Source organism: Cupressus sempervirens, chromosome 1, assembly GCF_028749045.1.
Source record: "Cupressus sempervirens isolate cs-2001-9-10 chromosome 1, ASM2874904v1, whole genome shotgun sequence".
NCBI lineage: Eukaryota > Viridiplantae > Streptophyta > Pinopsida > Cupressales > Cupressaceae > Cupressus > Cupressus sempervirens.
In genome coordinates this window covers 226,811,107-226,955,285 of record NC_143118.1, presented here as the reverse complement: position 1 = coordinate 226,955,285, position 144,179 = coordinate 226,811,107, and the positions used below count along the sequence as shown (strand labels likewise).

Below are 144,179 nucleotides of genomic sequence, written 5' to 3'. Positions count from 1 at the left end.
ATTATGATATCCAACACTCTAAAACAACAAATTAATGAAGTTTGATCATAATATGTTTGTTGTCATGAACTCCAGCATGCCAAGACAACAATTTAATGAAGTATGTCATGACAATAGGTCTACTATTGATAAGGTCGTCACCTTCTAATAGTTACCTTCTATTTATACATCAATGGAATATCATCACCTTTCATGAAATATCACACGCAAGTATAAGATAGTAACTTTTTCACAAAGAAATTATAAGAATGTACATATATAAATCACAAAAGTGAGGTTTTAATTTCAGTAGTTACAATCAAATTTGAACCATACCAAGTTTACCCTTTGAAATGCTCTAATTTATACTTGGATAGAGGTTTGGTAAGTACATTTGTAATAACTCTTGTGGTTGCATTATGTACTTTGTTATGTTTTGATTCGAGAGATATTTTGATGCTTTTCATGGATGATATTTGAGATGACCTGATGGTCAAATACTATATTTTGATTGCCAGTATCATAGATGATAAATACTATATTGTTCAGTTTGATCATATCTACATGATGATGCTTATTGGTGTGACATGATGTGTTATGACATTGTTTGGTTATTTTGCATTCAGACATATACTCTATTTACAATTATATGGTGGACTTATTAGATTCTGGATACTATGATTCAATGCTATGTACAATTACTTCATTCTTTCTTTGAGATGTTTTATGATATAGTGAGTGATGTAAATAAATTATTTTGATGTAATTAAATAAATGGTTAATTATGTGATTTAATGCATTTATCGCTTCAACTATATTATTATATGCAATTGCACTTGATCGTGTTGTTTAGTGTGCAAGATTTATATCCCGGGCAATGGCACATGGAGTTAGTGATGCAACTATTTATACCTGGCAAATATTATCCCTGTATGGGTGATGTATCTTGTTTAATTGATAATAAAACCCTTCGAAAAATTAATAAATCAAAATTTATTTGCATTTGTGATGAGACATGTTTGTGCATTTAGATATCCGCATTTGGTCGCAAAAATTATTAAGGAATATTGTGATTAATGTTTAAGGGTATTTTGGGTTTTGATTTTGTTATTTTAATTATTGACAACTTTGCCATAGTTGAATTACATTTAATTGGAATTCCTGGATTTTGTCTAGGCTAAAGAGGGATTTATTTTAGTGAGCCAGTTATTTTCCTGTTTTAATATTTCATTTTTATAGTGAGTATATATCTCAAAAAGTGAGTTATTCCTCACTTCTCTCTTTTGAATTGGAAATTGGAGAGAAAAAATTCCAAATCCTCTTAAGGAGATATCATTGTTTTACTCGTTGTGGGAGTTGTGGGCGTGGGATCATCGCGAAATTGATCTTGTTGGATCCAATTCAGGGATACCTCTGTTTGCTGAGAATTTTGGTAGGTTTCACATAGTGATTATTTTATCATGAGCATTCTTGTTTTGCCCCTTTTGGCTTCGAGGTAGGGCTCTTCCATTTTTGTTTTTTAACTTCATTTCTAAGTATGTTTCTGTCACTGATATGTTAGGAGGCAAAGAACTAGTGTTTCCCTATGTTCCTGTATGTGGGCTCTACCCAATTGGGCAGATATAAGCATTTACCTTTTTGGTGTTGGGTTTGGGGGTTTTGAGTCATTATGCTGGCCATTTTTTCATATAGAATCCAAAACCCAATTTTTATTTGATATATAAGGTTTTTATACCTGATTATGAAAAGGGTTTTAATTTCGTTGATTTTTGTCAACGTTGGCTTTTGGGCATTTTTACTTAGCCTTGATTTGTGTGCCACCAAATTTTCTTGGGTGTTTCTTACCATTGATGTTGGTCATGGACTTGAATTATCCATGAGGAATCAAATCTGACCATAAATGTTTCTTCTTCCATTGGGATTCATCCTGAATCCGTACTCCTAGCTATGTTCTTGGTAGAGTGATTTGATAGTTGGTATTTTTATTGTTTCTCATCCAACCCTTGTGGTTTATGATCTTTGTATAGTTGGTGTTCCCACACACAAGCATATGATTGTGCACTTGTTGGGTTCTTGTGAATCTTGATCTCTCGGTTGCTTTTGGTTGAGTTATGTTCATTTGGGTTGGGTTGGGAAACTGCATTACCTATGGGCACTGATCATGTGATGAGCATAGGTATGTAGGGTAGACAAGTGGAAGGGCTTCTCTCATATACCCCAGTGTGTATTCTAACAAGGTAAATGTGAATAAGTTTCTAATAAGTGATAAATAAATGAATTAATGGGTAATAAACCTAAGATAATAAAACGTGTCTGTATGGTTCATCTAAGGACACAAAGCAATGGCCTCCTAAGGGAGTACTGAGGGAAAGTTTTTATATGATGTTTATCTTGGGAGTCCCAAGCAACCAACTCTACACAATAGTCCCTATATAGTAGATCCATAGAGCATCTGACCAAGACCTGTTGTGTTACATTGTTGCATGATCATGGTTTTAGTTCTTTGCATTCTCTGGCATGAGTGTTAGCCATGGATGCTTTTTTTGAGTGTGGTTGTGGTTGGATCACTATCTCCATCAGCATGACGGGAGTAGGCCTATGGGTTCCATGTGGTTGGGAGGCATAGCTACCTATACGATTGTTGGGGATTAGCATACAAAGTTGGCCTTCCTCCATGTTCAGTTTTGAAGCTAGATGCTCACATGGTTCTTTGTATTCTCTCGGAGTATGTTTTCCATGTGGTTTATGTTATTTCAATTTATTGAGATAGTTGATTTATGCACATGTATGTTCACTACGATGTTACTTTTCCACATGATTACACTAGATGCTATGGAGTAGATGGTTAGATTTTTAATTCTCCTTTATATATTTACACGCCATTTTTATTTCCATGTTTTTGAGTGTCTGAGCCTTGATTTATGTGTTTCTGGTACTCCTTGGTGTAGAGGAACTATTATTACCATACTTCCATTTAAGAATTTTATGTTTTTTGTCAGCCATTTTTGCGTCAGAGATGTGTTTCCTCTCACGAGAAAAGCATTCTCTCACACGAACTATGGTAGATGCTAGCGTGAGAGTGCGCACTCTCGCACGCAGCTTAGCAATTACTCATGCAAGAAAGTACTAGCTTGTGCTTAAGTTCTTTCCTCACATGGCCAGGTGTTCTCTTGCACAGTCAAATGTTCACTCACAGGAAAGAGATTTTTCTCTCATAATAGAGTGTTTCCTCATGTGAGACATAATGCTTCACACATGCGTGTCTGGCATTTTGTACTTCCTCACGTGGAAGATAAGGAGCCTTTTCTTGCACCTTTGTGAAGCAAGTTTGAGTGTCTTGGATACCCTATTCCTAGATCTTGATAGTTTGGAGATTAAGTATATCATTGTTTGTTTAACTTTATAGTTGGTTAATGACTGCATTGGTAAGTAGTGATGCTTGGAGATCATTGGTTGCTTGGATTGTTTGGTTAAGTCTTTCATTGCTATCTTTTAATCACCTACATGTTGATTTTGTTTGAATCCATACTTGATACCTTTAAAAAAAATTATTGGGTTTTATTTATCCTTGTTCCAAGGATCTCTAGGCGAGGCATTATATCTGGTATCAGAGCCCATGCTTCAACATTGGGATCTCTATGTTATGCTCCCACTATGATAGTGGATATTGAATTACTTAGATGTTGATATTATACTTAATGGTTTTTTATTTGATATTCTGGTATGCATTTTTAGTATTTTATTCTTGTCTTGTTATCCCTTAAAGGATGCCTCCTCCATGTAGGCTAGTTGGTTAGAGGAATACCCAACAAAATAATTGTGGTGAGGAATATAATGAACACCACAAAGAGGAATGTCAAGAAGAAAGGGAAAGACGGGGAAACAATATGGGTGGAATTGAGGCATTGGTGTCTTTGCTACAGGATCTTATGATCAGGATGATGGAGATTCTATCTGAATTGATATGATGAGAGACCTTCAGAGGTCTAAACCACCACTTTTTGATGGCCTAGGAGGAGGTTTGAAGGTTGACACATAGTTAATGGATATGAGGCATTGCTTCTCCTTGCATCTGTATGAAAGAAACATGAAGGCCTGTTGTGCTATTACACATATGAGGGACCATGGATTTGCATGGTGGGATATGGAGAGTGAGAAGCTCTAGATCAACATAACAGATCTCACTTGGGAGATCTTTGAGGAGAGGTTCAGGAAAAATTTCTATCTCGACAATATCGAGAGGCCCGTGCTGATGAGTTCAATGAGCTCAAATAGGGGAACATGTCAGTGGATCAATATGAGAGGAATTTCTTTGGTCTAAGACAATACTCCACCTACCATTATGATGAGGTACTCCTCACACAACATTTTTTTAGGGATCTAAAAGAATCTATCATTAGGGATGTTTCTCTTCACTAGCCTAGGATACTTGCATCTACCATAGAGAAGGAAAGAATTGTTAAGAGCAATTTGGCTAGGGGGTTCAGTGTTAGATCAGACTCTTAGAGCCACAATACATGACCCACAAGGCAGAGTGTACCAACCCATCAAACACAGGTCACATGGTAGGGCCAAGCCCAGACAACACCCTCAAAAGGTGGTCATAGTTGCAAGAACTAACAATGTCATTTGTATCAGCCTAAGGGTGGACAAAGTTCAAGTACCACAGGAGGAAAGAGGTGTACTAGAGTTGAGGTCAACAGTCCTAGCAGAGTCATCCATCTTAGGGTAATGAGTAGGACTCTAGTAGAGGGAGTGCAACTTATTCTAGTGCTCTCAAGGGTGGACATGGATCAGGTTCTAGTTTCAAAGGAGCATGTTTTTCATGTGGTCAACTCAGCCATTGATCAGTGGAGTGTCCTATAAAGAAATCTTCAAGATCTAAGGGAGGTGTAGCCATGTCTAAACCTACGATGGGTGATGTAGGCATATCCCACAAAGTCTTTGTGGTAGTTAAAAATCGTCAAGTTGAGCACTAGGGCACCATAGTCGAGGCTATCGGTACATTGCATGGTAATTCTTCTATAGAATTAATTGATTCAGGTGCTTCAAATTATTTTATTTCACCATCCCTTGTTTAGTGATGTGCGCTAGTGGTTGCACGATAGGTTGATAGGTGGCAGGTTGAGTTAACTACAGGTTCCAAGGTGATTGTGGATTTCATAGTCAGTGGTTGTATGTTGGACTTGGGCATCTTCACCACCATAGTTGATCTTTGAATCCTACCCTCAGGATCTTATGATATCATTTTGAGTATGGATTTGTTAGAAACCCATCAAGTGAATATAGATTGCTGGCATAAGTTGGTATAATGTGTTGATGACATAGGTGATCGGGTAGAGCTTGTAGGGGTCCAGAGGCCAATCTCACTTCAAATGATCTCAGCTAAGAAGCTAAAGCAAAGTGTGTAACATGGATGTCAAATGTCATGGTCTTTGTAAGTGACCTTAAGGAGGCTAAGAGTCGTGAGGTGATGTTGGATGATCACCCACTCCTTTGTGAGCATGCTGACGTATTCCTTGATGAGATACTACGTATGTGGTTCGGATATGACATTGATTTGTGTATTGATCTCATTCAAGGAGCAGAGCTTATTTCATGAACTCCTTATCGTATGACTACTCAAGAGTTGAGTGAGCTCAGATTGTAGTTGGAGGAATTATTGACTAAGAGCCATATTCATCCTAATGTATTTGCATGGAGTGAACCCATCATCTTCATGAAGAAGAAAGATGGGTCATTACATTTACACATTGATTACCAACAATTGAATAAGGTGACGATGAAGAACCAATACCCCTTGTCGAGGATTGATGACTTATTTGATCAGATGAAGGTAGCAAGAATATTCTCAAAGATTGATCTTAAGTCAAGATACCATCAACTTTGGATTCATGAAGCTGACATTGATGGGACAAATTTTTGTACACATTATGGGCATTATGATTTGACAGTTGTACCCTTAGGGTTAACCAATGTGCCATTGGTGTTTATGAGTTTTATGAATGGAGTATTTTGCATGTACCTTGATTAGTGTTTCCTTGTTCTCTTAAATGACATATTGATCTACTCTAAGACTATTGAAGAGCACAAGGTCCATTTATGCTAGGTGTTGTAGTGCCCACAAGACCATCATTTGTATGGCAACCTAGGTAAATGTGGATTCTTCCAATCTAAGGTGAAGTATTTGGGGCATATCATCATAGATGATGGCATTGTAGTAGATCCAAAGAAAATTTGAGCTATCATAGATTAGTCAGCACCCACTAGTGTTTCTGAGTTTCATAGTTTCATGGGATTGGCAGGATACTACCATCAATTCGTAAAGGACTTTTGACAAGTGGCTCACCCTATCACTTCTCTTCAACAAAAAGGGAAGAAATATATTTGGTCATATTAGTGTAAGTCAACGTTTGAGGCTCTAAAGGAGAGATTAACCAGTGTGCCAGTCCTTGTTGTGCCTAATCCTATAGGTGCCTTTATGGTTTGCACAGATGTGTCGTTGGAGGGTGCGGGTGCAGTGTTCATGCAAGATGGTTGTGTGATTGCATATGAGTCTAGAAAACTCAATGACCATGAGCTTAACTACCCTACTCATGATTTGGAACTTATGGTAGTTATGCATGCACTTATGCACTAGAGACATTTCCTTTTGGCACCCAAGTTTGAGCTACACAACGATCATCGTAGCTTGCAGTATATCTTTACTCAACCAAACCTGAATGCATGAAAATGACATTGGATGGATTTTTTGTGTGACTATGATTTTGATGTTCACTAAAGGGAAAGAGAATGTTGTCATAGACACCTTGAGTAGGAGATGGCATGAGATATCAGTTTTTTCATTGGGAGTGGATTTACAAGGCCCTATCTTGGAAGTCTTACCTAGTGACACATGGTATCAAGAGGTGAGGTTGAAGATTGTGTCTAGACGTACCCTTGAGGAGAGGTTTCCAGATTATACTGTGGAGTCCGATGGACTATTGCAATACTTGGGGCACAATTATGTGCTAACATCTGGTGGTTTGTGTACCTTGATTTTTTTGGAAGCACATCGTGATCATATTCCACACATCCTGACATCAAGAAGATGCATGTTGACCTTAGATAGTTGTACTTTTGGGAAAGAATGAGCCGTGATGTTGCTGATTTTATTGCTCGATGTCTTGAGTGCTAGAGAGTGAAGGCAGAGCATTAGCATTTGGCAACCTTTTGTAGCTACATACCATTCCAAAGTGGAAGTGGGATACTATATCTATTGATTTTATCACAAGATTTCTTATGTCATTACGAAAACATAATTGTATCATGGTGATAGTGGACAAGTAGTCCAAGGTAGCACATTTTTTGCCCATGAGAGCATCCTACATAGCTTCTTCTATAGCACATGTTTTCTTGGAGGACATCATTCAATTGCATGAAATCCCCTCATCAGATTATATTGCTTAGAAATCCAATGTTTGCTTTGTCACTGTGGATGTCTCTCTAGTATACTTTGGGCGTGCAACTCAATTTTAGTTCGACATACCACGTAGAGATCAATGGTGAGACAGAGAGAGTGAACCACATGCTTCGCATGTATGTGATGGACATGCATGCAAAGTGGGAGGACTACTTATACCTTGTTGAATTTTCTTATAACAATGGGTATCACAATTCTCTTAGCATGTCACCTTTTTAGGCATTGTATAGTAGAGCATGTCATACCCCTTTGAGTTGGGATCATTTAGAGGATCGACTAATTTTAGGTCCAGAGATGCTTTAGGATATGGATTAGAAAGTTGTTCATATTAGAGAGCATTTGGTTAGTGGTCAAAACATTTAGAAGAAGTATGCAAATGCTCATAGGTTGGATTGCCACTTTTCAGTTGGTGACAAGGTGTTTTTGAGAGTGCGTCCACAGAAGAACTCCACATGTTATGGGAAAGGCTCTAAGTTAGTGCTTCATTTTATCAAACCATTTGAGATCCTTGAGAGGACTGGTCTTGTTTCTTATCAAGTAGCGTTGCCACCTAGCCTATAGCGCATCCATGATGTTTTCCATGTTTATATTTTGAGGTAGTATATTCTCGATGTGACCCATGTACTTGACTGAGATGTTTTGCAAGTGGAGAACGGGAAAATTTCTTTGGAGCCCATTTGTTTCCTTTAGCATTGGAGGCTGACCCTCAGAGGTCAAGATCTAGAGCAGGAAAGGGTCCAATCGGACTCGAATAATGAGACTTCTGCTACTTGGGAGGATGCTACATGGTTGAGAGATTTGCACCCTTATCTTTTTGCAGACTTCCAGGAGTAAGCCTATGCCTAGTGGGGAAGGATGTAGTGTCTCTCGTGTTTGCATTCTGCACCTTGTTATATTTTGATTCGAGGGATATTTTGATACTTATGTTAGATGATGTTCGAGATGACCTAATGGTCAGATACTATATTTTGATTGCCAATATCATAGAGATAGATACTATGTTGTTCAGTTTGATCATATCTACATGATGATGCTTATTGATGTGGCATGATGCTTTATGATAATGTTTGGTTATTTTGTATAAGAACATATACTCTATTTATGATTATATGGTGGACTTATTGGATTCTGGATACTATGATTTGATGCTACGTACAATTACTTCATTCTTGCTTTGAGATGTTTTATGATGCAGTGAGTGATGTAAATAGATTATTTTGATTTAATTAAATAAATGGTTAATTACGTGATTTAATGCATTTATTGCTTCGGCTATATTATTATATGTAATTACACTTGATCGTGTTGTTTAGTGTGCAAGATTTATATCCCTAGTAGTGGCACATGGAGTTAGTGGTTTGGTTGTTTATACCTAGAAAATGTTGTCACCTTATGGTCGATGTAGCTTGTTTAATTGTTAATTAAACCCTCTGGTGATTTAATAAATCCATATTCATTTGCATTTGTGATGAGACCTGTATTATGTCTGCGCATTAGATATCCGCATTTTATCACAAAAATTATTAAGGAATATTGTGATTTAGTGTTGGTATTTTATGTTTTGATTTTTTTATTTTAATTACTAATAGCTTTGTTGTAGTTGAATTCTATTTAATTGGAATTACCTGATTTTGTCCGCGCTAAAGAGGGATTTATTTTAGTGAGCTAGTTATTTTCCTATTTTAATAGTTCATTTTTAAAGTAAATATACATCCCAAAAAGTGAGTTAATTCTCACTTCTCTCGTTTGAATTAGAAATTGAGGAGGAAAAATTCCAAATCCTCTTAAGGAGATATCACCATTTTACTCACTACGGGAGCTGCAGGAGTGGGATCATCGCAAGATTGATCTCGTAGGATTTGGCTCAAGGATACCTCAATTTGCCAAGACTTTTGGTAAGTTTCATGAAGAAATTATTTTAACATTCTTTTTTTCCCCTTGTGGTTGCAAGGTAGGGCTCTTCCGTTTTGGGTTTTGGCTCTATTTCTGAGTTTGTTTCTGGTACTGATATGTTAGGAGTTTTCTCTTCCATTCTTGTATGGTGGTTCTACCCAGTTGGGTGGGTATGAGCATTTGTTTCCTTTTTGGTGTGGTGTTTGGGGGTTTTGGGTCGTTATGCTGGCCATTTGTGCATACGAACTCTGAACTCAGATTTTATTTTAAAATTTGGGGTTTTTATACCCAATCATGAAAAGGGTTTTAATTTCGTTGATTTTCGTCAACATTGGTTTTTGGGCATTTTGGACTCTAGCTCGATTTGTGTGCCGCCCAATTTGATTGGGTTTTTCTTGGCACTAATGTTGGCTGTGGACTCGAATTATTAATGAGGAATTCAATCCTACCATAAATTTTGCTTCTTGCATTAGGATTTGTCCTGAATCTGTACTCCCAACTATGTCTCCATTCAATGATTCAATAATTCAATTTTTTATTGTTTCTCAGCCAACCCTTGTGGTTTATGATCTTCATGTAGTTGGTGTGCCCACACACGAGCATGTGAGTGTGCAATTGTCAGGTTCTTGCAAGACTTGATCTACCGGTTTCTTTTAGTTGAGTTATATTCATTGGGGTTGGGATGGGAAATTGCATTGCCTACGGGCACTTGTGTGATGAGCATGGGTATGTAGGGTAAACAAGTGGAGGGGCTTCTTTCGTATACCTTGGTGTGTATTCAAACAAGATAAATGTGAAGAAGTTTTTAAGAAGTGATAACTAAATGAATTAATGGGTAATAAAACTAAAATAATAAAATATGCCTATACGGTTCATCTAAGGGAAAGTGTCTGTACAGTTCATCTGAGGACACAGTGTGATAGCTTCTCGAGGGAGATTTTTCATACGATGCTTAGCTTGGGAGTCGCAAGCGATCAACTCTCCACTATAGTCCCTATATAGTAGACCCATAGATTGTTTGACCAGGACTTGTTCTATTACATTGTTTCATGATCTCGGCTTTAGTTCTCTGCATTGCTTGGCATGAGTGTTAGCTAGGGATGATTGTTTTGTGTGTGGTTGTGGTCAGATCACTATCTCCATTAGCACAATGGGAGTGGGCCTATGGGTTCTACATGGTTGGGAGGCGTAGCTACCTATACCACTACTAGGGATCAGGGTACAGAGTTGGCCTTCCTCCATGTTTAGTTCTGGAGTTGGATACTCACATGGTTCTCTATATTCTACTGGAGTATGTTTTCCATTTGGTTTGTTATTTCAATTTATTGAGATAGTTTATTTATGCACATGTATGTTTATTGTGATGTTACTTTTTCGCATGATTATACTAGATGCTATGGAATACAGGGTTAGATGTTTAATTCTCCTTGATTTACATGTCATTTTTATTTCCATGTTTTCAAGTGTTTGAGCCTCGATTTATGTGTTTCTTGTACTCCCCAGTCTGGACAAATTATTCTTACCATACTTCCATTTAAGCATTTTATGTTTGTTGTCAGCCAATTTTGTGTCAAAGATGTATTTCCTCACACGAGGAAAGCATTCTCTTGTGCAGGCTATGCCAAATGTGTGCACAAGATTGTGTGCTCTCGTACACAGCCTAGCATTTACTCGTGCAAGAAAGTACTGGCTCACGCTTAGGTTGTTTCCTCCTGTAGCCAAGTTTTTTCTCACGCAATTGAATGTTCACTCACGTGAAGGAGAGTTTCCTCGCGTGAAGGAGAATTTCCTCGCACAATGGAGTGTTTCCTCACGTAGGGCGTGATACTTGTTCACGTGAGCAAGTGTTCACTTTCACGAATCTAGCATTTTGTACTTCCACAGGCAGAAGACAGGGAGCCTTTTCATGCACCTTCATGAAGCATGTTTGGGTTTCTTGGATACCTTATTGGAATGCGCAACTTCTTAGATTTTGATAGTTCAGAGATTAAGTATATGATTGTTTGTTTAACTTTATAGTTGGTTAATGAATGCATTGGTAAGTAGTGACGCTTGGAGATCGTTGGTTGTTTGGATTGTTTGGTTAAGTCTTCCATTGTGATCTTTTGATCGACTACATGTTGATGTTTTTTGAATCCATGCTTTAAAAAAATGTATTGGTTTTTATTTATCCTTGTTCCAAGGATCTTTGGGCGGGGCATTACAACATCCGCTATTCATTGATTTGTGCTTGTGTAATCCAGCTTGAGAACACCTTGATCTACCATATCTCTAACATAATGATAAGGGATTTCAATATGCTTTGATCGATTGTGGAACATTGGATTCACCGACAACTTGATGTAGCTTTGATTGTCACAGCATATAATTGTGGGCTTCAAAGGTTTTTCGAACAATCCAACTAGCAAATTTTTTAACCTATGTATTCTACCATTAAGGTGATTGATGATTGTTTTCTACTAAACCAAGATATCATTGTTGAACCAAGACTAAAACAACAAATTGTAGTACTTTTACAATCAATAGAGCTTTTAGCCCAGTCAAAATCAAAATATCCATAAAGGTTAATCTCAACTTGATTATATTTGAAACCTAGTCCAATTGTACCACGCAAGTATCATAAGATGTGCTTGGCTGCCATGAGATGGATCTTCTATGATTCACACATGAATTGACTTAAGGCATTGGTTTCATAACATATATCAAGATGAGTGTTTACTAAGTACATCAGTGATCCTATAATTTGTTTGTAGTAAGTGGGATTAGTGGGTTCTTATTGAAATCCATCATTCTTCATTTTGCGTAGATTTGTTTCCAAAGGAGTAGATAAGGGTTTGCAGTCCATCACCCTAAAATTTTTCAGAATGTCAACAATGTATTTTCCTTGATTTAGAAAGATGTAGTTCTTTTTTTGTCATACTTCTAGGCCTAAGAAGTAGTGAAGGAGTCCTAGATCTTTCATGTCAAACTCAACTATCATATCCTGTTTGTATTTTTCTGTAAGATGTTCTTCACATAGGAATTTTTGTCATGGGTGACAAATCCTTTTGTTTGTTTGATGTATACTTCTTTGATTACACGATTTAAAAATGCAGTTTTAACATTCATTTGGTGAATCTTCCACCCTTTAGATGCTACAATGGCTATGATGGTTCTAACAAAAGTGTAACGCGCAACTGGGAAAAGCTTTCTTCATAATCTATTTTGTCCTTTTGCAAAAATCTACGAGCTACAAATCTAGCTTTGTATTGTTTAATACTACCATCTAGTGCATGCTTGATTTTGAATAACCATTTGGAGGAGACAATTGATTCATCTTTAGGTCTGGGTACAACATCTCATACATCATTTTTTAGAATTGATTGATATTCTTCAATCATCACATATTTCCAAATTTGACATGATAATGCTTCTTCAAGACTTGCAGGTTTTGTTTTGATGAGTTTGTATATTTGTGCAACATAGCATGAATGGCTCCTTGTTCTCTTATTTTCTTTGAATACTTCATCATGTTATACTTGATTTTCTTCTATCATTTTTCTTTCCCAAAGTGGCCTCATTTTATTGTTAGGGTTTCTAGTGTTTTTTGTATTTGTATTTGGAAGTGCATGACTTCCAAAGTCACTCTCAATCTGATTCTCTACTATGGGATTCTCATCTATTTTAGTAGTTGGTTCTATATATGATTGATCAATGTTCTTTGAGAGATTAAAAGCAGTGTCTTCTTCAAATTTTACATCTATGTTGATTTTAGTAGTTCTTTGACTAGGGACATAAGTCTTGTAACCTTTTGATGATTCATTGTATCCTACAAATATCCATTTCTTTCCTGATGGTTCTAGTTTAGTTCTCTTCTCCTTGGATATATGAATGTATTACATGATATCCAAAGATTCTTAGATTACTTAAGTCTAGCTTGTTTCTTGTGAATACTTCTTCAGGGTTGATGTTCTCTAATATTGAATGAGGGCATTTAATTTGGATGTAAACTACAGTTCTTAGAAGCTTTAGCCCGAGATGTGGAGATTTTTGTCATGCATCATAGCTTTGGTAGATTCTATAGTAGATATGTTTTTCCTTTTCTCAACTCCATTCTGTTCGTGATTATATGGTACAAAAAACTTCCTCTTAATCCAATAAAAGATGCATAATTCTTTAATATTTTCTTAAATGTATTCACCCCATTGTCGGATCTTAGAGTTTTGATTTTGTTCCCAGTTTGGTTTTCAACTAGAGCTTTAAACTCTTTGAATTTCGATAACACTTCATTTGATTCTTTAAGTCTGTAAAAGTAAATCTGAGTTTTCCTAGAGAAGTCATCTATAAAAATTACATAGTACAGACATCCACGTAGAGAAGGTATATACATAGGACCACACAGGTATGAGTTAATAAGTTCAAGTACAAATTTGGATTTATTTTCACTTTTAGGGAAGGACCCTTTTGTATTTTTACCTAGTGCAAATCCTTTGCAAGTTCCAAAATGATCAGGTTAGGACTAGATTTTGAAGATTACAGAGTTTGTACAAACTTCCCTCTCTAAAACCAATGGTTATTGTGTTCTTAATGTTGGCATTTTGGGCCAGGATAGTACTTTATCCTTTTGGAATATGATTCGATGCCCTTGATTTGCAAGGCCAAAGATTGAGACCAAGTTGTTTTTTATGTCCGGTACAAACAAGACATTCTTTAGTTGAAGAGTGATTCCTATTCTTAGTTGTATGGGACATGATCCAATCCCTTTTCCCTTATATGTAGAATTATTCCCAATAGTTACTTCTTCAGAGGAGTATCCTTCAAAAATTTTGAATGTCTTTAAAGCATGTTATATGATGAGATACTCCACTATCTATTATCCATGTATTTTGTTGGAGTTGAGTTCACTTGAGAGGGCTAAATATAATACTAAATTTTTATCCTTTTCATCCCTAACTTATGCTAGGGTTGCTTGAATTTTCTTCCATTCTTGACAAACTTTATGAGTGTGACCAAATTTGTCACATTTGGAGCATTATACTCTAGAACAATCTCTTTTCTTGTATATTTTGTTAAATTCCTTGTTGTTTTGTTGAATTCTCTTTCCTCTTTTTTGTTTGAATTGACCTTTCTTTCCTTTATTGTTTGCATTAGTATGTAGAATTTGAATTTCTCCCTCTTGATGTGGATTGATTCCTCTTGAGATAAGTCTCGACTCCTCTTGAGTGCATTCATTTTTTAGTTGCTCAAAAATTGGTAGTTCAAGTCGAGAGCTTAATCCACGGATAAAGGTTTCCAAAGATAAAGGAAAATCTTTTAGAACAATTAAACATAGCTATTTATTATCTACTTGGTTTCCAATAATAGCAAGTTGATCTTTTAATTCTATGACTATTTGAAAATATGATGTAATAGACTCTCCATTATTCATTTTAATGTATAGTAGTTGTTGCTTCAACGTTAGCAGTCTGCTAGTAATATTAATCTCAAATATATTCTTAATAGTGGTGAACATCTTGTGTATTTTTTTGAGACTTGATATTGATGGGAGTATATGATCTTTGACAGAATCTATAATAATCTTCATAGCTTTTTTATTATGCCTTTTCTAGGTTATTTTGTTTGGATCATTATCAGGTATAGACTTATTTTCCTCTATGTATCCTTCTAATTCCATTTCTCAAAGTATGATCATTACTTGTATCTTCCATGATGCAAAGTCGGAAGCCCCTTCAAGTCTATCTTCTAATTTTACATGGTTCACCATCCTTTAAGATTAAAGATAATTTAAAAGATTTAAGTTTGAATAAAGCTGACTATGATGCTCTATCGATTAGGCTCTGATACCATGAAAATGTATATGGATCTCTAATAGAGTAACTACAATGGAGTAATATTGAATCTAGAACTCTGATTTATGTATAATTATTAGATTTGCACTCACTTTGATCTCTTATCCTTAATTAATATTGATTGAGCCTATATTGTATTTATATAAACAAATTTTGAATGTTTATATATATATATATATATATATATATATATATATATATATATATATATATATATATATATATATATATATATATATAATTGCAATCAAGTCAGATTCTAAAGTGTTGAGGATACTATGCAAATTGTGTATGTTTTTGCATTGTTCTCATTAGTGATTGGAAATTAAGGGAGATACATATTGCACTTATTATTCGATGTGCCTTTCAATATATAAATCATATGAATATCACACACGCACGCACACACACATACGCGCACACACGCACACATGCGTGCACACACACACACACACCCACCCACCCACACACACGCACGCACACACACCCATGCACACACACACGCACACGCACATGCGTGCACACACACAGAGGCTTCAATTCAACTGAAGCTATATCTTAAGAGGAGATGATTCTTCTAGGGTATTAATCTTCTCATCCTCTATCTCTCATTTCAGTGTGCTAGCAATCTGGAATAGTCAGATTTATCTAAGGTGCTTGTGCAAGTGAATCTTTTAGAAGAGGCTTTTTCCCTTCTTTCATTGTCTTTTCTGCAAGAAATGAATCCACACTTATAATTGGATCTAATTCACTCCCTCCCCTCAACCCCACCTACTTGTCCCCTCTCAGTAGTTGTTGTGTGTTCTTTAATTGGTATTAGAGCCTAGTTGGCTTCTAAAATAGAGCTTAAGCACTTAGAAGTTGATCTTAATTTCACACATGAGTTCTCATAAAGGTCTAGCTACAAATAGATCACCCTTATTTAATGGCTCAAACTACACCTTTGGAGAGTTTGAATATGTATTTATAATGCCTCTTGGTTATCAAAATATATGAATGCAATCTTATGGTGTTTATCAGAGACAAAATATGTGAGATTTATGCATTGTGAATCAACTCACGAGATTTGAGACAGAAAAGGAGGTAGAACAAAAGGAGCAAACCTAGGAATTAAATGTAGAACAATCTACTATGGGTCAAGAAGGACCACAAGTCTCAGGACCTATGGATGAGGGAAACAAGGAGACATGAGAGGAGAAAGAAAAAGTGAATGAAGATTCACAAACTAAGCTGAGTGTACCAGCTAACACTCAAATCCTAGCACTAACAGATTCTACATCTACACAATAGATGCATGACCCTTCAGAAAAACCCATGTCGAGTGCTACTATTGTTGTCTTTAGCACTGAAATACAAGTTAGGCCAAGTGGTGAAACCCCCTCACTTGCTTTGACTCTAGTTGTGTCAAGCAGTAGCACTCCAAAGAAGGGCAAAGGAAAGAAGAAGAAGGACAGTTCTCCAGGTACTACTATTACTGTGGATGAAGTTATTGAAATGTTGAATTGGGATTTAAACAATCTCACATTTGAACAAATCGTCATCTTGCAAAACATTCTAGCAAGAAAGAAAAGACAAGAAGAGATGAAGAGAGAGTAGCAACAAAAACAAGTGTTGCATGATATCAAGGATATATTTGTTGACGATTTTGATATACAGAACATTGATGAAGTTGCATACATTTGTAGATATATTTGTGGACATTCACAAATAAAAAGCTTGCCAACTATTCTGAATAATCGTGAGGTAACTTAATCATAGTTTGGCATTAATAATGAGAGAAGCCCAATACATAGAGATCCATATTGCACTTATTATTCGATATATATATATATATATATATATATATATATAATGGCTTCGATTTGGCTGAAGCTATATCTTAATAGGAGGTGCTTCTTCTAGGGTATGAATCTTCTCATCCTCTATCTCTCTTTTTAGTGTGTCTAGCAATCTGGAATAGTTAGATTTATCTAAGGCACTTGTGCAAGGAACCTTTTACAAGAGCTTTTTTCCTCTTCTTTCACTTTGTCTTTTCTACAAGAAATGAATCCACACTTATAATTGGATCCGATTCACTCCCTCCCCTCAACCCCACCTATCTATCTCCTCTCAGTAGTTGGTGTGTGTTCTTTAATTGGTATTACAGCCTAGTTGGCTTCTAAAATAGAACTTAAGCACTTAGAAGTTGATCTTGATTACACACGAGTTCTCATAAAGGTATAGCTACAAATAGATCGCCCTTATTTAATGGCTCAAAATATATGAATGCAATCTTATGTTGTTTATCAAAGACAAAATTTGTGAAGTTTATGCATTGTGAATCAACTCATGAGATTTATATCCTATATCCCAATATTTCTTATATTTATATGCCAATATATGTTATGCATTATACATCATACCAAATACAAGCAAGGTAGTATGTTTATATAGGCAAAAGCTAATAGAAACAATGGACAAGATTAAGACAATTGTCTCAACTTGGAGAAAGTAAAGTCTTGATAGAACTCAGCAATATCCTCTAGAAGAGTTGGACTCAACATTAGACTCAACCATATCATAGGAAGAATTAGAGTTTGAATTGGATTGTCATATCATAGGAATTAGAGCCCAACTGGCATTCCACAATTTCCACCTAATAAATAAGTTCACCTAAGTGAAGTTAAGAGTAAAATGGAAAAATATCATTTACTACAACAACAACCCCCCCAATTGTAACTTAGGGAGTACAATGATCTAATACATATGCTTATGGATGCCAACAACAAAGTCATATTAGGTACCCATGTACAACTACAATGCAACCTCTCATAATAGGACAAAAGAAGAAAACCTAGGGTGAGAAAACCCTTTTTCCAAAATAAACAAAACGAGATATTAAAAGGCTTCAATAAAAGTAGACACCTATCACACCCCAAGAAAAGCGTGTGGGTGAATGAGCTTTCTCTCATTGAATGGTTTGGTAAAGATGTTTGCATTCAGATCTAATGTATGACAATGTTGAAGATCAAGAACCTTCTCATGAATCAACTCCCAAATTTTGTGCTTGGTACACTGATGATGGACCAGATTGCAAGAAATTTGAATGACATTTTGGTCATCACAAAAAGGATTGTTGGGTTTTAGAAAGGAATGTCAAACTCAATGAAGATGTTCTAGAATCTAAATGGCCTTGGTAGTTGTATAAACTAATCCTCGATACTCAACCTCGACGGATGGAAGAGAAATAGTAGATTACTTATTTCTCAACCAAGAAATTGGACTTGACCCAAGAGAGCAGCAATGCCCCATAGTAGACTTGTGATCCTGAGTTCGTTTGCACAATTTCAATCTTTGTATCCCACCAACTCAATATCCACGTTCGTTGCATAATGAATCTCATAACTATGAGTAACCTATATATAGTGAAGAATTTATTTAGCTTCTTTCCAATGCAACTCATGTGGCTCTTGGATGAATCTAGAGACTATGCCCATAACGTGTGTATTATTAGGGCTTGTGCAAGTAAAATATATGAAGCTACCAACCAGTTTGCGATAGAAGGTAACATTTGCTAAGGGTGAAGAAAAAGAACCTTAAGTTTCACTCCTAAGAGAAATGGAGTCAGTGCATACTTATGGTCAGCCGTGTAAAAATCAGAGAGCATATCAAGAGTGTACTTAGGTTGTTCAATGAAGATATCAGAAGGTGATTGAGAGATCTAAATCTCTAAGTAGTGGAGAAGGTCTTGGTCAAACATTAAGAACCAATTATGAAGGGGAGTTTTGCCTACCTTGATGTGAGATGAGTGACTCTCTCTTAGCAACAAGTCCAACAATGAGAAAAAGGAAAGTGAGAGTATCATCCTATTTGCAAAATGTCGAAATAATGATAATTGAATCCAACTAATAGAATGAAGTTGTCTATCTTGGCATATGAAGCTCAAGGGGCATGTTTAATGTCGTATAAACACTTCCGAAGGTGGCAAACAAGTGAAGCATCTTGAATGAACCCCTATGGTTTCTCCATAAATATCTCCACCTAAAAGTGGCCATGAAAAAAGCTTTCTTCACATCCATATGATGAACTTCTCATATGAGAGTTGTTGCAATGGCAAGAAGAAGTTGGATGGAAATCAACTTGGCAATTGGCACAAAGGTCTCAACAGAGTCAATCCTAAGACCCTGGGCAAATCCTTTAGTGACCAGTTGAGCTTTATCGCTTATCAAATGACCCACTTTTAAAAAAAAATGTTTGACGGATCCACTTGCATCGAGCAAGTTCTCTTCCCTTAAGAAGAGGGACTAAATCCCAAGTATGGTTCCTCTATAAGGAACTAAACTCATCTTGCATAGTAGCATCACGCTTAGGGACATCGTAAGCTTTCCAGAAGGATTATGGATTAGAAGTTGTAGCAATGAAAAGATGTGGAGATTTCTCGAATTGTGATCTTGCTCTTCTCTCATCTAAAGGACCACCAACCCAATCAATCGTTGAATCCAATGCTTAACAAGCCCAAAGAAGCCCAATATTTAAAGAATGTGGGGAGTTTGAAGGAGAAATGTCACCCTTTAAATGATGACTAAGAGTGGAGGAAGATGGATCCTTATTATCATTATCTAAAGTGGAAAAACAAGATTGCTTAGCAAGATCGGGAGTATAAAAATCCTTGAATAACTTTCATCATGTAATCATCATTTCTCCATAAGAATTAAACATGGAGAAGTGGTAGAAGAACTAGAAGTGTCCTCAAAATGAACACTCATCTCAATGAAAATATAATGTGTGGTAGGATGGAGAAGCTTATAGCCTTTGACACCATCTAAATACCCAACAAATATGGAAGGTTTTTATGTGGGTCCATAGCCTTGTATTTCTCTATTGGAATGTGAGCCCATGCAAAAGACACAAACACTCGAAAGTTTGTGATTGTCAGTTTCCAACTAGCCCAAGCTTGAAAAAGCAATGTCTCTTCACAACTCAATAGGGAACCCAATTCTAGATATAACATGCACAGTTGATGGCTTCTTCCCAATACTGAGGTGTTAATGATTTAAAGTGGATCATAGAGCTAGCCATTTCCTACAAGGACCAATTCTTTTGTTTTGCAACTCTATTTTGTTATTGAAAATTGTGTACATTGAGGACCAATGCCTTTTGAGATACAAAATACTTTTGTAATTGGATTGAAATTCGTTTGAAAGATGCATCTACTATTATAGATATTAATGGATAACTAACCAATCCCATACCCTTGCAAACATCTATAAGGCAGGGTTGCCCACTTGCACATTCACTATTTTTTATTGTTGTTGATGCTCTTTTTTACATTCTTAGTCGGGTCCTCCCTTAAAAGGCGTGACTCTCCCTAATGGAGAGGAACTTATTAACTCTCAGTTTGCCAATAACACTACTCTATTCCTTGAGCTCTCACAAAATAATTTTACAAATGCTTTGGATAGGCTCTAATTTTTCTGTCTTGCATAAGGGTCTAGAACTTCCCCCCTTAAGTCTTATGTTCTTGCATGTTCAATGATGACTCCAGATTAGATTGTGGCCAATGGTTGGCAGTGGTATGGTTCTAATTCTGTTGTTAGATACCTTGGTATCCCCTTCTCTATTGACCCATCAAATAAAGGCATGTGGTTGTGGCTCTAAAAAAAATTCTGAAGGAACATGTCAAGTGGCAGACCCATCATTTTTCTTTGGCAGGAAGAAATCAGGCAGTGCAAAAAATTATATCCTCTCATCACATTTACTTTTCTTCAGCTTGGTTATTTGCTAACTACCAATTTGATAAGATAAACAAAATCTTAAGGGGTTTCCTTTGGTCGTATGGTATGGGCAATTAAAAGAGACATTGTGTCAATTGGCAGCGGTGTTGTATGCCAAAATAACTTGGTGGTTTAGGACTTGAAGATATTAAGCTGCATAGAATTGCTTTTGCTTCTGAATGGATATTAAAAGCTATAGATGGGAATGAGCCATGGGAGGTACTAGTTAGAAACAATATTGTATGCTCTTCCATAGCTAAAGGGAAATAGTGGAAAAGTATTCCATTGTATGATTTGATGTTGGGAGATTTAAACTTAAAATCTTTGGATTTGAGGTGTTTGCCTCACTATGGAGGGCATGGTCTCATGCAAGAAAGTTCCTTTTAGTTAAAGGGGTTGTAGGACCCTACCCCTCTTATGTAGTGGCTGATAGGTCTATTTGGTGGGGACTTTACCTTAATGACGAACCTTTGGCCTTGACTCAGGGCTGCTCTACAAAATATTGGAACATGTGTGATATCTCAAAAACCAAAGATTTGTTGAATAACAATACATTGAAGTCTTAGGGGAGGAGATTATTAACATGTTTGGCATACCAGATTCCCAAAAGAAGACATGTGCTTTCCCAAAGAAGACGTGCTTTGATTACTAAAGCAGTTGGTTGTTCAAATATTAGAGTTATGTGACTCGACATCTTATATCACGCAAGTTAAGTGGGCTGATGGCACTTGTTTGCGAGATATCACAACAAAAAAATTATATAATATGTTTTTGCAAGTCCCTACATTACTTAACAAGTGGTCCACTTTAATTTTTTTTTGGAAGTCACATCCTAAACCTAAGAAATTATGCTTTAAATGGATGTTGCTTCAAAAGCTTGCCTTAAGATCAACCCTTGAATCACTAGGTGTTCACAATATTGTGTGGTTTTTGAGTTGAGATTGAGTCTTTTGAACATGTATTTTTTTATTGTGAATTTCCCCTTAAAACTTGGTCAATTTTCTTGGTTATCCCATTTAATGGAATATACTTCAGGTTTTTCTTGGATTGTGATTCTTGTTGAATATGTGGAGCCCTTTGGGTCTAAACTTAATGAATTTTGGTATGTTTTGACTACTAACTTTTATGGTTTCTATAGAAAGCTAGAAATGAGTAGTGTTTCAAAGAAGGATAGGAGACTTACTGAATTTGATTTAAAACTCACGTTTCCATGTTTCCATATCGTGTCTCAGGTTTCTGTCCTTGGAGGTCCCGATGAGCCACTTTGTGAATCTAGTCAAAGAAGGTTCAGTTCTTGTTCACAAAGACTATGCTCAAAGTCTGTTGAATGCTGAGGACCTTGAATAAGTAGAAAATGTGTTGCAACAATTATCTATTTCAGATTATGGTAATGAACGTCTTTTTGGATATAGAGAAGATCATTAATCTAAATCAGTCTGTGATTCTGTTGCCGATGCCAATGAATATGATGTAGTGGGATGGAATGGTGAAATATGTCGAGATGTTGAAGGAACTTGAGGCCAATGATGGCTGGGGCGTTTAACACTGCTTAACTATGTTTGATGTCCTTGTTATATTAGTATAACTACACTATCAAACAGTTATATTATCTTTCGGTATATCTTTTTTTTTATGCGTGGGCGGGGGTGCGATATCGGTTATGAAGTCTGGTCAGACTCTTTTAGTACTCAGTTTATGGACTATTCTAATAGTAACAGATTCATTTATTCTTTCTGCAATAATTTTGGACAACGGCTTTAAATAGTGGGTGCAGATTATGCTTGGCACCCACGGGTCCTAAATGAGTGTGGAAATTAGTATATAGAGAATAATTTGCTGCAAATCCGTCCTCTATTATTAAAAAAAAATATCACGACGTGTGTTTTTATGCGATTGTAACTTCTTTAGGCATGCTCCTGCAGTAATAAATAAGGTCAGGCTTAATATAGATAAAGGAATATTGATGTTAGTCATGAAAATGTGGAGTCGTTCTTTGAACTCCTATGGAGACATGTTAAAAATAGAATTGACGTGTAATAATTTAGGGGCTGCGTTTATTAATTTTTGTGAGCAGGCTGAGACATTGGTGAGGAGTAAAGAAATTTTTCTGAGTCGAGTCATTTTTTAGAAGTATACAGCTGCTAATAGTCTGGGAATGGTGCGTTGATTTTAGTGACTGCGGTGAAATAGATGACTGGGTTAAACTGTAAGGGTTGTGGCAGAGAAATATATCTCCCTTCTGCTGTGACTACAACCTATGATTTCTATTAAGTTGAGCAAGAAGGGTTTTTTCTTTCCTCTTCTTCGACAAAGCAAGAGGTTTATTGAGTGAGGATGTGTCAAGCTGCTTGGATTGTTTTCGTTTTCTGAAATAAACATTTACAGCTGCTGTTTCATATTTGTTTGGTTTTGAAAATGGTGACTCAATGTTGATTTCATGGTAAGTTGTGTTTGTTACTATTTCCATTCTGGGCAGTGAGTTCTCTGTTCATTCTTCCAGCGTTTCTGAGAAAAGGATGAGACTGAGACATGTTGTGACAAGAGGATGTTTTATTGAATCGAGCGGGATGATAGATGTCAAGCTTTTTCTGAAAATCATCTGTGAAAGCGTGTGTTGTTAAAAAGGAGGTTCTGATGTTCCGAGTTTCGCAATTGAGTTGGAGCTCAAACTGGCTGACTAGAGTTGCTGATCCGAAAAGGGTTGATGCTCTCTTTGAATCGGTGCTCAGTGCTCATCTTTGTAATCTGGATTGTGCCCATTGAGTTGGCACCCACTTCTATTAATAAAAGCTATTGTATGCCATAGATTTTAAAAGGATTATCCACAAGAATATGGTATATGTGTCTTTATGGTTTCTCTCATTATGTTTTATGTGGTTTTCATCCTGTCTTCTATTTGCAAGCTATATTTCTAACCAAAATTAATTACAGAAAATAAACTTTATTTCTTTTAGAAAGTATACACATCTAATCTACTAACACAAACTTCAACCCACCAAAATCTCAGTGTACAAAACATGAAAATGATATACCTGAGTTGAAGATAAACACGTGAGCAAGTTTGATGAGAAGGCTAGGCAAGCTGAAGATTTCAACATCAAGGAAATGTCAACTAAATTACATGGACACTTTTTGTTTATGTATAATCATCCCCTGTACTTCTACTCCTCTCTTGTCACTTCTTTCTGTTCGCACCCCTTGGAATGTGGCTCCACTAACAAATTAACGCATTGAAATGTGCCATTCCAGAATCTTTGTTCCTAATTTTTCACATGTCGAAGCTGTTGATTTTGAAAGATAAAGTACTTTTTCAAGCCTTGAAGTTGTTGACTGTCACTGCTAATTTCAAATACCCTATCTGGTATCCAAAATTTTGGTACCCATATAGGGCATTCATTTGGACTGGATAGTCTACAGCTTAGACCCATTATGAATAAATGAAATTATGAAAAGAATTAAAGAATAATTTACTAAATAGTGAAAAAATACAAATTTGAATACTTTGAGTCAGACTGGATAATAAATAGCCATCAAGAGCTTGATCAAATAGCTCAGGGAAGTACATCGGAAGGTTTTGAAACAGTGCTGCCATTACTTAATCCAGGGAAGTACATTTGCAACCCTTAATCCATTTTCTGCTGTTGGAGATTGAAAACAAGAAATTCGCCAAGCCACTCTCCAGCCTTGCAAAAGATTTATATTATATCTATGTAAAGAATAAAGAATAATTTTCTGAATAGTGAAAAAACACAAACTTGGATCCTCTGACTGGATAAGCTCTAGCAATCTAAAGCTTGATCAATTAGCTCAGGGAAGAACATCAGAGGATTTTGAATCATCAGCGCCAATCTTATAATGGGGATGGCTACATCTCTGCAATCATTAGTCCATTTTATGCTGTTGAAGATTGAAAATGACAAGTCCACTAAGCCACTATCCACCCTTGCTGACAATGTATACACAGAACAAAACCATCTTGGTTTACTTGCTCATTATTTCCTTATCCTTGCTTTTTTGCACGCTTCCACACTATTACAACACCATCAGAATCAGATGAAGCCAATAGATTTTCACCATGATTCCATGCCACTCCAATAACTGGAGAACTGTGCCCCTGTCCCCACAAATATGTAAACAAGGTGTACAGATAATGAAGCCTTCAGAAATCACAATAAAAAAACTAGAAATCAAAGTGAGTAGTTCACCTGTAACTTATTTACACACGGGTGCTTTGGTCTGGTTAAATCATAGAAATACACATTTGAATCCTCACTCCCAGAGACTGTCGAATTTTACAAAAAAAAAAATTCAGAACATAGCTGTTAGTTTAAAAGGTTATGTTTTCAACGGTTTTACTAAACCTTTTTACTCTCAGACACCAACCCTAAGCACAAGAAACCAAAAAAATATCAAACTTACCAAGATAACGTATTGGAAAACAGAATGGTGAGATTATATATTATTACAGCACTGGCAATTTCATCATCTTTTTGCACACCAATCAAAGCAACTAACCAAACCAGATTCTCAGATAAGAGAATGAGCCATAAATTTACACATGGATCCATTTCTACAATGTTTATGGTGGAGGTTGTTTGTAACATGAGGAACAATAATACCCATGAATATTTGTGACAACCTTTAAAATGTTACTTTGGCCAAAAGGCATGATGGAATCACAATCTGTAGCCATGTCTTTGACTCATAAAATACAACTGACAGCCAGGAGAGCTGTGACTATATCCTACATAACATGTCCATAAAGGATATATATTATAAAGAAAGTAAAAACATGGGAGTTGACCAGACATTGGGCTACTTAGTTATCTTGAAAATCAATGGCACAATAACTGAGGATGCATATATGGCAGGGTAACAAGATCCATAAGTTTTTGTTTTATATTTAAGAAAATAGTGTGGCCTTTTTCAATTTTTTCCTGACAGAGATTAAGCATATTATTAAGTGCCTTCGGCTTCTCTAAGAAATATGCTATTTCCATTTCATTGATAGAGCTCATTTTGAAGCATATAAAACACAGACAAATTGAAGAAATGATGCATCTAAAAGCCAGTACATGCAACACTGAGGAAGTTTTACAGATGTTTCTGAAATTTATGTAAATAATAAAAATATTGATAGGAAAGGATATTTAACTTCAACAAGACATGACATTCTTAATAAATTTAGACCCTGCGGGTAGTTTGAAACACATCATAGACTTTATATAGATTACAGAAATAAGAGAAGAACAAACCTATAAATTCGCCTTTCTCCAGCGAGAGCAATGGGCAAAAGGATGCATGTATATTTCTTGATCGAGGAGCCAGTTGGAGTGAGCACCGAAGAGACAGATAACCCCCAACTTCCAGAGCAACACTGCAGATAATAATAGGACAATTAAACACAAAAGCTTAAAGACTGGAACAACTTAGTGGATCAAAAATGCTGACACACCTGAAGAAAGATAGGTTGCCATCTTTCGTACAAGTGAGGAGGACTGGACCTCGCGCTAGAAGAGAAAATATTCTAAATTGCACGGTTGTAGTGGGAGATTTGTGCTTAGCACCAGTGCGGTTTCTGTGTGTTCGAGAAAGTGTCCCAGTGTGTGAATTTATTGTCAAGCTGTGGATGCAACCCTGCAAATTTCCAGTCATTGAACTTCATATCACACAAATGCCATTTTATCAAATGTTATAGAGGAAATCCTGAAAGGAATAAAATACCTGTGAGTCACCAGCAAAAATATACCGTCCAGTATGATCTGTGTCCATTGCCGTAATCTCATTCTCCAATGAAATTTTTTTAATTAATCTGCCAGTACTAAAGTTGATCATCTGATACAGACAATAGATCTCTTCATTAAAATTTATCTGTCGTCCATTTAAGAATTAAGAGAGATGATAGCTTGCATTTGTTTCATAATTGATTGGAAAAACATCTGGAACTTATGTCTCAAATAATGAATCTGATACAGAACAGTTTATATCATTGATTTGTAAGCTTTAACAATAACTCTTGAATTAGTGGCTGAATGGCACCATGAGTTTGTGAGGGTCAGGCTCTAAAGACTGGAATAAGCAGATCATAATGAAAAGCTGCAAAATTTAATAAAAATATTAAAGGATATTTGATTGTCCTTTCCCATCAAACACACCTAAGTGATTAATCTTCTATGCTGGTAGGTTCAACAAAACAATTTCCCTACGCAAAATCTGTTGGAGGCATGTTATATTCGTTTCTGTTTTACACCCCTTATAGATTGTGTACCCTGCTACAATTGAGGAAACATGTTGGGGGTCCATACAGCAGAATTTTCAGACCGTGGATTTTTACTTATCATATTGTGATACTTCTTTGTGGTTTCCTGTATTAATAAATATGTCATATAAGTACTTAAACATGGATTAGGGTTAAACAATAGTCTAAAACGGTGTTTCTCTGAATTTTTGGATGGCTTTCTGGAGACAGCAAAAGTTTCCAAAAATTTGGGTATGGTCAGGGATATATATATATATATATACACTAACATATATAATTTTAATTTTTCATACTTCTTTATGGATTCTTGTATTGATAGGCATGTGCTTATGAATACTTATGCATGGATCTCTGCAGTAGTGTGTGAGAGTGTTTCTTCAAGTCTTGGCGATATGTTTGCAGGTACACCAAAAACGATTCCAAATTTTTAGGAACAGTATACTAATTTATGGGTAATCTGGAAAGAAAGAAATCAGGAAAATTTCCAAGGGCACAATGAGATCACTTACTGAGTCTATAAAAGACTCATGTTTTACAATGTTGTTATGCAGATTACATTAACAATGGAGGTATCCAAAGACTTTGTGAAGATGCTAAAAGAGGGTACCATTGAAGTGAACAAATCTGAAATCAAATATAGACAACATTGGCTGTTCAATAAAGCAGAAAATATCCCTTCCTTAGTGAATATCTAGATTTCCAAATGAAATACAACAAAAAGTTACCCAGATGAGACCTTGCAAAAGGATCTAGCAGCTCAAAATGGAAGAAGTTTTAATGACAATGAAGAAGAAGAATTCACAGTAGAAGTTGTGAGGTCAAGTGATGATGTTTCTGATATCATTCCATTCAGAGGGTGGAAAGTCATTTATGACTATAGTGACAATAGGACCTGCTACTACCTTATCTGTACAAATATGTAAATGATAGAAAAGTATTATGTACATATCCGTATTATGGCTGTTAATTTTTATTCCTTTCTGCGGGGGTGTTATGTCCCCTTTTTTAATATCTTGGGATTTTGGAACAACTAACTTGAATTATTAACACTTATTATGAATTACAATATCTAATAAGATAAGATAAATTTATTAATGTCCAACAGGAGACCACAAAAGGGATCAAAGGGACTACCAAGCATAATACAAGGGGCCAGCCCACAACAGGGACACCAAATGGTGTCCAAAGAAAACAGCATATATCCTTTTATCCAAGAAAGAATTCATTGATTCATCAACTGTAATTTATACATAAAAGCACATTACAAGACTCCACAGGGAAAATTCAAACTTACAGTAATCTCTTTTTTTGCATTTCCAACCAACAAGTTGTTATTGTTTACCTGTAACAAAATCCAGAGACTATCAGAAGCAAAAGAATGAATGACAAAACATCTGAAACCTTCTTCCACAAAATGCTTCATTCATTTTACATATGCTAGTGACTTGAAACAGGCAACTATATACTGTATGCCATAATGTGTAGTTATAAAACATATATGACAAAAGATAAAGCCATAAGTACAATGAATGATATAAGCAACAAGATATTTGGGCAAGCATAAAATACGCATTGAATTAAATTCTTTAAGAAAAAATTTCAACGATCTGCAGTTAAAGAAATGAAGCAATGGTACTGAAATGTCTTATATTTTATTTTTTCTATTTTAATATTAAAATTATTAGTTAGTGTTTTCCATTAGGTACTTTTGTTTTGAACATGTGCAAAAACTATGTGAAAAAAATAAACTATTAGAAACTGTATTTCATTAATTATCCAAAGGTAATTATAGAAACTTGTAATCCTCTCTTAAATATTAACTAGAGATACTAGATCTGGCATTGCCACATCTACAGAGATCAGATTGAGCACTTGTTAGAATGGATATTACACACGTAATTGGTAGAATACTGGATGAGTTTATAAATAAGGAAGATGCTCATTTATAATTTTATAGTTTAAAAAGACGATGTTTCTATTACAAAACAATCATCGTTATTAAAAACATTCTACTAACAAAAGCATATTTTTAATATTGACAAGATTTACAATACTGAGCATTAAAATAATAATAAAGAGGATATTAAGTTGATATTATTCTAATATCTCCCTTGCTGGTCAATCTGTCTACGACACCAAGGAGCCCCCCAAACTCACAAACTTCTCTAGACGTAGAAACTTAAAAGAATATTTGCAGATATTGACAGTCTGGTCTACTGTAGGAACATAAGATAAATCCATGGGTCCATCTTCAACGAGCTGACAGATGAAGTGACAATGAATGTCAATATGCTTGGTTCGCTTAAGGAAGACTGGATTTTTTGCAAGTTTGAATACCCCTTGATTGTCACATGAGAGGGGTGAAGGGCCTGCCTAAGACAGTGATGTCGGAAAGCATTCTTCAAAGCCAAACTGCCTCACAACCTTCTTTGACTGTTCCCCTTTATTCAGCTTCCATTCATGAAAGACATACAGTCTGCTCCTTCTTACTGGTTCAAGTGATAGCATCAACAGAGCCTCCCCACAAATGGACATTTTGTCATCAACAGAGCCTCCCCAATCTGAGTCTAGGCAATCGATGAGTCATTGATCTTTGGTTCGTCCATAGAGGATAGCATTCTAGAGTGCTCTTGACATAACGCAAGATGCACTTCGCTGCAACCCAATGATCTGAAGTAGGAGATATCATTAAACAAGATATGTAACTCACTGCAGAGCTGAGATCAGATCTAGTGGCAGTGAGATAGATTAAACTGCCCACTAGTTGCCTAAATGTAGATTCATTCTCAATAGGATAACCAGATTCCATTGACAACTATAGACCAAACTCCATAGGTGTAGATGTAGGTTTGCAGTCCTCTATTCTGAATTTGTGAAGCATAGCCTATGCATACTTAGACTAAGACACAATGATGCCATGTGACTGCTGCCAAACCTCGACACCTAAGCAGTATTACAGAAGCCCAAGGTCTGTCATGTCAAAGGACTGCCATTTGTTCTATTTGATTTCTTCAATCAAAGATGATGTTGACCTATAAGTAATTATCAAATCATCAACATAAATAACCAGGAGGATGATGTCAATGTCAATAATCTTAACATACAGATTTTAGTCAAAAAGACTCTTCTAGAAACCTTGATTTGTGAGGTACTTATCAATTTTCATGTACCATGCTCGAGGAGTTTGTTTGAGGCCATAATGTGCTTTCACTAGTTTAAATACCTAGTGTTCTTTACCAGCCCTTGAATCCAAGAGGTTGTGTCATGTAAACTTGATCATCAACATAAATATCTAGAAGGATGATTTCAATGCCAATAATCTTAACATATATAGATTTGAGTTAGAAGGACTCTTCTAGAAACCCTGATTTGTAAGGTACTTGTCAATTTTCATGTACCATGCCCGAGTTGTATGTTTGAGGCAATAAACTGCTTTTACTGGTTGAAATACTCGGTGTTCTTTAACAGCCCTTGAATCCAAGAGATTGTGTCATGTAAACCTCCTCCTATAACTCACCATTCAGGAAGGCATTTTGCCATGCATTTGATGGACATTCTAGGCACAATGAGTTGTCATGGTTAGGACTAATATGATGGTGCTCATCTTTGTTGTCGAAGCAAAGGTCTCTTCATAATCAGTTCCTTCACATTAAGAGAAGCCTTTGGCAACAAGACGAGCCTTGTACTTATCTAAAGTGCCATCAGCCTTATATTTGACTTTTCAGATCCATTTGCATCTTATGAGTTTCTTTCTTAAGGGAAGATCTGACAGACCCAAGTGTTATTTTTCAAAAGACTAAGATGCTCAGTCTTCATAGCTTCTTCCCACTCAGGTATCCCTTTTGCCTCTATGTACGTTTGGGGCTCATACACACCATCAATGTTGTCCATTAGAGAAAACTTTACAAAATCAAAAGGTCTAAGAGAAGCCTTTGGCAACAAGACAAGCATTGTATTTGGCTTTTAAGACCCATTTGCGTATGATTGGCTTCTTTCCTAAAAGATCTGATAATATCCAAGTGTTATTTTTCAAAGGAATATGATGCTTGGTCTTCATAGCTCCTTCCTACTCAAGTATCTCTTTTGCCTCTATGCATGTTTGAGGCTCATACACACTTTGAATGTTGGCCATGAGAGCAAAAATTACATATTTAAAAGGTTTTCTCTTCTTCCCCAATGAGGTCATCATCATGAAGATTGTCAATCATCTTAGCCCATCATTTAGGTAGGATAGTAGGAATGCCAATATCAAAAGCACGTGGTGCAACAAGATCATCATCATCAAAGAGAAGATCACATAAATCGTGAAGAAAATCATGTGGTGTAGTTGCATGTTTGGGTGATCCTACAAGAGAAGGAATTGTTGAAGCAAGAACAGGAATAGTTAGAGCCTTCTCAGCAAGATCCCTCCCATCAAGTGGACCTAATGGGAGACAAACACCAAAGTCTTGAGCTTTGCGAGACCGATCCTCAAAATCCATATCTGGAGTAATGAGCTTAAATAGCCCTCCTTCCTCATCAAAGGCCACATCACGACCAAAGATGAGACAATTAGTCTCCATGTCAACCAATCAATAGGCTTTGCGATTATCATTGTAACCAATTAGCATGAGTTTCTAACTCTTGGCATCTAACTTGGTGCATTTAGCATCAAGGATCAAGACAAAAGTAGTGGAGCGAAAAACGTTGAGATGGGTACTTCTAGTTGACTTGACCAAACCTCTTCCAAAGTCTATTCCTTGACAACCATTGTATGAGAGCAGTTGAGAAGATATACGACATTGTGGATTGCTTCAGTCCAAAATTTCTTTGAAACACTTGTGTTCAAGCATAGACCAGGTCATTTTGGTGACCATGTTTCACGATTAACAAGACCATTTTGTTGAGGGGTGTAAGGTGTTGTTTCACGATTCACAAAAATAGGAGAAGGCAGAGGAACAAAATTCTCCCCTATAAGAGTAGCAATATGTTGACCAGACTCCATTTCTACAAATGTTTTGAACTTTTGAAACAAAACAAACACCTCTAATTTTTGTTGAAGGAAATACATCCTCATTTTATGACTGAAAACAAAAATACCTAAACCTAGTAACAAAAGGAGTAACCATAGGTCCAAAGATATTAGTACAGACCAATTGTAATACCTTAAAAGCTCCCTAGGACTCAACATTTGAAATAGGAATGCAATGTTATTTCCCGGCCTAACTGATTTACAAACTCCAAGTTCTAGATCTAAATCTTTGGCAATCCAATGAGACGATCTTCCTAAACAAGCTGAGAAAGATGATGCACATCCAGGTGCCCATACTATTGATGCCAGAGTGTATTAATAGAGAAGCGTTGGGCAGCCATAGCAAGCTCCTAAGAATATCTAGAGTCAACATTTCTAAAAAGACCATTATTCTCAACACGTGCAACAATAGAGTGAGTCTCCCAATCAATGATATTGCACTAATGTGAACTAAAGGTCTCATCTAGCTGAGGGGAACGTCTTAGAATTTGACTGACTGAGAGAAGGTTGAGTTCCATTCCTAGAACATAGTACACATCAAGGAAAATCATTTTTTTCCTCGAGGCTGAATCTATATATTGCCTTTTCTGACAACAATGTACTCTCCTCTGCAAAAATGACTAAATTTGAGAATGGTTGAGAATCTATGAACCAATCCTGGCTATGAATAAAATGGCAAGAGGCACCTAAACCAATATAATAGACAAAAGATTTTACATGATCTATAAGTCTTTTAGCCATGAAGGCGTAAAAGCCATACTTACTCTGCAAAGTGTGTTCCCTAGCATGTGTTGTAGGTTATGAACCAGATTGCTTGGCTTGAGCAACTAAGCATTTACAACACTCAATATTTTTCTTCTTCGGGCCTTTTGATGACTGAGCAAAGAGATTTAGTTGAGAAGACAGAGAGTAGTTGCTTGTATCTTTATGAATAAAATTAGTTGAGAAAGCTTGTGAGTTCAAAGATAAATTGTTACCATTGTCAAATTTTTGTTTCCAATGATCTTGTTGTAGGAGCATCATGCAAAGATTGGAAAATGAAACATCAACATGAATTGAAGTAATGTAGACAGTTACAACAAAGTGCTCCTAGGAAGACCGATGACTCTTCAGGGTGATCATAACCATCTCTTCTTTCATTTCTGTTATATGGCTTCCAAGGGATCTTGAATGTCCTTGATTTTATTGAGTTGATCTTACAAAGAAACATGTTCATCCATTATGACAGTGAAGAGCATGCTCTTCAAGAAGAATGCATGGCTCTTATCAGAGATTTCAAGCAAACATTTTCCATGGCTTTAATTTTCCGCACCATTTAAGAACCTCTAGTAGCTTAATCATTAGTGACTAAAAGTTTGATAAGCATGACAACTTTTTGATTTTGCTCATCAAATTTGTCTAATCTTTGCCTTCATTTGTAAGACGATCTGTTTTTCCCAAAACAATTTTGTCAAGACATTTGTATTCAAATGTCGTCGTCATACATTGTTTCGAAATATTATAGTTCCTGTCCTTACATTTCCAAGTCCCCTCAACTAGAATATTCGTTCGTAGTGTCATTACACAAAGCTGAGGTCAAAGGTGACTAACAGAATAGCAATACAAATATCAAAGCAAAATACAATCACCACGTGAAAATCACATTTTGAATAAGACTGATAAAGAGAACAAACATTGATTTCACGACTAAACAACAAAAGTTTTGGGCACGAATCCCAAGTCAAAAAAATTTAAAGACCCAAAAATATTTGTAAACCACCCAAATAAGCTCTTAAAAAACCTAGAAGGAATATGTTGTCAGAATTTATAAAACCCTAGCACATTGCAAAAAATTAGAAATATCTTCATAAAGCTAAATGTTGGCCATAGAGGAAATACTGAGGGCTTGTAAAACCCTAGGTGGCTAAAGAAGAATATGCAATTGTTATAAAGCTTCTATAGAATGGTTGAAATCAAAAACATTTATATAAAAACTCCCATCAACAACATAGAGCCATTAAATCCAAGATCGTGGTCAATTCTGGAAGAAGAGACATGGGCCGTTGAGACGCTTTATTGTCAAAAAATGAACATAGAGAGCGGATACGAAACAAGTAGTTTGTGTGGGCTTCAAACTAGTCGTCACATGTGAAAAGAGAAAAACCTAACCATGAGAAAGGTCATTTAAGCCAAAAACACCAAACTTAGAAGACAAAGTCGTCATTCTGTAAGAAACAACCAAAAATGACGATTCCAAAGAAACTTTAAACAAGTTGCAGATGAGGAACAAGAAAGAACACCGGTAGGGATTCAAATTATGTAAAGCAAACCCATGAAAAGATTTTTGAAACAAAAAGAAATAATCAAAATAAAAAAATCAAAAGCCCCATTCTAATACCATATTAAACAGGTAATCAATAGCCATAGAATATTAGATGAATTAATGAATGAGCAAGATGCTCATTTAATTTGCAAAGACGATGTTTTTGTTACAAAACAATTGTTGCTATTAGAATATTTTAATAGCAAAAGAGCACCGGTAGGGAAAAATATTCCGTAAAGCAAACCCACGAAAAGATTTTTGAAACAAAAAGAAAAATTCTAATACCATATTAAACATGTCGATAGCTTCTTCTTTTTTATTGGTAAACGACCAAAGCCTAGATTAATTATTGTTCTTTGTTGTAATTAATTATTTTTACGTGTTACGAGAATTCGAACCTAAGACCTCCCATATGAGAGGCTCACAAGTGACCGTTGTGTTGTAGGCTCTTGCATAAATGTAATGAATAGTTGTAGAATATTAGATGAATTAATGAATGAGCAACATGCTCATTTATAATTTACAAAGCTGATGTTTCTGATACAAAATAATTGTTGTTATTGGAAACATTCTAAAAAGAAAAGCATATCTAAAATATCGGAAACATTCTAATATTTACAAGATTTATAATATTGATCATTAAAACAATAATAAACGGGATATTAAGGAGATATTATTATTCTAATAATGGAAACACTTGTTAGTATAGAAAAACTTAGTGTGTTGCAAGACTTTGTCAAATATACCTTCATTTGTAACTAAATAAAGGAAATGTTATCCATTATCTTGTTTCTACAAGATGTGAATTGTTGGAAATCATCGCCATCAATGTCAAAGTCATTAGAAGGATAGCATTGTGCCTTGTACACACACCCCATTGTAGACAAGGACCACCAATTCTCCTTTGCATTTTATCTTTGCATTAGGAAATTTGGAATACATCGAGCATATCAAAGATATGCAACTTTGGAGAATGTCTAGGGTTAGATTGGAATGCAATTATAGAAATAGTCTTTAGAATGACCTTGGAATCAATAAAGCAAAAAAAGGAATTAGGTATATGTAAAGCTTTTCATAACTTTGCACTTGGAAACACATCAAGAATCAGTCAAAGAATTGAAAAGGAAAGTATGGACTGAGATTTGCAAACTTGTAAGTGAATGTTTCATCAATCATATCATAAAGGAATCAAGTAAATTTGCAAGGTGAATAGAAGAAAATAATTAGATGGATGGAATATGTGGGTATGATATAAGAGGGGGAATATAGGACCTATCATTAACTCAAATTCGCAAAAGGGAAAATCCAAATTTATCAATCACAAAGAAGTGATCAATGCACAAATGAATCAAACAATGGAGAATATGAGGAAAGGAGGAAATCCTATAATCTACTATAGAAAGTATGTACTTGAAAAATAGAAGACAAATACTAACCTCAAAAAAGGCCAAATCTGGAAAATGCTCATTTATGATGTCTATGCACAATTTTGGGAAATTTTGCAACCTGCTTCGAACTGGAAATGCCAAGACAGAGAAAACCCAAAAAAAATTTGTCCTTCTAAGGGTAGGTCGACTTTAACCCAGATAGTGGGGCACAATCTTACCCCGAAAAGTCGACCTTGACCTGTACTGCTCTAACGAAAATTATGTTCCCAAATCTTGGAAGTTTGCTGAAAAGGGTATCCAAATCTGAACTTCAATTCGCTGTCCTGTACCTGCAAGAAAAAATGGATTTTTTGTTTGGATGGGGGGTTTGCCTTGGTCAAACCCCAGTTTGGAATCAACCTTGAAATAATTGAAATAATTGAAATGTAATTGAAACTGCAATATGTATAAATAAAGTAAATGGAACTATTCATCTTGCTTATGTTGAAATCCTTGTGGAGGATTCGAATCCAATTCACAAGTATGGAGGCTTCAAATGAATGTAGAAATTAATGTAGGATGTCTCAAATCAATGGTATTATATCTTAAACACCAACCTTAAATGGATCTTAGCATAGGAAGAGGCTTGAATGAATGTGGATGGTAAAATCTTCAACAAGAGGGTTCCATAGAGATTGAATCCTTCAATGGCTAACAATGGATCTCCTTGATGAATTGGATCTTGAATGCTTGAATGCTTGCTTGATTGTGAAAGTGGATCAAAACTTCATAGTCAGTGGGTGTGAAAATAAAAGAAGGCTTCCTTATATAGTGATCTAGGGCACAAACTTCTAGAGAGGCCAACATTGGAGAATTAAATACCAATTAACCTTAACCCCTAGAAATGGACCTAGATTAAATGCAATTTTAGAGTTTACTATTCCAACATCCAAATCAGCCAACCTGGAAGCGGGAAAATGAAACTTTTCAAAGCTCGATATCTCAAAACCTTCAGAACTTGAAATTTGGACTTGGGGTCAAGGTCAAGGACGACTCTTCCCTAGGTCAGGTCGAGGTCGTCCTTGACCCATCAGGTCGTCACTGACCCAAAAAGTCAAAGTCTTCAATTTCTCAGATAAAGTTGTTAGAAAGAGGCTGGAAATAGGGGGAGATAAGCAGAATAGGGGGTAAGCAACCAGATCCATGCAAAGACCTATTCAAGGCGCTTGACATGACCCCAGACCACTTACTCGGAGGGCTAAATGCTTTTATCATGGATGTGCATCCATTTTAAGACGATACAAGGAAACATGAATAAGGATGAGAAAGTCTGAAATTTGATGAACTACAAACATAGAGAACCATCATTTGCGCTTAAGTGAAGTTAAACAAAAATGTTGTATGAGACCTTATTGCAAGAATTGCATTATGAATTGGATAAAATCCAAGAATTCACTCTTAATCCACCACCTCGTGCACCTTACCCGACCTACTAGACATTGGGAGAAGGATTCTAAAGAGCAAAGGAAGAACGTGCATGTACCCTATTAGCGGGGATAAAGCCATTATGAGGAAAATCCAAAATATCCTCCTTGGGTCATCATTCTATGCACCCCAAACATAAAGAAAGCAAAAGGTATGGACCAATTTTGGTGGGGATTGTCCTATTCCAAGAATACTCTCCCAACCAACCAATCCAAAAGGATTACTTGTGTCTATCATCATGTTGATGTAAGTTTTATTCACTACAACATGCAGGATAGAATACTCTATGTTTCGAGATAAAACACCAAATACCAAATCCTCTCTTGAATAAATTCACTTCTAACACTAACACTGCAATGAAATATCATAAGATGACTCCAAGGTTCCTTTAGATGATGGATACTCAATGAAAATGATGTGATATGTTGGTATCACAAGGGGGCTTACAATGTTCTCCAAAATTTGTCAACTTGATTCGATTGATTTGGCTTCACAATGTACAATAAAAATGTACTTTTGACTTCCAACTTATGAAATGCAACTTATACTTGTAGTTGTGAATCCAAGCTACTTGTAAGGATGCAAGAAAGCGTGAATGGAGTCAATGATCATGACAATACTTATCTTATGATCATCATCTACCTCCAAGAGAAATATAACCCAGTATATCATTCTTATCCTCCATAATAGCATTCTTTATAGCCAAGTAATCAATTTCAATTTGTTTAAGTATGTCACCCTCGCAAGAGATCACTCGATGTAATGCTAGGAAATCAACCCTTTTTCCTCTTTCCAATACTGATCATTTAGCACTAAATGCACTAGTACCTCCATGAGAGTTTGTAAGTGAGAAAGAGTTTCCTCTTGACTAGATAAGAAATCCTTGCATTGTTTCAACATCTCTTGGCTGTTTTCTTGAAGGAAGAGCACAATAGCATAAGTCTTAATGAACCTAATTGTCTCTTCTACAACCGATGCCACCCATCTCTTTGTCTCTTTCCCTATGACTCCCACTCATTGTAGTCCTATAGATTCGTTGGAACTAGGCATGGGAGGACTAAAAGTTAAATCCACTTATTGGATTGGGTTGATTATTTGCCTAGACGTTCCTTCAAGCTCATGGCCTCTACCTTGTACTTTATCTTCTTTTCTACTTCTTTCACTATCTTTCATCTACAACTTGAATGCAACCATGTGCTTGCGTAACTTCCTATTTCTTGGTAGCCTAACACAACTCATATTCCTCAATATCATAATCTCCTAACAAAACCTCTTTCATCACCTTGTCTACCTGTGGGATTAAAACTTGACCAATGCACGCCCCTGGAGCATTTTTTGTAACTTGATAGAATCTCTTGGTTGAATGCAATATTGATACGTTGGATGCGTATCAAAGCTTTTGGTGAGCATTCATAAGATGGCCTCGAGTGGCCCACGATTTAGAGTGATGTATTTTTAGGAAGACAAGTAGGTATAGCGGACCGGCAACACAAATACAATAGACCCTATTTATTTGGCTTCTACACCAAGCAGAGTGGGAGAATATGAAGATGATCTTGTGTTTGGCCTTGGTGGCAATGTTGAGCATGCATGTGAGGGGATCAATGCATCCAAAATTTTCCCCTATAGCAATAAAAGGAGCATTGCAGACATGTTTGATCATGTTCATGAGAAGGAAGTTTTAGACAAGGAGTACTCTTTAGAATGAGCATTACCACTTGCATGTAATCTTGGTGGCCCTCTCGCTGATGTGGTTTTGCAGTTCGGTGTGTGAGCTATCAAAGTGAAAGTTGATGTTGAAGATTGGTAATTGTTCGTATTTGTCATTTGTCGATAATTAATAGAAGAGTATGTCAGTATTGTCTTCACAGTAAGTTATATGTATCTTTTCCAAGTCGAGGTTGAGTCGAAAGGCAACTCTGCTACAACGATGTTTCTCAATTTCATTTATATTGTCATTTTTGTTTTGTCTTTATTCTCTCTTTCTATCTTTTTGGGTATCATCGAGTCTTTTGTTAGATTTCTATATGTGCCAATTGTTTCACAATCACTTTGATAGTCATAGTGTGATTCAATTGATGGCAAGTGTCGTGGCTGCATTTTTAACTTGCTTGGGTCTTTGAACGTTACATCATCGATGATTTGTCAATGTTATTGTGATATACGTGACGGTTCAAAATAAGTGTTTCATGTTAGTCCATGTTGATCGATAGCTTTCCCGTCCTCGATCACCTACCTCTCACTTGGCTATATCATCTTTTCAAACAAAAGATCGCTGGAAGATGTATTCTCTTCAAAGGGAGATTGGTAATGATGACAAAGCAGTCCTTCCATGTTTTTAACAAAAAGATGTCCGCTGAGGATTATTACAAGTAAAGCAATTCTCCAAGTTGGTTAGAATTCTTTAACTCCCGAAGTTATATATCTACAGGCAGAGTAGACATGTGCAGTTATTTGCATAAGGCGTCATGTTGACCTTACACTAGTTTTGGATTCTTTAGAGGTGAATGCCTTATACATGCATGCATTGTTTATCTTCTCGGAGGGATGAGTATTGGCTATAATACACATCAAGAGAAAGTAAGACTATATAAAGATAAGTATTTTATCATAATTTTTTTAGTTGGTAGTATGTTTTCTTCCAGTATTCATTTCTATATATGATTGATTGATTTACTAAACTCTCCTTGTTGCAGGATGCAACAAGAAAAACAATGAGAAGAGGATGTTGCTATAATTAAGAGGGAGATGCTCAACCTTGAAGGGAGATCATATCGTCTTTTTTATTGTAGTGATCAAAATAATTCTTGATTAAGAGGGAGTATTTATGAAATCCTTGCCTTTATTATACATGCTTCTAATGCTTGTAATTTTTAGAATCATGTTGCAAAAGAGTTAATTTGTGAGTTTGTGCATGTGAAATTCTCTTATTTTGACAAGCTAAATATGGTTAAATTTGAGACTTAAATGGAACTAAGTCTTAATTTTTGTTCTTGTGTGAATGAGATTGTAAGATCAGCTATGATAACTCTTTCACTATGTGATAGTGAACATCATGTTGAGAGAGTCCATGATGTCATCACGTTGAGAGATTTTGTTATGGGGGTTGGATGTCATGTTGAGAGATTCCATGACAATTCATGTTGAGAGTTTCCATAACAATTCACATTGAGAGAGTCCATGCTTAAAGGCTTAGTTGTGAGTCATACAAATTTGTCATGTTGAGTGATTCCATGATTATTAACAATGAGTAATTGTTCCAAGTTTTCATGTTGAGTCATTCCATGGATATGAGTAATGGTTATAAGGTTTTCATGTTGAGTGATTCCATGAATTTTATAGGATCTATATGATGAGATTTTATCATTAACATTTTGGTTGCAGTCTTGTGTGATTGTGCAGCTTAAAGATCTCTCTCTGGCTAAGAGGGAGTGTTGAAAATTGTAATTGTAACTTGTGGTAGAGATCTTTATCTTTGGAAATATGGATGTTATTACAGTTATTGTCACCTTCAACTAAAAAGGAAACTTATGTTTAAATTGTAATATTAAATGTAATGGCATGTATCATTAGACATGTGTTGAGGCATGGAAATTCGAAGAGTTGTAATTGTAATTGTAATAGAGTCACATTTTGAGAAATTGGAGAGACCTTCAGTTGGGATGTGAAGTGTCTCTCCTTAGGTTATATCTATCGCATCAAGCGATATGCATTGTACAATTGAATATTTATCATCAATAAAGAAGATCTTTTATTGGGTTGCTGGATTTTTTCCTTCATTCTAGAAGGGCCAGTTTGGTTGCAGTAATAGGAATTGGAAATTACAATTGAAATATGGGAGTGGGAATGGGAATGGGGAATGAGAATGGAAAATGGCAATCCTGTTTGGTTCACCTATAATTTGATTGGAAATGTATTAATCAAGTGTTTGGTTGTGCAAAACTGAATTAAGATAAGGTTAAGTTTTTTAGGTGCTTTCGAGAAATCTATTTTTGCACTCCCTTGCACAATCGCTCCCTTTCCTTGGGTGGCTCAACCTCCTCCTATTCACAGCAATTGGAGTAAAAGAGGTGTGTCCATTGTCAATGACAATACCTCTACCATTAGTCTCATTCCGACCACTATTAGTAGCACCTTCAATGTGTTCATCCTCAACCGTTGTGTAACATACGAATTTTTCATAACCAATTTTAAATTCCTAATAATCTGATTTTATAAGTAACTAATTCCATTTCACGTGAAACAAAAAGAAATGTTTATGTATTACTAACAATTTAACTACTTCTAACATATTCAACTGAAATAAAGTAACGGCTAATTATATCATCTAAAATGCTTATTCAACATAAAAGTAAATGTTTACTCCATCTAGAAATTAAAGTATCTATCTATTCTTCTAAGGTTAAAATTCAAAGAAACATACAGTAATAATGAAAGAATCTATTTATCTCGTTGTCCAAGCCTCGGCATTGGTGAGAGGAGAAGCATTGACATAGGCTTAACCTCCCAACCACAGACCATTACTTATCCCCACACATCCTAACTTAATAGAACGGCCCTCCCTACCTCGGGATCGGACTTGGAATGTTCATAAGCCTAACCATCTGAGTAATCAGGTGGTTTGAATGTCCAAACAATTATTCTCCAAAATAACTGAAGCGTCTTGACAAACAACAAAGATCACATGTTCGGCACATCTGCCCATTTCTACCCTGGCCAAGGATTTCAAGTTGGATTCGTAAACCCAATCTCCACCACTCGACTTGACAACATATTTCATAACTGGAACATGCATGAGCTATTATAGTTTTTGTTTATTATTTATTTATTCTGATTCCATTCTTGCTTGTGCAAACTCTCTACACCTCCTCACCTTTTCATGCTACCATGTTGGTGATTCCTAAGTGCTCGCGAGTTTATATCCACTATATTTGCTTTACAACTCTCCACCTATAATGACATCATTGTCAGGTGAATTCCTCGGTGTTTGATATTAATTTCATCTTTGTATGGGTGTACTGAATGAATTAAATTCAGAGCAAAATTAATTATGCATGGTTTTCCTTGAAATTCATATACATGGGTGATACACGATTTATGATTAAAGAACAGCAATGATATATAGACTCTATGAATTAGAAATCTATTTTAAGTCTACCCGACTCAATCTGTAATAGACTAGCATCAGTATTTGGCTTTTATGCGTTTCATGATACTCAACTAACATAGCAATATGGAATTACAACATATTCAGTGGTATCAGCAGACGGTTTTCATAACTTTCAATTGGAATAAGAAAAACAAGAACTTCTGAATGGCACTCGTGAAAGGAAGTATGGAGAAGACAAACAAGGTTTGGATCTTGGGTGACCCACAATCAGCTCTTGCTTGCCACGGCTAGAATATGATCTCCTCCCTTACGTGCTCTAAACCCGCAGGTAAGGATGGTTGTGGAGGTGAGTTGAAAATAAAAACAATGAATAAGGTTGGTGCCACACAAAAGATTTCCTGAGGAACTCCCTAGACAACCGCCTTCCCGAGCATTTGATTTTACCATAGACTCGATACCAGGAGCAGAACCCATATCCCAAGCCCCATATAGGACGACAACTACAGAGTTAATGGAGTTATAGATTCAACTTCAGGATATGCTAGTTAAGAAGATGATCCGGCCTAGTGTCTCACCATTGGGAGCCCCAGTGCTGTTTGTAAGGAAGAAGGATGGAACCATGAGATTATGTATAGATTACAAGATGCTTAATAAAGTCACCATCAAAAACCGGTACCCATTGCCAAGGATTGATGATCTTTTTGATCAAATGAAGGGTGCAACAATATTTTCAAAAATTGATTTAAGGTCAGGATACCATCAGCTTTGAATAAAAGGTGAGGATATACATAAAACAACATTCAGAACCAAGTATGGACATTATGAGTTCACAATGTTACCTTTCGGGTTAACCAATGCCCCAGTAGCTTTCATGAATTTAATGAACAATATATTTCAGGATTGTCTAGACAAGTTTGTATTGCTCTTTATAGATGACATTTTAATATACTTTAAGAACAAAGAAGAACATCAAAGACAATTAGAATTAGTTCTGCAAAGAATAAGGGAACGCAAGCTATACGGGAAACTATCTAAGTGTGCTTTTTACCAAAAGCAAATTCAATATCTAGGGCACATTATATCAACTCATTGTATAGCAATAGATCGATCTAAGATAAAAGCGATTAAGGAATGACCCATACCTAGAAATGTATCCGAAGTTAGGAGCTTTATGGGGTTAACTGGGTTCTATAGAAAGTTTGTCAGAAATTTTTCAAGGATAGCCTATCCGATCACTTCACTTCAAAGAAAGGGAAAAAAAATTATTTGGACAAAGATGTGTCAATCAGCCTTTGAGTTTCTGAAAGAAAAATTGACTACTGCACCTATTCTGAGGGTTCCTGATCCACAAAAATAGTTCGTAGTTACAACAGATGCATCCGGAGAAGGATTAGGAGGTGTGTTAATGCAGGATGAACAAGTCATTGCTTATGAGTCTAGAAAATTGAAAAATTATGAATAGAATTATGCACCCCATGATCTTGAATTCTTAGTGGACTATGAGTTTGATATAAGTTATATAAAAGGTAAGGAAAACAAGGTGGCAGATGCCTTGAGTCGGAGAAGACACATCTCGGCGATAACTACTGTAAACTTCAGGTTGAGGGACCAAATTTTACGACATCTGGAGCATGATGAGTTTTATACAGAAATCAGCTTGGCTCTTATCAAAGACCCGCAAGATCCTAAGTATTCAGAATTTAGCTTGGAGGGGGATGGATTATTAAGATACCACCACAGAATCTATGTGCCCAACAACCCTGAACTCCGAAGATAGATTTTAGATGAGTTTCACTCAACCCCATATTCAGGACATTCGGGAGTAACAAAAATGTTATCTGATATAAAACCTTTATATTTCTAGAAAGGGATGAAAAGGGAGATAATCGAGTTTGTAGCAAGGTGTTTGGAATGCCAGAGAGTAAAGGCAGAACATCGGTACCCAACAGGTCTGTTGCACCCAAATGAAGTACCCGAGTGGAAGTGGCAGGTAATATCCATGGATTTTGTACAAGGGTTAGCTATGACCCGGAATCGACACAACACTATTTTGGTAATGGTTGACAGATTGACTAAAGTTGCTCATTTCATACCAGGGAATTTATCTGATGGAGCACCCGAATTTGCCCATAAGTTCATAAAAGAGATTTTCAGGTTGCACAGAATTCCGGAAAAAATTATTTCAGATAAAGATGCTAGGATAACTTCTAGATTCTGGCAAACATTATTTACAGCTTTGGGCACCAAATTGAATATTAGTTCAGCCTATCATCCTGAGACAGATGGTCAGACAAAATGGGTAAATCAAGTATTAGAAGATCTTCTAAGAGTATACTGTATGGACCGATAGTACCAATGGGAAACACTTACCTTTGGTAGAATTTGCATATAATAACTCCGATCAGTCCACCATTAGAATGGCTCCTTTTGAGGCTTTGTACGGTCATAAGTGCAGAACTCCAGTGAGTTGGAATCGGTTGGAAGATCGAATCATTGTCGGGCCTGAAATGCTTCAGGAGATGGAGGAACGGGTAATCCAAATTCGTCAGAAGTTAAAGGAAGCAAACGATAGACAAAAGAGTTATGCTAATGCCAAAAGAACACCCAGAGAATTCTCGGTAGGGGACAAGATGTTATTAAGGGTTAAACCTCAAAAAAGTACTATCAAATTTGGCAAGAATGCTAAGTTAGCCCCGAGATATGTAGGACCCTTTGAAGTTCTGGAGGTTGTAAACCCAATAGCTTACATGATTGTTTTGCCACCAACCCTTGCCAGGATGCATGATGTCTTCCATGTGTCATATCTTAAAAAGTATACTACCCACCATGAACATATGATTGATTGGAAATTATTGTAGGTACGAGAACCAGGAGCGGTAGAGGTAAGACCACTTAGAATACTCGAGGTATGTAAGCTACGCATACGAAATCAAGAAGTAATGCAAGTGGGACCAATATGCTGAAGATAATGCCACCTGGGAGGATTATCATGATATTTTCCAAAGATATCCCTATCTTTTCTCTGAGATTGAAAACTGAATATTTCTTTTCTTTCCGTATAACTAGCCAAGTTGCTATTATTTTCATCGAGGACAATGAAAAATTTAAGTGGTGGGTATGTTACATCCAAAAATTTTGCCCTAAATTTTAAATTCATCAGTCATTGGTTTAACGAATTATTTTCATGTGAAGTGAGTTAATTATAGACGTTGTATCAATTTATTTCTTTCCTGATCATGTGAAGTGAGTTAGTTAAAAATAGACGTATCAATTTACTTCTTTCCTGGTCATGTAAAGTGAGTTAGTTAATTATAGACGTTGTATCAACTGATAATGAGTTATTTTCATGATCATGTAAAATGAGTTAGTTATTATAGACGTTGATGAAATCTCTAACAATCACTAGATGGTTGGCAATGGTTTTGAATTAACAATTAATATATATTGAATTAATGTCTTGGCAAGAATATTTGCTTGAGTGATTGCAGGAAGAAGACTGAAGAGAAGGGAAGCATTGCTAAACGGGATGGTCGAATGATCCAATCATTAGAATCAACAGGTTTGCCATATAAAATAACTGGTATCACCAACAACCCAAAGAGGGTTTTCTTAGTCTTCCAATCCCATAACTCTATTGTCCTACACCTGTTTTGAAGAAGATAAGATGCCTTCCATCCCCCCTATATCCTTTTTGATCTACATGTTTCCCAACTGAGCCGGCAATGGAAATCTATCCCCAGATACTTGCATTCTTCTACAATTTCTAGCACTTTGTCATTAAATATTAAAGTGCATTGTTGTTTCCTTTTCCTCAAAGAAAAGACCATGATCTTGGTCTTAGAAGTGTTGACCTCCATCCCTACCCCCGTGCAAAAGGTTTCTAAGTTCGTCAAACATTCCCTCGGCCCCTGTGTTGTTTTAGCAATGAGAATAAGGTCATCAGCATAAAAAAGCAATCTCATCACATATTCAGCCAGTTGAATTCCCTCTCCATTGGCTTTGTTTAGCCATTCCTCTAACTTGTCAATATAGAGGTCAAACAAGGTAGGAGATAACAGCCACCCCTGTTTGACCCCTATGTCGCTACCAAAACATTCTAACATGCCCACTTTGGTTCTGATTTTTGCTTTAACCTGTTCGTAAAGTTTATAAACAGCAGCTCTATACTCTGTTGGGACCTCCAATTCTTCCATCCTATTCCATAGCTTATCCTTAGGGACAGTGTCAAAAGCTTTCTTAAAGTCAACAAAGCAGCAATAAGCCTCTTCCCCCTATTGATCCCATACTTTTTCAATGAGGAACCTTAGGGTAATGCAGTGATCAATGGTGCAATGTTTTAGTCTGAAACCCGTCTGTCCTATAGCTCTTTTCCCTTCTTTTTTTGCCCATCCACTGATTCTCCACTCTAGCATACTCCCGTAGAACTTGCTTAATAGGGGGTTCACCATGATGGTGCGGTAGTTGGAAGGGTTGTTGACATCCCCACTTTTATGGAGAGGAATAACTACACTAGTCGTCCACTCCGTGGGAATGCAGTCTTGTGTGACCATATTAAAAATGTTCCTAATGTGTGGAGTCAACAAATTTATCTGCCTATATCCCATCAATGTCCTGAGCTTTTCCACTCGCTAATCTCCTTATCCCTAGAATAATGTCTTCATCAGAAAATAGTTCATCCGAGTTGTTGATTGTGGGGAGTAAAACTTTGTCCTCCGGTCTCTAGTAAAGAGTCTTTGCATATTCTACCATTGAGAATCCGTAATTTTATTTTCAACCTATTTTCTAGCTTGTTGTAACTTCCTCCAAAAATCTTTAGGATTGTGCTTTCCTAACATGATTAGCTCCTTCCTCCGATAAATCGCATATTCTTCTTTTTTTGGATTTGATCAATTGTTTGTATTCTCTTATAATTGTTTTGTTTTCCTTTCTCCCTTTAAATTTCCTTTATGCGGCCTTCCATTCTTCCTCATACCATGGGTTAGCCGGAAAGGTGTTTGAGATGCTCTTCTTTATCCTTGTTCTCTTACAACCCTTTAGCACTTCTTGAATTAGTGGGATTAATGAGCTGCTGCTGATGTGACTTTTCTTATCATTGTATTCCTTGATATTCATGATGTCATGGTGCATTTAGATCGGATGTTTAAGAGCGGTGCAAAATATCTTTTTATTTTGATTGTTTATAAGAATTTTGTCCTCTTTATGTCCTTTTGTGCTTTCATCTAGGACCTTATCACTTTTCAGCCTTTTGACCTTCATATTGTATTTAATATAGAGGGGCATATGGTTTGGATTTAGCTCTAAAGGACATTGTTTAATTTTGAAATCAACTACCTTGGTAATGGTTGATTGCGAACATATCATATAGTCCACCACACTCTATCCATTATACGTTTTGCAAGTAAATTTGTTTGATTTAGGTCACATCTTCATACCATTACACACAACCAACCCGTGGAGGTTGCATAACTCTAAGAGTTCAGCCCCAAAGTAAGACACCACCTTTTTCATCCTATAAGTTCCATTTATTGATACTGTCATCATCTTCTTTTAGCCACAAGGGATTGTTGTCCTCTGTTAGATCATTTCCTAGCTAAATAGCTTGGTTACTCACAGTCCTAGCATTAAAATCTCCTCAAAAGGATTGTGTTGCCAGTTTGATTAAAGGAAAGCGCATCTTTTTTTAAAGCTGCAAATGGGTCTTCTTATCTAGATGCCTCTTTTTATAGAATTTAGAGCTTTTTGATGCGCAATAGCACGTTGCTAGCCATGTGATCTCCTCATCATCCTCAATCTTCAGCCATATAAATTGTTTATTTGGGTCCTCTTTCTCCAATTTTATTTTTTTGTTCCACATATCTTTTATCAAGATAGTAATCCATCCATGACCTTTACCTGTCTTTGTTTCTTCATTCCACACAGAGACTTTATTGTACCCTTCGAAATTTGGAATCCTACACCCCTCATGTTCATGTGTTTCTATGAGATAAATAATGTCTTTCCCCTCGGCTATGGGCCCCAACCCCAGTCCTCTTCTCCATGGATATCCTCTACAATTCCAACTCACTATGTTTAGATACTCTCGTGGGGCCCTAAGTTCCTATTTTTGATTCGCTGATGTATAGGCAATCTGTGCTTTACAGTTTTTCATCCAAGCCCATTTGTCGTCAGTCCTTGTTGATTTTACTTTCTCCCACCACTTCCTCCTTTCCTCTTGTTGGTTAATGGTTAAATCCTCTTCTAGGTATATTTGGGTGTCTTTGAGTAGCCCCCTGTTCTTCAAGATTGTGCTCTTGTCTTCTATGTTGCTGAAAGTAACTCACATGTCTATTTTTCCCCATTCCCATACTTCTCCCAATTTTGTTTGCTTGTCGGATTTTACCCGTCCAATTTAGTTTGTCCCTAAGGAAGTCATGTGTCAAAATCTTTGTTTTTTCACACTCCCCATAGTCTTTTAAGCCTTTGATAATGATGTTTACAGCCTTTTCTTGTATTTCTTTCTCCTCCCTGATTTGTCTCCTGACTTGTTTTTAAATGACTTCCTTTTGTTCCATGGATGGTTCATTGACCACTTGTGCCCATGATTTGACTTTTTTTATTTGCTCTTTTAGTTCATTTTCTCTTAGCACCATGCCTGCTAATGTTGGTTGAACTTCCTCAATTTTTGTTGTGCTATCTAATTTAGTTATTTTTTCCAAGTTATTTTCTATTGTCACTTTCCCTTCATTCAAAGCCTGATTATTTCTTGCTGCCCTCTCTCAATGTCGTCCTAAAGGTTTAAGACCTATTTTTTCAACCATTTGTTTTCTCTTTCAAGTTCCCAGCTGGTTATTGTGACTTTCTGCAACTTTTCTCTATCCTACTGTCCTTTCTCCTCCAAGTCCTCTATCCTTCTTTTCATGTCCATAAGGTCATTCACATACATTTCCGAAGACCAAAGCAAAGGAGAGGAGGGGCTGTAAGGTTCTTGTAGAAAGCCACCCTCGCAAGTTCCTTTGTCTGCCCCATCTTTTATTTTAGGAATCCTTGTCATAGTTTCCTAAGTTTCCTCTTATATTGGTGAAACATCGTTTGTTTGTTCCTTTGTATCGGTTACTAGGTGATTTTTAGTTGTCCTTGGTAAAATCATGATAAGTTTCCTCTTTTGCACTTGTCTTTTCTTCTTTCAGATCTATCTCTGTTTAACTATCCCTAGGTATTGCTTTTCATTGACGAAAATTATTTTGGTGTTTACATTGTGATGCTCTTCCTGCTGTGTTTTTGGCAAGATGTATTTACGATCTACTATAGCCCTTGGTTGTTCTCGCATTTGAGGACTACAGAGTGACCATTGTGCCCTCTTGAGATTGTTCAAACACTGGTTTAGGTTCCCACACTGTTGCTTGTCATGATCCTAGGTTTTCGGTGTAGGGCCTCCTATTCTTAGTCTCACCATATTCTGCATTGCTAACCTGGATATAGAATCTCTGTGTGTTTGTGTTCATTGTGTTTAGGTGGGGTTCTTGTTTTGTTATGAGAGAAAAGGTTAATGCAGTTTCAAGTTCCAAATTGTTCATAAACAAATACAGTAGAAAGAAAGGAAAACAAGGGAAAGTTTGCAGAATCCAACCTAGAATCTCGATGTTGGTAAAATAATAGGGTTTTGTCACCTGCTGCTCCCTGTGGGCCCGACTTCCCTCCTTCAGTAGTGCTCGGTCTCTATGTGGACCCGATTGTCCCTTGCTGCTTGCGGTCTCATTGCCTGTTTTTGTCCCCTGTTGTCACTGCCTGGTCTCGCTGCTTGGTGAAATAAGCTCTCTAACTATAGAGATATATAGTCTTGGATTGTATCAAAATCCTACAGACCCCAATTGTTAAGCTTATTTTCAAGCTTGTACCACCTAACTCATCAACTTGGTCATACAATTGACTAGATTTGTCCTGAGCCTCTTTAGCTATCTTACATTTGTTAATATGGAAGATAAGGTCATTTGATACACGCTCTAAAAGTTCCAAGAGCCGTAGAATTTTTCACAATTCATTACATTTGAGCATTAGAATCAATTTTAGGATATATCGGTGTTACAATTGTTCCATCAACATTTTGAATTAATTATTTTTCCATCTTACTTCATCCTATTAATTTTCTATGATGCATAGCTATGTAAAGTTAAAGTGAAAATTTAGGAGAACCCATAATGCAAAATGAAAAGAGGCACAACACACAAGACAAAGTTTCAAACCCTAGTGATAACAAAATAGGGCTCAAATTTGACAGTTGTATGACCATCGTGAATGTTCTAGGGAAATTAAAATTGACGATCATTTAATCATCGTACAAGAAAAGCCAAATATGCCACATATCGCATTCTAATTATGCCATATAGGCTAAATATGCCACACATCACATATCATTTAAAATTCTACCCCAAAGCCGGAAAAAATGCATTCAAAAAGGCCTTAGAATGACCAAGTTATGCACCTTCAAAGTTGAACTACAAAATAAAAAGCTCAAATGGTGTAGAGGCAGAAAATTTCAACTTATGGGCCCAAATTTGACAGTCGTATGACCATTGTGAATGTTCTTGGAAAATTAAAATTAACGATCGTTTAATCATAATAGCAAAAAGACCAAATATGCCACATATGCCACACATTACATATTGTTTATAATTCTAACCCTCCAAAAAAAGCACTCAAAAAGGCCTTAGAATGACTATGTTATGAGCCTTCAAAGTTGAACTACAAAATCAAAAACTCAAATGGTGCAGACGCAGAAAATTTCAAACCCCATTGATAACAACAAAATACGGGCCCAAAATTGACATTAATATGACCATCATGGATGTTCTAGGGAAATTAAAATTGACAATCATTTAATCATTGTAGCAAAAAGGCAAGATATGCCACATATCGCATCCTAATTGGTTTACAATGTTGTTGTCACCTACACAGATGATAGACACCATTATTGCTGACTGATGTTGATGTGGTGTGTATATCCATTAATGTGACGAGTTGTATAGCTACATGGAAAATCTAATCAGTTGACCTGACATAATAATGTGATAACAGCTGTCACTATGTGGTAGATCATTTGCTAACATGTGTTGTTTACTAATGCGTGGAGGTTGTTTGTGTAACGTGTGGCAATGTGAACGATCGTCATAGAGTACTACATGGACCCTCCAATAGCCACCATGTAGCGATGTCAAAATGATTGTAGACTATGATGTGAACCTTCCTATAGTGATTGCATGATGCATCAATTACTGCAAAATGCTTCGGACTTTAGTTCCACATTCAGAATGGGAGGTTGTCTTCAATGATCTATATGCCAAAATGCACCAAGAAAAAGAAAATCACATTAAGGCCCGAGGGTTAGTTAATGCTCACCTACCAAGTTGGGGGTGGTAGTTGGTGATTGTTGTTGGTATGGGTAGTTTGCACATTAGCCACCAATTTTTGAAATTGTATCTCCCAGAATGTATTGTGTCTATAGGAAACAAGAAGGGCCTCTACGGACCATGGATAGGGAGTTGTTTGCAAGCCACCAAACAACTATTTTTTGAAAAAAAATCGCAAAAATATTTTTTTAAAGTCATAATATTTGAGCAAGAAGGCTTATGAACTACCCAATAAAAATATATGCCTTGAAATGATCTTCTACTCAATGGGCAAATTTACAATCAAATTTCTCCGAAACAACCTCTCAAATGATGAGCCCAAGTTCGGCCCAAGACGCTCCGAAAAAACGCTAGTCCTCAAGTCTAAAAATGCCCTCATCCAAATGTACCAAGATCTCCAAGTAGACTATGCAATAGTGCTACAATAGCTCTAATACTAGCTCTGATACCATGTAAGCATTTACCAATAGCAATAACCCAAGATCTAGATGCCAATGAATAGCACAAAAGCAAGAGATACAAAATGGACAAGAACAAATTATTTTCTCTTCAACAATGCAATAAATAAACTACAGAAATGAGTTAGAATTGATTTAAGTACAAGGTAGATGTGCTTGTTTATATAGGCAAGGCAATAAGAGAACATGATAAGCAGAAGATAACTTATCACCCACACAAGGTGAAATCACATGTTTATCAAAGGTGGATCATCTTCCATTGTGCAACGATGTTTGTGCAAACATGTGCAACAATGTGGAGGACAATTAAGCACTAAGTGCACCAAAGGTGGAGACGACACATAAAATAGAATGCGATAACAACTATCACTACCAAAAGTCAAATTTCTCCTTCACCGTGTGCAACTAAATGTGCATCTCCCTAAGGGTCTCACATGCAAACTACTCTATAGTGTATTATCCTATAAAAGCTTAGGTAAAGTGTAATTAGATGAATGATTAATTTCACCAACAAGAAGTCAGTGTGAATGCTAATCATGGTAATAGAGATCACTAATGAAGCCTAAACCCCCTAAAAATTGTCAATTTTTCCACTTTTAAATCATGCCTTTTTTTTACGGTTGCACATAGATTCCACTATGTACACTATAATCCCTTCAATATTTGTTGTTTTAGAAAATTTCAATCTCAAATATTTTTTTATGGTCATAGAGATCCTATTGACCATCACAGTAGTAATACTGAAAGATATAAGGCAGACATATTTTCTTATTCTGAAGAAACTTAATCTCACCTAATGTGTGATTGGCATAATCATCCTGCTCACCATCTACCATCACTTTTAAACCACATTGTCTTAAATCAAATGTAAATTGAACCCAATTCAAAAGATGATTCATTTGTGACCTATACAATAATATAGGAGCTTGGTTTCAATACATGAAATGAAGACCGACAGTTTTATCTACAAATTATGTCTAGGCTGCTTTCAAATATTCATGAATCCAACAATAGCCCTTGACGAAGTTGTGTATATCTTGCATATGGCAGGAAATACATGCTGAATTATATTGAAAGATATATTGACTCTAGAATGTAAAAGCTCAATGCAAGTGTTTCTCATAAGAGATTTTGAATATGGCTATGGATGTGAATTGTTGATTTTAAAATAAAAACCAGAAACGAAGAATTTCAGTTGATATCACTCAACAGGCTTGCTCTGCCCAAAACTTGTAATTGTGCGCTATTCATTCCTTCAAGTTCAAATATATTATTGCAGTTGATTAATTTCTAAATATTGCATCAGAAGAACGACTAAAAATTAAAGCATTGTGCACAGTCCCCAATTACAGCCTCAGCTTTCTGAACAGAGTTAGATCCTGGATATATCAAGGTTAATAATTTCAGCTGTTAAGCATTCAAGTTATAAACACTAAAAACAAGCTCAAATTTTAAGCATTAATATAAAATATTTAGACAAAACTAACACAAATAATTGATTCACAAAATTCACTCCATAAAGTCAAAGTAAGTGCATCAAGACAATAAGAAACTGTTCTACTTTCCCAGTAATTCAAAATCAAGCATTCCCATAACCATGTGCATTAAAACATTATCTGAATATGCTCTGAGAAAATGTTGTCATAGCAAATATTTGCAATAAGTTGCTCAAAACACATGTAATGCATGGGATAAAAGAAAATGGGATTCAAAAAGTTTCCATGCGAACACTTTCAAATGTGATAAAGAAAAGGAAACACTATCAAATGCATTGAGCTAAAACTTTCAATGAGGACATTTTTAAGATTAGACATTATCCAAATCCTTGTACACCCATCCATATAGCTTATCTGATAGAGGTAACTCACAGGATGGAAGCGAATACATAACTGTGGAGTGGTCCCATATACAACTCGTATGCAATGTCCTTTTATTGCGTCCCAAACTCTTACGCTCTTATCCATTGATGATGAAGAGATATACTGATTGTTGGTTGTAAAATCAAAATCTAAAACAAACAGTCAATGTTAATTTAACTAGTTTGAAACATAAAATTGGTTATTGCATCTATGATCTCAGTTATTAAATTATCAAAAGAATCCCTCAAATGTGCAACCTTCTTACATTAAAGAAAAATTATTCATACTTGAATTTCTTCATTTAATGCATTACAACAGTAATTTGGCATGACTGATAAACATTTTATGCAATCAACCTAGCTATTGTGGATTTGCATCAGTAATTTGGTAAGAGTAGTTAATTCTTATGATAGACAGCATAGTGGGTCCTATTTATAGTTGCTTACGAATAATGTATATGCAGAGTAAGAATATAGTATTATCGTGTGATCTTTTATATGTAGAATATAGGCAATAATGTGAAATCGTTTATAAGATTGCCAAAATCAATCATGGTATGGAGACTAGGAGAATACAAAAAGGAGAAACAGTTATCCTTCTAAGAATCCAACCTCATGTTGGTGACAGATAGTTCCATGAGGCCAAGGGGGTGCAAGGAGTGCTCCACCATTGGGCTTAGAAGAGAAGTAAATTCCGAATACCCTATTGTAACTTCCCCAAACCCTTACCACGGTCCATTATTAAATTAAGGAACTCCAATCATAAGGAGGATATAAGGGTGACAACAAAAGAGGGGAATGGCTATGAGATTCCTCACTAGGTACACCCCCCCATATGAATGACAAATGATCCCACAATGGCCAAGAGGGCTGATATCCACTCTTGAGCCTAGAGTAGAGGATCATTTAAAGAACCATAATAAGCCCCTTATCCTAGCTCTCCTATGGCTGAACTCCATCAACAAATTAAATATGTATTACATTTAAATTAATGTTCGTTGTCATAGTAGAAAGATCTATGCTATTAATGTCTCTAATAAGGAAGATCTATTTTGTGGATTATGTTTCAATTATTGCCTAACATGTTGCAGGATCTCAACCAGGTACATGATGTTACTATTTCTATTCTACTTCTTGTTCTTGAAATTTGTGATTTAGGGCAAACTAGGGCATTTAGAAAAGGGCACATTACATTATAGTTTTTTGAAGATCTCATTATTCAAAGAATTTTCGGCATATCTTGTTCTCTATGTATTCTTTGAATTAATCTATGTTGTAAGTATCTTATCATATGTTTAGCACATTTCAATGACTTAAAGATGTAATGATTTTTGCAAGATATGTTGTTGTTCATGTCTCAAAGAAGCTTTCTAGTTGTATATCTTAAATATTCATGTGAAAGAAATAGTCATAAGTAGGAATTTTAGTAATGAATGAAATTACCATGAAATTAGGTGTTGTAGGTTGTAGTGGAAAGATAACAGTGAAAGAAACAAATTATATTAGTAACCAGCTGTGGTCATTACAATATCTAACTCCTAAGCCACATGTTTATAGATATCAGGAAGAGATAATTTATAATTGAACAAAAATTATTATGGTTTGGACCAGCTTTGAAACCTGTAACATCCTTGGAATGCCCTATTAGCTGGTGCAGTATAGATGGTGGTTCAGTGACCGTGCAGACTACCAATCTTCCATCGGATACACCATACGCTAGCAAGTCCGAGCTCAAGTGCCCAAATTTTACCACAGTCACAGCTGATAAAACTCAAGTTAGTAATATATTGTCACAACCAAAATCAGTGAATCCATAAATGATGCTTATATATTTTATTTTCTGAATAATAAGACTCGATCCAAAGGACATTCATTGAAGCCTATTAGCACATTACAAGAATAAGACGATACATACTGCTGTCAAAACATCTACCTGAACCCTTGCAACAGTCAAAAATACAGTGCATGCCAACAAATGAATAGCCTGGCTCTTTGAGTATCTGTGGATAATCTACTGCACTTGTAGTGGAGCTGAAACTTGTACGCTGACTCCCTTCAAAAGTAGAGCCATGCATATCCTGCAAGAATGAAAACATGGCGCAGCATTCTGACAACTATGTACATCTAAGTAACCATAGCTTCGAAAAAAACTATTTACCAACAATTAATAACCATTTAACTGTTCATGCTGGTTCTGAGCTCTGATGACAGAAAGCACTTTTGTCTTGCAATAATTTGCATCATCTATTTCCCTTTGACAGGATACTTTATGCATTTCCACTTGTAGAGAACTAACATGCCCACCAGAACTTACATCTTTATTTCTACCACAAAAATGCAAGGATGATTGATATTAATACCTTGATTGAGTTCCAGCTGTCCCTTTCATAACCAAGTGATAGAGAACCCGGAGACGCTACCCATTGGCTGTCATCTCATTATTTTACATGCACAGTTGAACATAAATAAGAAAATTAGCAATTATTTGACTTCGAAAAAGACAAAATAATTTAGAGATTTAGCAATAACTAGGACTGGACTAGTATCATCTGGTAGCATGTTTTATAAATCAATTCAACCATTTCAACTAGAGAGCTTCATTGTATCATTTATACAAGATTTTTGCTATAATGTCCCCAATTAGAATTATACAAAATTTTGTGCAACTTTCTGATTCTCTTGTAATTTTCTGAGTTTTGAAGACCGGACCCAAACTGAAACAGCAAAAAGAACTGAAAACAAATGAATGGGAACATATTAACAAACCCTCAATTGTTGATGCATTATTTCAAATGATCAATCTCATCAAAACTAAAATTGCTGGAATAATCCCTAGAATATTTGAAAGACTCAGATCTGAAACGATATACTACTTATTATGGAAAAATGGTTTCTCTTTATTGATTGATTAGAGTTTTTGTTGGGGGGACGATTATATAGTTTGAAGTTTACTGAATACAAAAATGTTTACTGTAGTTATTTTGAGTCTTACTAAGCTTTTGAAGGTTTCACAGTTTGTTGTGATAGTACAACTACAATCTGGATGATTAAATTTATTTTTTTGATATTATTAATAATTTGAAATGCAGTGCTGTAATAGTATTTTACCATCTGCTCACATCATAAAACAAAACTAAAGGTTTAAACCATAGTTTGTAGACTCAGATTCAGAGTACTTGGCAAACCTAAAATCTTCAACTCAGCAAAAACTTGGGGAAAACTCGGCAAAAACTCAACAACTAAGAAAGAATTAAAAATTAAACTCTCATTAAGAAACATATTTTTTCTCATAAAATTCAATTACAAAATGTTTTAAATTACAAATTGGCATCTTAAAAGAGAAAATGCATTGCTTGATAGCAAAATCAGCATGTGGAAAACACGTTTTATCCAGCATTTTACCTGCAACAACATTTTTATCCATGGTTTTTTTTTTGTCTATAAAAACATAAGAGTTAAACTTGTGAGTTTAAAAAAAAATGGAATACTACTACTCGGTAACTCGAAGAGTTTGCAAATTATGGTTCAAACATATCATTCAATGCAATTTATTATTGTTAACATAGCAGTAACTTTATCAACTTCATATAGAACTTACCAAAAATTCATTTAGTAGCGAAGCGTATACATTACACTATTTTAGAGAAAAAAATTATTTGGACAATTCATGGCCTAAACTCTCTATTTTATTTGCTCTCTCTATACCTCTATGTTATGGAAATGCCTGAAGTTTTAAAAACAGGTAATCTCTTTTTCAACAGTTTTCAATGTTTTTCAAAATCCAAGTTTTTCGTGTCTAAATCCTGTTTTTTTCAAAACAAAAGTCCTTTTAGAGTTGAATTTTACCAGGTATAGGATTTTCTTCATTTGAAATCCTGCTATATTGTTATTGTCCATTCATAATCACAATACTGTAGTTAAATTCCCTTAATTCACTAATAAACATGAAAGATTGCTAGAATTAACTTCAAGATACTTCAATCATAAAGATTATGAAGTGATCAGAAATGTATCTACTATACTGTAACTGGTAAATATAATCGAATATATTTAATTTAAGAGGTGTATATCTGTAATTATTTATAAATGTGAACTGTACACATACAGAACAAAATAAGCAGATACTGGTAGATTTGTAACCCTCGGTACCGATATCTATAGTTGTAATGTATGAATATATTGGCGTAGCTTTTCTTTTATTTGCCATCTGTAGCTATCGTTTTATTTACCATGGATATATTGGCATATGATCGTGCATTTTCTTTAATACATTAGTTACCAAGTGCACAAGTCTGAGGCCCGGATACAGGTGCAGATTTGTTTGGGCGCAGATGCTGGTGTGGGATGAGTGCCCATGTACATCAGGATGCATGGAGCAAAAACAAAAATTGCAAACAGAAAGTTTCACTTAAAACATGTGCATTTTAGAGCTTTTAATTCATTTTTTCCACTAAACCCTAAAGAGGACCTAAAATAAGCCATTCATTGTTTTAAAATATCATTTTCTTTGCCAATTTACTCCCATCTCATTTGGTCTCCATTTTGGCATTTCAAAGGAAACGTGATTATTTCCAAAGACGATCGTTCATGGTGTGCTAGATTAGCTTCCACAAAAAAGATCTAAGCATCTAAGGTAAGCATTTAAGTCTTTTAATGAAATTCTTCTAGATTTGATGAGTTTTTTTAGAGTTTGGGGTGAAATTATTCAAAAATAATAATCAAATTTTTTTTAGAAATAAAGAAGCAAGCTTAGCTCTTTCTTTTAATATTCTTGCATCATTTTTGGCACACATATGCCTGTATTTCTCAATTTTTCTAATTTAATTTTCTTTAATTTCATCTCTCTCTCTCTCTCTCTCTCTCTCTCTCTCTCTCTCTCTCTCTCTCTATATATATATATATATATACACACACACACACACATATATATGTATTTATGTATGTAAATATATGTAATGTTCCCCAACGACACACCCAAGTTTTATTGAGGGAAGACACTTGTAGCCCGAGGGAAAGTACCCGAGGGAGGGAAGCACCAAAGGGAAGATACCCGAGGGAGGGAAGCACCCAAGGGAAAGTGCTCGAAGGAAAGTATCCGAGGGAAAGTGCTCGAGGGAAAGTGTCGAGGGAAAGTACTCGAGGGAGAGCACCCGAGCGAAAGTATCCGAGGGAGAGCACCCGAGCGAAAGTATCCGAGGGAGAGCACCCGAGCGAAAGTATCCAAAGGAAAGTGCCTGAGGGAAACATCCGAGGGAATGTCTTGATGCCACGGTATTGTTTATGGAATGTGTCAAAGGGAGTGAGTTGGAGATGTCGAGGGGAAGATATAATCCACTGAATACACCAAATAATAATTAGACACAGAAGCGTACGACAACACAAAGATATAACAATTTATTGCCAAAACCTCAATATATTATATTTGCAAAACAAAGATAGGATCCAAATGTGCCAAATCCAAAGGAAAGTAATACAAGATGGTAGAGGGTGAGGGTTGAACCCCATCGAAACCGGAATAGCCAAGTAGGGAAAATCTTCCACTTTTGAAATAGCAAACAATACAAAATTCCAACAAGAATTTGGAGTACAAAGAAATAATCTAGATTACATACTAACAACTTCCTACATGCCGCACATAAATACCCCTATGAAGAAAACTCTCGAGGGTTTACAAAGAATGTCAACATGGAAAATACCAACAGATAATTAATAAAACATGGGCCCATTAAATAATTTAAGGTCCAAATAATATTATTTAAATTTTGGGACTGTTAATTTTTTTAAGTGTTTTATTAAAATTGGGGACATTACAAATCCTCATCACCCAAAGATTGCAATCCGCAAACTCCAAGATCCCAAACCATGCGTGGACGTAGATAAAAATATCTGCTTGAAACTCCATGCTTCTTCAGGATCACATGAGCATAATTGAATTCAATTGAGATGAGCAGACCACCACCAAGCCTCCGCTGCGCCACTCTGATATAAAGAATGTTATGTCCAAAACCACCAGGATCCCATACAAGCCAATCATAAAACACATACCAACCTCCTCTAGAGTCTCATCAATCTAGTGAATCTTGCCACTTCCATGAGGAAGGTCTTGCATCAACATGAATCTGAGCGCATCACACTCCACCACCGCCACTAAACCCATATTTGTTGTCACTACCATCATACCAATGAAGAGCGACTCTAGATTTTGTTGTTCCATTCTAATAGGAACATCCCTATCAAAATTTTGTTGTGCTAAATTGTCATGTCTAGAGTCACCAAGATCCCAAAGAAGCCAATCATTGACTACATCGATGTCCAAATCCACAGTCTTCACCTAATCATCAATATCCTTAGGAACCTCACAGCTCATGTAGATCCTATGAGGAAGCCCTTCACATGGAAAATTTCCAATCATGCACGACTTAGGCACAATTGAAGGATAAACTCCATATTCAAGCAACTGTGGTTGCTCTTACTGGGAATCATTAATAGCATCTCCATGAAGTTGAATAGTTGTTGGTAGAGAATTTCCATTAATTTGATCAACAACTGTTGGTTTTTGCAAGCATCTTCTTCACGATTTTTGTCATCTTGAAGTTTCAAGTACTCTCCACTTGTAGGCATAGCAACAGATTCTTGCAAATCCTCATGTGACTCTTCAATTTCCTCTTGTGCCTATATGACTTCATCCTCTAGTCGCTTATCAATCTCTCGCTTCAGACCATTGTTGAATAGTTTATTGTGCTGACATGACAGATACTTCATTCGCAATTCTATATAATCCTTCAAAGATATGTTTCTCTCCCATCTACCAATCACCTATTCTTGCTTGATTTTTTTCAACATCTCAACCAATGTGGGAGTTCGCATTTCCTGTTGCTCTGCCCTAGGAATGAATGTTGTCACTGATGTCCTTGTGCACGTTAAGAGATTGAGTATTTCTTTCACCCGCTTGTGTAGCCTTTGCTGACTTCTTCTTAGCTTCTCAGTGCATCAACCAACCCATCACTTGGTGCCATGATTTGAACTCAATACCTAACAGGTTGGTAAGATCACTAGCATTGATACCACTATAATGTTCCACAACGACACACCTGAGTTTTCTCGAGGGAAGACACTCGTAGGATGTACCCAAGGGAGGGAAGTCCCGAGGGAAAGTACCCGAGGAGAAGTCCCGAGGGAAAGTACTTGAGGGAAATACCTGAGGGAAAGTGCCCGAGGGAAAATACTTGAGGGACAGTATCCGAGGGAGAGAACCCGAGGGAAAGTACCTGAGGGAATGTATCTGAGGGAGAGCACTCGAAAGAATGTGCCCGAGGGAAATTTCTAATGCCATGGGACCGTTTGAGGAATGTGTCGAAGGGAGTGAGTTGTAGATGTCGAAGGGAAGATATAACCCACTAAATACACCAAATAATAGTTAGACACAAAAGAGTACGCCAATGCAAAGATATAACAATTTATTGTCAAAACCTCAATATATTATATTTGCACAACAAAGAAGGTGCTCCAAATGTGCCAAATCTGAAGCAAAGTAATAGAAGATGGAATAGGGTAAGCGTTGAATCCCACCGAAATCGGAATAGCCAATTTCAAAAGATCCTCCAATTTTGAAATGTTGAACAATACAGAGTTCCAACAGGAATTTGTAGTACAAAGAAATAATCTAAATCACATACTAACAACTTCCTACATGTCGCACATAAATACCCCTTCGGAGAAACTCCCAAGGGTTTACAAAGTATGCCGACACGGCAAATACCCACGGATAATTAATAAACATTGGGTCCAAATAATGTTATAGAAATTTTGGGACCATTAGTTATTTAAAGTATTTTATTAAAATTGGGGACACTACAATATATATGTATGTATATATCTATATCTATATATGTATATAAATATGAAAGAAATACATAACTAAACCATTTGATAGTAATATAGTATGACACTTCATCATTGCTTGATGGCAAATGTCAAAGATAAATATTAAATTCCAATTGATAATTAACAAATATTTAAATAAGCCATAACATATATGCCTATGCTCATGATTCCCATGAAAATCGAAAAATCATTACAATTACAAAATCAAAATGTAGTTCATGACTCATCAATAAGAATAAAGATTATCAAAAAAACCATCTTTTTCCTCAACTCTTGCAAGTTTAGGATTATTTGAACCCAAAGTGGTTCCACTTGCAGTAGATGCACCAGGTGTCATGATGTAATCATCAACATCATAAGTCATAGGGAGTCTAGTAAGATCCTAAGAGATTACATCCAAGTTGGCACATTTAGGACCTACATCCCAAACCTTTGCTGCCCCATCCTTGTAGTTTGAAGTTTTATGTGACAAAAGACTTAAGTTGATATGAATATAAACCAAGTCTTCACTTTTTCTTACCCTAATTGGTTAGGCTTTACTGAGTGGATAGAGGAATATCATTACGTACTCTGATTCCATTTAGCGACAAAATAACTTACAACTTGGATAGTTTTCACAAAATTTTAAGTAAAAATGAAAAGTAAATTAAACAATGTTAAGCACTAAAATGTAGAATGAGTGGTAAAAAAAAAAAAAAACTTACCTGTGAGTGATTCTTGATTGTAAGAGATTTGAGGAATGGAAATAATGAACCATGAAGGTACCACCATGTGATAGCTTCCATTTTGTATTGGTCATTAATAGTTGGACTATGATACTTTAAAGAGGCAAACAAGCCAAATTTTGTTCCAACTTGTTTTTGGATTTCTTCATCTGGGTAGTCTATCAAATGCTCGATTGTACCTATTAGCAACTTTTCTCTATATGGTGCTAACCTCCCTAGCATAGAAATTACTTTCTTTCTATAGTACCTCAAAGATAGGGCATATCCAAGGAGGTGCAATGGGGTGGTCATCTTTTCCCAACAATGATGGACAATTGATTCCACCTTATTGCATAATGTTTCAAATTATATGGGGTCATTCTCATGCTTTTGTATTGTGATTTTTACATTCTCTACCATCGTGTGCATGCAATCATAGACATCCACCAAAAAGGTGCATTTGTATTGGCAAATTAGAGCATAGTCAACAATATGTCCATAAGTACTAGGTACATTTACATACAATTTGATGATTGAACATGACATAAAATTTATTTAAAATTATAAAAAGAAATTAAATTTAGTAATTACCTTCAACAACTCCAAGTTTGGAAAAGTTCTAAATATTGATTATGAGATTTGGTCATTCATCACAAACATCTAGATCTCCTCTCCCTCTTCATATACATTTGTTTCACCCACTCCATTTGAGTGTTAATTTGTTGCATCACCAAGTTGAGGGAGTGTTCAGTCCTTGGTGTCAAAAAAATGTGTACCTATCAATCTTCAACCACAGCACTTGTACCCTTACAAGTTATGCATTATCTGTTGATTACATAGACCACATTCTCACCAGCCTCAGTGAGAATTTTGCAAATGAGCTGTGAATCTTTCACTTCCCCTTAACAATCAACTACCTTAAAATACCTTGCCCCTTCGAAAGACACTACAATAACATTAATAAATGTGTTGTTTTTGGTATCTTTCCATTAATCGAAAATAATAAAAACACCTGATTCGATCCAAGAATCTCTTGTTGGTTAAAGGGAGGTCTCTACAATAATCCTCTCTTTGCAACAAGATAGTACACACCTTTTCATACTTGTGAAACCGATTGTTGCACTATTTGTTGTCATCACCATTTCCTAATATGGCGATTGTTGCGATGTGGAGCCTAATCAGACTTTGAGGTTTATTTAGCACGGTTTTGTCCTCATATTATTTCTATGGGGGTTTGGGGGTAGTGCCCCCAAGACAGGGTCAAGGGGCAACGCCCCTGCGGGGTCCTGGGGCTCTGCCCCAAGAATGCAGTTAAATGGATTCTCAGATATTTGAGAGGAACATCCAGTCACTGTTTACACTTTGGGGGCTCTACTACTGATTTACAAGGCTATGTTGACTCAAATTTGGCAAGGGATGTTGATACCAAGCAGAGTACTACAGGTTACGTATTTACTGTTGGTGGGGCAGCTGTGAGCTGGATTTCTAGGTTGCAAAAGGTTAACGCTTTATCCACTACAGAGGCAAAGTGTTGCTGCTACAGAGGCAGCCAAGGAGATTATATGGCTTCAGTTCTTCTTGGAAGAATTGGGACACCCTCAGAAGGTTAATTATTTGTTTACAGATAGTCAGAGTGACATTCATCTTGCGAAGAATTTCGCTCTGCATTCAAAGACAAAACACATACAATTGTGGTACCATTTCATTCGGTCAGTTTTTGGATGATGGACAGTTAAAGCTAGAGAAGATACATACAGATGATAATCTAGCAAATATGTTTACCAAGGTAGTAACAAGGGAGAAGTTGAACTCTTCAACTTCGGTTGGTCTTCTATTCAATGAGAAAGTGTTGTACAAATATCTGTTGCAGCAACATAAGAAGAAAGAAGATGATTATGTAATGTTGGATGATACTCCAAAAGCTGATGTTCCAACAATTCCTCATGATCTGCAACAACTGCAACAACAAATACTACACACCTCAGTGAATGTCAAACGGTCAACAAGGCTAAGTAGACCTCCAGAAAGATGAAGCTGTGCAGGTGGATATTAAGATTCAGTGGAAGTCTATAATGAAAGAAGAAATGGAAGTCTATAATGAAAGAAGAAATGGACTCTTTGCTGAAAAATAAGACATGGGATTTATGCAAGTTGCTTGAAGGTAAAAGGGCTTTATAGAATAAATGGGTTTACAGGTTAAAAGAAGAAAATGGAGGTAAGAAAAGATTTAATGCTAGGTTAGTTGTAAAAAGATTTGCACAAAAAAAGGCATTGACTTTGATGAGATACTCTCTCCTATTGTCAAAATGACTTATATTAACATTGTTTTAAGTGTTGTGGCTACTGAAGATTTGCATTTGGAGCAGCTTGATATTAAAACAACTTTCCTTCATGGTGATTTGGATGAAGAGATATATATGGCTCAGCCATAGAGATTTGAGGTCAAAGGTAAGGAGAACTTAGTGTGCAGATTGAAGAAAAGTTTATATGGCTTGAAGCAAGCACCTTAGCAATGGTATCTGAAATTTGACAGGTTTATGCATGAGGATGGATATAGCAGGTGTCACTCAGATCACTGTGTTTATTTTATGAGGTTGGATGATGACAGCTACATTATTTTATGTTTATATGTTGATGATATGCTTGTAGTTGGGTCTAACATGGATCACATTAAGGGGCTGAAACGCCAGTTAGCACATGCATTTGCTATGAAGGATTTGGGGGCAGCAAAACAAATCCTTGGTATAAAGATTTGTAGAGATACGAAGAATAGGAAATTGACATTATCTCAAGTTGATTATATTGCGAAAGTGTTGCAACATTTCTCTATGGAGAATGTTAAAGCTGTCAGCACACCTTTACCTGGGCAATTGAAGTTGACTAAGGAGATGTGTCCCAAGACACAAGAAGAGGAGGACAAGATGTCTAAGGTACCTTATGCTTCAGCTGTAGGAAGGTTGATGTATGCTATGGTATGTACAAGGCCAAACATTGCATGTGCAGTGGGAGTTGTTAGCAGGTATGAGTCGTCCAAGGCTTGAACATTGGAATGCAATTAAACGGATTCTCAGATATTTGAGAGGAATATTCAGTCAATGTTTACACTTTGGGAGCTCTACTACTGATTTATAGGGCTATGTTGACTCAGATTTGGCAGGGGATATCGATACCAGGCAGAGTACTGCAGGTTATGTATTTACTATTGATGGGGCAGCCGTGAGCTGGGTTTCTAGGTTGCAGAAGATTAATGCTTTATCCACTGCAAAGGCAAAGTATGTTGTTGCTACAGAGGCAACCAAGGAGATGATATGGCTTCAATTATTCTTGGAAGAATTGGGACACCCTCAGAAGGATAATTATTTGTTTACAGATAGTCAGAATGTCATTCATCTTGCAAAGAATTCCGCTCTGCATTCAAAAACAAATTACATACAGTTGCAGTACCATTTCATTTGGTCAGTTTTGGATGATGGACAGTTAAGGCTGGAGAAGATACATACAGATGATAATCCAGCAAAAATGTTTACCAAGGTAGTAACAAGGGAGAAGCTGAACTCCTCTTCAACTTCGGTTGGTCTTCTAGACTGAACAAAATAAAAGGACAACAGAGTCCAGGATGGTTTGATATTCCAGTGGGAGCTACATGTTTAGTAGTGCTATGATCAGTCTCCAAGTGGGAGGTTATTGTTGAGGAGTCTGATTAGTTTCCAAGTGAGAGATTGTTGTGATGTGGAGACAATCAGACTTGGAGGTTTATTCAGCGCAGTTTTTTCCTCATATTATTTCTACAGGGGTTTGGTGGCAGCGCCCCCAAGACGGGGTCAAGGGGTAGCGCCCCAGGTGCATTCCAGTACAGGGTGGGGTTGAGGGGCAACGCCCCCACGAGGTTTTTAAGCCTAAAATGACCTTATATTGTAAAAGGCGTCAGCTACTATTTTTCTATTATTCTAGCCCTAATTTTGTAAGCATCAAAAAGCTTGTATAAAAAGGCTTAGGGTTAGGGATTTTTCATAATGTGTGATGCAAAAATTGGTTCTTGCGGCGGTATTGAGCTGTAAGGAATTACAAATTGTAATCAAGTTGTAGTCACTAGATAATAATAATATTGGACTTGTTGTTGGTGGACGTAGCCCAAGGATTGGGTGAACCATGTTAAATCTTGGTGTCTTGTGTTCTCTTATATGCAATCTATTATTTTCTGATATTGGTTATATTTGCATGTAACTATTATTTCTGTCTGAGGTTAATCCTAACAGTGATCTCACCAAGTTGAAAAGAACATCATTGGCATTGAGGCAACGTCAAATTTTTCCTTCAGCAATGTTTATTGCCTCCATTTTAAATGCCTTGTCCAATGGACCTATTTTGCGGGTTATGATTTGTACTTCTACATCTTCCACTTCTGATATAGGCAAGAATGGATGTTTGAAGGTTGTGATTGATTTAGTGGCTAAATGCATTTTTTTCATTTTGAATGGAATTGCATAAAAGTTTGTTTAGATCTTCAAACCAATTTGTTAGCCTCTTCTTGTTCTTTGACAAATCCTACTATGTGCGTAGGAGACAACCCCTTTTTATCTTTGCATTTGCACATGAGCTATTTTTTTGGCTTATCATCACAATAATGACACATCCAAATATATGCCCCACCTCCAGCAACCTATGAAATTCTTGTCATATGTCTCCACAAAGGAGGTGCTATATTAATTTTGAATCTATTGGTTCCGTCCCCACCCACTGAACATTCACTACTAGCCATCCTTGCAATCTAATTTCTTGGTATTATAAGAAATTAACTTTGTTATCGGGTGTGTAAGTCTAAGGCCCGGGCGTGGGTGTGAATTCGCTTGGGCACAAATGTGGCTGTGCAATATGCTCTGATACATACAAGGAGCACTTTTGTTCCATATGAATACAATGTGAACGAGATGTGCATCCCAACCCATCCACAAGGAGTAAAAACACTCCCTATGCGCAACAAGCACATCTAGACGCACAAAGCCAAAAAATTGGAAAAACTTTTTAAAAGTGAAAATTTTCACTTTAAACATGTACTTTTTAGAGTTATTTATTTTTATTTTTCCATAAAACCCTAAAACGGGCCTTCATCGTTTTATCATTTTGTTTTCTATTTTTCTCTCTTCTCATTTGGTCTCCATTTTGGCATTTCAAAGAGCAGGTGATTATTTTCTAAGAGGATCGTCATGAGGTGCCCATAAGCTTTCACAAAGTGTCTAGGGAAAGTATTTGATCCAATTCTTGAGTTTTTCTGTTACATCCCAAATTTTGGCTCAATTTTAAAATGTTTATATAGTCGTTGAGATTTCATGTGAAGTCATTTGACAAGTAAAACTAGTTATGATCATACGAAATGGTAAGATGGTTAATTGTTATAAATTCATATGAAGATGACAAGTTAGTTAAGCATTATGATGTTGTTATAATTTTACCTTGAAAACTCATAAAAGTTGGTTATGTATCATGAGTTTGCCATTGTGATGGATGTAAATAATAACTTGTTATAGTAATTGTTATTATATTGAGAAATATGATATTCTCGTGAAAAATTTCTTTTCTACTCGAGCACATTGAAGGGGGGCAGCATTGCCAGAAAGGAATTGGGCACGGAAGGCACCACCATCACTGGGAAAATAGGTATGGGTCGTGAACTAGTATGGCCAAGGGAAAATGGCTAGACAAGCAAGAGTGTACGATGGACGACTATGAGCTATATATATATATCACTTAATAATAGAAGAAATCACTAAGTATAAATTGAACTTTGAACAAGTTAATACCTTTATATTTGTGTTATTTGGTTAGAGCCTCCTAGTGTTTTAAGCTTGTCCTAACATATTGACACCATGATATCTAAATATCTATACATGTATATGTGTATATACGTAAACCAATTTTATATATATAAGGATGTGTACGCATACTTGATAATTTTGGCATATATGTAAGAAATATATGGTTAAGGTTTACGCATGTACACGTATATACATACATACATATATAGGTATTTATAGATACCATGATGTTATATATTAAGACAATATTATTTGTTTCATCCTTTGCCAAAGTCTTATTTATTATTCCATGAGTGGCCACATTTTTTCTTAATCCTTCATCAGGTCTTACGTCTTTTTGGTGGTCATTTTAATTTATGATATTGCCACATATTTTTCCAATGGCTCTTGGTTTAATAACTCTTTTTGCCACCTTTCACCTTCTTGCTCATAATCGAGCATGCAACCAAGAAGGACGAGTTTTACGTATGCGATAGCTCTTATGAATCCTTACGCACTCCATTTTGGAGGGGAGGCACCACAGTCACCATTGTACTATTCTTACATTATCGTTATGGTTTTCCATATGATTGAAATGACATACTGCTCTGATGTTCATATCAACATAGCCACCTATTGCTTTGAATTTCATATCATCGTAGCTCCATTTTTAGGGCTTTCAAACCATCGAATTTTCCCCACTATTCTAACTAAACCATCGAATTTTCCCCACTATTCTAACTTGTATTCCATCAAAACTACATATTATTCTGCAATTTATTCCATACCATACCCCTCTACTAATTCCTTCGAAGGTTCTTTTGCATATTGCTTTTGCATACAATCGTGTCAAGCATATAGCATTGTGACAATATGATAAAGGATTGCACATCATTGGGGTTTTGCTCTATGTTAAAGTATTAGTTGTATTCAATTACAAAGTTACCAAGAAGTCGTGCTAGGCTTAACCGTTTCCTATAGCCCAAGGAATCCCTTTTCCAGGTCATGCACTCATGTCTCTGTTCTTTTTAATTTATTATGTGAGGTTGGAAGCTTTAGCCTATAAGTTAAAAGAGCCTAGCTCGAAATGATCTGTTATTACTTATGTTCGGTCTTGAAATACGTACAAGAGTTGAAAAATCAAAGTTGTCTTAGCTTGAAAAAGAGATCCAACTAGTACAAGCTTATACAGAGGTATCTGCAATATACTCTCTAAGATAAGAGACTATACCATTGTGAAGTCAAGAATAAATTTTAAGAATTATTTATCTTTTGTAATACCACGGCCTAGGTCAGGCATATGCAATGGTTGTGATTATAAGATGCTTATATTTTCACCCCAGCAATTCATCAAGGAGGACTAGCATAAGTCGAGATGAAGGGTGTGAAATGACAATCATTGAACTACAAGTTATACCTGCACGATAAAGGAAATAACTATCAATAACATAAGCAAGAAAAAAAAGATGTTTTAAATCCTTGTCAACTCGTGGTAGTCCATTGTATAAGTCTTGTTGCCTAGTTGAGCAATGGGTTGATACTCTAAATACCATAATGCTCAGTGGCTCTCCCTGTCTATTTTTCTGGGTAGGGAGGGCCTTTCTCGGATGAGATTGTGGGAGGATATTTAAGCATCAACAGTTGGAAGGTTAAGCCCCCCTAACAATGCTTCTCCTCTCCACCCGATGCCAAGGCTTGCACAAGATAGAGATACGATCTGCATTCAATATCTTTTGGTAATGAGTATTCAACTTTAGAGCCCGTTTGTTTGCTGGAATTAACCTGGAATAGGAAAACGGGAATAGGAAAATTGGAATAAATCTATTCCAATTTTGGCCCAAAATGAGCATATATCGAATTCCAAGTATTTTTTGGAATTAGATTTATTCTTGCATTGGACCAAAATTGGAATAGATTTATTCCAATTTTCCTATTCCAGTTTCCCTATTCCAGGTTAATTCTAGCAAACAAACGGGCCCTTAATGATATTTGGAATGTCAAGCTGAACAAATGTTAGATGGTTAATCAATTATTCCCTTTAATGCTTAGAAATCAGTTTCCTTTTAAATGTATTCGGGAATCAGTAAAATCAGTTGATTTTAAAATTGCTCATGAAATGTAACTATCTATAGGAGATAGGCTTACTTGATGGTTGTAATTGTCCTTCATTCATGTGAATATGAAGATAAACATATCTTTTATTTTTTTTAATTGTCATAATAAGCAATGGGAAAACAAGGATGTTACCGTAGCTTTGTTGCCCTAAATGGTATTGATTATTAAAATACAGTGTTATAACTTTTGTGCCCTAAGCGGTATATGTGGACTAACCCATGGTTTTGCAAATATTGCCCTGGGTGGATTCCAGTTTTGGAATTAAGGGTTTTGTAAATCCAATCAATTTAGTTTTATTTAATTTTTCCTTCAATTGTTAGTTATGATATTTTTGTAACTGTTAATCTCTTTTATATAAGCATGTAAGATAATTGTTCTAACTACCTTCTCATGAATGTTAAGTAGAAAATGTATTCTGATGATATGCTAGTTGAGGCCCAAGAAAAGGGGTTGTTACACTTTTAATGGTTTTTAAAAAAAATTGATGGATCTTTTCAAGTTCAAAGTGAAATTTTTTTTTTTTTTTTAAAGAAATAATGAAACAAGTTTAGCTCTCTATTTTATTTTCGTATCCTTTTTTGCACTTGTATGCCTATATTAATAAATAAATAAAACTAACTTAAATTTATTTAATTTCTTATGAAAGCAAGAAATCAGATTGCAACAGTGACTGATAATTAAAGCTTAGTGGGTGGGGAAGGAACCAATTAAATCAATATTAATATAGTGTCTCTTATATGGAGAGATACCACAAGAATTTCAGAGGTCGCCAGTGGTTGGGCATATATTTCAAATTATCATTATTTTCATGATAAACAAAAAAATAGATCATTTTCTCTAATTAGAGTTCATTTATGGGCTTGAGTCTAGAAGCTTGTCGCCCACTTTTATTGGGCTATGTGGAGCCACTCCAATGTTGCAACCACAGATTTATATTCTTTCATATGAAAGCTATAGTGTTAATTCATACTTTGGGTGTTTCACAATAATCGCCAAGTCTGAATAAAAATAATAACCATTAGAGGATATCGTATTTGTCTATGAAATATATCTTTCTTTCTTTAAGATATGTTGTTCATCAAACCTATTTTGATACCATGTTGATAATTTCAGAATGTGTATATTTCAATCTGTTTTGGAATATGTTGGTGGTGCCCCAAAAACCAAGGGACACCACATTTCATTGCAGTATAATTAAAATTATATTTATATAATATATGATAATTATTATATTATAGTATAATAATAGTAATTATTATATAATATAATTATATCAGTATAATTATTGTTTATATAATATAATTATTGTTTAATACAATAATTATATTATCACAACCTTTAAGTTATCTATGTTGACTGAAGGAATATGACCATAGCTACAATAAAATCAGCACTCCCTCTTAGCTAGGGAGGAATCCTTCTTGATAACTTCTTGTAAAAAAATTTACATTCATGAATCTTTTTTTGGCTTGCATTTGTTTGTCTTTAGATTTGTTCCAATTTATGTTGACAAAAAACTTTAAAATGAGCAGCACTAGTATTAGTATTTGTTTCATTTTATGTTTGTTTATTTTATTTTTTATGATATATTGCAGCAGCAGCAACATCAAGTCTCAGCTTGAGGATAGTGGATTTAGGCCTAAAACTAACCATGATGCCAACCCTACTGCAATAATAAGGGATAAGGCTGGGAAACATATCACTCCTGGCCATAAAAAAGGAGTTGTTACATGTTGGCATTGTATGGTAACACATAATGGGAGAGGCATTTATAGATTGAAATATCACCTTGCACATACACCAAGGCATGATGCTGAACCATGCAAGGTAGTACTCCAAGATGTCATGCACGACATGCAAGCTTTTCTAGAGGCATCTTAAGAGAAAAAAGAGTTAAAAAAAAGCAACACAAAGAGATAGCACAATTTTCTAGAACAAGAAGTGTAGAGGGCTCTTCAAGCTATCACAGTCACCCTCCAGTTCCACCTACTAGTACTACTGGATCTGCGAGTGTGAGCATTGGGCCTCGGGTTCGTAAGCAAAGATCCACACTTGATTCCATCTTTGTTCCACGCACAACTCCAGCTGTTCAACCATCGCTTGAGAGCATGGCTTGAAATAAGGAGAAGCATGAGCAAGCCAAGTTCACACTTGGAGATTTCTTCTTGTACAGCAACCTTCCATTTAATGCAGCAAGGTACTTACTATTTTATTTTTTAATTTGTATGTCTTCTCATGCTTTCAAGACTCAAAAGTTTGTGTGTCTTGCTTGTCTTGCTAGTAACTTAGTAAGTATACTTATTTGTTTATTTAATTTGTTTTAGGTCTCCTTATTGGAAAATTGCCATAGATGTTGTTACTTTTTGTGGTCAAGGGTTCAAAGCCCCTAATGAAGAGGAGCTAAAAGGTCCTATTTTGGCTTGACAAGTGGCTGATGTAAAAGCTGAAATTGAGGAGCAGCGTAAAGTATGGGCCACAAAGGATTGCACCATCATGACCGATGGCTGGACTAATAGAAGTAGAACACTGCTGAATTTTCTCAACTCCTGATCAAGTAATTCAATATTGTACTTAGAAAGTTAGAAGCTATTAACTTAGTAGTAAATTGATCATTGAACCAAATACTAAATTGACTAATATATGTTTTGAACTTTTGATTCCATAGATTGCATATCCCGTGAATTTTGTAGACATTTGACAGTGACACTATATTTCTATTATGTTATTCACTTTAACTAATTTCTTTCAAAAAATCGCATTTATACTTATGTGATCTATGAAAAGTTGTGTATGTGTGCAAAGTAGCTTCTATTTATCTCAATGATTGTTTTCTTGATGTTAATTGGCTAAATGATGCATGAAAAATACTTAAAATCCTTAAAAATCTTTGAATTTTATAGGTTTTTAATTTGGCAATTTTGGCCTCCGAATCCAAGTTGGAGCCCAATATAGGCTTGCCGAGTTTGAGGCTTGTAACTATGCTATCAATTGATATATATATATATATATACACACACACACACACACACCCAAACACACCCAAAACTCAAAAAAGAAAACTTCACATATACGCATACTGGATTTTCATACCCGTATCCACATCCAAATTTGAACCGGTTACTTAGGTTATTACATATAAATATACATAATATTATTATGTATAATAATTTTCCTTCAAAAAATTGTAGACATATATATAATCTGTGTGCAGACATACCAATGCCTATTCCCAAAGGAAAAAAGTTGTTGTACCCACATACCCAAATCTGTATCCCATACCCAAGTGGAATAAATGTCATATCACACACCTGAGTCTGTATCCCGTACCCTCATTGGCATCTAGGCCATAAAAGTAAACACACATAGAATATTAATCTTCCCAGATATACTAAGATTCACCACAGTGAATGTATATCAAGAATGATTTCTACTCATTAACACAAACTTTTCACTTAAAGTCATTACATAAACTGCAAAAAAGAAATTGATTAAAACAACTAACCTGTTCCCTGGTGTGCTGGGTTGGCTTGTAAGTTGCAAGTGGTTTGAATTCTTTAAGCAATGGATGTAGTTACGGTATGCAACATAACCTTTTCCATTACATTTCCAGTCCTTCAGGCACAGAAAAAAAAAAAGAAACAGCAGTCTTTCAAATATTTGCATTAAAATATGTTATACCATTCTCAGCTTTAATAGACATCTGATTTTCAAAGTACAGAAATAAAAAATGTCAAAGTGTTTCCCAAAAGATTTACAACTTTTATTCTCAACATTACTTTGCATTCTGCCAGAATTATCCATTATAATAAAAATGAGAGAAGAACAATAAAGTTATGACCAATAATCAAGCATTAAAAAAGATAAAAGGTTATTGCTATCTTGATTTTATCTTGTAATTCTTTAAGATATGAAAGACCATTTTGAAAGGCCACGCCAGTGTGTGACAGGTTCTCTGAAACCAATCTTGAGAAGTAAAGTTTCTAATATCAAATATATGACATATACACTAGATACATATATTTAAGATAGAATCCAAAGAGGACCATGTAAAAGAATTCCAACATTTTACAACAAAATAAATTATCTTTGGAATGTGGAAGAAAATGGTTAGAGTAAATAGGTTTGGATAATGCTTAAAAATCAGGATCGAAAACTTGTCTAGGGCACTTAACTCGCTATGGAAAGAGCATGTCTGCTATTGTAAGTACATATAGGAAAGAGTTGCCAAAACTTAAGCTAAGGAAATTTGAAAAATGTAGGATTCTTTCAAAAGATTGTGTACATGAATTACAAGGAGATCAGAAAATATACAGGTTTCAATATGACATATGATTACGAGTTTACAAGGACAGCTGGTAATACACAGTTTTCAATAGGACATGTGTGTGAAGTTTATATACAAACATATAATCATATTGTGCAAGTTACTCGAAATTGAGATGTGAACATTGTGACAAATTTGGACAAATAACAAGTTGAGCTATCACAATTCATAAAACACAATGGAAAATCACAAAAACATAGCAAATACTAATCTGTAATCAAATTGAGATTCCAAGAATGATTCATCAAAAAAGTTCAAATCTAATTGGATATTCCAAGAACAGTTCACCATAAAGAGCAATATCTACTTATCTTTAAATAGATAAATATTTAACAGATTTTGTAATAAGTAGCCTTTCTAACTCAATACTTTATTGCAAAAGCGATGGTACTTGATAATGTAATCGTTATTGTATATGTTGATGATTCTGCTATTACAGATAGCACAGAAACTGCAGTTTAACTAGTAAGACTTTTGTGCAGCTTTTGACAAGAGAGATCTAAGCCTCTAACATTAATGCCTAGGAATTAAATTTTGGCAATCTGACCATAGCATCTTATTAGTTCAAATCAAATATGTCACAAGACTTTTACAGTGTTTTTTGATGGCAAATTGACACATCTTCTACACCTCTTGAGGTTGGACTGAAGTTGTTAACTTCCAAGGATTCATCTCTGGCTGATAAGCCACAGTATAAACTACAAACAATGCAGCTTGGTATGTCTAACAACCCCTAGACAGTTGTCTGTAAAGTTGTATTATCTCTCGGGAATAGTTAAATATATGTTGGGAAGTTGTTAGTTACCGATGGGAGTATATGTGTGCTTTCTCATTTACGAGAAAGACATCAGATGTTGTCTCATTTGTCCTGTATTGTCATGTAATGTAATTGAGAGAAGCATTAATGAAAGATACAATTGCGGTTTCCTAAAACATTGCATTTGTATTTACTTCTGTACTACATTCGTATTTCCATAGGATGTATTAAACTCGGTTTACTATAACTGTAAACATTAGGTGCTGTTGCCTTTAAAATATTCTAAGAAGCGGTGATTGAACGGCAAAGGGAATGTGATGGTACAAACAGTAGATAACAGTCATAACATCGAGGAAGACAAGAAACCTAAGTTGTTTGAAAATGAACAAGAGTTAACAAGCGACTTCATGTCACTACTTCAGGTGTCCATAGAAGCATACGTACGTAGAGAAGCAGCACAAGAAGAAATTCTGAAAGGTGTTGTTTGGAGCACACTCGGAGTTATTCATGTTGTTGACCATTTGATGAGTTGTCTCCCACAGTTAGTTCCACAAACATTTATGGCACTTTAAAACCAAAGGAAGAAGATTAACTGAGAGAACCAAAGTCAACAAGTCCTAGAAAACTTCTATCAAGAACAGAAAAAACATCGTCGTCAAGAAGAGGAAGATGAAGCCCGTCGCAAGGGACACATGAAGTAACTCAAAGGGGAAATGAATAAAGAGAACACAGTGTCATGACTACAAAGACACAAATTGTGACAAAATATTATATAAATATAAGTGTTCTTTCAAATTTTGTTGTGTTGTTACTTGCATGAGGATGAATTAGAGAAATATTTATGCCAAACAAATTCAATAAGAATAGAAATACGAAAAAAGAAATTGAAATGTGGGAGGCCACTAGAAGGGTCATACTAGTGCAACAAGCCGAGAGAAGGCAAAGATTCTGAAGGATCGTTGAAGGACAATCTAAAGAGGCCGAAGGTGAGACAATAGGGAGTGGACACAGAGAGGAGTTTAGCCATGTTGACAAATAGAATAGTGAAGATTTCATTGTAGAAACGAGGAGTTTACTTGGCAACCAAGCCTTGACTCCACCTATGGAGGCAAGGGAGGCTCGAAGTAGGGGGAGAGAAGAAGACGAGGGTAGAGAAGCAGAGGATACTAGTGCCACCACAAGTATTGAAGTGACAGAGGGGTACAAGGATCAAAGCAATCTACAAGGCTTACAATTCTCAATAGTTTGGAGACATCAAGTGAAGGAGACTAAAATACTTTAATAATGGGACACCAAGCTCAAGGGTACCAATACAGCCTACGATACTGACACAACCTATTGCAACAACACAACCAATCGTACCAACACAGCGAGTACCTACGCCAGTCATTATGGGGAGGCAGAAACAAAAACGGGAAAGAAGATCTCCTATGACACAGCAGAACGTGTGAAACAATCTAGACGGCCAAAGGGGTTTAGACCAGGACAACTGGGTGAAGCAATTCCCAGCAAGCTTGCGAGGGGTAGCCATAAATTGGTACTCCGAGGCAAATAAATCTAAAATGACCACATGGCTTGATCTATGGAAAGAATTCCAAGCAAAATTTGACTACTAAGGGTTGACAATGAAATTGTCGCCAAGATCTACAATACTAAGCAAGCTAAGGATGAGACCGTTTGGGCATACAAACAAAGACTCAAAGAACTGGTGGGGAAGATGGAAAGTACATCAGTCGATGGATTAAATAAGTGTTGGTTTATTGAAGGGTTAAAGCTTTTCCTTCAAAGGAAAATAAATATAGTACCTCCAGCATCGTACGACAATGCTAATAACCTAGCAATGGACCTCGAGAGTGAGAACAAAATGGCAAAGAAAAAGAACAAATCATCTGATGATGACGATAATGACTCTTCAAGAGAAAGTAACAGTCAAGAGTCGAAGAAGATTCAAGCCCTTCAAAAAGATATGTTATAGAGGATGAAAGAATTAAAAAACATGAAAAGTCATGCCATCAAAAGTGACGAAGGGGACTTATGGTGTCCTTATTGTAAGGAGGAAGGTCACATGAAATGTTCTTGTCCAAAGAAGCAATTATGTCACACATGTCAAATTGTCAAACATTCCACTAAGGAATGCTCGTACAACATGAAAACAAGAGGGCCTCAACAAAATATTAATGACACAGGAAGCATCCAATTCATGTGTCAAACACAAATATGGCCTCGTCTGGTGGGTAATAATTGGCATGGAAGAAGAGATGGAAACAATAATAACAATAACAATGGGGGGTGTGACTGTATCAGTATGATGCAAATGGACACCCAATGATACGGTGTCGAACATGCAACTAGTGGGGACACTTTGTAAGAGACTGCACATGGGCGGAAGTACCTCAGTTGCTATGCAGATGGTGTGGTGCCAAAGCCCACGACAACACGAAGTGCCCAAAGGCTGGAGTAAATCCTTTGAACATTAAAGGGAACGAAGAGGAGGTCCTTGCAGTCACTCGAGCGCAAGCGAAGAAGGCTACCTACCCAAACCCTGAAACTAAGAAAAGGAGAATGCAAGAAGCAATGATAGATAATTGAGAAGGATATGATTGTGGAACGAAAGGAGACAAATGACACCACTAGCACCTCATTATAGGGTCAAGTGGAACAAAATGTCATACGATAGGTGTTACAAATTGAAATCCCCATCAAGTTGAAAGACCTTATCGTTGCTATGACACAACTAAGAACAACCTTGCTATTTGTGACACCATGCCCGAAGGCATTGAGTGGGGCAAAAACAAAGGTAACCCAAAGTGAAGAGGAGAACTCTTTCAGGAAGGAGAATCCTCTTGGTACTGCAGAAGACTCCATGTTACTCACAGTGAACATTGGAAGACATCTAGCAGTGGGTAACATGCTAATTTTTCCCACTTCTAAATAAACAATTAATTATTAAAAAACTAAACAATATCCTTCATATTCACATGAAACAATTATAATAACTACTCTACTTATTCAATTGAAAAGGATTAATGACTATAACGGAATAATTAAATCCTAGTCCATGGAAAGAGAGTAATTGATTTAACAACATTAACCAACTAACATATCTTCACCTAAAATGAATTACATAAAAGTAAAGTACCCATCAAAAAGAAGATAACTTGATGCAGATCATATCTCTATCTTGTGCAAGTCTTGGCATTTAGTGGAGAGGGGAAGCATTGTCAGGGGCTTAACCTCCCGACCACAAACCTTTAAGTATCCCCACGCCATCTCAACTGAGAAAGGCCCTCCCTACACAGGATAAGGCATGGGACACCCCTTATCTTACCATTGAGCATCCTAGTGTTAGATTGTCGATTAGGTCGCAAGCTAGGCTATGGAGTCCTTCCCATCAAACCATCTATCCAACTGCTAGCAACCTTGACCTCTAGTGATCATAGCAGCAAGTATGCCACTAAAACTACCCTAGCCAAGGATTTACATGGACACTATGTGCCGAATCACCCACCGCTCAACTTGACAACAAGACTAGTATCCCTTGATCACCATGAGCTAACTCAATCTACAATACTTGTTTAAGTTCATCAACTGTTTATTTTGCTCCTAATTTCTTCCTCTTATCTTGCAACTATAGCTCATTGTTCATTTACTGACAGCCCACACTCTTCATCTCGACCTTGTTGGTCATCCTTGATGAATCTCAATATGGTTGTTTATATCCCTGAACAATCACTATTTATCACGATCAATTACTTTCTACCCAGCCTGGGCTTATGACAAATATTTACATAATGATTTCATGTTATTTATTATCAGTTTCCTTAACTCACTATGAGTGCTTCTTATCTCAGAGGCATGTTGAAGATGCCCCTGTATAAGTATTTGCACAAGGTTAGAGATCCTTCCAAGTCTGATTCAAGTTCTAAAAGAACAATCATAACAATTCACAATAATTAAATTTGATCCTTATGTATGTTTAATACAATAAAATTATGCAATACTAGTTGTGTTAACACTAAAGAAGAATATTTAATGGCGTCTATGTATTGATTCCAAAGCTATAAATAGGATTACATTAAAGGATCGATTTCCTTTACTGAGAATGGATGATATCATGGATTATTTGAGTGGAGCAAGATATTTTACCAAGATTGATTTGAAGAGTGGCTATCATCGTACTAGAATTAGAAAAGGTGATGAATGGAATACTGCTTTCAAGACAAATGAAGGTTTGTATGAGAGGTTGGTTATGCCTTTTGGTTTAACTAATGCACCTAGTACTTTTATGAGGCTAATGAATGAAGTTCTGAAGCGATTCTTGGGTAAGTTTGTGATTGTTCATTTGGATAATATTCTGATATTCAGTAAGAGTAAGGAAGATCATTTGTTGCACCTAAAGCAAGTGTTGCAAAGATTAAAATAAGAAAATTTGTTGATTAACCTTAGGAAGTGCTCCTCCATGAAAGAGGAGATAGTATATTTGGGGTTTATGATTTCAGCTAATGGTTTGAAGATGGATCTTGAGAAAGTTAAGGTAATATTGGATTGGCCTACACCTAAGAGTGTTGGTAAAGTTAGATCTTTCATGGATTGGCAAGTTTCTACAAGAAGTTCATCAAGGATTTCAGTTCAGATTGTAATGCTATGATAGAGACAATGACAGGTGAGAAAATTAAGGTAATGTTGGATTGGCCTACACCTAAGAGTGTTGGTGAAGTTAGATCTTTTCATGGATTGGCAAGGTTCTACAAGTTCATCAAGGATTTCAGTTCAGATTGTAATGCTATGATAGAGATAATGAGAGGTAATAAGAAGCACTTCAAGTGGGCACATGGAGTTGATAAGATTTTAAGACACTGAAAAAAAAGGTACCTAAATTACCAGTATTGACTTTACCTGATTTCACAAAAGTATTTCAAGTTGATTGTGATGCAAGTGGAAGTACAGTTGGAGCAGTAATGAATCAGGAAGGTAAACCTATTGCTTTCTACAGTGAGAAATTGAATGATGCTAAGAAGAGATAATCTATGATCAAGAGTTTTTATGCTATAGCTCAAGCTTTGAAGAAGTGAAGACATTACTCAATGCCTAAGGAGCTTGTGTTGTATACTGATCATAAAGCATTGCAATATTTGAGTAGTCAAAGTAAGTTGAATCAAACACCTATGAAGTGGGTTGAATACTTGCAGAATTTCACATTTGTGGTGAAGCATAGGAGTGGACAGTCAAATAGAGTTGCTAATGCATTGTGAAACATGCCATTTTTACTAAGCTGAAAGTAAAGAACATATTCTAAGATTATAACCTAATATCATAACGGAATGACATGACGTAATTTGTTAAAAATATATCATATAGAAATGAAACTATTTCTAAATTTATTATACAAGATATACTATCAAAATTTAAGCAACAACTATATCCATTTCATATGAGAGACAACTAAATTAAATTCCATAACTTACTTCTATGATTACTTTTTGAAAGAAACAAATCAATTTAACCATATTTACAATTATACATTTCAAAGTAATATAAAAGTACATACAAGTAAAAGATTTAGAATTCATACATGAACTGAAATAACTATCGATGCGTTGTGCAAACATCGGCATCTAGTGAATAGGAAAAACATTAACATAAGCTTGACCTCCCAACTGCAGACCTTAACATATCCCCACACAATCTCTTACGAGAAAGGCCCTCCCTACCCCAAGTTAGGCTTGGGGCACCATAGTCATGTCATCCAAGTATTTTAGTGTTAGAGTGTCAACTAAGCAGTATACAAGGTTGAGGAATTCCTCCATCAAACTTCCCTCTGTCAGCTAGCACTCCTGACCTCTAGTGGTCAATTTTGCAAGCATGCCTCCAATCTACCTTGGCCAAGGATTTAGATGGTCAAATAAACAGCCCAATCACCCCTGCTTGACTTAACAACTGAATATATTTTGGACAATCATGAGCTGACTTGGACTAAACAATTTTCTTTCTTTAAATGTTCATGCAATTTAGTCACTAATTAATAGTTTATTCTTCTTGCAGCAGGAATACCTCTCCTCTTCAACCATTTACACTTGGCTCTGATAGCCTTGGGTGCATCCTAGGAGATTGCTAGTAATTATAAGATCCTTATCTATCAGATTTTGTGAATAGCATTTTGATTATCATCACAGCAGGTATATAGCAAATACCAGCGTATAAGTCAAAAAAATACTTTATGACAAACGTTGAAACAAACCTTATACAACATACAATATTATGCATTAAACAATGGCTGAGCATTTAGTCTTAAGGGAACTATATCAGTTCAGTCCCTAAGGGTATGCACCCGATATGCATAGATAAGAAACTAGTTATAAACTATGTTCCCCCAAGTTTCTGGTACGGGGACGGCGGGACGGGTTTCCGGGACGGCAAATTTTTTTGGCGATTTTGGGGACGAGGGGGGAGGACGAGGACGGCTATATATATAAGAAAATTTTAAAATATAGTATATACATTGAAATTTGTAAATATACATGTCATTCATATGAAACTAAGCACAAAGCATGTCATTTAAACATTATAGAACCATAACATACAACATTTGAATGCCATCTATGAAATAATATCCGATTTTAGTATTTTACTATTTAGTATTTTAGTATCCAATTCTCAAAATGCATATCAATACAATATCAGAGAACACTGAACAATGAACATTAAGTTATTAACCATTGTCAATATCATAAGACTCATAATGATAAGCATGATAAATCATAAATCTGAAAATCAAAATCAAAATATGCACAAAGCTATAGGCTGCCATAAAGTAATAAGTATCATATAATCAATGTATCATAATCATGTTCATGTTCAACATAAAAAACAAAACATAGAAAATGAAGCAAACTGCTGCTCCTATTCTGCCTCTACTAATCCATGGCATCAAAATCAGAATCCTCCTCACTGTCATCCTCCACAGGAAGCGTAGTCTCATCTAATGGAACCCCAACCAATCCTGGTGCTATGTCATCCTCAGGCTCAACATCCCATCGCAAAGCTGGTGTCTACCTATACTCTGGAGTCTGGCGATCGACAAGTCGAAGAGCATGATGCACTGTCACTAGCTTCTCCGCTCTTTTAGAGGTAAGTCTATTCCTCTTGATAGAGTGGATATATGAATATGTGGACCAGTTCCTCTCTGCAGCTGAAGAACTAGCAACCTGTGAAAGGAGGCAACCGGCAAGTATCTTTAACTCAGGTGTATCTCTCCCATGCCAAGTCCACCATCCAATAGGATCCCTCTGTGCCAAAACAACTCTATCCAACCTTGCTTGTGGCTTACCCAAGTTTGGGCCACGAAGGTTGGTGAAGTCAAGGAACTGTGCACGAAGAGTAGAGGCATCTTGAGCTAAATACATCTTATCAATTGCTTTTGTGAAGCCATCCAAAATCTCAGGATCATTACATGGGAGGCCCCTTCCACCCAACTGTGCATACCATTTGGGATTTAGAGAAAATGCTGCCATATGAAGCGGGGTATTCATTATGTTCCACCTCCGCGTCACAATAGGCCTAATATGCTCCTCATAAAAGCCCAATGTAGGATCCTTTGCCGCAACAATTCTCTTCATCTTACCCAACATGCTATCAATAGTCTCATAGATCTCTCCTAAACTAGGAGCATCAGTATCAGCATATCCAATGACATCAACAATGGGTGCTATGACGGAGCAAATGTATCTGCAAGATCAAAATGCCAAAAAAAAAAAATCAAAATTAGAATTTTAAGAATTTTAAGATTATTAGTAGGAAAATCAGCAAGCAAAAGACTAATAGTAAATTTAAAAACCAACAACTTACTTCATTGTGGACCACCAACTCTTATCAAGGATCCTTTGCCTCACTTCTTTTCCTTCAATGGACTTAGAATGAGACCATCGTCCCCACTCTGGATTCACCACCATCAATTGAAGGGCCTCATACACCTCAATCATCCTCTCCATCAAGATGAAATATGTGCAATACCTATAGCAACAATTAAAAATTTAAAATTTGAACTTAAACATTAATGATTAAAATTTAAAACAAAAAGCATCACATGTAAGTAAACTTATAAATAATTTTTTTAAATAACTTAAAGTTAAAACAAACTAAAAATAAACTATAATTATAATTGACATACCTTGTCTCGACTGGTTTGAGGAACTCCTTCTTAGAGAAGGACCTGAATAGAGCAAGTGAAGTGTGGTGGTTGCAAACAAACATTTGCACTTCTCTAGCTTCTAGCACCGCTTGCTTCACCCATTCAATCTTCCCTATGTCCTTCAATGCATTGTTCAAGGAATGAACACAACAAGGGGTCCAAAATATGTGCCTATAAGCACCCTCTATCATCAAACCTGCTGATTTGCACACAGGTGCAGAATCTGTGATAACCTGTACAACATTAGAGGGCCCAATCTCCTCTATGGCATCTCGCAAAATGGTGAACTGAAAATCTGCATCCTTCTTCTTTCCTGAGCAATCTATGGCTCTCAAAAAATAAGAGCCAGCAGGGGATGTGACAATGATATTGATGAGTGGCCAATGTCTAACATCGATCCACCCATCCATCACAATAGAGCAGCCTGTCCTAACCCAAGTGCGTCTCATATCCTCAAATAATAAAGCAACCTTTGAGTACTCTTCATCTAGGATAGTGGTTCGTAGCTTATGCTCACCGGGGGGCACAAATGAGGAATTCATGCTCATAATATATTTCACCATTTGTTTATAATAAGTGGAACGGGCTGCATTATATGGGATACCATTAGCAACAAAGAATCTACCAATGGATGCCGCACACTTCTCCTTTGCCTTTGCATTAAACATACTTTCCACCGAGCCCTTCTCACTACTACTTATCTTTCTCTTCCCTCTAGACCCACTAGGGCTGCCACTAGTACCAATGGCAGATGAAATATGCCTAGATGATTGTGAGGGAATGGATGGTGATGTCACTGTCAAATTTTGCCCCTCCATTTCAGCCTCTAAGTGCAATCTTTGACATTCTAATTTTTGTTCATTGGTTAGGTTGGGACAAGCTTTGACTCCTTGGCATGTAACACCTAAAAAATGTGACTTCACTCTTGTATAGCTGCCCCTAAAATCATCAAGACAAACATGACAATCCCACACCCTAGTCCCTCCCGAATTCTTTTTATCTTTTGGCCTAGGTGTGACATATTGGAGAAGAGGTTTTTTTCTATTGAAATGACCCTTTGCAAAATTCTTCATAATGTCGGAAGGGCATTTAAACAAATCAGCTTTACGATTGGGTTTTTGCCTAGTGTCACTACTAACAACATCAACCTCTACATTTTCTTCTTCACTACTACTACTTGTACTCCCACTGCTGCTCATTGTGTTTAAATATGCAATTGAATAGATATATGAGCTGAAACAACGAAAAAATAAAAAAAAATCAGACTTTGCAAGCTACAAATTTATTAAAAAAATGATAGATGAAAGCACAAAGAGTTTTATACTTACTTGGTGGACAAAATAGAAGATCAAACCCTTGGTCAAGCTCTTGGAAGCAAAACTATTACCTCCTCTACTTGCAAAATGAAAACTTCAGCCGGCTGCAACATAGAATGAAAACCAAAGAATGGTTAAAACAATTTAAATGTGTTAAGTTATATACATTTTAGGGTTTTTGGAGGAGTGGGGCCCACTAGCCGACCAAAAAAGACACAACAAATGTTTTTTTTTATGTTTTTTTTTTAGTGTTTTGAGCTTGCAAAAAAAGGGGACAGCCGGCCGTACCCGGTACGGTCGGGGGACGGCTAGACGTCCCCTTTCCGTACCAGGGACGGCTGGCCGTCCCCCTTTTGTCCCCCCCACATCCCCAAGTTTCGGGGACGTCCCTTGCAAAAAAAGGGAATTTGGGGACGGCTGGGGAACGTCCCATACTCGTCCCCCTGTCTCCGAGACGTCCCCGTCCCCGAAACGGATGTTTTAGGTCGGGTACGCGTCCCTGGGGAACATAGGTTATAAATAAAGAATGAGCAGGACTGATGCTTCTCAGAAATTTTTACTATGTTTAAGCCTTGGTTACAGCCCAGATATGTAACCAAGCTTGTGATCATGATATTCCTTCATTCAACAATGATATATAAAGAGAAGTTTGCATCGAAAAAGGCATAGCATGAAATAAGAAAAGACTTGTGAAATGTTTCATGACCTAAGAAAATAATTCAATCATTGACGTGATCTTGAGGCAACAACTCTATGCAATATTGCTTCCACCAGCGTGGCCCAATACTACAGATCAAGTATGGTAATATGTCCTAGAATACGGACGGAAGGAAGAAAAGATACTTTGGTTCAGAGCAATCACATGACAAGAGGGAAGTAAATAAAAAGAATGATCCTTCAGCCACAGGGAAGGAAGATAAAGCCTCCCATGCTTTCAGATACAAGAAAGAGCTCAATATCGGTTACAAGAACTTCATAATTTCAAATTTTACAAGTTTGATGCCGATAAGGTGGCAAATGCTCATTGATATGGAGTCATAATAAAACATAAAGAGTATACTTTCTCATGGTTTAAAACAAATATGTTATATATATATATATATATATATATATATATATATATATATATATATATATATATATATATATATATATATATATATATATATATATATATAATGTCATCATGCTATTTTAACTTACAATGTTGACCACTTCCACAGTCTCAAAATAAAAGAGAGGTAATACTTCTTATGATATTAAATGTTTAGTATTTCTCTTGTTATAAAAATTGACCAAGTAGCTCATGACTGTCCAAGGTATACTCTGTTGCCTAGCCATTAAGTCCTTCATCAAAGTAGTTAGAGCCCATACCTAATGCTCTGACGATGGACTAAATTGGTGCCCCATTCCTTGAATCACATTTAGCAATGCTTCCCCCCTTTGTCTACTCCTACAACCAAAAATGCATATTCCACAATAATATGTTTCTCCATTTAAATTGAAATATCAAGAAAACACCATAACTAATAACTGTCACAACGGCTAACCACCACTAATATTTATCTTAAAATATAAGCATTCATTTTTAGTCAAAATAACAATAATCAACTAACAATTCATTTACACATGAAAAAATTAGGTTAATCATAACTTCCGTTTCACAATACCATGATATCTAAGAGTTTCTAACTAACCATTACAATGGTTATAATATTATTTTATAAGATCAAAAATTTGGGATGTAACACATTGAGTAGGAGAAGGAATTTCTTAACTAAGATGAGAGTTTAGGTACATGGGTTTGATAATTTGAAGACCTTGTAAGAGACTAATCCTGATTTTGTAGAGCCTTGGAAATCTTGTAAGACACTGGAAATAGATAATCAAGGGAAGTGGGTCGATTATTTCATTCAAGAGGAGTTGTAGGGAGTCAATTGTGCATATCTAGAGATACAATGAGGAATAATATAACCAAGGAGAAGCATAATGGAGGACTTGCAAGACACTTTGGTATTAATAAAATAGTGAATTTGATTATTGAAAAGTACTTTTGGCCTTAGCTACATAAGAATGTTTAGAAATTTGTCAAAAATTGCAGAGTATGTCAGCTTCCTAAAGGAGTTACTCAGAATATGGGATTGTATACACCATTATTTATTCCTTGTAGACCTTGGGAAGACATTAGCATAGATTTCGTTCTTGGGTTACCTAAGACACGGAGGGGTAATGATTATATTTTTGTTGTTATAAATAGATTTTTCAAGAGGGTACATTTCATACCTTGTAGAATATTTCATACATTTCATTAGATGCAGCACACATAGCTAGCTATACCACGTCGAAGAGTTATCAAGTCGGAAAGTTACTAAGTCACCAGGTCCTGACTTTCCAGCTCATTTGAACTCGTCCGAGTAGAGAAGATTTGGATTTTTTGAATCAATGTCAAGCGCTTGATTAGTAGTGGTGAAGCCCATTTGTGCATGGGAACACAGCCACAGAGGGGTAATGGTTCTATTTTTGTTGTAGTGGATTGATTTTCCAAGATGGTACATTTCATACCTTGTAAAAAGACATTAGATGTAGCACATGTAGCTAACTATTCTTTAAGGGAACTATGAAGTTACATGGGTTACCAAAGAGTACTGTTTCAAATAGAGAGAGTAAGTTTGTTGGCTATTTCTAGAAGACACTTTGGAAAAGGATGAATATTGACTTGAAATTTAGTTCTACATTTCATCCACAAAACAATGGACAAAGGTTATGAACAAAAGTTTGGATAACTTATTTAGATGCTTAGTTGGATACAAACCAAGTAATTGGAATTTAATTGTTGGCACAAGCAACGTTTGCATTTAACAATTCAGTAAATAGGATGCTGAGAAGACGCTTTTTGAGATTGTCACTGGCATGCCTCCTAGAGGGATTACAGAATTAACGAATCTCGGTCAAGAAGAAAAGAGAAGTGTTGAAGCAGACGTTTATGCAGATTTCATGAAGACTTTGCATGATGAAGTGAAATATAACTTGGAGCATAGTAATCAGAACTATAAAGTTACAGGCTTACAGCTGACAAAACTAGGAGACAAAAGGATTTTGCAATGGGTGATGAGGTTATGATTCATGATGAGTATTAATTGTGTCTTATTTTCATTAGTCTTTTTCCTTAGTTATCTTTCATCCTTTTATGATGAGGTCCCTTTTTGCCAATTTTATTGATGGTGAAATAGGATATTTAGCATCTCTTTGAAAGATGGGAGAATAATTCCCAAAATGATCAATAGTTCTGAAATGACACATTTGAATTTGAATTTGCTACAGGAACTACATAATGAACGAGAAGGTTCATGGCCCAAACGGATTGGGTGCTGAAAGATCGCAACCGTATTTTAGTTAATATGAGTTATTTAGGCTATTCTGAGGATATTTGTCGAAGACAACTTTGGTGTTATTTGTTTTAGAAGTTTAAAAAGTATGGCCAGCGGCCAGAACAAACTTCTATAATTTTAGATATTGGCCTACGGCCATTATCATCCAATCTAAAACTCTAGTTTGGTACTTTAAAAACTATATAAACCGGTGCATGACAATAAGACATCAAGTTTTTGATATTCATATATTAAAGAGAACCTCTGTTCTAAATCATTCTCTGTGTTATTCATTATTTGGAATTGGATTCGCTTTAGTAGGCGTGTATTAGTTCTTTTCTCACCACAAGAACCAGAGGGGGGAGGCAAGGCCCCCTCTTGAAGATCTTGGTGAGTTTGTTCATTTGTATGGTCTGTGTGATTTTATTTGTATCTTTGTGGATTGAATGATTCCGTTTATCTAGTTTGATTTAATTATTTTGGCTTGATAGAGACTTCATTTAAATGTATGTAGACAATGGATGGACATTAAGAATATGATCCATGTTATGTTTGTGAGAGGAAAAAACTGATTTGAGAATTCAATTGAACTGCGCTCCCTAGATTTTGTTCAAATATGACTAACTCATTATATTACTGCCAGTATATACCATTTCTCTACCACAGTCTTCTCAACTTCCTATCGCAATTTGTTATTCTTTGATTTCTGTGTCAGGACTTCTTGTCGCCCATATTACCTTATTCATGAATTGTCACTGTGAAGACTTCGTGTCGCAACTAAACTTCCTGCAGTAAACAGAATCCATCCTACTCTTTATTGCTAGGACATATATCAAAACATTTAAAGATTGATCTTCAGTATGGATATTTCATTGATCAAAGAGTGAGTTTTAATATTGATATATAATTTAGTTGGTGTGATTATTAATGTGACTATCACTATTGAAAATCGGTTGGTTAATGCAATGACATTTTGGTACTTGATTAGATTAGGATACAAGGGTGACGAATGTGTCGGTTCTTTTATCTTTCAAAGTGTGCATTTCAATTCTTTAGTTAAAAAGCTTTTAAATCGATTGCTTAAGTGTGAGATTTAGATTGCATCTATACTCACTTGGCCTATTATCTTCATCACTTGGGCAGATAGCCACTATTAATCTCATCAGCTTACAAGTCCCAGATTGACACTCTTAGGGTATTTCAATACAATTTATATCTCAAAAGTACATTAAATTAGACCCCACCTTTACCCTACATTTTTGGTGCCATTACTGGGGAAAGATATTAAAGGCATGAAACCATAGTAAGTCAGGTTAGGCACAGTGCTCCTACGGGTGTGTCTAGTCAAACATCGACCTTGCCCAATCTGGTACCTTAGGTTTGCGCTGCATAAATCATTTTACGTTCATGAATAGAACTAGAGATAGTCAAGGAAGGTTTGTTATAAAGGAATTAGGAGGTAGTTCAAAAACTTAGAAAACACAGAAAGAAAGAGGACCATTGAATACCAAAACAAAACCCGAGACAGAGAAAGGAAACCCAAGCCTCACTCAATCAGCCTTGACTACCATATCCTCTGAGATATCACGGGAGTTTATAGAATCTTTTGAAATTAGGTGTAGTAAACCTCCAGAACTACCAAAGAAACTTTTTAAAACTTTTGGGCAGCAAAAGTCTTGGAGAAAGTCATCACTGATAACACAAGAAATGTAGCAGGACATAATAATGGTGGAAACAATGGTAATGCAATTGTTCAACACAATATGACCTTTGAGTTTCCTATCCAACCTCTCGAAGACAATGCCCCTATGAAGAATATACCTCACTCAATGCTTCCACTATTTAAGGGGTCAACTACTGAAGATCCTGATATGTTCCTATTTGAGTTTGATATCCTTTGTAATAGTTATGATTATCAAAGTGATGCGCAAAAACTTAAGTTATTCCCAGCTACAGTAAAGGATGTTGCATTAAGATGGTTTATGAGTCTTAGGGACATTAGAAGATGGGATCAAATGAAAGATGTTTTTATGGTAAAATATCAAGAATATTGCAAATCCAAGTATGGGATGGAATTTTTCGCATGACTCAATGAGAAGAAGTGTCTGTAGAAGATTTCCTTGAATGATTCGCCTTTAGCTTACAACGTTCAAGACGTCCTGATCTAACTACTGATACTATCAAAATTCTATTCCTTAGGGGAATTCGAGATGAAACCATGAATGCTTTGAACCTAATTGGAGAAGGAAACATTTCTAAATTACCTTTTGAAGACATTTGTGATATTTGCAGGAACTATTTTATGTCTCAGTGATTAGTGTGAGGATATCCAAGTAACTTCTTTGGGCAATACATCGGATATAACAAAAAGAGAAATTGGAAAACTATTAGATGATCTTAAAACTAATCTCTTAAACCATATGGGCAAACAAACTAATATACTTTATACTCGAAGGAAACAAAAAGAGGCGGAGCATACTTTGGCAGTATTTTGTCCCACGTGTAGAAAGAAGCATGGTAGCGAGGAATGTCCCTATAATAGGACCAACATCTCCTCCCTTGAAGAAGCTAGTAAAAGTTTGACTCTAAAACCTTTTCCTATTGGGACTCCTGAGGTTGAGTATTCTAAAGACCTGTGTACTTCATGGCACCTAGACATCCTTTCTCCTATCCTTCACACCCCAATATGCAAAATGACTACTTAATGGGACAACACCAATCAATGCCCTTTTTCAATCAATCCGGGGATATGGGGGTTGGCAAAAATCTTCACAACCAACACAGTGGCAGTCATTCCCTCAATATTCACAATGGATGCCACAACCCCCAATTGCACAACAACTGTGGCAGCAAGCATGAAGGCCACAATAGCCACAATCATTTTATCCACCCCAACAACCATATTCATTTCCACAATACCAAGCACCTCCAGTAATAAACCCATATTATCCACCACAACAATTACTACCATCTATTCCACCACATACCAATCAACCATCTAGTTTTTCACAACCACCAAAAACACCTATGCCGATACAACCAGCACTGAATCCTAATAATAAGGTAAATCAACCTGTATACAATAATTAGGTGGCCAGTTATCCAACATATCCAGTGAATTATGTTGTCATCGATGGAGTTCAACTTCAGTCTAGTAAGGCTCTTCAAGGTCCAACTATTACAGAAATTAAGGATTCACCCAATGATACTATTGAGCCTGAAAATCATAAGCAAGAGCCTAAAGAACCAATGTGTGCATTAGATTTTATGGAGGAATTAGGTAATGTTAATATTCGAGTCCCTTTGTTGCAGGCCATTTAGGATGTACCAGTTTATGTGAAGGCTATTAAAGAACTATGTGGGAAAAGGTAGAAGAAAAAGGAAGATCCAAAAACCGAAGTCATAGCATAACTCGAATATCTAATGCTAGGGGACATTTCTATTCCAAAATATGTAGATCCCAAAAGTCCAATGATTAAGGTACGTATTGGTGATTTGATCATTCCTAATACACTTGTAGATCTTGGAGCAGCAATAAATGTAATGACTAATGAAACCAAGGAAAAGTTAGATTTGCAACGGCTTAGACCTACTCCTATGGTCCTACAAATGGCTAATCGTTCTTTGGTAAAACCAAAAGGTATGATTGAAGATGTTATCATTTGTATTAAATCTTGGGAGTATCCCACTGATTTTATGGTATTGTAACCTAAAATTAAGTTGGGGGGATATTTCATCATTCTAGGAAGACCTTGGTTGGCTGTTGTTAATGCTTTTATTAATTGCAGGTCTAGAAACATGGTGATTTCAAATGGAGAAAACACGAAAGAATTTATCTTGTATCCTCCAGTACAACCTCTAGTAGAAACAAGAGAGCCTTTATCAATCGACAGTGATTTGGAAGACTCTTTACCTCTATTGACATTGACCAAAGTAGGGAGTTGGAAGGTATTTCTAAGGACACTATAATTAACCACTTGTTGCAAAATCATTATGAGTTTGATGACGCTTTTGAATCAATGCTTTTTCTTAATAATGCCAATATCACTTGCCCATTTGGGGATCTTCCGTTGGTAGATGAATCCTCATTGGTTCAACATTTCATTACTCCACATCAGTTGTTACCACACATTTGTCAGTATAGTCCATTCTTGTTGTCCAGCCCTAGGATCCACTTCATACTATAGAAGCTCTTACCTAGTATCGTCCTACAAAAATTCTTCCTAGGAAGACACTCAACCTTAATCCAAATCTCAGAGAATCCCAAACTAAGGAGTTAATTGAGATAATATGTAAATACAAAAACAGTTTTGCTTAGGATTATCTGGACATACATGGTATACATCCCTCTACTTGTACACATCATATGTATATAGGCGAAGGGAGCAAACCAATAAGGCAACCTCAAAGGAGATTGAACCCTATCCTTCAGGAAGTTGTAAAAGAGGAGCTCCAGAATCTCCTCAATGTCGAGTTTATTTATCCAATTTCTGATAGTCAATGGGCATCTCCTCTTGTAGCAGTACCTAAGAAAAATGGTAAATGGCGAATATGTGTCAACTATAGAGCCCTCAACAAAGCCAGAAAGAAAGATCATTTTCTATTACCTTTTATTGATCAGATTTTGGATACTTTAGCCAAAAAAAGTTATACGCTTTTCTAGATGGCTTTAGTGGATACTACTAAATTCGAATCGCCCTAGAAGACCAAGACAAAACTACTTTTAAATGTTCGTGGATTAAATGCGCCTATAATGTTTTACCATTTGGTTTGTGTAATGCCCCAGCTGCCTTTCAAAGAGTAGTATTGAGTATTTTTGCTGATCTGATTCATGATTGTGTATTAGTGTATATGGATGATTTTACAGTATATGGTGACACTTATGACGAAACCAAGGTAAATCTTGAAAAAGTATTTAAACAATGTATTGATACTAATCTTTCTTTAAGTCATGAGAAATGTCATCTGCTAATGTCTGAAGGCATTGTGTCAGGTCACCATATCTCCTCTCGAGGAATTGAAGTGGATCCTAAAAAGATTCAAATCATTCAAAATCTTTATGTACCTACTTGCCAAAGGATGTACATAGTTTCTTAGGGCATGTTGGTTATTACCGTTAATTTATTCAAAACTTTTGAAGAAATTAAAGTTAAACTCATCTCTACTCTTGTGTTACGCAGCCCAAATTGGGAATTACCTTTTCATATTCATACAGATGCATATGACATTTCCATGGGAGTTGTCCTTGGCCAAAAAGAAGATAATCTCTTCTATTCCATTTATTACATCAGTAAGAATTTTAGTGGAGCTAAGGTAGATTATACAATTATTGAAAAGGAATTCTTAGCTGTTGTTTACGCCAATAATTAATTTTGTCATTATATCACTGGTTACAAAAAAATTGTACATACTGATCATTTTGCTATTCGATTTTTAATGAATAAACCAATGGTTACTGGATGAGTAAATCAATGGTTACTTCTTTTGCAAGAATTTGACATCACCATACTTGATAAACTGGGACGTGAAAACCATCTTTGAGTAGTTGGGTAAAGATGTGGAATTCTTATGAACACCAAAATACCAGCAAGCTTTCGAAGAAATTTACGGTAAGCTCATCTCTGCTCCTGTGTTACGCAACCCAAATTGGGAATTACCTTTTCACATTCCTACAAATGCATTTGACGCTTCCATGGGAGCTGTCCTTGGTCAAAGAGATGATAATCTCGTCTATTCCATTTATTACATCAATAAGAATTTTACTGAGCTGGGGTAGATTATACAATTATTAAAAAGAAATTCTTAGTTGTTGTTTATGCCATTAATGAATTTCATCATTATATCACTAGTTACAAAAATTTTGTACATATTGATCATTCTGCTATTCAATTTTTAATGAATAAACTAGTGGTTATCAGGTGAGTAATTTGATGGTTACTTCTTTTGCAGGAATTTGACATCACCATACTTGATAAACTAGGACGTGAAAACCATCTTTGAGTTGTTGGGTAAATATGTGGAATTCTTATGAACACCAAAATGCCAATAAGCTTTTGAAGAAATTAAAGGTAAGCTCATCTCTACTCCTATGTTATGCAACCCAAATTGGGAATTACCTTTTCATATTCATACAAATGCATCTGACGCTTTCATGGGAGTTGTCCTTGGCCGAAAAGAAGATAATCTCTTCTATTCCATTTATTACATCAATAAGAATTTTATTGGAGCTGAGGTAGATTATACAATTATTGAAAAGAAATTCTTAGTTGTTTACGCCATTGTTAAATTTCATCATTATATCACTGGTTACAAAAAATTTGTACATACTGATCATTCTGCTATTCGATTTTTAATGAATAAACCAATGATTACTAGGTGAATAATTTGATGGTTACTTCTTTTGCAAGAATTTGACATCACTATACTTGATAAACCAAGACATGAAAACATGGTAGCTGACTTTCTATCACGATTACAAAATGCAGATGAACCTTACCCCGTTGACAATGCTTTTCTTGATCAACACCTATTTGTGATTTCCGTTAAAAGTCCCCAATTTGTTGATATGGCCAATAATCTTGTTACTTGCAAATTTCCATCTCACTTTTATCTTAGGGAAAGGCGAAAACTCATTTGGCTTAGCAGTCAATATACTTGGATTAACGGTTTACTTTTTTCATATAGTAATTGACAATGTTGTGCAACGTTGTGTTGTAGAAGAAGATGCTTTTGATATTCTTCATGCCTGTCACTCTAAACCTTGAGGGGGCCACTTTGCAGCCCAACGTACCGCTACTAAAGTTTTAACCAAGGGAAATTACTGGCCTACATTGTGACAAATGTCAATGGATGGGTCGTCCTACTCGTTCTGATGAAATGCCTTTACACCCTCAATTGTCTATTGACCCATTTGAAAAATAGGGGTTAGATTGTGCATACCAATTTACAAAATAGGCAGAAGTAGTGGCTTTAAAACATTTTAGGGACACAAAAGTTGCTAACTTCTTGTATTCAGAAAGTTTTACCAAGTATGGCATTCCACGCGAGATCATCACTAATCAAGGGGCACAATTCACTTCCAATTTGATCAAATGCCTTGGTTCATGAATATTAACTCAAGCATCACAAGTCCTCTCCTTACCTCCCACAAGCTAATGGACAAGTGGAAGTAACCAATAGAGAGTTGGAGAATATTTTGACGAAGACAATAGCCTTGCATAAGAAAGACTAGGTTGATCGACTTCCTGAAGCTGTCTGGGCTTATCGTACCACTTGGAAGACTACAACCGAGCTAACTCCATATGAGCTAGTTTATGGCAAGAAATGTGTTCTACCTATTGAATTTGAGATCAAGACCCTCCGCGTTGCTCTTGAACTTGGGATAAGTCTTAGTGAAGCTCATAAAGCTCGATTGGCTCAGCTCCATTCTCTTGATAAAATGCACCACGAAGCCCTCTGTTGGGTCCTAATTTGATAGGATTTCAACTACCTTAAGAGCACACAAAGGAAAACCTGGGAATTAGCTAAAAACCATTATAGGTGACTCAGTGCCAGCCAATAGGGCCAATTGACAAGACATTTGGTCTTCTTCCCTTTGAACTCTATAAGATTCAAGTGGGTATACCTTGGAATTTATCTTCACCCTTCCTTACAATGTTGTTTATCATAAATTCCAGTATAACAGATATTTGCCTTTGCTTCTTCTAATCGAGAGACAACAAAAAGGGCACAAGATAGCTAATCCTCCATACCCTAAAGCTCTTTGGACCAAGTACAGGCTAGTTTTTCATATTCATAAAACCAAACATAAGACATGAGATTCTTTATTTTAAAATTTGATACTTCACAGCAATTTCTCTACTTGTTCAACATTCACTCCAAACCGGTGATTTATCTATTGGGCTATAGAATTACAGAACTAACACATAGCAATCTATTCCCTCACTCTGTGAAAAGAAACATCAATACTCAACTTCAAATCTCATTCTTATCAAAATCTATTCATGAAAACCTTAATTCCCCTAGATTATATCAAGCAATTACGTAACCCATTTGATTATGAGCAAAACATAAAATAGGATAGAATTCAAAATGAATTACAACTGAAATTCAATAGATTTTGTCATCAAATCTCAGAAAGTTAAAGAATAACACAAACAAAGACAAGATCCAAATTGGGCAATTCATAATACTCCTTCGTTTGTATTAAATGACTTGAAATAATACAAATGTCAAATCCCATAGAAACATAACTCTTAGAGAAGCTCAATGATATGATCATGTATTTCTTTCTATGGACAAGAAAAAAGAGAATATCCTTGGACCGACTCAAAAGATGATAATACACTTTCACTCTATCAAAGCTCAGACCCATCTCTAGCCTTGGGAATTCACTTATATAGGTGAGTTGCAACAAGCCTAAGGCATAGAGATTAGGACACATGTCACCATCTGATGTGACACTTCAGTTTATTACATACTATCAGCAAAGGTTAATCCTCTAACAAGCTGGTGTGGCAGTTTGCAATCAAGTGACCACATATCTTCTTTCACTTCTCTGCATTTTGTCTTATCCAAAATATCCCTTTATTATTGCTTTTGTGGTGGGGAATCTTCATCATTTGAATCATCAGATGGAATGTACTTTCTAACCCATTCCTCAAATTCATCATCTGTTGACCACATATACTCTAAGATCTGATCTACCACCTGCTTGTATGGAATATATTTAACTGTGGCTTGGGTGACTTCCTTCTGAAAATTCTGACAAAATGCTCCTGAGGTAACCAACTTGGACATACATTCTTGAAAAAGTGTCATGTCCATATTATTTGCTATCTTTCTTACCATATCATTCATTATAGTAATAGCCTCTATTCTCCATATGGCAAAATCTTTGATATTTTTGTCTTTATAAAATGGGTAGCACCAAGGTATCTTGGAAACCTTCTATCACGTCCTTTAATTCCACCATTTTGCTTTCAATATAATCTAGCAAGACAGAAAAATTCCTAAGAGATTTAACAATTTTAACTATAGCCATGGCACTTGGGGGAGGGTTGGGGTCTACCCTTCACATAACTCAATTTGCCTGATTTTTTCAATCCTCCCCACTGATTTCTGATATATTGGTTTAACCAACCTCCTGTCATCCTCCATTTCACTAATGGCCAGATAAAGAATTTTACATACTTCATGAATCCTAAACAATTTGGAATTGATCTTCTCAAACAAAAACATCAAGACTGTCCTAACTATAACTTCTTTGTTGTAGAGTTCTTAGCTGCCTCAAGCTCAGCTATCCTTTTGTCCAACACACTAACCTAGCTTTGCAAGATGGTATTTTCTTTTGTTCTCTGTTCATAGGCCACATACACATGGTTATACCTTTCCTGTAGTTGTTCATATTTCTTCTTTGTCCCTTCTCGACATTGTGAACATAGGCTACATGTTCTTGCAGATTCTTTGTGGAGTGGGAAAGTTTAGCATCTTCAACTCTTTGCAAAACCACATTTCCCCTGATTTTGCTGTCCTCATTCGCACCCTGACTAGAAGAAGAGGGTAAGAGAGACCAAGTAGCTAAAACAACTAAATCTTTACTATAAAAGATCCCAAAGGTAGATCTTTCAGCTTCCCTCTTAGGTCTCTTTAACCTCATTGCTTTCATGATTGAGTCAAATGCAATTGCATCAGCAATATTGAGATTTGGCAACAACTGTACTCTTGATCCTTTTACAAGTTTTCTTCCTTCCTCTGGGCTAATAGCATCAAATCTGATCATCATCTCATGTTCAACCTCTTTAGCAAGATCATCAGGATCATCATTTGGCTTTTGTATCCTTTTCTCGTCAACCATTTTGAGGCAATCTTCCCTATAATATTACCATGGTAATTGCTTGAAGGGGACTGATTTAACAAATTCATCATCAACCACATCCACCTTACAAGACTTTGTTCTCAATTCCCTTGGGAATAGTCCTTTTATCTCTTGTGTAGTAATATCAGAAGTTGGTGCCCTAGGAACTTAAGATCTTTTCTTGCAACATCTTCAAGAACATAGATGTATTCTTCTTCTTCATCATCATCATCTCCATATGGAAGATTTAATTCCCCAAATTGCTCTATACCTTGAATGCTCTCTGCATCCCTTGTAGTCTCATTTTCATCAATCTCTTTCTCCTTTTCTTCAAGTATATCATCACCATGCCTTTCATGCGGTGACTATTGGAGGTGGTCTTGGAGATTCTAGAGATGGAGATCTTCTTGTTGGATCTTCTGGTGCTATTGCTTCCATACTTGGTATTTCAACTATTCTTGGATCAATGGGCCTCTCTCCATTGTCCTCTGATACAGTTTTAAAACCTCTGGAGTCTCAATATCCTTTTCTGACTCATCATCATCGATTTGTGATTCCTCTCTTGTCCTTTTCTGTCCTCTTCTTTCTTTGGGGACTATATCAGTAGATTGCAACAACACATTTAGGCTTTTTGTGTCATCAACAAAAGTTACTTTTGTCTTTTTTGTTCTTCCCAACTTCTCAGTCATAGTATCATCTATACTTTGGAAATTACCCAAAAGTATTCTCATCCTCTGTTCCGGGCTCTTACAATCTGAGAGTGGATCATAACTTGGGTGCTTTTCTCAAATCTCTTCCAATGTCTTCTGGTACATACACCAGTATGCTTTCTTTCTTCTCTGAGATTTCAAATCCTCATCATTTCTAATGATGTCCTCTGGATAATCAAACTCATGTTTACCCCTTGGTGCCTTGTTTATCTTGCACATCAATCTTTCATAAAAACCTTCTATGTCATTCATCCTTTCTAAACTAACTTCCAAGTTGTATGGTCTAAGCAATTGAACCAAATTGTTCATCCCATCTTTGATGATTGCAAAATGGTGAAAATTTGTAAGGTCGGGAAATAAAGTTCCTTTTCGTGCCTTTTATGGAGGAAAATTACTATCCTGGAACATATGGCAATCTGCCTCATGACTTCAAGAAAACCAATTCTCAGTGGAACATACTTAGGTAGTACAAAAGGCCTTCCTGGAAATCCATATATTCTTAAGATTGTAGTATAAGGGTAGAAATAAATATCTCCCCACTAGTGGCACATTTTTGGTTTTGTGTTAAAATTAATAAGCCTCACAAAAAAATTTAGAGGACGAGGAAATCATCAATCACTGATGAAATTCTTTTTCTCAAAGCAATTCCAAATTGATTTTCAAATAGAAAGCTAGAACCTCCCAATCCATAACCAGGATAGTTGACCATAGCTGGACAGGTAGTGTTTCATCATCCCTTTCAAGCTCAAGATCCATGTACTATGAAAAAAAGTCCATATTGTAGAAAAGAATCATATGAATAAGCAATTAGTACCATTTGAAATCTGTGGATTCCCCTTTCTTCAAAGTTGTCAATCCTTGATTGATATTTATTTCCAAATATTTGGGGAAATCATAAATTACTGCATTCCCATACTTCAAAATCCCAAGACACATCCACATTGTAGTTTTGTTGAATTTCCTTCTGTTTGTCAACCCTAATACCTGATAGAAGGTAGTATGGGTATTCACCAAAGTGTCATTGTAATGCTCACAGTTACCTATGGTATGTGATATAGCTAGAGGTGTCAATTTGATCCCATCAACCTCTTTCAAGAAAAAACTACCCCTACTTGGTCAAAAGCTTCCTCAAAAATGTTAAAATCTATTTCATCAAATATATATGTAGCAGGGTGTAAACCAAAAGTTTTGATAGATTCGGCATCAACCCTCAATTAGACTTCTCCATTTATGTCTTTGATTATGTGTGACACTAAGTCATACTTGTCTACCAATTCCAAAAGTAGGTCAACATCAAGGAAAACCATGGGCATTACCAATTTACCTAAATCATACTGCCAGACATTACTAAGAGGACTCCCTGCATTGGCTTGACCATACTACCATCTAAAATATTCTGAACCTTTAGTTGGCATGTTTGTATCAAAGACATTTCCATATTTATCTTTTAAGCCAAGGCATACTTCATTTTTAAAATTTTCCATGCTTCGGTTACCTCTCTACCATCTTTTGACATAGGCAATTGTTCGACAAAATCATCTTGAAGCCTTCTATCCTTATAATGAAACTTCCCAAAATACTTCTTCGAAGGCATGTTTCTTACAACAAGGTACCGAAACAACTAGGGTTTATCTCGGGTTTGAAAATACAAACTATGGCCTTTTTGGGAGAATGCAAATAATCTCAAAGCATATAATTCCTCAACTCAAAGCACAAGAAGAAAGAAACAGCAACTTGTTTATTTTGCGAATTTCAGAGCACCACAATTTTGACCTTGAAAAAACCTCGAGCATGAAATTCCACATCTTGTAATTTCAATGTGTGGATCTCGACAATTCAGAATGAGGTGATAGCCTTTAAATCCGTTGAAGTAGCATTAAAACCATGAATTTGTGCAAAATAACTATCACCTTGCCAGGCTGAAAAAAGTTTCTCTTCTCAGCTCTGTACTCAGTTTAAAAATCCATCGTCGATCATCTTCTAGATTACATCGGACAAATAAGATCTCCTTTTGACTTCCGTTGACCATCTGACTCACCCTTTGGGACCCATCACTAACCAATGAGGGATCAAAAAAGTGATTATGCGAGCTCCTTTGAAAATTCACCATATTTTGAGCGGATTGGACACGTGGGAGCATGCGTTGCATCGCCATACAGCTGCCAAACCCTTGCGATAACACGTGAACCATTGATCTACCTTCTAAAAACATGGACAATTAATCTTTACTAGGTGATTAAGTCCCCACTGTCAATTTACCCCTCGTGCACTATTCCTCTTTTAAGTGGCAATGTATCACCTTACCATGGGCAGGACACGTGGAAGCATCGCGCTTCATCGGCATGGCAAAACAAATCCCTTGGAAGCAATTCGGGCCATCCAGTCTTCTTTAGAAATAAGACCGTAAGCGCTTACGTGACTGGACTTGCTGACACCATTCACGTGGCCCAATAGGTCCCTTCTAACTCCTCAAGTCCCACTAGAAACCCTTCATGTCGATCAAGACACATGTCAAGATCTCACTTCCCCGTTATAACTTTCATTAGAGTTTGAGAGAATGCGATGCCGTTAATTAAACAAGAGGACCCACTGTATCATATAAGGAGAACTGGACTGACACATCCATTTGTCAACATTCAGCTTCTTTGTTATACAACTCATACTTTTGACCCATTCATACTAGTTGACATGGACACGCATGGACCAATCAAGCAGTAGTAAGTCCTCGCTAGAACTAGTCCCACTAAACAGATTAAGCCTGAATCTTATTCCACATGGCAACATCTCGCTTTATCAGAATAGCCACAGCCAAGAGTTACGGGTTAACGAGGACCATCAATGTGCATCTTTATATTTGGAAGCATATGGGACCATCTGTTGGACACGTGTCACCATTGTGTTTCATCATCATTCAGGGAGGCACTTAGCGGATAAGTGGTGGCCATTGATTTGTTTCGGCTGTTGGCTCAAAAAGAAAGGTATCTGGCCCCGCCATCAACCACGAGGAGTCATCACGTATTCTTGCGAAAATAAATGTCAAGGCTTAAAACCAAAAAGTTAAAGGCATTAAAGACCATGGTTAAAGATTAATTAAAGATGTGACCATGGGAGACAAAAAGATTAATGCCTAGGGTAAGCACACAACCCCTTTCACAAGAAATAACCCTTGATTTAAGTTAAAATCATAAACATTTAAAATGGTCGCGAGGTCACAACTTAAGAGTAACAACGCCTAGGCTTAAAACACAACATAACGAAGGACACCCCATCCTTAAGTGAAACAAAAGGTAATGAAGGAAAGGAAAGGCTTAGGGGATTTTCAAATTCAACCTAGGGTTTTAAACTAAAAACCCTTGCAACTAGGTTTTTTTCAATAGAGGGACAACAACAGGCTAAATTATCGGTTCGAATTTGGGTTCGAGTTTGGGTTCGAAGAACCAATTCACTGGTACGTCAAAATCTTGAATTGGGGTTTGGGTTCGTTAGTACAAAAACATGTAATACACACACACACAAACATATGCATGCAGCCTAGAAAGATGAATTAAGATTAGAATGCCACATAGTATCATAAAAACAACAAAAACACTATAAACTTGTAATCTTAGCATCATATCTATTAGCAACACTAAAATATTAAAAATAATATCAAGTTCAAGTATCATTGTTTAAACTTTCAACAATTAGAACTTTATCCTAAGTTTCATTCATCTAATGGATTATCTAAATCTTCATCTTCTTCTTCTTCTTCATCAAAGGCATTAGTTGGTTCATAAACATTGTCAATGTGATTGGGATTAACTGCACTAATAACATTCATGCTTTCTAAGTTGTCCAACGCTTATTACTTTTTCATTGTACAAAGAGCTTGTTTGTTTGTAATTAGCATTTGAAAAATGTTATATAAGTAGCTTGCAACTCCCTTCACCTATTGAAGATGTTTAATGTTTAAAATATGATTTATCACCATATAGAGCTTCCAATTATTCGAACAGGGGCCATTATCAACAATTGGATATAAGAATTTCACTAGAAGAAATCTTGAGGGCTGGTTTAATTTGATGTAATAAATATTTGAACTTCAGAAAATTTTATTTGTAATGCTAAAAATCTTTATTCAAATTCTATATTAATTGTTTTCTGCACTAAATTATAAAATGTTTCGAATGGAATTGTACCTGGTTCGCACTCAGTCTACTTGGGTTTGCCCTAGTTCAACCTAGGTTTGACTCGAAGGAACCAACTTGCTTGGGTTCAAACCCAAGTGGAACCCTCAAGAGAACCAAGAATAGGACCAAGAACAGGTTCGAAATTCACCCGATTCGAAGGGCCAAGGGGAGAACTGGGTAACTAAGACAATAGGCATTAAAACATGAACAAAGGAACCCTAAGGTGGAAATGGAGAAAACTTACTCTAGAGAAACACGCCAACACCCTCCACCATACAGAGATGGTCCAGCAACAACGAAAGCATTAGCATGACCATTTCATCTGGCTGCATTCTTTTCAACCTAGTGATTGCGCATTACTCTACGACTCCCAATTCCAAGATTTTCAAGGAAAGTTTCAAACCTAATGGTTGGGGCCATATGAGATTCACACCATCTATGATAATGGCATTGTTCGTCTTTGTATAGTAGATTCTGAACGTTGAGATCTTCTTGTTAATGGCCATCATCTGAAGTTGTACAAGTGCCCTCTTTCCTGAGAGACCTTTCTTGATATAGCCAAGGTACTAACTATTGTTCCTTTTGGTATGCTCTATGATTACAAGAGTCCACTTAAAGTATCGAAAAAATATATATATAAACAAAAGAAAATGCAATAAAAGATCCAACAATGAAAACCAACTTTCTGGCGTTGTTGGCCAACTATGAGTTGAAAACTGGTTTTCCAACATCTCTTAGTAGTAATAACTCTTCATTGTGAAAATTGGTTCCCATCACAATCAGGTGGCATACGGTCAAAAACTGACTTTTCGGCGGCCTTATGTTGAGAACAAAATTCAAAATTCCAAAAAAAAAAACAATACAAAAGAAACACACATCTGTTGCGACAAGAAGTTTCTGCTTTCTTCCATCCACCTTTGCTTGTGTGACAGGAAGTTCCTTTACTTCCTGTCGCCTCTCTCACCAGTGGATGCTACTTCTCTCCAAGTTCCTATTGCCCGCACTTCCTTAGCATGTGTACCACATGGAACCTTCCAATTCCTCTTGCTCACAGTTTTCCCATTGACACATCTTTTTACACGATGTGTTGCTTATACCTCCTGTTGTGTTTCTTTCAGGCGAAACTGGTGTCGTTGCTTTCTTACATGTGTGATGTGACAGCTTCCCTTTCTACTTAACGTTTCCTTCATTACATATCGTCGTGTTATCATTCAACATCATCCTTTGCAGATCTTGTAGCAACTCGTGACACCACTCCTCACCATCCTCGTTGGACTTGCTCAATTGCCGTCATATCATTGCACAAAGTTTTTCTCACCTTTTTTTAGTGGTACTTTATAGTCTTCCTTTCCTATCACTAACTTTGGTGAAATCGAGACGTTTCAATGATAAAATTGGGGGGTTGTACGAACATGTCCATCTATGATAACTCTATCAAAACACCTATCTCTATACTTTTTAATTGTCATTTGTGACTATCCTTATTTATGAACACACTCTGTCCTTGGTTATTTTAAAAGAAAAAAATTTTGCCTGGCTTGTGACTATTGTGCTTTGTTATCTGTAAATCCTTTGTCCGCAATCGATGGTGACCACAGACGATTTGAACCTAATTCCATGGAGAAACTACTTGCTAGTCAGGAAGCCTACAAGAATTTTTGCCATACAGGGTGGCATCGCTATTTCAAACGGTTATGTGGCTACAACGATGCCAAGGGTTTCTACAAGATAGTGTTACAATTCAAGGAGTAACATTCCCAGTGATAGTACAGGCGGTAACTGAAATAACAAACTTACCCCAAACTGGCGAGCTTTACTTTCCTATTGCCAATTCCAAGGTTATTGAGCTAAAGGAGAGCCGAACAATTTTTTTACAACGAAACAAGTCTGTTGAAATTGCTAGAGGGCAAGGTGCTCGGTGTAAGTCTCTTCCTCTACCATGGGATGAGGTAGTTAGATTTTTAAGCCAATATATTACTTGTGAAGGTCATTTTAACTTTGTTCATGCACATCATTTACGACTCATGCTTCACTTAAGGCTAGGTCAAGTTGTTAATCTTCCTTATACCTCTACCATTCATTGAAGCAAGCATGTAGTTAGTTTAGGGAAGGGCGTGATAATTCTCTGGCCCGTCATGGTTTAATCAAACTCTTAATTATGCATGGTCTTCAACTACACAAGCCCCAAATAACTAGGATACATTTGTAGAATCTTGCCAACGAATTGAAGGGCCCCAACTTGATGAAGTAGAGACTATAGAGGGTAAGCATTCTAAAAAGGAAAGTTTAAAAAATAAACCTGCAAATAAAACCCCAAAAACACCAATAAAGAAATGCCCCATTTCCAACCCTCGTGACATCACTCCTCTGCATCTCATGACATCACTCCTCACCATCCTCGTTGGACTTGCTTGATCGTTGTCATCATTGCACGGAGTTTTTCTCACCTTTTTTTAGTGGTACTTTATAGTCTTCCTTTCCTATCACTAAATTTGGTGAAACCGGGATGTTTTCATGATAAAGTTGGGGGGGTTGTACGAACATGTCCATCTATGATAACTCTATCAAAACACCTTGTTGATTAATCATCTCCGTCCTTTTTAATTGTCATTTGTGACTATCCTTATTTATGAACACACTCTGTCCTTGGTTATTTTAAAAGAAAAAATTTCACCTGGCTTGTGAATATTGTGTTTTGTTATCTATAAATCCTTTGTCTGCAATGGGTGGTGACCACAAATGATTTGAACCTAATTCCATGGAGAAACTACTTGCTAGCTGGGAAGCCGACAAGAATTTTTGCCATGCAGGGTGGCATCGCTATTTCAAATGGTTATGTGGCTACAAAGATGCCAAGGGTTTCTACAAGATAGTGTTACAATTCAAGGAGTAACATTCCCAGTGATAGTACAGACGATAGCTGAAGTAACAAACTTCCCCCAAACTGGCGAGCTTTACTTTCCTATTGCCAATTCCAAGGTTACTAACTAAAGTAGGGCCGAACAATTTTTTTACAACAAAATAAGTCTATTGAAATTGTTAAAGGGGCAAGGTGCTCAGCGTAAGTCTCTTCCTCTACCATGGGATGAGGTAGTTAGATTTTTAAGCCAATATATTACTTGTGAGGATCATTTTAACTTTGTTCATGCACATCATTTACAACTCATGCTTCACTTAAGGCTAGGTCAAGTTGTTAATCTTCCTTATTACCTCTACCATTCATTGAAGCAAGCATGTAGTCAGTTTAGGGAAGGGCATGATTATTCTCTGGCCTGTCATGGTTTAATCAAACTCTTAGTTATGCATGGTCTTCAACTACACAAGCTCCAAATAACTGGGATACATTTGTAGAATCTTGCCAAGGAATTGAAGGGCCCCAACTTGATGAAGTAGAGACTGTAGAGGGTAAGCATTCTAAAAAGGAAAGTTTAAAAAATAAGTTATAACCCTGCAAATAAAACCCCAAAAACACCAATAAAGAAATGCCCCATTTCCAGCCCATGAAAGAATCCCAATACATCCTCTATACACTAAAACCCTCCATGGTCTGCTAGCCATCTAGACAACTTAGCCATTGCAACCCAGGCCGCTACAGAAACAGAGGTGGAAATATTAGCTAGTAGTTCCAATAAAAAATGAAAAAATAAAGCAGATAGGGAACTTCTAAGCCAAAATAGATATAAGAAGAAACATAAGGATGTACAGCCTAATAAGGAAATGGAAAACCCTAATGTCTCAGAGAATCCTAAAGAGGAGCTAGAATACCCTGATATGGAACAAGCAAATCCTAATGAGAATGCCATTAGGACTACCAAACTTCCTAACCAAAATACGAAAAATCTTAGTGCAAATATTGACAATACTAAGAGCCCTAATACCGAAATCTCAAAAACTCAAGGAAGCACAAAAAACCTTGATGTGTCCCGAAGTGATGAAGAAAATACCAACCAGCAATTTCCTGATATAGAACAGGGTGGTAATGCAAGGGAGAATATTGACCCTAAAATTGTGTGGAAAGATAGGGTGTTACAAAGTAATATTGAGAAAACTTATGAGAATGAAGGAGACCATACTTCTAATGAAACAGAAAAAGAAGACAATGAAGAGCCATCCCATGAAGAAAATGTCTCTTTTGCTCCCCCTATGCATCCTTAAGAAGTAAAAAATACAGAGCAAAGCTCCTCTCGCCCAGAGCCAGACTTGGACACTGTTGAGAAAGAAACATTGTCTCCCAGAGCCAACCCTGGACACTGTTGAGAAAGAAACATCACCACAAACTATGGTTATTTCTGATACACCTTCTAGAGCTATCATTGATATCTCCAGTGTTCTTAATGCTATCTTGGTAACAATGGCAGCACCAGGTACATCTATTGTTTCCATTTCTGACTGGTTCCAAACTTTTGTTCAGCTACACCAAGAGAATCAACAACTCAAGACACACAGCTACAAGGACAATCACAAAATAGCAATGAAGGCAAAGGCAATATGGCTACTAATCCAGAAGACTCCATGGAAAAGAAACAGGGCAACCATCCACCTGGTTTGTACATGTTATTTGCATGAGGACATGCAAAGTCTTAGAGTTTGGGGAATGATGAGTCTTAATTGTGTCTTATTTTCATTATCCTTTTTCCTTAGTTATCTTTCATCCTATTATCATGAGGTCCCTTTTTGCCAATTTTATTGATGGTGAAATAGGATATTTAGCATCTCTTTGAAAGATGGGAGAATAATTCCCAAAATGATCAATAGTTCTAAAATGACACATTTGAATTTGAATTTGCAATAGGAACTAGATAATGAATGAGAAGGCTCATGGCACAAACGGATTGGGTGTTGAAAGACCACAACTGTGTTTTAGTTAATATCAGTTATTTAGGCTATTCTGAGGATATAGTATAACGCTGCAAATGAATCGAAGACAACTTTGGTGTTTTTTGTTTTATAAGTTTAAAATGTATGGCCAGTGGCCAAAACAAACTTGTATAATTTTAGATGATGGACTATGGCTATACTCATCTGATCTAAAACTCTATTTTGGTACTTTTAAAACTATATAAACCGGTGCATGACCATTAGACCTCAAGTTTTTGATATTCATATATTAAAGAGAAACCCTATTCTAAACCATTCTCTACGTTCTTTCATTATTTGGAATTGGATTCGCTTTAGTAGGTGTGTATTAGTTCTTTTCTCACCACGAGAACCAAAGGCGAGGCACCCTCTTGGAGATCTCGGTGAGTTTGTTCATTTGTGTAGTCTGTGTGATTTTATTTGTATCTTTGTGGATTGAATGATTTCATTTCTCTGGTTTGACTTAATTATTCAGGCTTGATAGAGACTTCATTTAAATGCATGTAGATAATGGATGGACATTAAGAATATGATCCATGTTATGTTTGTGAGAGGAAGAAACTAATTTGAGAATTCAATTGAACTTCACTCCCTAGATTCTTTTCAAATGTGAAAAACTCATTATATTGCTGCCAGTATATACCATTTCTCTGCCACAGTCTTCTCAACTTCCTGTCACAATTCGTTATTCTCTATTTTCTATGTCAAGACTTCTTGTCGCCCATATTACCTTATTCATCAATTGTCAGTACGAAGACTTCATGTCACAACTAAACTTCCTATAACATACAGAGTCCATCCTACTCTTTGTTATTAGTACATTTATTAGAACATTTAAAGATTGATCTTTAGTGTGGATATTTGATTGATCAAAGAGTGAGTTTTAATATTGATATTTAATTTAGTTGGTGTAATTATTAATGTGACTATCAATGTTGATATTTGGTTAGTTAATGCTATGATATTTTGGTAATTAATTAGACTAGGATCAAAGGATGATAATCAATTTTATCTTGAAAGTGTGAGTTCTTTATCTTTCAAAGTGTGCATTTCAATTCTTTAGTTAAAAAGTTTTTAAATTGATTTCTTAAGTGTGAGATTTAGATTGCATCCATAATCACTTGGCCTATTATCTTCATCCCTTAAGCAGATAGCTACTATATCTCTCATCAGCTTAAATAGTCCCGGATTGACACTCTTAGGGTATTTCAGTCCAATTTATATCTTAAAATAATTCATTAAAATAGACCCTACCTTTACCAAAGTATAACACAAACAAACAAAATGCCGCAAAATACAAAACCGGGAACCAAATATATGAATGTCGAATGTATATATATTACAACTTACACCAAATTAGTCTTCGAATGAAGACTTCATAGATTTGAGGCTCCATGTTAAATACCATAATGATATCTCCAATGGCATACTAGGGTGGCTAGTAACCACCAAAACTGTGAATACAAAATAGGGAGGATCTTCCACCTCTGAAATTGCATACAAACTGCCTTTAGCCTTCAACTTCTAGAAATACAAAGAAAATATAAACTCTATCATGGACACTTAGAGTATCATCCAATACCTTATAAGGACCTCTAAGAAGTTTCTTGAAAGCTACAAATAGCCCACCAAACATCATTTATTAATTATTAATTAATTATAGACCCTTAATAATATTATTTAAATATTTGAACCACTTAATTAATTAACCTAATCAAGACATTTTATAAAAATTGGGGGCATTGTAAATCCTCGTCACATAAAGATTACTTGCCCTTCAGCAATCCGCCATCAAATTGTTTGTCCACTCGGAGCTCCAGGATCCAAAACCATGCGCAAACGTTGGAAACTATATCCATTGAAATCTACATGTTGCATCATGATCACCTGTACACACTTGGAAGTAGGTGAGGTGAATAAATCGCCATTAATCTTCCACTATGCCACTACGATATAAACATTGCTATGCTGGGAGTCACTCGAATCTCATAGATTTCAATCTTCTACATATCAATGCTTAGATCTCAAGCCTTCATGTGATCATGCCCATCAATCTCTTGTGGAATCTTATAGCTCAAGTAGATCTTGGTGTTTCCATGAGCTAGCCCTTCACATGGAAAGATTGTAATCAAGCACACCTCATTGCACAACCGAAGGGTAAAATCCATATTCAACCAACTATAGTTGCTCTTGCAAACTATCATCGGTAGAGTCTACATCGCCAAAAGTTGAACAATTCCGATAGAGTTTTCTCATTTGAATTTCTGCAAGCATCCTCTTCACCTTTGCAATTGTCTTGATGGTTTAGGTGTTCTCTACTTGAAGGGACAATTATTGTTTGTTGCTTGTTCGTAACCCCTTATGTATATGTAAGGATGTTCTGATCCTATAGGCACTTGTCAATCTCCTACTTCAAACTATTGTTGTAGAGTATAGAATGCTCGTAGATGAGTACTTCATTCACAAATCTATATAGTCTCTGAGAGATGTCCCTCTGTCATCCACCAATAACCCATTCCTATTTTATTTCCTTTAGTGATTCAATCAAAGTGGGTGTTTTCATTTACTAACGCTCAATCTTGGGAAGGTAGGCATCGATAGCCTTGTGTTGAAAGTCTAGCAGAGTCTCTACTCACTTCTTCATAGTTCCCTCAACGCATCTTCCAATCCATCAATTAGTGCAATGATTCAATTTTATTTCACAGCGGGTTGGCAAGATCACTAGTTCTAATATGTGATGTACCAAGTGACACATCTCAATGGTATGGACCTTCCACCTTACTCAGCAACACACTCCTATTGTACACATCAGCACTACTGCCATACTAGTCAGCACACTTAGCTCCGCTACCGCCGCTGCCACCTGGCACTACTACTCAACACTACCAACCAATATCGCCATTGGACACTGCCACTTGGCATCACCACCCGTCACCATCACCCAACACTACTACCCGACATCGTCACTCGACACTCGACATTGGCCCCTAACACTACCACCAAACACTATCAACCGACATTGCCACCCAACACTACCACCTAACATCACCAATCCATTGCCAATTTTAGTATTGCTACCTGACACTGTCACTCGACACTCAACGATCGGCCTCCAATATTGTCATACAATGCACAATGTACTATTGTTTAGCCTAAAAATAGTGATAAACAATAATAAACAAAATAGGTGCAAAAGACACAACAGCATATCCTAGGAAAACCCTTCAACTTGAAAGGAAAAACCTAGCCACAACAGAAGAATCTCTTTTATTGATATAATAAATGTTCAAGTACAATACTTTCCACTTAAACTATACCTTACACACAAAGCAATCACATATATAGAGAGTATTGAGAGACTCTTCATATCAGAACCGAAGGTTTCTTCAATTTCCAAAAAACAAACCATTTCATATTTCCAAATGCACGGCTCTTCACATGACACACGTCTCTGCATATAATATTATCTCAAGTATTATCATAAATATCTTCTCCATCTGTTGACACAATATTATCTCTATTTCAAAAGATCTCTATTGCAACTACAATCTTCAACACTCCCTCTTAGCAAGCGAAAGATCTTTAGTGTGGCAAGCACACATAGCTGCAACCATAGATTCTCAAAAAAAAAACATCATCTCAACATAACATAATTCATGATAGTTACTTCATAAGCACATAATATTAAAGTCATGGCATCAAACACATTGTTTCCACCATTCCTACTCGCAAAGAGTGGTCCACCATACCTACTCCTAAAGGGTGGAACAAGGCTTCCACCTTAGGCTTCTCCCAGAGAAGAATAAATTTCTACCATACCTACTCGGAGAGGGTGGAATAAGGGCTTTCACCTCAAACTTCTCCCATAGAAGAATGCATTTCCACCATACCTACTCACAAAGCATGGATCCACCTTACCTACTCACAATGTGTAGAACAAGGGATTTCACCTCGGACTTCTCTCACAAAAAAGAACGCATTAACTTTGGTCTTATGTATTATTATTTTTTGTCCATTTATCATTCACTGCAGTTACAAGAGTTGTTTTTACTTTCATTATTTTCTTGTTGTTAATATTATCTAATGTGCTTTTTCAATCGGCTATACTTCCAGCCCAATCTAAATCATATTATCCATGTAGATCTAAGTTTACAATTTTGTATTTAAGCCCATATCCAATAGTACCTTGAAGGTATCTCAATATGTGTTTTGCAACAACAAGGCATATCTCCTTTGGTTCACACATAAACTGGCTTAGTGCATTCACTACATAACATATATTTGATCTTGTGTTTACCAAGTACATCAATGATCTAATCATTTGTCTATAGAGTAGGATCTACAAATTTTGATTGTGTTGCTACCCTTCAATTTGTGTAAATCAGTTTCCATGGGTATTGCCATGGGTTTGCAGTCCAACATTCCAAATCTCTTCAAAGTATCATTAGTATACTTTGCTTGATTGAGAGTGATACCATTTGATTTTTGTCAAACTTCCAACCCAAGGAAGTAATGTAAAATGACTCAATCCTTTATGTCAAATTTTGAGGCCTAGTCCTCCTTAACATTAAGTGATAAGGTGATATTCTCCTGTGATTAGCAGGTCATCAACATATAAAATAAGTATTAACATTTGACCACGAATTACCTTAAAATAGAGATTTGGATCTGCAGTTTTCTTCGAAAATCCTAGTCCCATAAGATAGCAATCAATCCTTTCATACCAGGCTTTGGGGTCCTTTTTAAGTCCATATAAGACTTTCTTTAATTTGCATACATGTGAATAAGCATTATACATATCACAAAGCCTTCAAGTTGCTCTAGATAGACGTCTTCAATAGTCTCACTGAGAAATGCAATTTTTACATCGATTTGATGGATCTTCTAGCCTTTAGTTGATGCTATAGTTATCAGTCCAAAGTAAAAAGAATCAAAATCGGATCGGAATCGGCAACACCGAGTCAAATCATCAATTGGCCATGAATCGAAATCAAATCAGCCATGAATCAAATTTTAAAAACCCTTAAAATTTAGAGATTTTAACAATTTGAAACTTATTTCATGCAACCTTTATTGAATATAATTTAAACACAATATAACATCATTAAATAGAAGCTAACATACATAAATATGGAACATAAATGATAAATCCATCACATACATAACTACGCCACACGTAAAATGTACATTGTACCTGACTTTGGCAATTTTTCGTGATTTACAAAGCTGATTTTGGTGATTTTTTGCATGAATCGGCAATTCATGCAATGAAATCGCTGATTTGATTCACCGATTCAAAAAAAATCAAGAACAATGAATCAAATCACCAAACCGACAATTCAAGTGATTTCATGGCAATTCTCGTTACTATGGTTATTATTGCTCTGAGGTGTAACGAGCAACAAGTGCAAATGTCTCTTCATAATCAATACCCTCTTTTTGTGAGAAACCTCTAGCAACAAAACAAGCTTTATGTTTCTCTATACTGTCGTCTGCAGTATGTTTTATTTTGATAAGCCATTTGGAATCGACAACAAATTTCTCTTTTGGTTTTGGTACTATATCCCACACATCATTTTTTACAACGGATAGATACTCTTTTGTCATAGCATATTTCCGTACTTGAAGTTTGCGAGCTTCTATAACATTAGTTGGTTCTAAATTAATGATCTCACTCATCAAGACAACATAGCTGAAAAGTCTATGGAGTCTCTTACTTTCTTTAAAAGTCTCTTTGCGTGCTACATAATTCTAAGTTTCCTCAATCATCTTTTTGGCCCACAAAGGTTTCTTTTTGTTGAGTTGTACTAGAGCAAACTGATTTTCATTTATGGTTTCTTCAAGAGATCCCCTTTGAATCTCAAGAGCAAGATCCTCTGTGTTGTCTTTAGGAGAATCTTGAATCTCGAGCTCATGAGAACTCTTGGATATTTTGAAAGTAATGTCTTCCTCAAAGATGACATCTCTACTAAGTTCAATTTGTTTATATCCAAGTATGTATATTTTGTAGGCTTTCAATGTTTCACTATAGCCCACAATTATCCCTTTCTTTCCAATGGGTTTTCATTTAGACCTCGTCTCTTTAGGCACAAGAATATAGACAGGACAACCAAAACTCTTTAAGTGACTTATATCAGGTTTTACACCAATGAATGCTTTTTGGGGAGTTTTTTTATCTAGATGTGAGTGGGGACATCTATTTTGAATGTAGACAATTGTCCTAGAGGCTTCTGCCCAAAATGAAGTTTCTATGCTTTGATCGTACAACATTGCTCTAGCAGCTTCTACAATAGTTCTAATCCTTTCTCTCAACAACACCATTCTATTGTGGATTGTAAGGCATAGTAAAAACTCTCTCTTAATCCGAGCATTTACACACAATTCCTAAAAAACTTTGAAGTGTATTCCTTCCCATTATCTATTCTTAGTACTATGGTTTTCTTCCTAGTCAATTTTTTTTGTAAGAACTTTGAACTCCTTAAACCTTTTAAGGATTTCCTTCAACTCTTTACGCTTAAAAAGATTACATAATATAAGAATCTTCCCGTGAAGGGTGCAAACATAGGTCCACATAAGTCAGAGTGAACTAATTATAATACATTTTTGGTTTTAACGGAGCTGTTTAGAAAAGTCCCCTTTGTATTCTTCTCTAGGGCACACCCTTTGCATGCTCCCTCATGGATTTATTTTACTTTGGGCAACCCTTTCACCATTTTTCTACTGAAGGTAGGGCACAAAAATGAATGTCCTAGTCTTCGATGCCAAAATTCATTTGAGTCAAAGGTCTCATGAATAAGGGCTTGATTTATGTCTGTGCAAAGTTTGTAAAAACATCCTTGTTTTATTCTTATAGTTTGTGCTTTATTTATAGTGGAGTTCTTTGGCCATGCCAGAACTTTTCCATCCATAAAGGTAACCCTATATCCTTTGTCATAAAAAGCAAAAATGGATACTAGGTTCCTCCCTTTATTCCAAGTACAAACAATACTCTAATGAGTTGAAGAAAGATGTCAAACTTCAATTTTGTAGTACAAGTTCCAATCCGTTTTACTGGATAAGTTAAATCATCCCCAATAGTTATTTATTCATCAGTTTCTTCTAGCATAGAATATAAACGTTCTTTGAATCTTGTGATGTATCTTGATGATCCACTATCAATCACCCAAGTGCTAAATTTGTTTGATCGTTGACTTGATTGTGTTGTGTAGAAGACAAATTTCTCAGAATCAAGTTCTATATTAGCCTTTCCAACTTTAGCAAAAGATGCTTGTTGGTTTTTTATATCAGGGCACTTGATTGCATAGTATACATACTGATCACATCTGAAACATTAGATTTAAAAAATGTCTTTCCTCTTCTTGGACGATCCCTTCCCATAAGTATTCTTCTTTCTTTTGAATTTTTTTGTCTTACCTTTCTTATGAGAATTGGAGTTTAATACATGAATATCCTCATCTATGGGTTTTTTATTGTTTCCTATGGTCATCAGTCTAGATTCTTCTTGTATGCAATCTGATCTCAACCTATCAAAATTAGGGAGTTTTGATCTTGCACTTATTCCTTGAATAAACGACTATCAATTTGATTTCCAACTATTGAGAGTTGATCTCTTAATTTGGTGATTCTCATGAAATATGCAGCGATGGATTCTCCCTTGATCATTTTTACATGATTATATTGCCTCTTTGGAGCAAGGATTCTACTAGTGTTGTTTATTTCAAATGTGCTTTCAAGAGATTTAAACATTAGGTATACAGTATCTTGTTTTGAAAAAATAGGTACTCTATGATCCCTAACTGCATCTACTATAAGTTTCATAGCCTTTTCGTTGTTCTCGATCCATTGGGTTTTCTCTGGATCATTCTCAGATTCTGATTTATTTTCTTTCACAAATGAGTCTAATTTATTTTCTTTCAATATCATCATGATTCTAAAATTCCATGATGTAAAATTGGTTGCAACTTCAAGACGATCCTCATATCTGATTACACTCAACATTATAAAGGATGGAATATAATTTCATTTTCAATAGGGATAATATTTGAGTTTTGAGTAATCTGAACTCTCAAATTTAATCTGATTTTCCTTAGCAAGCCTCTGATACCATGTTAAAGAAGATTAATTTTTTTTCAGATTTGAACTATCTGTGTCTTTTAAATTTTACTAATCTTTATACCTTCTCTGCAGGTTGTAATCAGAATATGGATAATCTTGCTCTTGTCAAATGTAGAAGTGATGCTAAATCAATATTGAAAATACTGATTATTATTAATTTATTTCTGAAGTCTGAATTTGATTCTATGGTGCTTGATTTCTAAGAGGCATCCACTAATTGATTTCTATGTCCCTCTTTGGAGATTGGATCTGCAATATGAATTCAAGGAAGAGGCATGTTCCATGAGCATCCGTTCATGGAATGTCTATTCAAATATTTCAGTTTACATACCTGATCACTAATCAGGGTTTATACATAAGTTATGACTTAACAACCACCAATGTTTATCAAGTACGATCTGATGTGATATTGCATAAACAAATATCCGATCTGAATTACCAATAGTCAATACTCAATCGTAATTAGTATGGAACATGAAAAACAATAATCTGCAAGTAATAATCTCTAAGTGCAGATAGGTATTATGCTTGGCACTTATGATGTTTTCGATCAGGTGCAAGAATGATAATCAATTAGATCAAATGGAGGTATAATTATGAACAATTAAATATGTGTGTGTGTGTGTATATATCAGTATACACTCTGTGTGTGTGTGCGCACGCGCGTATCATAGAATAAGTTATCATTCCTATCCAATTTTCATGGTAGGCTTACCTTGAAAACTGTGATTAAATTCCTTATTTAGGAGATAGCATCAAATTTTTTATTTGAATCATGAAATAGAAGCAATTACATTTTCAATTGGCCTTAGCTTTTAAATGCCAATGAGATAGCAATCACTTTGTAGAGCTAAAAGGAAGATTTCTGAAATGGGTATAATCAGAAAATTGAAATTGGATTGACATATGAGACAACCTAATTTTTTCTATAAAGATCAAGCAGCTTTTCACTAATCAGTATGCTCTAAATGCATATTTCTTCATTAGAAGAAAAGAAAGGACCAACTAAGATACAAACTGTTTCTATGATGATTTGATGAATGGAATTGATAATTTCAAATTATGTTGCTACGTTACAATGTTATGTAATTTTAAAAATCATGAATATATTTGAAAATCAAAATTCATATACACACACACACACATAGACAGACAGACAGACAGACGTCCCTTGTCACCCCTACTCTGGCAAAAAAAAGGTCCCAAAACCTGTTTCCCCATCCACTTGTCATGGAAACTCAGATAACATAGTATTACACTCAAAATTGAAGACAAAGTTGCAAACATGGATTTGACATTGAGGGAGGAAATGTTAGAAAAATTGATGTCAAAAGGGCACTGCCAGAACAGCTGCAGCAGAACATCACAACAGAATACCAATTTTGAAGGAAAACCTAGAAAAGCGGGATGCAAATATGGCAGAAAGATATTTATTAAAATGGGATCAGCAGAAAAATGGCAAAAATAAGAGGATAATAAGATTCTCTTGGAAAAATTTAAATAGAAAAAAAAAAAACCTCTTGTCAGGTGCACAAAGGCTAGAGACTACTGGGTTTTATCATTTGCAATTCTGAACTGTCCTCCCCCAATTAATTAAGTAAAATTCTCTAGTCTCTAGCCTTCGTGCACCTGACAAGAGGCTAGAGACTACTGGGTTTTATCATTTGCAATGCTGAACATATCCTCCCCAAATTAATTAAGTAAAATTCTCTAGTCTCTAGCCTTTGCGCACCTGGCAAGAGGGTTTTACTTTTTCCTATTCGAATTTTGGCAAGAGAATTTAATTATTATCTATTTTGTGTCATTTTTCTGCTGATCCCATTTCAATGAATATAGCAGAAGAACTAGAGACTACCCAGTAGTCTCTGCCTTTGTGCACCCGACAAGAGGGTTTTACCGTTTTCCTATTCAAATTTTGCAGGAGAAGTTTATTATCCTCTAATTTTTGCAATTTTTCTGCTTATCAGCAGAAAAAATTCTATTGGCAAAATTTGAATAGGAAAAAGTAAGACCCTCTTGTCGGGTGCAGAAAGGCCAAAGGCTACCGGGTTTTATCATTTCCAACGCTGAACAAAATCTCTTGGAAGAACATTTGTTACTTATCTATTGTTATACTATGGACCTCAATATAGTCTTTGTAATCTTGTCCATTGTGGTGGATCGAGCGATGACGGAACGGAGTTGCCAGAATGAAGATCCTGGTTTGAAGCCTGACAGGCCAAAAAGTCTCCTATAAGCGTTCAAAGAGTTTAACCTCGTTTATAAAATTTGGATATACAAAATCTCTTGGATCTCAGGTGATCGCATGGAGACTGGTAGTGAAATGCATTTATAGTTAAATATATTACTGGGCCTCTTTTTCATATTTAATTGCGTCAGTTGGAATGTGCCGACTCTTTTAGATGGAACACGGCATAAAAAGTCAAAAACCAGCCAAAAAATCTCTAAACTTCGAAGTAAACCAATTCGACCCAAAATTAAAAAACAAATCAAGAAAGTTGTTCGATGTGCACGATGCCTCACTGTTTTTAATTCTGTAATTATTAAGAAATAAAAAATCAATAATCAAGTCACATATTCAATTGAGATGCGCTGCCTTCAGTACAGGAAATTCATGGGATTAAACACCTCAAATTGCAAATATTTAAGTTTATTAAGATAATGTACCCGACGCTGATCGCAGCCTGCAGAAGCCTTCCTGGAAAGCAGCAACCGACGCATCCCCACATATGAGGGGTCAAGTCCGCCATAAGAAGGTTGAAGCATGCATGCAAACAATTCGCACGCCTTTTGCTGTTTCAGAGTTTCGTTATCTGCCGTCTGCACATTTTCTTCTCCGTAGTTTTCATTGTCTTCTCTGTGCGCAATTTCTTCTCTGCCATTTTCATTGCCTTCCAACTGCACGGTTTTTTCTGTGTCATTTTCATCGTCTTCTTTCTGCACATTTCCTCCCCTGCCATTTTCAAGTCGATCTTTCTCTGTTTTTCCCTCCATGATGGCATTATTGTGAGGAGGAGTGCATCGCGATTTTCGTTCTGGATCTGAACCAAATGCCCTCGTTTTCAGAACTACTACATAACTGCCAAGTAGGCTTCTTGCAGATGTGTGGACCCACCCTATTTTAGTTTTTTATCGGTACTACGGACTATGTTTGCCGTGTCACTTTCAAACGGTCACAACTTTTATTTTTTCAACGTGTTTGAATCCGGGAGCATACCCATTTTCCTTTTGGTTTAGAATGATTGAATCCGGGGCATACCCATTGTGCTTTTGGTTTAGAATTATGAAATGAAATGGAAGATTTTAATGACATTTATAAATTTAAATATAAAGATAGTTATAATTTCTAATCAATTTGTTGTTTTGGTTGGTCTTATTTTCTTCAAATAAGTTACGAATGTTGTCTATTTTGAAGATAATATCATAATAAGTTAAGATACTAGTGTATGTTGCACATTTCGATAGTGTATGTTGTACATTTCGAGGGAAATTGTCATTATGTTTCAATTGCATTCATCATACAAAATATTTGAGTTTGTTTATCTCAAGTTTCTTTGGGCCTCTTCCATCTAACTGTCTTGCATTTGAGATGATGTGATCATGTCCTCAATTATATCACTGATAGTCTTCTCTTTCCTATAGTAGCAGCCTGAGATACGCTTTCTTACCATGTTCCCTAGTTGGGTTGAGTTCTTAAATGTAGTAAGTCATTTTTCTACCTGTCTTATTAGTCCACATGTCACTCTGAAACTTCTCTAAAATAATTTTTTGTATGTCCACATTTGTGTTCATGTAGCTTAATGTTCCATTTATCCAACCATTTTTTATTTTGCTTCATCCAAGTTTTCTTTTTACAATTAAGAAACTCTCTTTCACAATGTTCAGTGAGCAATGGATGCATGTTTTCAACCTTCTTTAAGTAACTAAGTAATGAAATTATCACTAAAGCCTCTAATAGAAAAGTGTCTGCCTCTACCGAAAGAATTTCATAAGGCATGAAGGTTTTAACTTTTTGATCAGGTGATTAAGTGAATGAAAGATTAGACATAGTCTATGGGAGCCATGTATATAGGCATTGTCTATCATGATGAAAAAAAGATATGGTATTAGACAAATACATTCAAATATCACACATTGTCATACATAATTAATGTGGGTCCTACTAAAATGTGTCATGTTTATGTCATTCTCATTGTTGACAATGTTAATGTTGCATATAGAAACCTCAATGTCAACCCTTATTAGGTCTAAAAATATTGCAAAATTCAAAAATTTCAAGTCTCGGAGTTTCATCTTATGAAATTGAAAAGTGGATCTTGAAATTTAATCAAGTTTTTTTTTCTTTGGTCATTTTTATCGTTTGGGCAATATCTTAGCTTGTCATGATGGATTTGACTTAGTCTTCTTTTTTCTGTCCTTTCAATCCTTTGAAATTAAAGATCCTAATTCAATTTTTGAAGGTCTTATTCTTAGGTTTGTGTTTCCAAGATTTCTCGAAAGTAAAAAATTTCAAAAACATAGTTGTACTATCATACCCTCATATTTTGCATAATCATCCTTAAAATTATATTTCCAAAATTGCATGATTTCCAAAGTATAATTACATTATCATAAATCTTAGTTTGCATAATCATCCTTAAGCTTGCATTTTCCAAATTTTAAATAATCCAAAAAAATATAATTGCATTTTCATCCCCCTTAATGTGCATTATCATACTTGCATTTTTTAGAAGCCCAAAAAACCAAAAAAAAATCATTTTATAAAATACCCTTAGTTATCATTTGTTCATAATCATCCCTTAGCTTGCATTTTTCAAAAACAAAAATCTAGCATTGCATAGCATGTTCTTGCATTATCATTTTCCATGGTCCAAAGTACAAAAACAAGTTTGTGTTGCATCTCAAATCTTTAATAATCCAAGGTCAAAATTGGATTTTGTGTACCCTTAGTTGCATAATCATCTCAAAACTCCAAAGGCATAGCTACAAGTCATAAATTTAAGTTTGTGCCCATTTCACTTTTGCATAATCTTTTAAGAAAAACTCAAAATCCAAAAAGAAATGCACTTTGTGCCATCGTTTTGTAATTCCAAAACACAGCCATTCCCTTACATATCCTAAGTTGCATGTGTTAGAGTGGTGGTTGTCATTTCACTAGAAGATTAACCTTTTAATGTTTGATTCAAGCACTAGACTTATAAAAGATAACAAAGGTTGTTAAAACATGTCACAAATCTCAAAGGGGAATGTTGATAATTAGTCCAACAATCGCCCCCTCAACATTACCTGAGAGGATTCAAACTTGTGACCAAGAACTGATACCAGTTGCTAGAGTGTTGGTTGTTGTTGCACCAAAAGATCAACCTTTTAAAACTTGAAACAACTAATAGACATATAGAAGATGCATGAGGCTATTAAATCATGTTGGCAGTTAGTCCAATAACATGATCTCAAAATCTTCCATAAAAGATCCAAAATCATAGTCACTCCCTTGCATATTCTAAGTTGTATTATCATCCAAAAACTTCAAAATCTAAAAATATATTTGCATATTGTATATGTCTCTCATATCCTTGGTAGTTTTAGACATCAACCAATTCTAGCAAGAGCCACATCCCTAAAAGGCAATAAAGTTCATCATATCAAACTATGTACCCCTTAAGTGAAGAAATTTGTACTATTTTTTACCCAAGAAAAATGGCATTCTCACCATTAGGCAATCAACCATGTGAATCCCACTCTTACATGATTGAAAAATTGGAAGCAAAATAGGTTAAAGAAGTGATGATCTTTTAAAGAAAAAGTGAAAAACGTTGAAATGTCCAGAAGAAGATCTTGGTGAAATCAATATACAGTCTCTCGTTTCAAAATAAAAAATACCAAAACTTATTTCACGAATAAATGAGACAAACACAGACTTCAACCAACAACAATTCAATTGTGTCTAAGATAAAACTTTGTTCGGCCAAGTCTCGAATCATGTTGATCTTGGTGAAATCAACATACAGTCTCTCATTTCAAAATTTCAAAATACCAAAACTTATTTCACAAATAAATGAGACAAACACAAACTTTGACTAGCTCTAATTGAATCATGTCCAAGAGAAAACTATGTTCAACCAAGTCCCAAATCGTGCTTAGTTAAATCAAAATATAAATAATTTTATCCAATGAAATTTCATTTAATCTAACTCCAAATAAATCTTCATTTAATCAAATAACATTCAACCAAGTTCCAAAGCAATTATTCAATTAAATTTCAAATCAAACTATTCAACCAAAGTGTGGCATAATTCAACTAAGGTCGCCACCCAATTATGAACCAATATTCATTCTATTGTAATTAGGTGTCCCTAAAGAAATCACGCAACCCATTGTTCTATCATGCAAATAAATCAATCAATGTCAAGGCCACAAAAGAATTGTCTTCGATAATATTGCATGTCAATGAACATCCTATCATGTCCTCAAATCTCCAAAAAAATAAATCTAAAACAAAGAAAAGCTCATGCATGCCATCTTTTAGACATCCATCAAGCATAATCCATGAGGGACCTATTGCGATACAAATTCAATAAACAAATTCTTTAAAACATACAAACATTGACATGGTATCACACACACAATCACTCAAGCAACAAACTTTTAAATATCACTTAAAGGAGTGTGTTTCAAAAATTAGATTGCGTATACGAAGAGCATGGAAAAAAATTAGTTGTGTTTAGAAATCGCCCATTCCAAAATAATCACATGGAAAACAGACCCATTTCCTATCAAGGAATTGACTTCCTAGAAGCATCCATGTCTCCTACTATTCCCCCATCTGCTAAATCTTCACAAGAGAAATTTTCTCCATCTCCATTAAATGACACATCTAGTGATGTAACCTCTCATGTTTATCCCTAAGGACTATTCATAGAATAAATCCAAGCTAATCCATTTCTTGATACAAGTCCCTCTCATGCTTCTAAAATATGAGAGATATAGCCACCATGTCCTCTATTTCCAATCAAGTTCATTTAAGAGAGTCCTATTGAAATTATATCTCCCTTATGCCAAAACATTGACCCCTTCCCCAAATCCTCCATGCATATTCAAAACCATACCCATGTTGAGAGGATGATCTCGAGCATGAAGAAATGGTTCTTGAAACAAATAAAGGTCAAGATCTCAACAATGACCAAATACATCCAACTAATGACCAAGATCCCATTTTCCTTGAGCTAATGATTATCCCATTATCCCTAACTATCTTACACAAGATGGACCCCTTAAATTTCAAGAACAAAATATACTTTTGATTCCTATTGAAATTCTACTTTTTATGCAAGATCATGACCTGCCTTTCATTCGTCTAATGATTCCATCCAAAGTAGAGAAAAAAACACCTTTAAAAAGGATTCAAATGATCTTCCAAGTGAAGATCAAATTATTCCTTCACCTTCATTTCCACCACAAGATCTCACCTCTAAATTTTCCTCAAGCTTCCTCCATTCCTTTATTTCCTTGTCCTAATCATCATCTACAAGATCGTATCTTACCAAATGATCCTTCAATTGTTCATATTACATCATAGGATCATATTATCCCTCCTAGTGCCCCTCATTATTTTAACACATTTTTGCAATTTATTCATGAACCCCGTACACATTAAATGATTTTTCTCCACTTACATCAAGTCTAGTTCACTTCATGATTCTATTATTATTCCATACCATATGCACCTCAAAATAAACATGAAAATTTTGCTAAGTACTCCGCTAGTCACAATCATTATCAAATCAAAGGGTTAAGCATCAATGAACAAGGCTAATTAAAATTCTTCCATGTCAGAGAAGATCTTGATGGCTCTAGACTTTATAAAATAGCTAATTATGAAGGCATTGGTATCCCTTCCAATTCCAAATCCAAATCTGAACATCTACCTTCACCTTCAGCTATATCATCCATATTAGGTCCATTTATTCCTTCAACAACTAGCTTGAAATCCACTTACCCTTTCCAACATGAAAGTTGGAAAAGAAACACATCTTAGAGAGCCATCCACCCATCCAAATGGAATCCAAAAAAAATTGTATTCATCCATGAATTCATTCCCTTTTCATGCAAATTGGATTCCAAACATAAATTTTATAATTTAATTAATCGACATGTAGTCAAGTATCAACATTTCTAGTCTAGTTTACATGTAAAAATAAATCAAAATATGATTCAACAAGAAAACGAAATGTCCAATAGGTCAAAAAGATCAAGTAAGAAAAAATAATAATAAAACATAAACTTGTAATGCTCTACTAGGGAACCCAAAAAAAATTAACCTAAAGTTTCACTAAGTTTGCCAAACCTTTTTTTTAAAGATAATAACAAGGAGGGATAAAATAGTGAAAGCAATAACTAACATACATATAAACAATCCAAAAACAAATTACATCTCTTAAGGGTTCTGTGACATTGAATCACATTCATTAGTTTTATTAGTACTAAATCTAATAAATAACAATTCCACATCATAGAATAACTACAAGTATGAATCCAATAATATACAATTACATAGGATGCCACTTGATAAAATTAGAATGCATAATCATCTGTTGTACAAGTCACGAGGTATGAAAAGCTCAAAGAATATGCATCATAAATAAATACATCATGTCATAAGATCTCTAGCTAATCAAGTATAGAACAATATGAACAATTGCACAAGTGCATCCAGCAATGACATCCATCTATTAGACCTCAATAGTATAAGAAAACACTACCACCCGACCTCGTGGAACCTAAATGTCCCACTCCCACCATGCTAAAAAAATAGTCTCAAGTCCCAAATGGATAACAATCCCAAAAGTCTTAACCAACATCTAGGTCAAGGAAAACTTGATAACAATTTATCTCAAAGGTACAAAAGACACAAATGACATCTAAACCTAGAGGCAACAAAGACACATAGGAAATCTACTATGTAAGTGGGCAAGTGTCATCGCATGAGCCAATTCTAAGGTTACCCTAGTAGCCTCTTTGGACTTCAACCCCCTAGTGTCTCTATGCGGCACCAATATCCTTTCATATAGATAAGGCATACTAACAAGGCAAGGTCATAACCTAGCATCCTTTCTACTCCCAACCAAGCATCCTCTCTACTCCCATCCTAGCCTATACTAGCACTCAAGGCATGGGCGAGGGAAAACACTGACTGTTATTAATTCATTTTAAACCCATTTAATAAAAATTTATCACTTATTAAAACAACTTACAATGGGTCAACCAGGCAACCTCTTTAGAGCTCTGGCCTCCATTGTAAGCCACTTCCCAATGTACACATAGATTACCTACCCTAAGCTCAAGCAAAGTACAACTCATAAAATCACAATTTTCACCTTAATCCTTTACAAGAAACTAGAAAGCACCTAAAGACAAATCACAATATTTACCTCAGTCCTATAAAAGCAACTGGAAAGCACCCAAAGATATCTGATTGAAAACTCAAAGGTTACACTCATAAATCACACCATTCACCTCAGTCCTAAACAAGCAACTGGAAAGCACTATCAAGCAACTGATCAAAACTCATCATAGAAAAACATGAATACATAACCATGGTCGGGTATAAGAGATTGTGACCAAATAATAACCATAACATTGTCACAGAACAAAACCCCCAAGCCTCTAGTAAACATCATGACTGGTCAACATACTAAGTCAAACCCGAACACCAACATGAAATACAATATACATCTCATCAAGAAATTAACAAATATTTTCATAGCTCATTTGGTTTTCAAATCACCAAGGTTCGATTTACGACAGGGTTCCAGTTTTTTTTCATTTCCAAGTGTCATAATTACTAAGGTTTTTGAATTTTACAAAATAAATAAAATCTCCCTAATATAAAATTATTTACATATAAATTGAACCATATAACCAAATTTGAATCATATAAAAGGTCTAGGCAATTCTCTCTCAAAAAAAGTTAAATTATAATTTCCAAATTAATAAATCATAAATTACAATTATAACTTTCATTTCTATATATTTTCCTTTAAAACAAAACTATATAATTAAACCTCTAAAATTATATATTACTAAATCTATAATGCTTATTAAATTATTGATAAAAATATTTATGAAAATATCAATAAATAATATTTATTAATTTAATATTAACAATTATTACTAAATTAATAATATAAATATTATTATTAATTTAATAATAATAATAAAATTAAATGATAATTAATACATTAAATAATTTAATATAATTAATAATAAAAAAGTTTAAAAAATTATAACATATATTAAAAAAGCCACTGCATGGTCCTAAGCCTATCTGCGATTAGTTGCTTTGGCAGCCTCGATTGTCGCAACAGTCAAGGACTATACGAAAGCCTTGGTTTTTATCACAGCCATGCGATGAGAAGGAAAGGAGAAGGGGGGTGGGGGGGTGGTGGCCCCTGCCCACCCAAATATATATTTTAAAAAAACAAATTAACAAACATAAAAAACCTTGATCTATCCAAAACAAATTCCTTATTTTTGCTTGAAAATATTATTACCATAGTAATATATTAATATTGTGGTGTGTGTGTGTGTGTGTGTGTGCGTGTAATTTAGTTGAATAATAGATCTGGTAGGAAAATAATTGTAATACTATCAAATTTGTTTAATTAGATTTGAGTTTTCTTTTCCAAACTCCATCTCGAATCCAAGCAGTCAAATTAAAAATCCCCAAATTTATCAAACAAGGGTTTCAAATTTTAAATTCGTTCAAAGACATTTTCAAGAACGGTAAATTTAAACACAAGGGTTTCAACCTGAATTAAATTCTGAAAACAAATACATACAAACACAAAGAAGACAAAGGAATTTGAAAAGAATATTACTACACAAAACTCAACAAGATCCTACTCCGATATGATGCTAACCAATCAGATGCTCAAAGCTTGCAAAAAATTCCCATCCTTTCAAAAACCCTCTTTCTCCAAAATTTGCTCCTCCAAACCTGTGTGTGGAGAAATGAGCTCTGATTTCTTTATAAAAAGCCTTCTCTGTTTAGGGTTTCAGTTTTGCTATCATGCAAAACCTTTTTCTTTATTATTTTATTTTATTTTGATTTCATGTGCAAACGTTTTGCATTTTAATTAAAATAAACTTTACTAAATTTATTCTCTCTCTTTTATTAAATCATAAGACATCTTTAATAAAATATTTATTAATTTAACCAATAATAATATTTAGAGTTTGTTATAAAAAATGAAACTCCTAAATAACCTATTATTAAATTAAATAAATATAATTATGCCAAAATTAGAACTTTAATTAAATATTTTTTAAAATTTAATTCTTTTATTTAATTAATTTCTCAATTAATTAAATATTATTAAATATTATTTTTTTTAAATAAAATATTCATTAAATTAAATCATTCAATAATATTTTATGATTTAATTATAACTGAAAGTCACAACAAACTCACAAATCTAAAAAAAAAAACTCAAAATAAAATCAGAGTACTACATCAAACTTAAGGGTCAAAAATCACAAATTCATGTCACTTGACGAATTCAAAAGGGTAAATAACTTAGATACTTGTCCTACTTTCAAAGACAATTGGCTTAGGGTCAGGATTTGCACTCAAGAAATATCTCCCCTCTTTTACCATTGAGATACTACGATAGGGAACTCTTATCCTAGCAATTTAAGGAAGTCGATTCCTGGTACTTGGAGTCTGCATAAAAGTTGAGCATGTGCATATTCATATAAATCTAAACTAAATAGGAAATGGTGGGGAGTGGTGCATCATGTAGATCTCAACTAGCAAGTGACTATGACTCCCTCCCTCAACCACATCAGAAACATCAAACATAAGGTAAAACATACATGTACACCATACACATGCAAGTATGGGGTAAGTATCCATAGAAATTGCATATATAAATCATCCATATAACTATCATCATGAAATAACTGAAATCGCAATACACTAGCATCATCATCGAAAGAATAAACATAAGCACCTGAAATAACCAAGTAACAAGTAGCTCATCAAATATATAACTGAGTATGAAATAACATCCAAACCAATCAAGTAACCAAATACCGCTAAATCATAAAACATAACCATAAAACTAGCCTAAAAGAATTTGACAATAAGACATGAAAAGTAAACTAGGGGTAGGCATTATAAAGTTATATAGGCTCTTAAATCCCTTGTGAAAGAAATGCTTTCCAATAACCCACAAAAGAACAAAAAGATCAAAATTCATTTGGATTCAAAAGAAGCTTCGTAAAGCACAGTGTCCCAAAGAAAAATTAAACTTGATATCCAAAATTGCTATCACTCCATTTAAAATCCTCCCATCTTTTAAATATATTCTACGCCATTATGCCCCAAAATCCATATCTATTGTTTTGTCAAATTCAAAATCCTATTTTCCTGCATCACTGGTGCAGAGAAGTATGACAGGAAACCAAACTTATATGGACTTATAAGGGAAATGCAAGAATTACTAGATAGGCCTAGTGACACCTAAATGGCTCCAAGAGGTTAAAACCCAAACAATGACTTATCCAATGTGTCAACTAAAAATGAATAACTTGGTTCTTCCTAATGTGAAGTGCTCCAATAGGTTTTGGGCTTCTAGATAGGGTTTTCATCCTTAGACTCCAAATTGCTCCTTGTAGACCTAGTTTTGCTCAAATTAGGACAACCTAAGATTGTTTTTTACCGTTTTCTCACAAATTTTCCAAATAACGTGATTTTTTTTTGCATGTTTAGACATCCATGTTTCTTCTCTACAACATATCAAAAAATTAGATGGGTTGTTTTGGACAATGTCCTTGTTGTACCATCATGTCCCTCTTTTTAGGCTTTAAAACCCCATTTTTACAAAGGAAGTACCCAAAATATATGTCCTCAAACCTTTTGGATTTTTATAGTATTGTATTTTATTCCAAATCAAAGGATTCCACAACTTATTTTAACCCAATACATCAATTTGTATTAAAACCCCAAATCCCTCACCAAAATACACCAAAATTGAGGGTTTTTCAATTCACCAACTTAGCAATGCTTCCAAAATAAACTCAAGGTTCACACACCTTCCCTTCAATCATCAAAATGTGGCCTTTTTAAGGCATATCTTTTTCTATTGTAGGCTAGCCACCAAACTCGTGTCCTTTCCTTCACCAAACTTCTAGGATATTCCTAAAATCTTCAATATTCTTGCATATGTTATGTTAGAAAATTATAATGCATTTTAAATTGATTCTATTTCATAAGAATTAGATTTCCATTCAATAAATGGACCAAGTTATTATGAACTCAATCAAAACTATGTTAAGGAAAACTCAAAACCCTTGCACCTTTCAACACAAAATGCTAAATCTAACTCAATATCTGATCAAATAACCATATAATAACATGAATAAGAAGGTAATAAAACTTCTAAACCATATATTATACAAAATCAATTAGGATACTCTTCAAAACATCCAACTGCAATATTAAATCACTCTTTTATTGTTAAAAATGTTGATTTCACTATACATTCAAACAGCTTAATGCTCCTCCTTGCATTCCAACTCCTTGAACAAGATTCAATAGATGTATTTAAACCTCCCAAACTGAAACCAACTGATTGGAATTAATTAACGTACATAATACACTCAAAAACTAACTTCCCTCCTAATTCCCACTAACCATTATAATTCAAATGTTTGAATTTATAATTTTCAATTTATCGACTTCTTCTATCTTCTAACCCCTCAAACCTTACTATTTTAAATCATATAATATTATTACATATGTATTTTCCTTCTAAACCTATTTGAGTCCATTAGGTGCTATTGACCCATTTTACAAAGATGTGATCCTAGATTCCCTGTTAGGACCCTTATGACAATTAATTATTACATCATTATTTTTTTCCTTCAAATACCATTATTGGCTTTAATAATTCCCAATTGAATTTATTTACTCCATACTCTCCTTCATATTCCTTTAATTTCTTCATAGTATTGGTTTCTTTCATGGGTGCTCATGCACCAATCACCTAATTACCCCCCAAGGCATGTGTCAATTTTGTTTGTGCCTCCATTACCATCTGCTAAAAATCAAATCTTCTTGCACTCCCTACATTAACCAATGCCTATTTTAAAACCTTAATCAAACCTATACAATCCTTTGCATAAATCTATATCATATCTAATCCAACCATATATGTCATTAACCTATTAATGTATTTAAGAACACCTTTATGAACATGTTGCATTATTATAAAATTTTCAAGTGAACCTTCCAAAGAACAAGGTGTTTTAGTATTTCATCCATGTCCTATCACACATCCATTATTTCCAAAAAAAAAAGTAAAAAAAAAAACATTGTTGTCTTGATGAAAATCCAACAAATAAGTGTCTTGGCTACTAATGCAGGAGCATCTTGAGTGTAAGAGCAATCTTGCATCACCCAAAAATATTTTCTTTTCAATCTTTTCTATTTTAATAAGGACTAGTAGACAGGGTGGTTACTATTTATGGGAACTTGCTATTTTTAGTAAGTTTGTTATACAAGTTTAGAATGTTCTCATTTTCTACATGAAGGTTAATTTTAGAATTATAAGCCTACCATAAAAATTACATTGCTCTAGCTTAAGTATCAGAGAAGTTATTGAGGATTTTTGGTGGAAAAAATTGCAGAAAAATCTTTAGGCTCACCATTGAGGCCTTAGAGTGCTCGGATGAGGTACAAAAACTCAATGGAAGGGTGCTTGCGCCATTTTAAGCTTGTAGATTAGGAGTTGGTGAATCTGAAAAGTGGTTATAATAGCCAATCGGAGCAACGGTTCGAGAGTTATGGCCTTTCAAAGTTGGGCTACCAAAAATATCTGAAATAATTGTCAAAGATGTATTTGGCCAACTCTATATGTTTTGTTAGGGTCTATCGGCCCTAAGTATTAAGTTTTAATTTCTAGAACCTTCTTAGGAAGCATAAAATTGCCTCTTTAAGAAAGGCCCAAACATTCTCTAGAACAGCTTTGGGTGATAGTTCATAGCTTGTCTTGCAAATTATTGTAATGAAGGCACCCATGTGGGTTAGCATATTGTAATTGTGAATTATGTAATTATGCATTTGTAGCGATAATAAGAAGTCCATATTTTGTTGTCACGTTTGTTGTTGTTTCTTTGTTTCTGTTATGAGTTTATGGTATTAAGGGGATCCCCCTTCATCAAGTGGTATTGTTGGAAATATAGAATAGGCAAGGTTACTGAGAGGGGAGGGGTAAATTAGGAACCAATAAAATTTATTCTCATTTCATCAATTAATCCTTCGTATATATTTTGATCTAATTGCATGCATGAAAGATTGAAAGCATTCAAACATTCATAACACTTTGACACAAGATATGGTGACCCAAAAACCTTCCAAATAGAAAGTAAAACTGGGGTGGGGATGATACCCATAAGCTTTAGTACTCCAATATAAAGTTGGTCAATTAAGGCTTACAATTGATCACTTTTGATGGTATGCCCTGTTAGGAGCAATAAGGACTACTAGGTCCTCCTTGTTAAAGGATTTACAAAACATACAATGAAGTATGCACTTGGTAAAGAGATTTGCAAAGATTTTTAAGTCTACCTTGTGAAATGATTTGACTGATACACCTATTAGGATGAACCAGTGGTTGATCTCTAATTTGCAACTCTAATTTGTTGGTTGAGAATCCTTTGAAGTGTAATGATCACCTTGTTGTGCTAGTTAAATCTTTGTTGCTCCTTATACTGTTGGTAGCCTTCTTAATTCACATTATGCTCATATGATTACTTTCTATTCACATTCTTATCATATTTGGATGTGATATAATATATTACATATATATCAATCCAAACTACAATTCATCAAAGTCAACTATAATACAAGTTTCACCACAATACACAAAGTTAGCTCAACTGTTGGTACTTAGGCTCCGAAGACAAACTTAGTGAGGTTCTGATACTTGACAACCATTGTCAACATTCAACATCATCATGCTCTTGATAGACATAGAAGCTCAGTTCATACTAATCACTTCCAAGTAGTTTGAACTCAGTCAACACAGGTGACTCAGTGAACATTGTGAAGCTCACCATATAAATTGAATCACTTGGTTGACACTGCATGGCTCGATTAACACTAACACTATGAGCTTGGTATAAACTGAATCACTTGGTTGACACTTTCTGGCTTAATCAACACTGGATTCTCATCATTGATACTGTGAACTCAGTAAACACTGGAGACCACAATTGACACTTTGCAACTTGGTTAATACTATGAAGCTTGGTTTGCACTGTTACTCATCAACTTAGTAGATACTGCTCAATGTGAACTGAGTACTGATTCTGGAACTCGATAGCAATAGTACAACTCGATAGTACTTGGATTACTTAGTTAACACTGTGAACTACAAGATAAGCTTGGTAGTTGTTAACCATTTGACTAATTGTGAGTCACTAATAAATAAACGTGACCATAATGTCAACAATCTCCCCCTTTGGCATTAGTGACAAAAACACCTATCAATCAAAAACTAAATTCTCAAAATTTCAAGTCCAAAACGTTCTTTTGTCCCCATCCTATGTCTTTAACTCGATAACATACTCTGTTTTTGAGATTTTTCAAAATTGCTTTTGTAAAAGATGTTTTTTGATAATCTGTACATGTATTTGTATAATATTATGTTGCTCCCCCATACATATATACACATATTATACTTTTCTCAATATATACAAATATCTCATATTTTATTTTCTCCCGTTTATATCATATCTTATCTCATCTTCTCCCCCTTTATACATCACATCTTCTCCCCCTTTTTGACATAAATGCCAAAGGTGTATGCTACATGGTAATGCTAAAATGTGACAAGAATTCAGGATGTACCTTCAAAATCAATGCCATAATCTTGTCCTAATTTTCTTGTAACACCTTTCTTGCATGAAGTGCAATCTGTACTTATGATGATAACTCTATCATGTGATCAACTATGGAGAAGTTATTGTCATGGATGAAATTTTTAGCATCTACAATGTGTTTTTGCAATGCATCCATGTTTGGGAGAATCATGCCTTGGATGTCTACAAGTGTGGCCTTGATCTTGGCTTATTCCCTTAGTAATTTTGCTTGCAAATTAGTCAAAAATCTGATCTCTAAATAGTGAGCAGAACTGTAGCTTGGGTCAAGTGACAACTGGTGTGCACTTGCCTTCAAGTCTTCATCTATCTTAGATAGTTTATTTTTTATTTCCTAAGTGAAGATAGATGTATCACATAACTTGTTGAATAACGAAGTTACATTATTTGTAGAGGTTTCCAATGAGCTGAGAATAGTAGTCAATTCTACTTGATTTATTGCAATTTTCTGTGCAACTTGCTCCAATACTTTGTTCTCAAATTTCCTCTCTACCCTTTGTAACAACATTTCTTGTCCATTCAGATCTTCATTGAATTTCTGAACAACTTCTGCTAACTAAACCAAAATAGGTTGTGTATTATCAACCTCGATGCTTAGTGCATTTACAAGTATGTTCTTCACATCTTCTAGAACTTGATTTTCTCTATTTTTCTCTTCTCTAAGATTTTGTTGCTTAGCTTTCTTTTGCAATAGTTCACCTATGATGTTCATTTGATCAAGATTTAAAGTAGAGATATCCCAATTTGAGATAACTATATCCTCATCAAGATCAATGTCTTCTTCTTTACCTTTATCTTTGCTTGAAACTTTAGTACTCAATTGAGGCTTGCTCTTAAACACCTTTATACTTACTAATTGCATACTTGGAATTATAACAATAGTAGAAATAGAAGGGCTAGCAAAAAAAGTGGATATTGCACTTATAGTAGAAATACCTTGTTGTTGTGTAGCCAAATCTGATGATGGAGGAAGCACTAGTTGCTTGGTAAATGAAGTATTGATCACTTCAGTCAATATGGTACTCATCTAAATAGGTGTAGAGATTGGTTGGGTGCATGGTGTTGCAGTGATTTCCACAACCAACTCGGTAAAAGCTTTCTTTGAGCTTGATGACATTAAAGCTTTTCTCAGAGAGTGAGGAAATGAGGCCATAACTGTTGCTGCAATCTTCTTTGGGTCAGTTTCCTCAATACTCTAAATCTCAATGAGATTCTCCTTAGTAGCTTCCTATTCACACTACTCATCATCCAAATTTACATCATTTGTTTCTATATCTTCTTCATCATTTTTGTCATTTTCTTCCTTGTCATCTTCATCATCTATGTCACTAACATGAACAAAAAAATCACCCTATTGATGAAGATTGTAGATATTCTTTCATGTAGTTGTAGTTGTCTTCACCTCATGTTCAATGCCATTTACCAATATCATGCATGTGTTGAATTTTAGAGTGAGCTTTTCCTCATTTTTTTTCATGGATTCTTTCATCTCTTTATCATTAAGACTCGGCATGAGCTACCTCAGAGTCTGTTCATAGATGTCCTTTACAAATTTCTTAGCATTTTCCCGTTTTGGTTTGATTGCTTGTATAAGTTCATTGGGAATTTGTTGTACAAATTGATCAAGTGAGTATTTCCATTTACCTGGTTTTGATATCATTATGTTTTCAATTTTCTTCTTCTCATCTACATTCTTGGTCTCATATTTGAGAGATTTGAAGTTTGTCATTCCAACTCCTCCTTCAATTTCTTTTAATTTTTCCTAAAATGTAGGTGGAGGTCTTTTTGAAAAAAATTTCCTCAACATCTTCCTCACCTAATTTCAATTTCTTTCTTGATCTAGATGCTCTTCTTGTAAATACTACAATAGATGATTTGGTGGGTCTAGTTATGATAACCTTACCCTTCTTCCTGATTGGCTCTTTTTCTTCATATTTTGTTTCTTCTGCTTCATCTTCTTCCACATCATCTCCTTTTCCTTCTATCAATAGGAGAGTAGAACTTGCTTGCCTCAGTTTTTCTATCCTCTTCTTTCCTTTACTGACTGCTTGAGGAAGCTTAATTTCAAGTTCTATTCTAGCTTTGGCTTCATCAAAAGTACCAAAATATGTGGCCTTGGGATATACAGGTTCATTCAATAGTGCCTAAATGATATCCTTGGTGTCATCAATGTTAACCTCATAGCTTAGAGGCTTAACCCACACCACTCTAGGTTTGACTACTTGAATGTATACTTTGTCATAGTCTACCATGAAAAAACCATCATCCTTGTAATCTTCTACAAGTTTCATTGGAATTCTATTGATGCTATTCATCTTTTCCTTGAATGAATCAAAGTAATTGTGCATGATACTGACAAATTTCTCACCCATCTCTGTTATATATTCATTAATCTGCTATAGTACTGGTACATCTTTTCTCCATACAACTATACCTTTTGAAGGGAAATAATTTTGTACAAAGAAGAATAAACAAGTAAAGAGTGAACCAAACTTAGATGGGTTATTCTTTGAAGTCCTGATGCTCTCCATGTTCTTGTTGAACTGATTCAACATTAGCTCGGCAAGGTGGAAGGACATGTTATTCTTTACTACCTTGACAGCCAAATCAACTACCTCGCATAACACATTGTTGAGATGAATAGAGCTATAGATATTATGAGCTATCACATGAATTTTAAATCTTAGCTCCATGTTAGTCACATTGTTGATCTTCATACCTCTTCCATCCCCTTCATAAAGAGTTTTGCTTTGCAGTTCTACCCAACTTAGGGTTTGGATAGACTTTGATTTGTTCAACATTAGGAGCCTTGTGATTTGATGAATCATTTTCTTTGTTATTTGAATAGGATGCTCCAACCATAACTACCCGTTGTGTACATGACTAAGGATAAACCTTATCCATTTTATCTAAAAGTCTTGGGGCATATGTGAAATGTGTGTTAAACTCTTGGTCTCCAAATGTTGATGCTCGAGTTTCAACACACCATTCACACATAACATTTTTAGAGTCTCATCCATCTCTAGGGTTCCATTATCTTGTATCAAACAATGAAAATGTGAATGAATATTGTTAACAAGTAATACCTTTCATGAAATGTATGACTGAGCTCCAGTTGGATCAAGTGTTTCTGCAATTGCTAGACTCATCTCAAAGTCTAGTGCCTTCCAACCGAATCTTCGAACCAACATCTCATATCCTTTCCTATTCTTGCTGCTGGAAGATGCCATGATTGGTAGGGTTTATGAAAACATGAAAATCTTCAACAAAAAGCACACAGATCGCTTGGAAGCACAGAAATTTCCCTTTGCAAATAGCTTTTTGAAAATTCATGGTGATAAATGAATTTGATTTCCTTCCTTTTAACAAAATTTTTACTTTTCAATTGCCATAAATGCTTGGTATGATCGCTCATTAGGTAACAAATTGTCTTCCACTCGGTTCAACCTTAATGCTCAGTAGAGATATTCATAGCTCAATGTCCACCACACAATGTTTTAGTGTGTCCCGACCTTGCTCGGCACTATGTTGCAACCCAACCTAGCTTAGTAAGATCTTGATTTTCCTTAGTCACTCAGTGATCCATTTGCATCTTGAATGTTGATTTGGAACTTTCCTTCTAGCTGGTTGAAAATGATGTAAGATGTCACCTTCAGAGTCTCAGTTCTAGTCATTCCTGTGGGCGATCAAGTTGAAATGCTTGAGTCACCCAATTCTTGAGTGGCATGTGCTTCATGCCTTAGACTTGCATTCTCATAAGATTTTAGAATTCATTGTTGCCTCATCTACTTTCTGATATTGGCAACTTTGGCTTTCTTTTCATCTTCTATCCTTCCAGCATTCATACAGTTTTTGGTAAGATGTCCAAGTTCTATACAAATAAAACATCTTCTAATGGTGTCTCTTGTCCTCATGTGATGTTTACACAATTTGCTCCAATGTGCCCAAATTCTCCATAGTATTGGCATCTACACCATGTGTTGTGGTCCCAACCAAATATAGCTTTCACAATATGTTCTACTAATTTCAATATCTTGGTTTTACAATTAGAAGATTTGTACCCATGCTTCTTGCACTTGTGACATTTACCTTCAAACTTAGGTTTCTCCTTGCATTCACTTGCTCTATGACCATGTTTATTGCAACTATAACACTTTCCATTGAATTTTGCTTTACCATTACTACAACATTCATTTGATATGTGACATAACTTACCATAGTGATTACAAGTAGGCCTTTGATTTTTTGAGCTCCTTGCTTGGATGATTCACCTACTTCTGTGTATCCTATTCTTGCTTTGCCTTTCTATTTGTATTGACTTTTGTCATTCAACTGATTCATGTTTTCTTGATATTTCATCATCCTCTCATTGGTTTTCTTTTTAGTGTTTGGATTAATTTGTAATCTTTCATTCTCTGATCTTAGATTCGTGATTTCTTTATTTGTATTAGTAAGATGATCAATGAAGTATGCCCATTGAAGGGATAGATGTTGAATTTCATTGTTCTTTCCTTCTATATCTTCTTTGGCTTTGGCTTTTTCTTCCATGACTTTATATAATCTTATTGACTGAATTTCTTTTTCTCTTTTCAGTTTTCTAATTTCTTCTTGAAGATTACAATTCTTTTCTAATAGGTCTTTGATTGCCTCATCAACTTCATTTGAGTTTCTTTCTAGATAGATATCTTCAATTCTTTCTTTAGTGTAGAGATTGTCATTCACTTGTACTGAAAGATATTTTCTTCTTTTCAAGGATTGAGAGAGTTGCTCATTTACTTTCTTTAGTTGCCCAATAGCCAATTCCAAATCCAAATTTTCATTGTCAATAGCCTTATCTAGCCTATATACCTCCATTGCCTATGATCTTTGTTCAAGTTGTTAAACTTATCTCTCCGAGAACCACAATGCTCTGATACCAATTGTTGGAAATATAGGATAGGCAAGGTTATTGAGAGGGGAGAGATGAATTGGGAATCAATAAAACTTATTCTTATTTCACCAATTAACCCTTCATATATATTCTGATCTAATTGCATGCATGAAAGACTAAAAGCATTAAAACATTCATAACACTTTGACATAAGATATGGTGACCCAAAAACCTTCCAAATAGAAAGTAAAACTGGGGTGGGGATGATACCCACAAGCTTTAGCACTCTAGTATAAAGTTGGCTAGTTAAGGCTTACGACTGATCACTTTTGATGGTTTGCCTTGTTAGGAGCAATAAGGACTACTAGGTCCACCTTGTTAAAGGATTTACAAAAGATATAATGAAGTATGCACTCGGTAAAGAGATTCGCAAAAGACTGTTAAGTCTACCTTATGAAATGATATAACTGATACACTTGTTAGGATGAACCAATGCTTGATCTCTTATCTGCAACTCTAATTTTTTGGTTGAGATTCTTTTGAAGTGTAACGATCACCTTGTTGTGATAGATAATTCTTTTTTTCTCCTTATACTACTTGTAGCCTTCTTAATTCACATTTCTATTCATATGATTACTTTATATTCATATTTTTATCATGTTTGGATGTGATACAATACATTACATATAAATCAATCCAAACTAGAATTCATCAAAGTCGGCTACAATACAAGTTTCACCAAAATACACAAAGTCAGCTCAACTGCTAGTACTCAAGTTTTGAAGACAAACTCGGTAAGGTTATGATACTTGGCAACCATTGTCAACACTTGACATCATCATGCTCTTAGTAGACGTAGAAGCTCAGTTTATACTAATCACTTCCAAGTAGTCTAAACTCGGTCAACATTGATGACTCGATGAACACTACGAAGCTTGACATATAAATTGAATCACTTGGTTGACACTGCATGGCTTGGTCAACACTAACACTACAAGCTTGATATAAACTAAATCACTTGGTTGACACTTCCTGGCTCAACTAACATTGGATTCTCATCACTGATACTACAAACTCGATAAACATTAGAGACCACGGTTGACACTGTGCAACTCGATTAATACTATGAAGCTCAGTTTGCACTGTTTCTCATCAACTTGATAGATACTGCTCGATGTGAACTGAATACTAATTTTGGAACTCAATAGCAACTTTAGAACTTGGTAGAACCTGGATTACTTGGTTAACACTATAAACTGCAAGATAAGCTTGGTAGCTGCTAACCATTTGACTAAGAGTGAGTCACTAATAAATAAACTTGACCATAATGTCAATAATCAGAGCTAGAGTTCTTGAGTGTGTGGACAAATCACCACCTATGAGGTAGTTTGCACCAGGATTATGCTTTGGGTTGAGCGTGTAGATAGATTATCGATTGTGAGGTAGTTTGCACTAGGGTTTCAACAGAAGCATGAAAATGCTTCCATGAAGAGAGCATGGTGGAAGAGTTGTAGATGTTACACCTGAGGGTTTTAGAGCCCTTCAAAGACAAATACAAGCATTAGAGGAATAAATGCGTAGAGGAATAAATCTTCCTGTGAGAGATGAGAGTGAGGATGAGGACGAAGTATAAGAAAATGTTGAACTAGAGGAAGTTCTAAACCCAAAGGAAGAGAAGCTTTTTAGGGCCATCTCCATGATTGGAAAAGACCTAAGTTTGAAGTTCCTAATTTTTTAGGAAATATTAACCCAGAGGAGTTGATCGATTGGATCAATGAATTGAAGGAGTACTTTGAGTATGAAGATATTGAGGATCATGATAGGGTCAAGTTTGCAAAAGCAAAACTAAAGGGACATGCAAAGATCTAGTGGTGGAGGTTCAATTGGAACAAAATAGAAAGGGAAAGGAAAAAATCACTAGATGGGATGGGATGATAGCTAAATTGAAGTGACAACTCATTCCTATGGATTATGAGCTTGATCTATTGAAGAAGATGCAAGGGTTGAAGTAAGCGGGAAAATCTATTTAAGAGTATACTAAAGAGTTCTACCCAGTTCTCATTAGATTTGGCCATGCAGAAGTTGATAAGGAGAAAGTTTTCCATTATCTTAATGGGTTAAGGCTAACCATTCAGGACAAATTGAGTCTAGTTTGAATGAGTAGTATTGAAGAGGCATACTAATTTTCCCTAAGACTTGAGGAAAAACTGAGCAAGGAGTTTGACAATAAGAATAGTGGAAGAGGTCGTAGTGGAAGATTTGGCAGACAATCTTATGGAGGCCATAATGATGATCAAAAGAAAAAGGATGATGTTAGGAGTAGCAATCAAAACTAGAGGGGAAACAATTCCAATCATTTCCTTGATTAGAACAATAGAGCTCAAAGAGGAAGAGGTAAAGGACAAGGATCTGGAAGAGGAGGCTTTCGTGGGAAATGTTTTCACTACAGAGAAGAAGGGCATAGAGAATTTGAATGTACCTAGCACAAAGGAAGGACATATCAAAGAATAGAAGGCTAGGCTAGAGTTGCACATTTTGATGAAGATGCCAAATCATCACATTCTGAAGATGTTGAAAGAGGAGAAGTCCTAGTTAAGAGAAGAGTCCTACTGAGTGGTGAGAATGAACCTGATAAAAGAAGGAGCTTGTTTTACACAAGGTGCAGATGTGAAGATAAGTGTTGTGATATGATCATTGAAGGTGGAAGTACTAACAATCTAGTGTTAGAAACAATGGTCACCAAGTTGAAGATGAAGAGACAGAAAAACCTGCGTCGATACCATATTGCTTGGGTGCTAGATGACCACAATTTCATGGTCAATGACCAATGCTTAGTGAAGTTCAAGATTGGAAGCTACTAGGATGAGGTACTGTGTGATATCATACCTATGGACATATGTGTTAGTTTGTGGTGACTGATTAGGGAAGTACTATACATACTTCATAAATTCTTTGGGTTAATTTTTTTTTTTTGGGCTATGATTTGCCAATCACTAATATTCACCAATTAGTTATTACTTATATTTGCTAATGTATGGCCAACATGTTGTAACCCTATAGTGGAAAAAATACGTGTATAAAAGGGCTTAGGGTTAGGGATTGTTTCATTGTGGTGATGCAAAAATTGGTTCTTGCGGTAATATTGAGCTATAATGGATTACAGATTGTAATCAAGTTGTAATCACTGGATCGTAATAATATCAGACTTGTTGTTTGGTGGACATAGCCTAGGGTTTGGGTGAACCACATTAAATCTTGGTGTCTTGTGTTCTTTTCTGTGTGATCTATTATTTTCTAATATTGGTTATATTTGCATGTAATCGTTATTTCTATTCATGGTTTAATCCTAACAAGTGGTATCAGAGCCTAGTTGTTTTTCAGTTATCCTTTGTAGGAAAGTCTCATAGTTGAGTGGGAGTGATGGTAGACGAGGGTAAGATGAGGGTTGACAAGTTTAATGGGCAAAACTTTTAGTTATGGAAGATGCAAATGGAAGATTATCTTTATCAGAAGGATTTATGGAAGCCATTGGAAGGCAAAACCAATAATCAGGGATCTATGTCAAATGACAAATGGGATCTTTTAGATAGAAAGGCACTTGGAAGTATTCAATTATGCCTAGCATCATTGGTGGCATTTAATATTACAAAAGTGAAAATGACGGTAGAGTTGATACAAACGTTAGCAAAACTGTATGGAAAGCCCTTCGCTTCAAACAAAGTATTTCTCATGAAGCATTTATTTAATATGAAAATGATAGAAGGTGGATCTGTTGCGGATCATTTAAATGAGTTTAATACTATTACTAGTTAGTTATCTTTTGTGGGTATCAATTTTGATGAAGAAATTAGGGCTCACTTTATTTTGTGTTCTTTGCTTGAAAGTTGGAATAGCTTGGTAATGGATGTGAGTAATTTTGTTCCTGGATCTAGTACCCTAAAATATGATGATGTGATCAGTTTTATTTTGAGTGAGGAAATTCATAGGAAATCCTCAGGTGGATCTACAACAGGAAGTGCTTTGAATGCACAAAACAAAGGCATAAAGACTTGTTAATGTTTGGTAGCTTCAGTCGGGTAACTATATGATTGTGCACGTAATTATATATGAGATATAATATTACGTGAGATATAAACTTATTATATGAGAGAAATATATATATATATATATATATATATATATAGTTAAGTTTATATAAAATAATTGTTTGATTATTGAATAAACATGTCCCATGAAAGGGACATGTCTATTCATGACCTATGTTCAATATAAAAAGAGGATGTTGCATATGGAAAACAAATACCTAATTACAAGGCAATGATATTACATATTGTAGCAATTCCTTAAACTTAACATGGTATCAAAGCAGGTTCCCTACTTGAATGGTTTGCAAAGATTGAAAGATCCAAGAATATATCATGTCTAAGAGTACAGAGAGCAAGGCCTATGAGATTTCAGAGATATTCTATAAGCTTGCAATGGCAGAGAGGCTGATAATACTGCATTCGATACTGGGCTACTACAGAAGGATTTTAGTTTAGAGAGATTGAAAATTACCACGCTACATTACTCATTGTGAATTATAAAAAATCATACATGATGTTGGAATCTGTGTTGGGTTTAAGCTTTCTCATAATGGCCAGTACATTTGGTATTGAAGGAGATCTGAAGTATGTGCATACTTTATGCAGGCAAGAACTAGAATGTTGTTATAGTTTGGGTTGGATGTTGACTGAAGTCTCTAAGTGCTCACCTCTGAAGAAAAGTTTTAGGGATTTGATGATCTACCATAACTAACTTATGTGTATAAAAAAGAATGGAATGGTTATTGCAATCCAATATTGGTCTGACTCTCATAAGTCTGAAGTATAATTTCATGATGATGTGACTCCCACTGCACCTCTATGCATACGAGATGTATAAATGAAATGTATTTCCTATTTATTTAGCATAGAGAAGACAAGACAATTTTATACATGCTGAAATAAATCTACAATGGGGATTTATTCAATCATAATACATAAAGTATATTCTTAGCAAAGAAATTGTTGCAAGTTATGATTGTAGAATATAAATAGAACTATAGGAGCTAAATAATACATAGCTAATGCGAATAGTTAAATATTTCACATAAGACATGTCAAGCATACTCTCTACTAACAAGAGAAAGTGTACTCAAGTACTTACATGTAGAGGATGTGAGATTCAGATGAGATTTTAGAAAATGCTACATTGAGAAATGTAAAGTTTATAAACTTCAAAGAGTAGTGCAGCCATCGAATGAAAAATAGAGAGGAGAAAAGTTATTGGAAAGGTGGCATGAAATTAAGGAAGGAAAGGAATCAGTTGCAGATTGTATTCACTACCACGTCACCTTTAGAAATATGGACCATATAGCTACAATTTGGACGTACCCCACAAGCTTAAGTCTACTCATATGTCCACCTTGGCGGTTCATTAAGTGAACATGCATAGTTGGAATTTATTGGAAGACCCCAAAGTTAATAACCTTGGTCTCACACAAAATTAAGGTATTTTGAGGATTCTAGGCATTGAGTAATACAGATATGAAGAGAATCATTACGGAAGTATGAATGGAAAAAGAGGGAGATTAAGATTTAGAGGGAGAAGACTAAGGATGCTATTTGGTTAACCTTCAGTGAACCCTATCTTATTGATTAAGAGGGAGTAGACCATGCTGAGATGGTTTCTCTAATGATTAATGAGTTGTCACAGTCAAGAGTATTGTGACCATGTGACATTCATATGGGCCTATCCCCTGTGTATATCACGAGGAAGTGACAACTTCCAAATGATCATCACTTGTATTTGGAGAAGTTGTTGTAAGGTGACGATCTTACAAAAAACTTGTATTATGAGATGAAATAAATTGAGTAAATGGTGAATGTCTTTCATCTCACATTCTAAGAGGCCATTTCTCTTAGAGTACTTGGTGAATATAATTGATATTCTAGGAGGCCAATACTCTTGATATCAAATGTGATATATAAAATGTTTTGAGTAAGTGATGAATATCATTGATATTCTGGGAGGCCAATACT

At 35.6% G+C, this 144,179-nt stretch overlaps 3 protein-coding genes across 3 annotated transcripts; all 3 read right to left on the bottom strand.

The window, feature by feature from the left end:
* Nucleotides 1–24,358: 24,358 nt before the first annotated feature.
* Nucleotides 24,359–119,420, bottom strand: LOC149576983 (Transducin/WD40 repeat-like superfamily protein). Its single transcript, XM_089821478.1, has 12 exons — nt 118,971–119,420; nt 74,146–74,255; nt 56,509–56,575; nt 56,082–56,226; nt 55,769–55,909; nt 54,159–54,298; nt 28,469–28,516; nt 26,640–26,750; nt 26,371–26,552; nt 26,171–26,292; nt 25,121–25,197; nt 24,359–25,029 (listed from the first exon to the last, which is right to left on the bottom strand). Exons 1-12 carry the CDS (start codon nt 119,295–119,297, stop codon nt 24,916–24,918), a joined length of 1,584 nt encoding a protein of 527 aa, XP_089677604.1. The 5' UTR covers nt 119,298–119,420; the 3' UTR covers nt 24,359–24,915.
* LOC149576985 (uncharacterized) lies at nt 82,532–83,735 on the bottom strand. The gene is made up of 2 exons (XM_089821490.1): nt 83,570–83,735; nt 82,532–83,449 (listed from the first exon to the last, which is right to left on the bottom strand). The coding sequence occupies exons 1-2, from the start codon at nt 83,710–83,712 to the stop codon at nt 82,774–82,776; spliced, it is 819 nt and encodes a 272-aa protein (XP_089677616.1). The 5' UTR covers nt 83,713–83,735; the 3' UTR covers nt 82,532–82,773.
* On the bottom strand, nt 83,850–86,040 carry LOC149576984 (uncharacterized). Its single transcript, XM_089814999.1, has 3 exons — nt 85,241–86,040; nt 83,892–85,145; nt 83,850–83,859 (listed from the first exon to the last, which is right to left on the bottom strand). Exons 2-3 carry the CDS (start codon nt 85,109–85,111, stop codon nt 83,850–83,852), a joined length of 1,230 nt encoding a protein of 409 aa, XP_089671125.1. The 5' UTR covers nt 85,112–85,145; nt 85,241–86,040.
* Nucleotides 119,421–144,179: the final 24,759 nt, after the last annotated feature.

Excerpts from the sequence above, each read along its gene's own strand:
- LOC149576983 (XM_089821478.1), bottom strand. The coding sequence starts at position 119,297 with ATGGAGGGAAAAACAGAGAAAGATCGACTTGAAAATGGCAGGGGAGGA. Across the intron at positions 55,910-56,081 it reads TGACTGTTGCAAGGGTTCAG|CTGTGACTGTGGTAAAATTT; the intron begins GTAGATGTTTTG and ends GAGTTTTATCAG. Across the intron at positions 26,751-28,468 it reads ATGCAAAAAAAGAGATTACT|ATGATCAACTTTAGTACTGG; the intron begins GTAAGTTTGAAT and ends TGTCTGTATCAG.
- LOC149576985 (XM_089821490.1), bottom strand. The coding sequence starts at position 83,712 with ATGGAGAGGATGATTGAGGTGTATGAGGCCCTTCAATTGATGGTGGTG. Across the intron at positions 83,450-83,569 it reads AGTTGGTGGTCCACAATGAA|ATACATTTGCTCCGTCATAG; the intron begins GTAAGTTGTTGG and ends TTGATCTTGCAG.
- LOC149576984 (XM_089814999.1), bottom strand. The coding sequence starts at position 85,111 with ATGAGCAGCAGTGGGAGTACAAGTAGTAGTAGTGAAGAAGAAAATGTA.